The sequence below is a fragment of the Sorex fumeus genome, unplaced genomic scaffold (genome assembly GCF_029834395.1).
Source record: "Sorex fumeus unplaced genomic scaffold, SorFum_2.1 ptg000019l, whole genome shotgun sequence".
In the NCBI taxonomy this organism is placed as follows: Eukaryota; Metazoa; Chordata; class Mammalia; order Eulipotyphla; family Soricidae; genus Sorex; species Sorex fumeus.
In genome coordinates, this window is record NW_026606076.1 from 22752577 (window position 1) to 22896755 (window position 144179).

Consider the following 144179-nt stretch of genomic DNA (forward strand, 5'->3'; position numbering starts at 1 on the left):
GAAGGGGACACTCAATGTCCAATGAGCAACTCAAAGATGTTTTGGACTGGAGGACTCCTGGGTTGGCCACACGCAAGGCAAGCATCCTACTTGCCCGACTATTGCTCTGGCCATTTCTAAATAAATTGGAGAAAACGGAAAAAAATGGGAGAGCAATTACAAAGCTTTCAGATTTAAGTCTCGGTCATACAATGAAACACCCGTCCTTTCACCGTGTCCATTCCCACCACTAAAAACCCAAGTATACCGCCATTCCACAGCCTCCCATTATGGGGCAGATAATTTCCACATTCTTCTCTCTACTTTTATTACATTCAATATGTTGACTCGAGACCACCATTATTATTTGGGATTTTACCCCAGCACTCAGGTCTGGCTAAAACGCAACATTGACAATTCTTTTTCGATTGCTGGTTAAAAATAACTTATGATTCTGGAATTCTGAAATTTTAACAACTAAATCTGGCAGGATTGCTGTCAACACCTGCTGGGTTCCGATATTTGTTTCAGAGTCTCTGGGGTAATGGCCATTAAACAGCTTTACAACGAGCCACAGAGGCGGTTCATGGGAATGACATAGGCTCTTGTTGGGGAGGGGAGGAATTGGCCGGCTCCACCCCATCCTGAGAGGCCCCACGTATCTTCCTGAGTGAGGGCCCAAACCTGACTTTACAAAGGCCTTTGGAGGATGGAGGCCACCGAGCCGCCAAGTGGGAGCAGTTGGGGGGACAGCACCAATTTCCCCTGGGGTGGACAGGGAACAGTAACCTACTGCAGGGTCCAGATGCATTTCTGCTAAAAGGCACTGGGTTTCAAGATTTGTCTCTGAATCTCTGGGATCATGGCCATTACGCACCTTGATCACGAACCACAGAGGTCAATCATAGGTGCCAGACAACTCGGGGTTTTGTTGGGGTGGGGAGAAAAGGGCCGGCTCCACCACCATCCAGTTAGGCCCTGCACATCTCACAGCAGTCCCAAACTGAACCGTCCAGAAGCCATTAGAGATGGCGGCCACTGAGCCGCCAGGCATGAAACCTATTGCCACCTGAAATACCCAGCTTTGGTAACCTACTGTGGGGACCAGACATATTTCTGCTGAAAGCCGCTGGGTTCCGAAGATTTGTTACTGAGACTCTGGGATCATGGCCTAGTGATCAAGAGCCAGACAGTCTGTACATGGGTAGCAACTCGGGGTCTCATTGAGGTGGGGAGGAAAGGGCAGAGTCCGCCCCAATCTCATGAGGCCCCACATGTGTTGTCACTGCAGGCCCAAACCTGTCTGTCCAATGGCCTCTGGAAGATGGTGGCCACTGAGCCACCAAGTGGGATCAGGAGGAGATACACACCCTTTTCCCCTTGTGGTGGTCTGTCACTGGTAGCTCATTGCGGGAACCAGGCGCATCTCTGCAAAAAGCCGCTGGGTTCCGAGATTTGTCTCTGAGTCTCTGGGATCATAGCCTTTAAGCAGTTTGATCAGGAACCAGAGAGACCTTGCCTCCAATTATATAGCTGAGCCGGAAATGGTTTGTTGGTGTGTCTTGCACATACCTAACTTTTGGCCATTTACTTTCTTGGAAGACTTTGCCCAACGTTTTTGTTGTCTGGCCAATGGCACAGCATCTATTTCGGAGTATCTAGAAGTCTGATAGTGCCATCATTCTGCTGATGCACTCGCCTAACAGGCACAGATTGACCTGCTGGTGGTACCATACACCTGGGAAGTAGAAATTCTATATATACAAAAAACAACCAATATTGGGGTTGGACTCACTATGAAGCGAGTAGGATGCTTGCCTTGCTGATCCAGGTCAAACCTCCCCATCCCATAGGAACCCAGCAGCACTGCTGAATAATTTCTGAGCTGCAGAACCAGAAGTAAACCTTGAGCATCAAAGAATCCCTTCCAACTCCCATGATTAAAAAAAAGCTAGTAAAATTAATCCAAAGTGGGGCTGAAGTGATAGCAGAGCAGGTAGGATGTTTGACTTGCACATGACCAACCCGGTTTCGAATCCCAGCAACAATATGGTCCCCTGAGCTTTACCAAGAGTAATTCCTGAGTACATAAGCCAGGAGAAACCCATGTGAAAAGCTGGGTATGACACAAAAAGCAAAAAAAAAAAAAACAATAATAATAAATAATAATAATAATCCAAAGAGTAAATTTTCAGAGGCAAATATCTCTCACCTGTCCAAACACGCCCCAAAGTCCCAAACCCAGCACGGAAGCCAGTGAAAATGACCAATCACAAAAGTGTCCTTTTCCTCTGGGGGCTGGCCGTGAACATATCTGGAGGTTCGATAAGTGTTATGTACAGTCCAAAGGCTCCAAACATGGTCCTGTGCAGTCTCGAGTAGGGAGGAATGAGATGGCCAAGACCCCCACTCTCTGCAGGCTCCTCACACCAAGGCCTGAAGTCCATGTGCCCACCCTCCAGTGCCATCTTGGAAATGGCTGCGATCGTGGCTGCAGAGGCCCTCAGGATAACGCACCCTCACCCATGACACTTGAGCCACAGAACAGCCCCCAATGCACCCCTCAAAAGCTCCACATCCACTAAAGCCTGGATATCCAGAACAAGTAAATAAAATCATGAAAGTGCCCTACAAGCTGGCGTTACCTGCCGCTCAAGTTCCCAAACCGGGATTTTCAGGGTGCTGAAGCATTCCAAATTCTAACACAGGAAAGACTGAAGAATGAAGGTCTTTCAAAGAATTCAGTGCTGCATCTTGGTTTATTTCTGCCATAATTCCCACCAAACAGCCCCTCTGGGCCAAGCCAGAAGCATAGCAAACAATAAGAGAGTAGTGAGCTGTGACAGCTCTGAGCAGGGGGGTGTTTCTATACCTGTTCATTCAGTCACCTTCCTCCTTATTTTCATCACCAGGTCCCATTATTTACAAGATAACACATAAGCAATTCTAAGCACTAGAATACTGGCATAGGTGCAGCCCGTGTGAAAATCAGCAGGTAACTTTCAGTGACATGAGAAGCCTGTTCCGAGCAGGCAGGCTTACTTCCCTCTTAACTGCACTTTTTTAACACCCTCGACAATTGTGTCCAAAGGAAACTTGCTTGACTGACTTGTCCTGTTCTGTCCTTAGGAACTATTATTAAGGGATCAAATCATCCAGTATGAATTTTTATATGTTTATTATGGTGTGAGGGGTAAATGAAGCCCTTCCCACATTACTGACATATATGCAGTTTGTCTTCAGTATGAATTCTCACATACTGAGTAAGAGAATAGCACCAAATGAAGGCCTTCCCACAAGTCGGACACTAATAAGGTTTTCCTCCACTATGAATTTTCCCGTGCTTAGCAAGGATTTAGAATGGCAGAAGGCCTTGCCACATTTCTCGCATATATAAGGTTTTTCTCTGGTGTGAATGCTACTTTGTACACTAAATCTGAGACTTCTCAAAAGGCCTTTCCACATTTCTTACATGTATATGCTTTCTCTCCTGTGGTATTCTCCTATGTACATTAAGTATTGAGGACATACAGAGGCCTTCCCACATTCCTTACATATGAAGTTTCTCTCCAGTGTGAATTTTCCTATGTACACTAATATTTGAGGCTGTAGCAAATGCCTTCCCACATTCCTTACATATATACGGCTTCTCTCCAGTGTGAATTCTCCTATGTACAGTCAATTGTGAGGAAGAAGTAAAGGCCTTTTCACACTCCATACATATGTAAGACTTCTCTCCAGTATGAATTCTCATGTGCAGAGTAAGGGCAGAGAACAGTGTGAATGTCTTTCCACATTCCTCACACATATATGGTTTCTCTCCAGTGTGAATTTTCCTATGGTCACGAAGTGTTGAGGCTACAGCAAAGGCCTTCCCACATTCCTTACATATATGCGGTTTCTCTCCAGTGTGAATTCTCCTATGTTCTCTAAATGTTGAGGCCCAAACAAAGCCTTTCCACATTCCTTACATATATATGGTTTCTCCCCAGTGTGAATTTTCCTATGTTCACTAAGACTTGAGGCTACAGCAAAGGCCATCCCACATTCCTTACATATATACGGTTTCTCTCCAGTGTGAATTCTCCTATGTACACTAAGATTTGAGGCTACAGCAAAGGTCTTCCCACATTCCCTACATATATACGGTTTCTCTCCAGTGTGAATTCTCCTATGTAAACCAAGTCTTCCGGCCCAAACAAAGGCCTTTCCACATTCTTTACTTCTATACGGTTTCTCTCCAGTGTGAATAAATGCATGTCTACTGAGGCTTGACGACTGAGTAAAGGCCTTGCCACACTCCTGACATATATAAGGCTTCTCTCTACTATGAGTTTTCATGTGTCTATTAAGATGTGAGGTCCGAATAAAGGCCTTCCCACAAGTCTGACATTTATATGGTTTCTCTCCTGTATGAATTCTCCTATGCAAAATAAGATGTGCTGATCTATTGAAGATCTTTCCACATTCTTCACATGTATAAGGTTTCACTCTTGCATTTATATCCATATGGTCATGATGGGGTAACCCTTGACTCACACTTTGTTCTCGGGGCTGACTTTTCTGGGGATTCTGTCCACTGTGGTTTTCTAAGGGAACAACACAGTGCTGAGAACATGGGGAGGCTCCGCCACATTCCTTACACGTAGATGGGTTCTGCTCACGGTGATTGTGGTTGAGGGTGTGTTGCTGTGAGGGACTCACTATAAACAGTGCTCCTCTCCCTAGTAGGTGCCCCATTGGGGAATTTTTTGCCTGTGAACTGAGAATAACACACTCCAAGGAACTTTTTCCAGGAGAGGGCTTCTTCAGAGTGAGGTAGCTCTCACCATTCTGATCACCCTCAGAAGACATCCCGCCTGTCTCGGCGTCCTCATGGGGCTGAGGGTAGGATTTCTCACTAGAGACATTGTCACACAGTGTAGGATCAGAGCATTCCACTCGGGGTGGCAGCTTTCCTGTAGAACAACAGAGGATTCTAATTATTGACTTATTCACTGTGTCTTCCTGACAAAAAACTGAGCTCTTCAGCTGTGGTTTCACACATATGAACCACACAAATGCAATTTCCGACATATGAATTGTCTTACGATAGAATAATTTCATGTTACTGTAAGTTGGACACACGAAATTGATGGATGCAGAGTCAGTAAATTCTGTGGCTTTCTCCCCTTTAATTTAATGAAGGAATACAACTGAAAATAATTCCTTTTATAGAAAATGGAAGCATCTATTTCAAGAGAAAATGAAATAGATCCACATGCGGATTTGGTTAAAGTTCTGTGTGGAACCTGTGATGCAGGGGTGAAGACAACCATGCATCGACACGCAGCTGAGACAGACCACATGGTCATTGCAAAGCTGTCACCACAAGTGATGGCTTTCAGGATCAATGAAGATTTTTGTTCTTTCTGTTTCGTAGTTTCTATTTATTGGGGGTTAGGTGGGTGGAGGGGCACACCATGTAGTGTCTAGGATCATTTCTGTGGGTCTATGCTGTCTATAAGGTGTTCTGGGTAAGGACCATCCATCCTTGTGCAAAGAAAGTATATTTCTCACTGCACCCTCTCTAGGGCACACCAATTAGCTATCAAAACGACTTTCACTGTTAAGCAAATCAAAATTCACAGTATTTTTATATGTGGTTTATTTCAGGACGTAGTGAAGCTAAGGGTCCTATACTCCAAGCATCAGACTTTGGAATTCCTCCCTGCCATTCCCAGCCTTCCACCTTAACAATCACATACTTGGTCCACTCCTGCTGGCATAATAATATTTATTCTGAATTAGCGAATCTTACCAACTCACTCGTACTTGCTGATCCCATTCCCAAATCAAAGTGCTGCAATGCCAAATCCTGAAGTCGCGGTTTCAGTTCTGAAACTGAACAAAACATGCAATTCAACCACATGTCATAAAATGTAGCAAAATGATGCCATGTAGTTAAGAGTACATTTCTGTGGTTCTCTGAGTCCAAAGAGTCCAACACTAAAGAAAAGATTTGGATAGTGGAAAACTGTGAGGATCTTGGCAATTCTACACTAGGTTTTGTTTTTGTTTTTGAGTAGAGCTGGTAATGTTCGGGGAACCAGGTTACTGAACAAATTATTGAACAGGTCACCTTCAGGCACTGCAAGGAACTCCCTGCTGTACTATCGTTTAGATCCAAACTAGCTCTGTTATGGTCTTACTTATTCGAAAGCCATGGAAACAAGTTACAGGATCATTCTGTGACTGACATTCCAGGGAAATGAAGAGCAGCATGAGTGCAGCACAGACCCAAGGATCCAGGAGTCCAAGGCCCCGTGGCCCCGTTCTCAGCAGTGTGTTTCCTACATGCTCAGCGCACCCATTCACTGCACAGGGCCTGAGTCAGGAAGGGTCCTCAGACACTCACCCGCACACACGCCTCTCCTCCCTGACCTCAGGGCTCCTGCTTCCAGCCAGGAGATCACTGCAGACTTCATCCTGGAGTGCCCTGCCCCAACAGAGACAGAGGCATGGATAAGTGACAGGGAAAAGGTGACCGGTAAATGCCCATGTTTTCCTGATATAAGTGGGCATATATCTGAAAAGCATGAACAGAATGTCCATTTCCAAAATGCCACATATTACTAGTTATTCGAGAGGTAAGACCCAAGAAAATACGACAAATACTCTAGACCTGACCTTGTGTATGGCTGACAGGGGGTTGATCAGCACAGTATGTTGTTGGTTTTTGTGTTCTTTGGGGTCTCACCTGGCAATGCTCAGGGGTGACTCCTGACTCTGTATTCAGAAATCACTGCTGCTGGTGCTCAGGGATGACATGGGATACTGGGGATTTAACCCACGTTTGCCGCTTGCAAGAAAATCACTTTCCTCCATGTACTGTCTCTCTAGGCCCAGAACCACATGGAGATTCCTGAGCCCCTCATGAACTCATCACGGATTTCAGTAAAAATAAGTGCATAATAAATCTGGAAGTGGCCAAGGGTGGCAAGAGATCCTTATTTTTTAAGCTAAAAAATGTATCCAGAAAGATAGCAGCACAGGAGTTTCTCACGGACAATCCAGTTGCGAAACCTGGTATCACCGAGGGTTCCTCATGCCAGCCAGGAGAGATCCCTAAGTGCAGAGTCCAGGAGCAAACCCTAAGTCCTGCTGAAGTCTCACAAGAACCATTAGAAGTAAATCCAAGCACTGAAATAGGCAGCGTCTAATGAGTTGAGAGACGAGATATCAAATCCCCTGTGATGGGAGAGAGGTAGTACAGCACATAGGACAAAAGCACTGGACACACATGTGGGTTTGATCCCAGGCAGTCCATATGGTCTTGGAGCAAGGCCAGGTGTGGATCCTGAATACACAGGCAGGAATAATCCCTAATCCCTAAGGAAAAAAGAAAATGCAAAAACCGTCTGACTTGAGTGACTGGTGCAAAAGTACTGGGGGTGAGGCACCAACATTTTAAGTTGCCAAGAGGTTTCAGTCCACGGTACCCCATGGCCCCTTAGCACTCTTAGGAGTCATCCTTTAGCACAGAGCCAGGAGAACTGTGGACTGTGCCCCTCCAAACATAGGCAACAGAAAAACCAATTAAACACACAAAAGTTCGTGTAGTACACAAAGTAAATTGATGCCCCAATGGATAGAACTTTTTAAAGGGAACTGAGAGATAACTAGACAGATAGAGATCTTCCCATGGACACAGTCCAAACGGGTTGATATGAATCACACAATAGGATCCGGCTACCCCGAACGAGAAATTACAGAGGATAAAGCTGAGAGTAAGGGCTGAGTATCCACAGGTGAACACTAAAAAAAAAAACTACTGGCCACAGAGATCCTTGGCTTTCTCATTTGATTGGCGCATGCCCAGAAATCCACACACAAGATTATGTGAACGTAAGACTATATGACTGAGCAGGTAGTCTCTCCAACGCAGGAAGGACAAAACAGGAGAAAAGCAAGTCTCGGGCCCAAGTCACAGTAGTTGCCAGGGAGAAAACGGGGCCAACACACCCCAGGGTGCTCTGAAGCCAGTAAGTTTTCAATCTAGAGCCCAGAGTCAAGAGGACAGCTCATGACAAAAACAATGCAAAAGAAACCGAAGCTGCAGGTTGGCGTAACAGGACAGCTGTTCCCGGGACAGCATGTAGGACTGGCGATCCCCAACATCCCATATGGTCCCTCAAGCACTGCCAATGGCAATGCCAGAGTGCAGGCCAAGGAGTGATAGCGAGAATCCTTGCTCTGCCACCCCAAATAAAACAGAAAACCCAAGATGAAACCTTTGTACCTCCAGCATCCCATTGGTCACCTAGACCTGTCAGGAATCAGCATTGAGCACTGAGCTTTGAGTACTCCTCATGCACCACTGGGTCGGCCCCAAAGCCAAATAAAACAAAACAAACATACACAAAAGCAGCTTCAAACAGCAGAATGGGACAGTCCGATCGGAGTCTCATCTTGGAATCCGTCCAAAAGAAACTCAAAACAGGTGGACCAGGAAGCCTGGGCACTCCGGGTACTACCTCATGTCATACTATCCGTCTACTCCTACCTGGGGACATTTTATCGGAAGCCGCGTCACCATCTTCTCCTGTCACTGTTGTTCTGAGGATCAGCAGGAGGCTCCGTGCAAAGACCTGGAAAGTCAGAACAGGGAGCACCAGAGAGGAGCACCTCCTTCCAATCCTGAGCTCAGACCAGCCACACCCTCCTGCACAGCCTCACAATTCCACCTCTGGGAGACAATGGCAGAAGCTCCTGTCTCCACTGGGGATGCAAATTTTGTTGGCATCTGTGCTGCACTTCATGAGAGGAACCTGGGCCCAGGCTACAGGGAAGGAAAAAACAGCCTTCTCCGATCCCTGGATTTCTCTCTGGCTCCCACAGGAAAGTCCCTATAGGCCCTGCCAGGGGCCGACTCTCAGCCCAGGAGCTCCCAAATAGGCTGGCAGCAGTGCTGCCCCCTGGGAACCAGAGCCTGGAATGTGGCTCCACCACGTGCCTTAGAGTGAAAAAACCTTCGACACTCTCTTGCAGGGTGGACAAGGATATGCACCTGGGCACTATGTCCTGGGGAACTCAGTATTATCCACAAATGAAGGTGTCGTCTGCTCAGGGAGAGATGAAGAGTCAGGGGTGCTTTGCAGCTTGATGTGAGGGAGCTGAAATTCATGAATCAGAAAAAGATACACCAGTATTGTAGTTAGAAGGCAATAATGTGAGTTGAGTTCTTGACTAGATGAACCCATCAATCCTCTGCATCCCATATGGACCCCAGCAGAGCCAGGGATAATACCTGAGCTTAGAGACTCGAGTAAGTCATGAGCATCTCTGAGTATGTGCCCTCTCCCCACCCCAAATCTAAAGAACCAAAAATATCCCCCCAAATACATTTTCATTGTCAAATATCAGCCACCATGCAAGTCCCCTTCCCCCGCACCCGCCTGACCCGGGCTCTCACGGCAGACAATGAAAATGACCAGCAACAGGTCTCCTGCCATTAGGTGGAGGGGCTGAAGCTCTGCCCCTCAAATCTGGAGATTCTACAGAAGCGAGCTTAGGGTTGATGGTTCAAACATGGGACTGCTGGGAAGGTTGGGACGGCCAAGCCCCTGGCTGAGTCCCACTTTCACCCACTGCTGACCCATCCGGAGCTGGAGACGATCGTGGCCAAAGAGGCACGCCATAATCACGAACTCACAACTGTCACTCCTGAACCCTGAGACAGCCCCCACTGCACCCCCAAAGCTCTGCGTCCCCCTAAAACCTCCACCACACCTCACGATCCACCTGGATGTTGGCGAACAAGTGAAAAACCAGTGCAAAAGTATCCCCCAAGTTGTCTCGGTCCCTCGGCTCAGAGTGTGGAAACGGGAAGGCGCTGGGTGCTCACAGGAGGTTGCTTGAGTCCTGAAACTAAATACTTCTTCAGAGTCCCCCTTCCAGTATGGGGCGCAAATTTACTTGTCCCTTGCCAAGTGAGCGACAGGCCCAGTGTCTGATTCAGGGATGGAAAATGAACCATGACATTTATGACATCACTTATGACATCACTTCTGTTTCCATTAGGTACCTTAAAGAGCAAGAGTCTAGGCCCTGAGAACCTTTTTGCCACCCAGGTGAATCTGTGCTGCAAGGGGGATGGACTCAAATAAAGGAGTGGAGAGGCAAATGCTGGACTGGTCGGTCACAAAATGGGGGCCTGGGGGTAAGGAGAAGTCCCCTGATCCTGCAGTTGTCAACTAACATCGAATCAATGATATCTAAACACAGAATGTTACCCTGACTCTTGTGAAATGATCCCTGAGCTCAGAGACAAGAGTAAACACTGAGCACTGTAGACTGTGGTGAAAAATATAACAAGAAAAAAGGCAAATTCTACTGAAGGGGGGAAAATGATGTATAAAGACAAATTTGAGAGTGAAACATTAAAAGAGTCAAATTTCTGGTCCTTAAAAATCCCCTATTCTTGGGGCTGGAGAGATAGCACAGTGGGTAGGGTGTTTGCCTTGCACGCAGCCAAACCGGGTTCGATTCCCAGCATTCCATATGGTCCCCTGAGCATTTCCAGGAGTAACTCCTGAGTGCAAAGCCAGGAGGAATCCCTGTGCATCGCCAACTGTGACCCAAAAAAGAAAAAATAATCCCCTATTTTTGATCTATCCGTGCTACAGAAACTTACAGTTTCTCCTGAATCCCTGTTGTTCTTTCACCATTGTGCATATATATGTGTATATATAAGTGTGACTTTGTGTGATTTTTGTTTCGAGTCCACAACTGGCATATTCAGGGCTTACTCCTAGCTCTACACGCAGGAATCACTCTGGTACAGACCATATGGTATGCAGGGGATAGAACCTGGGTCGATTGCTTGTATGGTTAAGTCCTTACCCACTGTACTATGGCTCCGGGACTAAGTAAACGTGCTCCTAGCACACCCAGTGGGATTCCTGAGCAAATGTCCTTACTCCTGGAAAACCGTAACTTTCTTGCTTAAAAAAAACAAAATCCTTTACCCTGGTTGGACTCTAGTTCTAAACAATTTAGGTTTAACATTGGTTCATCATTTCTCCTCTGCTACAAGGAGCTGAGGCTTTCTGAGTAACACCCATCCCAATCATACCCATTTCCTTAGTATTCGTCTTTAATTCCCTGTGCTCTGCTTCCCCTATACATTATTCACCCATTTTCCCTAGATACAACCTGTGAATTGTAAAGTCAGATTCTCCAGAGATCTCTGGATTTTGTATTTGTAAATAAAATGTTGACTTTCTTTTTCCTTTATATCCTCTACAGTTTACTTTATAAAAATATCCTTTTTTCTCCTGAACAAGGGCCAGTGCAGTCCCAAGTTGGGAAGATTGTGCTGGGATGATTGGGATGGCCATGCCCCCAGCCCTCAGCTTTGTCTAGACAAAGGAAGTCAATATTATGCTTTTTTAACTTCAGAGTTAATTAACTGCAGATACTATATACTCCTGGGCATTGTCTTGTTTATGAGACTTAAGCATCATCTGCCCTTTGTTCTTAGCACCCCAAAAGCAAGAGACTGAATGGACCCAGGAGAGCTGTGAGCTACCCAGGCATCGAAAAGGGACAGGAAAGAGGGGTGACTGATCATTTACGCAGATAAACATTTGGCAGAGTAAATTCTCATGGGGAGATTTACCCAAGGAGACACTCTGTCTCCCAGGGATATCTTCGTTGCTTTTATCTTTTCCTCTAGTTGTATAAGTTATCAACACTTGTAGTTGTTTGGATAAACACAGTAAGAGACAAATATCCCAACACTTAGTTCTCTGGGCTTTGACAGCAAATAAGGCTTTTTTCCTTTTTGCTTTTTAGGGTCACACCCGGTGATACAAGGGAATACTCCTGGCTCTGAGCTCAGGAGTTACTCCTGGCATTGCAGAAGGGACCATATGGGATGCTGGGAATCGAACCCAGGTTGGCCATGTGCAAGCCAAACACCCTACCCGCTGTGCTATCTCTCCAGCCCCCAGAGCAAATAAGGCTTTTAACACTTACTTCTCTGGGCTCTGAGACCAAGCAAGGCTTTTACTGTAAATCCCAGACTAAGTCTTCAGGCCAGTTCACCTTCTCCTTCCCCATGGGGATCCTGTCTCTAATGCTGTAACTGTTTGCATCAAGACCATGCACACGTGCTTTCTAGAATGTTCCATTTCGAAGCTGGGGTAGTTTTCCCACTTGCCCCTGGTCCATACAAGTTCCACGGCAGAACCTCCCTTTTGGGGTGTTAGGAACTACTTTAACTGAAGCCCGAGTCAAGTAATTATGACCAAGCAATTATGCCCAGGAGTAGATATACTTGAGTCCATCTACTCCGAAATACCAGGAGTATAAGCATTGATGGTCTTTCTGTGTTTAACCAAAGAACAGTGCTGTAGAGTGAAAACATAAAAATGCTATAGGGGAAACAGGGAAGCAGGTACAAATACACAGCCACTTCAACTACAAAGCAGTACAAATACAAAGTTGAGAATAATCAGAAAGTTATGGTATATAAGTAATCAAGACTGGCCTGGGAAATTGAGACAACGCGAAGAAAAATACAAAGGAAATGTTAAAGATAAACTTTAACTAAATTAGGGATGTTAGCAAGGACATGATAAGCTTTTCTGGGAGAAGCAAAAGGGGCAATTCACAGATGAAGCCTAAGACACTTTGGGTTAATATCCAGCAGATCACCAAGAGCCTGGCCCCTGTTTCCTTCTTTGATCCTCTGTTACCCTTCACCGGCCAGGGTGGGGAGACCAATCACAGCCACCAAAGGCATGCAGCGCATGTCCGGACATTATTTGAACACAACTCTCAGTGTAATAGCCGGGTTTTGCCTAATCAGGGAGAGATGAAGAGTCGGGGTGCAATTTTCAAATTGATTTTAGGATACAGAAATTCTACGTTAGAAAAAACAACAATGTGGATTCAGAGATATTAAGCTGGGAGGGGCGCTTCCCATGCTGACCCTGATTGATATTCGGCATCTCACATGACACCTAAAGAACTTAAAAAAGGTAAAGGCCCTCCCGTTGATCGTCGATTTGCTCGAGCGGGCCCAGTAACGTCTCCATTGGAGACTTTGTTGTTACTGTGTCTGGCATATCGAATACTCTCGGTAGCTTGCCAGGCTCTCCAAGAGGGGCAGAGGAATCGAACTCGGGTCGGCCATGTTGGCCGCGTGTAAGGCGAACGCCCTACCCGCTGTGCTATCGCTCCAGCCCCTTAAAAAAAAAAAAAGAATTCCAGAGTGCTGCTCCTTAAAGAAGCCCCAAGATTACATATTTGTGCCCAAAATACAACCAAAAATAGCCCTAAAGTAAATTATCAGTTGCAAACCACAACCACCCCTAGAACCCCACCCATGGCTGGTCTGGAAATCAAGGCTACTAATGAGTAGTGACTAGGGCTACAGTGTCACTGAACAGTCCTTTTATAGTTTTGGATGCACCAACGGGGATATGGACGAGAAACGTCTAACTGCGCTCAGGCACCCGTCCTGGTCGAGCTTGGAGATCGACCTTGGGTGGGCCAGATGCAAAGCAAATGCGCTAACCACTGTGCAATCTCTCAGGTCCTCTAAGTGAACCTGCAGCTTCTACAGCAGTGAGGTTGGTGTCAAAGCGTCCAAGACAGGGCCCAGTGCAGTACCGAGCTGGGAGGGTAGGGACGGCCCAGCGCCCGCCCCACCAACTCGGCCCCGCGCCCACCTGCCGCTGTCCCACGGCGGAGCTGCAGGGGATCCCCAGAACCACGCACTCACACCCGCGACCCCTGAGCCCCAGCACAGCCCCAACTGCACTCACCAAAGGTCCGAGTCCCCACAAAACCCCGCCGGGCAGCAGGAACCGCGTGGATATCAGTTGAAAAAGCTTAAAAGTGTCCTTAGAGCTGGCTTGGCTCCGCCCCTCAGTGCAGAAACTGGGAGGCGCGGTGCGGGGTGCTCAAGGGAGGCCGCTAGTGTCCTGCCACAAAACCAGCCTTCACAGACCCCTACCACGACAGACAGACAGCCTCTTCTCCCTTCACCTGTTTAACAAATGGAGGCCTGATCCAGCATCTTGCACGCAAACATGGAAATGCCCTGCTGTGACGTCACTTCCGCTTCTGCAAGCAGCCTTAAAGGGCCAGACACCAGCTGCGCAGAGAACAACTAGGAAAATGCAGGTAAATGTGTAAGACTGGTTGGCTGGAGCGAAAGCACAGTGGATAGGGTGTTTGCCTTGTACGCAGCTGACTCAGGTTCAATCATCTGGATTCTATATGGTCCCATTTTGGTGTATAAGAGATTGTTAGGATTTTACTGCTTCCAAAGTGTAAGTCTCAAAACATTTACCCTCAATGTTTGTGTAAATCAAATGGAAAACTGAATACAATGAGTGCAGATATGCTACAGCGAATGAAGTGCTTCCTTGCATGTGGCTCTACCTGGACACAAATTATGGACAGCACTGCGGGATGTGACTCCCAGGACATAACACAGAAGGGCCTGAAGAATAGAGGTTTGCCCTCTATACAACGTCAAAAAAGGCTAACCACAGCATCCTGGTTGATCTATGCCATGATCTATGCAAAGCAGGGCCTCTGAGCCAAGTCAGAGTCACAGCAAAGAATGAAATCATGGTGAGTCGTGACAGTACCCAGCAAAATGCAATGTTTGTACCTATTTACTTCTTATTTAATTCCTTCCACCTTGCCTTATCACTAAGAACCATTATTTACCAGTTAAGATACTGGGAAGTCCACATGCCAGGACATTGTCATAACCATGGTGCAGGGGATAATCAGCAAGTACCTTTCACTTACGGTACTAGTATCACAGGAAGCTTTCACATATAACAGGATTATTTCCTTCTTTACTGTTCTTTTGTATCTATCCCCCACCTACTTGTTGAAACTAAAATTGTTTTACCTAAGGGCCCTGTTCTGATGCCGGCCATTGTTATCATGGAAGTGATTGATCCTACATAACTTTTATATTTACTAAAGCTTGAGGGAACATGAAAGCTTTCCTATATTCCTTACCTACAGGATTTCCTCCAGGATTGTCTTTAAAGTTGCAGGTGAGAATAATTCACTTTCCACGTTCTTACATAAATATATATATTCTTACATATATAAATATGTATATTTATATATAGCTTCTCTCCAGTGTGAATTCTCCTATGCATAAGGCACAAGGATCCAGGAAAATTCCTTCCCACACTCCTGACAGATGTAATTTTTCACTACAAAATGACTTTTCACATGCGCAGTAAGGACTGGAGACAAACTGAACACCTTTCCACATTCCTTACACTTATGAGATTTCTCTCCACTGTGAATTTTCCTGTTCAGAAAGCTATGCCAATTGCATCAAAATCTTCCTGCAGTCATTTCATATATAAGGCCTCAATCCATGATAAATTTTTCTCACACAGCAAAGCTTGAGGATTGAGTAAAAATCTTCCCACACCCCTACATATGTCTTCTTCGAGAATGAATTTTCCTATGTTTAATAAGGAGTTAGGGGAAAGTGAAGGCTTTGCAAAAGTCATAACAAACATAAGATTTGTCTCCTATATGAAAATTTCAGTGTCACAAAAGGATTGTGAAATAAGCAAAGGCCTTGCCACACTCCTTACATATATACATGGATTCTTTGCAATGTGCGTTTCCTTATAGACAAAAATTTTTGAAAAGTAAGTGAAGACCCTCCCACAGCAGTGACACGAATAAGGTTTCATTCACCTGTATGAACATTCCTATGCTCAGAAAGACCTGAGATGAAAGGCCTTTCCACCAACCTCACATATATAAGGGTTCTCTACAAAACAGAATTTATGAAAACTAAGACTTCAGGAAGAAGCAAAGGCCTTCCTACATTGCTTCTAAATATAAGTTATCTCTCCAGTGTTCCAGTGTGAGTTTTTCTGTGTACTAAGTCTTGTGGAATAAGCAAAGACTTTCACTCTGTATATGCATATGGTTTCTTTCCAGTGTGACTTTTTCTGTGCATACTAAGATGTATTAGTCAGAGAAAGGCCACAGCACATTCCTTACATGCATACGGACTCTCCAGTATGAAATCTCCTATGTATAAGGTATGAGGATCCATCAAAGGCCTTCCCACATTCCTTAAACAGTTTCTCTCCTGTGTGGATGTTCACATAGTCCCACCGGGGTCATGCTGAACTCAAAAGTTTGTCCTCAGTGCTTACATTTCTGGGAATTCTGTCCAATATGGGCTTCTATGGGAAAGTGATGGTGCTAAGGACATGGAAAGAGTGATCTTCTGATCACCCTCAGAACACATCCCACCTGTCTTGGCATCCCTGTGGGGATGAGGGCTAAATTGCTCACTTTATCACAGTGTGCAGGAAGAGACATTCCACCAGGGCTGGCTACTGCCATGTAGAAGAACAGAGGATTTCACTCATTAGTCTATGCCATGAGAGTTTTCATGTCAAATTAAATTAAGCTCTCTAGGTAGGTAGCTGGTAGGGTACGGGACAATGAGTTTCTTGGGGAAATAATAAATCCATCTGGGGATGAAAGCAGTGACTCCGAAGCCAACCCTGGGGATTCAGAGAGGAACTGGCTTAGTAGAAACTCAGAGAGCTGGAGACATGGAAGAGGAACAAAGGCTGGTAAGATCATCAGAGAGCAAGGTCTGGCCAACGCTCTACCACTTGACAACACGCGAGCAGTGAACTCTCAGCTTCAAAGAAAACCCCAGGAGGCAGTTTCAGAAACATGATTTCAAACTGAGAGTATCACACTAGTACAGTGTGCTGCATGTAGTCAATCTAGGTACAATGTCCAGAATTCCAAAGGGTCCCCTGAGCACCATCTGACTAATAGATGGAACGAATTTTCCTTTATCCAATCGTAAATGTTTCCTTTTTTTACCTCTATTATTAGTAAAGTAACATGGGTGGGATCCAGGAATGTGACCATCCTTGTGAGAAATCACAGGTAAACGGAGTGGTCTCATGGGATGTGGAGAGCTTGGGACCTGACCCATATTCCCACTTATAAAAGATTTCATCAAGGCGCCCCTTCTATCATTTCATATAACATTCTGTGCACAGTTACATGTATCTAAACTCTCCAACTGAGACCAGAGCAACTGTAGATCTGGGTAGGGTGTTGTTTGCACATGGCCAACCTAGGTTCAATCACCAGAATCCTGTAGTTTTCAGGAACACCATCAGAAATAATACCTGAGTGCAGAGCCAAGAGAAACCATTGAGGATCACCAGGTATTGTAGTATAATAGTGGTCTGCCCTTGCTCCCTGGCAGGTGAGATCTTATGTTTCTTGATTGCCCATAACCTTTCAATTACCTTTGTCAACTGATCAGACTTTGACTTGTAAATATTGTCTTTCTCTTCTCCTTAATGTCTTTTGCATGGTTAGCTATTTCAGAGCAATTGCTTTTTGTATGGATACAGGAAGACAGTTACAAAGAAAAGCCTGAGCTTGAGAGTTCATCTCCAGATAATATTACCTCCTGGACATCTGCTCTCTTGACTGAAGCCTCAGCTGCCCTTACTTCCTCAATCTCATAAAGAAGGGTCCGATGAGGGACTAGATGGACCCAGGGCAAGTGGTGAGCTAGCTTCGCTGGCATCGAAATGGGCCTGGCCAAAGTACCATAATGCTTATCTAGAAGAGCCTGGTCATGGACAAATTTTTTCACGAATCAAAAAGTAATAACTAGACTTGGACGCTGCTGGGATTGGGAGTGATTGAACCGGCCTGAGTCTGAATCTGTGGTGAGAAGTCCCCAGGAGAGTCACCAACAAGTCTAAAAGTGTCTATTACTATGTCCATACAGAATGGTAATCATTAGGAAGTAAAACTAAATATGTCAATTAAGTTGCTGGTCGAAGGAGAGGAGTAATACACCTTTAGAGCTGCTTTTTCTTCATGGGCTGCAGGTAACTGGGAAGTCTAGAAAATCATTTTTCATTGCGCTTCCCGTGGGGAGGCTGGATTGTGGTCGTGGCGAGAAAAGAAAAAGAGCAGATTCAGGGAGACAGGGGGAATGAAGGAGACTGAGAAAAGAGATGGTCCTCCTCCACCCAGATCCCCTATCTTCCAGTATATAGGCGTTACACCCACCAACTGCCCCCGGTGCTGTGTAATCCCATCAATGGCCAAGACCCAGAGACTATAAAACCCTGCTCCTGAAAGAAAACACGTAGTCTCCTGCCTCTGTGTCTGGCTTTCTCACTGGTGCCTTTTGGAGGAGGGTGTGTTGAGTTTCCCTCCCAACCCCGAGCAGAGCCCCGGCAGCTCAAGACCTCTGGTTCGAGCCACAGCCATGTTTAAGACCACTCTCCACAAGTTCGTATGAGCCTCACGCATGAAGGTACCGGCAGAGGAACCCAGGTGTGCAGGACCTGGGGCTGAGATCTCCAAGCTGCTCGTATTGGGACTGGGCCTCCTCCACCCAGATCTCCCATCTTCCAGTATGTAGGCGTGACACCCACCAACTGTTCCCGGTGCCGTGTAATCCCATCAATGGCCAAGACCCAAAGACTATAAAACCGTGCTCTGGGAAGTGCACGGCCACACAAAATTTTATTATCTAGTCTTAATCTGGAAAAACTGGCAGGCTACCAGAAGTATCCTGCCCACACCGCAGAGTCTGGCAAACTCCCCATGGTGTATTCAATATGCCAAAAACCAGTAACAATCATGGTTCTCTTTCTCCTGACCCTGAAAGAGCCTCAAATGTGGTACTTCTTAAAATCTCAGGGATAGGAAGAAGGAGACATTACTGGGGCCTGCTTGAGTCAATCTATGAACAACGGGATGACAACGAGACAGTGAGAGAAGAAGAGACACAGAGTTAGAGGACACGGCTGCGACTTAAAGAGAAGGCTGAGAGCTGAGAGTAAGAGTGGCTGGGGAGATTGGAGAGGAGTCACAGACAGCATTGGGGAGCGAGTTAGAGAGAGGGTTGGATAGAGCTGGGAGACAAGAGACTGAATAAACTGCAAGTAATCAGCAACCAGCCTGGTCCTCATTCTACTTTCATCGGTCCAAAGCAACAACTGTCCAGGGTGGAGAAGTGGCCCAAGAGCACCAAATGTGGACAGAGAGGGAGAGCTACCAGGGCAGACCGGGAACATCTGTTAACGGGTAAATCCTGTTCAAAATCCCACTTCTCATAAGTTCCCCCAGGCCCCCCTGGAGTGACTCCTGAGTGCAGAGTCAGGATTAGTCCAGAGCACTTCTGGCTGTGATCCGAAAACAAAAACACAAAAAAAGTGAACTGTGGGGGGCGGCTGGAGTGATAGCACAGCAGGTAGGGTGTTTACCTTGGACACAACCAACACAGGTTTTTTTCCCAGCATCCCCAATGGTCCCCCAAGAACCGCCAGGAGTAATTCCTGAATGCATGAGCCAAGAATGACCCTTGTGCATCACTGGGGGTGAGCCAAAAAGAAAAAAAAAATGAAAGTGAATTGTGTAGTTAATCAGAAAAAAGAACACAACTATCTCGACTTAGTAAAGAAGCATTTTTATGATGGCTACAGGGAAAGCACAGACCACGAGTTGCTTGTCTGGCACATAGCTGACCGAGGTTCAATATCTACCACCTCACAGGGTCCCCAAACCTAGCATTATCAATGAGAACAGAGCCGAGATAAACTCTAATCTCCATTGGGTGTAGTCAACCAAAAATAAATCAATAAATTTAGGTGCCACAGGGTACTGGCCTTGTACACGGCTGACCTGTATACCCCGGCACAACACTGAGTACCATTTGTTACTTTTGGCAGCAACCACAGGGTATGACCATATATATATGTGTATATATATACACATATATACATATACACATATATATACACATATATGTGTGTGTTTGTGTATGTGTGTATATCTATATCTATATCTACATATATATATATATATATATATATATATATATGTAATTTGTTCACTAGTCAACCTTCACCAACCAGTTTTGTAGAATGCAGGTTTGGATTTTGCTAAAGGTGGCAGAACTTTGAGCTTACCTGAGAGGTGCTTGGAGGAATCCTGCTTTGTACAGGAGAGTGTATCATGGTAGACTGCTTGCAAGGACAGGTCTTGCATTCCTGGCCTATCTCTGACTGCAGGAATTCAAATTCTATATAAATAATGTGAACCTTGTGAGAAAGTTACAGCAGGGGGCAGGGCTGAGGCCCAGTAGATAGAGGTCAGGACAGGGTTGCTGGCTCCTGGTGCAAACTTGAGCCAGAAGTACAGGCTGCAATTTCAAAGGCTATCAGCGGCACGAAAGAGCTGAGAGTGAATGGCAGGGCATTTGTCATGAACGCAAAAGACTTAGCTTCACAACCTGAATTGCCAAGGAGTGATCCCGGAGCTGCTGGGTTTGGCAAAATCCCGCAAAGTCAATCCTCCTGCCTAAATAAAGGCAATGAGGAGTTAACTGTCAACAGAAGAGGTGCAAAATCTAGTAATATGTTCTGAACGGTCAGTCCTCTGGGTTTGTTGTTTCAGTTTTGGGACCACATCCAGAAATGCTCAGAGCTTACAGGTCAGGTTTTCAGGCTATGGTTTACCTATGGGTACGTGAATTTATAAAAGAAAAAGAGGATGAAAAATTAGAGGATGAAAAATTGTACTTGGAGCCAGAGTGATAGTACAGTTGGCAGGGCATATGTTCGGTCCCCGGCATCACATACAGTCCCCCAAGCACTCCCAGGAGTGGCACTGATATTTGTGATTGAGGGGTGGTTTTTGTACCCTTTTACTTAGTTCCTATTTAATCAGATTTCCCCTGGATTCCATCATCCAGACCCATTATTTACAGGGACTAGAGCAACAGCACAGAGGGTAGTGCGCTTTCCTTGCATGTGGCTGACCCAGGTTCGATTCCCAGCATCCCATATGGTCCCCCAAGCACAGCCAGGAGTGATTCCTGAGTGCAAAGCCAGGAGTATCCCCTGAGCATCTCTGGGTGTGACCAAAAAAAAGGACCAATTTTTTACAGGTTAACATACAAATCAAGTCCAAATGCTGGGACACTGGCATAGGAAATAGTAATCATTACTATTATTATTATGGTTTGCTATATAAGGAAACTCAGGAGGTTAATTCAGGTTCACCAGGAGCCCAGACGTTAGTAGGCATATGAAAATATACAGTGGCAAGAAATCTTAAGAGTTTACAGAATGGGAAGATCTTTGTGTTTCCCTGAATTGCAATCATAAGCAATTCCCTTTCCCTCATAGTACTGAAGACACCAGTTTAATTTGAACTTGATAACTGTAACGTAAAGAATTAACTAGGAGTGTATATTTAAGACATCAAAAGGTTGAAACAGAGTGTTTGCCACAAGATCCCCCAAGCACCACACTTCAAGAGTAATTCCTGAGTGCATATTCAGGAGAAACCCCTGAGCATCACCCAGGTGGGACACAAAAATGGAAAAAAAATGGTCAAAGGGCAAGCCATGAGGAACCCAGAGATAATGGAGGCATTGTGTATCCCACCCAAGGGCTGGGGGAGATTGAATGATGCATTCAAGGTAAATTGAAATTCAGATTTTAGGGACTGCTGGGAGTTTGTCTTGCAGGGGATGACAGGATATAATCCCTTTCCCTCCCAGGCCCACCTGGAGTTATCCTGCCTGGGGAGCCAGACGTAACTCCATTTCTGGTTGTGCCTTATCCCCACCCCTACAAAAATGTACTTGTTTGTGTATTGAACAGAAAGCGCTATGTCAGGGGGATCAGGTTTATAAATTACAGATGTGAGCGATTTCAGTGATCCCTGCGATCAAGGCTTTCTCTGCCTGTAGATGGTTTTTCTGGGCTCACCTCCAGTATCACATGGTCCCCTGGTACCACAGGGAGTAATCAGCTACCTGGGAAGCACCGGGAAACTTAGGATTTGCATATTTGGGGAGGGAGACATAGTCAACAGTGCTCAGGGCTTATTTATTCCTGCCTTTGCACTCAGGAGTCACTCCTCTGGGGCCAAGGTTGAGGGCTCCTAACGTCCTAAGGTCCAGAAAATCCTAATGGTTTGGAGGGAATTGATGTAGGCATGCAGGAAGCCTCCCAAGGTAAAGGTAGTAAATTTCCCAGGAATAGCTCTGAAGTTGTGAAGGCCAACCTTGAAGAAAACAGAAACTAAGGCCTGATCACACCCTCACCTATGGCCAGTAACAGACCCAGAGAAGCTCCTGCAGAAACAAAAAGCCAGGAAAGGAATTTCAAAGAAGATCATCACCACTCTCAACCTGCCTAGGCAACCTCCTTAGCAACGGGACTTTGACCTAGGTAAAAGCCTAGATTGGATTCCCGTCTGTTCGAGGGAGACCGCTCATTGGCTTTCCCAGACATTTGCGGGAACAGGGCAATTGGAGGTTCCCCGAGTGTGGGAACCAAAGTCGAACTCCAGAAGGATGTGGGGTCCCCCAACACTGCTTCCGACCCCCTCACTCAAATAATATAGTCAGATCAGAAGGTGTGGACCAGGCAGGGTGGGGTGGGGGTTGGGGGATGACCCCAGATCTCAATGGTGCTGCTTCATTCTCGAGGGGTCCGTGTGCCAAGAGGAGTCACCTCTGATGGATTCAACTCTCTTACACCTGCAAAGTAAGACAGGGGATGAGAGAGTCCAGCATCTTCCGGCCCTGGCCGCGTCTGACTGGGCTTTGGTCAGGGAGTAAACTGGGGATCTGTGTCCGGGTGTCCTTGCTGCCTGGGGCTTGCCCCACTCACTCTATGTGTGGAAGGATACCCAGTTATCAGTGCTCCAGAGCCACCTACCCGAGAGCGAACAGGGTGACACAGGATAGGCTTGCCTTCCTGCAGTACGATGTGTCCAACCAACTCAGTTCTAAAGGTCTCCAGACCCCACTTCCACATATCACAGTGCCCCGCATTGCTGAGGGTGCCATCTTCCGTCCTGAGTTTTGAGGTCACAGGAGAAGTCCCATTTCTTCTGTTCTCCGTGGAGGAGGGTGGCAGAAGCCAGATTCAACTCCAGCAAATCCAGATGTCTGGGGTGAAGGTAACAGCAATCAGAGAATCTAGGGTGTGTTAAGGAGAATTTTAATTAACATATGTGGGGAGAGGATCACACCAGCATTGCTCAGGGATTCCTGCTGCTGGGACTCTCGGGGCCGAGAGAGATAACCATGAAAAAAACTGCCTTTCTTCGAACACTCTTGAACTTATTCGCCAATGTGGCTTGGCACATGCCTCAGGCAACTGCAAGCGAACGTCCAAGCTGGCAAAACAATGCAGAGAAGCATCAAGGATGACCTCAAAGACAGGAGAACAGCGATGCTGGTAGATGTGGCAGAAGCCGGGAAAAGGTTTCGTAATGCCCGCCTGTCCTTCACCAACTACAAGACCAAGATCACTCCCCTCCGACATTCTGATGGATCTATCACATCATCCAGAAGGGAAATGGAGAAGTTTATTCATGACTTCTACTCAGATCTCTTTAATAGCCATGTCCACCTGCCCGCATACCACATTCTGCACCATGGATATATCATTCCGAATGCTCTCCCTTCAAAATTCAACATGCAATCTTGTCGGTAAAGAAACAAAGAACACCTGGCCCAGACGAGATCAGACCTGAACACTTGAAGAACTTACCATCAGTACTCATCAATACACTGGCTCGGCTCTTCACACGCTGTCTGAATGCAAGGTTCCATCCCAATGGAAAACCAGCAAGACCGTACTACTATACAAGAAGGAAGGCATCCACGACATTGGCAACTATCGCCCAATTTGCCTATTGTCTCTCATCTACAATCTGTTCACTCGAGTCATCCTGAATAGGATTAGCAGAATACTAGATGAAGAACAACCATGTGAACAAGGTGGGTTCCGAAAAGGATTCAGTACCATCTACAATATCCACACAATTGCTAAGCTCATTGAGGTTTCTCAGGAGTTCAAGATGCCGCTCTGTCTAACGTTCATTGATTTAAAGAAGGCCTTTTTCTTCTGTTGAGATGGAAGCGGTCATAGAAGCCCTAACCAATCAGGGTGTACAAACTCAATACATCAGGATCCTCCGTGAGCTCTATTACGGATTCACTATGAGGATCTGACCACTCTACAAAGAAGTAATTATCCATGTCAAGAGAGGGGTTCGGCAGGGTGATACCATTTCACCAAAACTCTTCAGTGCCACCCTTGAGAACATCATGCGACGACTGGAATGGGAAGGAATGGGAGTGAAGATAGATGGTCGGCAACTATACCACCTCTGCTTTGCTGATGACATCATTCTAATAACACCCAACATCAGCCAAGGGGCAAAAATGATGACCTACTTCGACCGTGAGTGTGGAAAGGTCGGACTACAGCTGAATTACGAAGCATCACAATTATGAAGACAATGTTTATTACAAACAGCCTCGTTTCTGATCCTCCATTCACTTTCAATGGAACCACCATGTCCGAATGCAAGTTATATATACCTAGTTTGAGAAAGAAACATGATGAATGACCTGGCACCTGAGTTTCGCAGGAGGATGAGAGTGTCTTGGAATGCCTTCAAGAGCGTTTAAGAAATAACTAAGAGGACAAAGAACCTCCAGCTTCGAGCACATGTCTTCAATTCCACTGTTCTTCCTGCATTAACATATGCCTTAAAGACCTGGGCCCTATGAAAACAGGATGAGAACGCTACTTGGGTCTTTCAAAGAGGAATCGTAACAGCTATGCTTGGAATATCACGCATCACTCAAATGAGAGATAGAATCCGGAGTTCTGATCTCCATCGACGGTCAAGAATCAGGGATGCTGTCTGATCTTCTAAGGCATCAAAAATCAGAGGGGCTGGACACGAAATTAGGTTTAGAGACAACCACTGGCCTAGACCCATTACTGACTGAATTCCACGGCACGTCAAAAGACTGCGTGGACGCCCACCTACAAGATGTTCAGACTTCTTACTCAAGACCCTGAAAAATCAGTTTGAGGCTCTCCATGTTCCTAGAACAAACAGATGCCATTGGGCTACAATAGCATGCAACAGGCATGCATGGAGACGTTACTGACACCCACTCGAATAAATCGATGAATAAAGGGAGATCAATTGATCAATTGATATATATTTTAGGTTTTAGAATTACTGCTTTTATGCAGCAACATGGTTGGAACTGGAAGATACTGTCTTGAGTGAAGTTAGCCAGAAAAAGAAACAAAAACAGGATGTTGTTCACTCATCTGTGGAGTACCGAACACTGGATGTGGAAATGTAATGTAAAGGGGCTGCTTAAATCATCCCTGATTCCAGAGTTTAGAGAGAAGCCGGACAAAGAAGGAATGAAATTTAGGGCGGAAGACACCCAGAAGTTTACAGGGAGCAGGGATTCACTTATGCCAGTGACATGAGTGAGGGGTATAGCCATTTACCCAAAATACAGATGCAAGAGAACTGAAAACAAGAGATCTAAGCTGTAACCACTGAAACCTAGTCAAGTGCTTGTCCAGATGACAGGTGGGGGCAGAGTGGGCACCTGGGTGGGGAGGGAATACGGGAACACGGGTGGAGGGAAGCTGATGCAGGAATTGGTGTTCAATGATGGTACGCCTAAACACAACTATCAATAACATTGAAAATACTGGCATTTTAATGAAGACTTTAAAAAACAATACAATAAAATAAATTTCCAGATTTCAGCACCCACTGAGGTTAAAGACCCTCTAGTCCCAGCATTAGGCTCCGTTATTTTTCCTGTGATTCTGAGACCATAGATGCTGTTGTGGGGATGGAGCCGGACCCCACCTTTCAAGTTGCATGCTCGGTCCACTGAGCACTCCAATGGCATAATAGTTTCAATAAGAGACTCTTACAGCACACTTGTATGCAATAGCCCTGTTCCCTAAAGAAACTGCTGTAATGTCACATCCTAAACCTGTGATTTGAGTTCTGAAATCACACAAAATGCACAATGAGAATTAGTCCAATGTTGAATGGAATGCAGCTGAATGACCAAACAGGTGGAGGACATCTCCATAGTTCTCACAGTCCAAGGAAGCCTACAGAAGGGAAAATCTGCGGGAAGTGTTGCTGGGAGGAGCTCGGCAATCCCCCAAAAAATCCTTTTGGGTTTTGTTTTTAATCAGACCCAGTGATGCTTGGGATACCAAAGGGGATGCTGGACATCGAAGGTAGGCGGCATCTGTAAGGCAAGCACCCTCCGTGATGCACTGCTGTTCTGGTCCTAATTAACTTCACTATGGGCTCACAGTCACAATTTAACATACACACAATAAAACATTTTTTGGCGCGTACAAGCGTACAGTAGGTAGGCATTTGCCTAGCATGAGGCTGACAGGGTTTGATCCTTACACACTGCTAAAAGCAACTTATGAGAACAACCAGAAATAACTGTTGAGCATCCCCAGGCCCCATAACAAAAGAAAACTCAATTTCTTCCCATTTTCAAAAAACATGACAATGATCCAAAGGCAAACATATGCATGGTGTCAGATTGACTGAGCAGGGTCCAGAAAGGGCACCCGACCCATTAGTTGTACAGTCTGGCCAGTTATACAACTGGGAAAACAAGAGCCTTGAAACACATGGACTACTTGACATACCTGACAGATAGGGAAGAATCACAACAAAATCAAGAAAGCAAAGCACTGGATCTCTCCGTAATGAACAGCTCCGGGGAGAAGACACCCCTACCCCATGCCACACCCCCACATTACATGTTCTAGGAATGAGAAGGGGACGCTCAATGTCCAATGAGCAATGAAAAGACGTTGTGGACTGGAAGACTCCTGGGTTGGCCACATGCAAGGTAAGCATCCTACTTGCTCTACTATTACTCTGGCCATTTCTAAATAAATGAGAGAAAACGGGGGAAAATGGGAGAGCACTTAGAAAGCTTTCAGGTTTAAGTCTCAGTCATACAATGAAACACCCGTCCCTTCACCATGCCCATTTTCCATCACTAAAAACCCAAGTATAACGCCATTTCACAGCCTTCCTCTACCTGTGGGGCAGATAATTTCCAATTCTTCTCTCTACTTTGATTACATTCAATATTTTGACACAAGACCCACCATTATTATTTGGCATTTTACTCCGGCAGTTAGATCTGGTTAAAACGCAACAGTAGACAATTCTTTTTCATTTGCTGGTTATAAATAACATATGATTTTGGAATTCTGAAATTTTAACAACTAAATCTGGAGGAATTTCTGCTAAAACCTGCTGGGCTCCGAGATTTCTTCCTGAGTCTCTGGGATTATGGCCATTAAACAGCTTAATCACGAGCCAGAGAGGCGGTTCGTGGGAATGACTTAGGCTCTTGTTGGGGTGGGGAGGAATTGGCCAGCTCCACACCCATCCTGCGAGGCCCCACGTATCTTCCTGAGTGTGGGCATAAACCTGACTTTCCAAAGGCCTTTGGCGGATGGAGGCCACCGAGCCGCCAAGGAGGAGCCGTTGGCGGGACAGCACCAATTCCCCCTGGGGTGGACCTGGGACAGTAACCTACTGCAGGGTCCAGATGCATTTCTGCTAAAAGGCACTGGGTTTCGAGATTTGTCTCTGAATCTCTGGGATCATGGCCATTACTCACCTTGATCACGAGCCATATAGGTCAATCGTAGGCGCCAGACAACTCGGGGTCTCATTGGGGCAGGGGAAAAGGGCCAGCTCCACCACCATCCCATTAGGCCCTGCATGTCTCCTCACTGCAGTCCCAAACCTAACCGTCCAGAACCCTAAGATACGGCGGCCACTGAGCCGCCTGGCACAAAACCTACTCCCACCTGAAATACCCAGCTTAGGTAACCTACTGTGGGGACAGAACACATTTCTTCTGAAAGCCACTGGGTTCCGAAATTAGTTTCTGAGACTCTGGGATCAGCCAGAGAGTTCGTACATGGGCAGTGACTCGGGGTCTCATTGAGGTGGGGAGGAAAGTGCAGAGTCCAGCCCAATCCCATGAGGCCTTGCATGTCTTGTCACTGCAGGCACAAACCTGTCTGTCCAATGGCCTCTGGAAGATGGTGGCCACTGAGCCACCAAGTGGGATCAGGCAGAGACAAACCCCCTTTCCCCCTTGTGGTGGTCTGTCGCCGGTAGCTCATTGTGGGTATCGGGCACATCTCTGCAAAAAGCCGCTGGGTTACGAGATTTATCTCTGAGTCTCTGGAATCATAGCCTTTAAGAGGTTTGATCAGGAACCAGAGAGACCTTGCCTCCAATTATATAGCTGAGCAGGAAATGGTTTGTTGGTGTGTCTTGCACATACCTAACATTGGCTGTTTACTTTCTTGGAAGACTTTGCCCAAAGTTTTTGGAGTCTGGCCAAAGGCACAGCATCAATTTTGGAGTATCTGGAAGTCTGATGGTGCCATCAGGCTGCTGATGCAGTCGCCTTACAGGCACATATTGACCTGCTGGTGGTACCATAATCCCAGGTTGTAGAAATTCTATATATGGGAAAAACACCAATAGTGGGGTTGGAATCACTGTGAAGCTACTAGGATGCTAGCCTCCCCATCCGATAGGTACCCAGCAGCACCACAGAATAATTCCTGATATGCACAACCAGAAGTAAACCTTGTGCATCAAAGAATCCCTTCCAACTGCCTTGAATAAAAGCAGCTATTAAAATTAATCCAAAGAGGGGCTGAAGTGATAGCAGAGCGGGTAAGAGGTTTGACTAGCACGTGACCAACCCGGGTTCGAATCTCAGAAACAATATGGTCCCCTGAGCTTTACCAGGAGTAATTCCTGAGTGCATAAGTCAGAAGAAACCCATGTGAAACGCTGAGTGTGACACAAAAAGCAAAAAAAAAAAAATATAATCCAAAGAGTAAATTTTCAAGGCATATACGTCTCATTTGTCTAAACACACCCCAAAGTGCCAAACCCAGCACTGAAGCCAATGAAAATGACTGACGGCAAAAGTGTCCCTTTCCTTTGGGGGCTGCCTGTGAACATATCTGGAGTTTCGATAAGTGTTAGGTCCAGTCCAAAGGCTCAAAACAGGGTCCTTCACAGTCTCCAGTAGGGAGGAACGAGATGACCAAGACCTCCACTCTTTGCAGGCTCCTCACACCAAGGCCTGAAGTCCATGTGCCCAACCTCCAGTGCCGTCTTGGACCTGGATCGATGGTGGCTGCAGGGGCCCTCAGGATAACGCTCCCTCACCCATGATACCTGAGTGACAGAACAGCACCCAATGCACCCCTCAAAAGCTCCACATCCACTAAAGCCTGGATATCCAGAACAAGTAACAAACAAGCGTGAATGCACCATACAAGCTGGCTTGACCTGGCGCTCAAGTGGCCAAACCAGGGTGCTCAAGCATCCCAAATCCTAACACAGGAAACACTGAAGAATGAAGGATTACCTATTTTTCCATTTTCAAAGTATTCAATGCTGCATCTTGGTTGATTTCTGCCATAATTCCCGCTAACCAGCGCCACTGGGCCAAGCCAGAAGCATAGCAAACAATAACAGAGTAGTGAGCCATTACAGCTCTGAGCAGGAGGGTGTTTATTCAGTTTATTCAGTTACCTTCCTCCTTATTTTCATCACCATGACCCATTATTTACAAGTTAACACACAAGCAATTCCAAGCACAAGAATACTGGCATAGGTGCAGCCCGGGTGAAAATCAGCAAGCTTCAGCAAAGTACTTCCCACATTCCTTACATATATACGGTTTCTCTCCACTGTGAATTCTCCTATGTATAGTCAATTGCGAGGATGAAGTAAAGGCCTTTCCTCATTCCTTACATATATATGGTTTCTCTCCAGTGTGAATTCTCCTATGTATAGTAAGGTTTGAGGATTGAGCAAAGGCCTTCCCACATTCCTTACATATATACGGTTTCTCTCCAGTGTGAATTCTCCTATGTATAGTAAGGCTTGAGGATTGAGCAAAGGCCTTCCCACATTCCTTACATATATACGGTTTCTCTCCAGTGTGAATTCTCCTATGTACACTAAGTCTTGAGGCCAAAATAAAGGCCTTTCCACATTCCTTACAAACATAGGGTCTCTCTCCAGTGTGAATTTTCCAATGTTCACTAAGTCTTGAGGCCAAAACAAAGGCCTTTCCACATTCATTACATATATACGGTTTCTCTCCAGTGTGAATTCTCCTATGTACATTAAGGCTTGAGGCTGTAGCAAAGGCCTTTCCACATTCCTTACATATATATGGTTTCTCTCCAGTGTGAATTCTCCTATGTACAGTAAGTTTTGAGGCTCTAGCAAAGGCCTTCCCACATTCCTTACATATATACGGTTTCTCTCCAGTGTGAATTCTCCTATGTACACGAAGGCTTGAGGCTTCAGCAAAGGACTTCCCACATTCCTTACATATATACGGTTTCTCTCCAGTGTGAATTCTCCTATGTACACTAAGGTTTGAGGATACAGCAAAGGACTTCCCACATTCCTTACATATATACGGTTTCTCTCCAGTGTGAATTCTCCTATGTACACTAAGCTTTGAGGATTCAGCAAAGGACTTCCCACATTCCTTACATATATACGGTTTCTCTCCAGTGTGAATTCTCCTATGTACACTAAGCTTTGAGGATTTAGCAAAGGACTTCCCACATTCCTTACATATATACGGTTTCTCTCCAGTGTGAATTCTACTATGTACACTAAGTTTTGAGGATTCAGCAAAGGACTTCCCACATTCCTTACATATATACGGTTTCTCTCCAGTGTGAATTCTCCTATGTACACTAAGCTTTGAGGATTTAGCAAAGGACTTCCCACATTCCTTACATATATACGGTTTCTCTCCAGTGTGAATTCTCCTATGTACACTAAGTTTTGAGGCCAAAATAAAGGCCTTTCCACATTCCTTACAGTCATAGGGTCTCTCTCCAGTGTGAATTTTCCAATGTTCACTAAGTCTTGAGGCCAAAGCAAAGGCCTTTCCACATTCCTTACATATATACGGTTTCTCTCCAGTGTGAATACTTCTATGTACACTGAGGCCTGAGGATCGAGTAAAGGCATTAGCATACTCCTGACATATATAAGGCTTCTCTGCACTATGAGTTTTCATAGGTCCATTAGAACTAGAGGTCTGAATGAAGGCCTTCCCACATGTCTGACATTCATGAGGTTTCTCTCCTGTATGAATTCTCCTATGCATAAGATGTGATGATTGATCAAAGGCCTTCCCACATGTTTCACATGCAAAAGGTTTCGCTCCTGAATTTATATTCATATGTTCATGATGGAGTAACCCTTGACTCACACTTTGTTCTTGGGGCTGACATTTCTGGGGATTCTGTCCACTATGGTTTTCTAAGGGAACACCACAGTGCTGAGAACATGGGGAGGCTCCTCCACATTCCTTACACCTATATGGGTTCTGCTCACGGTGACTGTGGTTGAGGGTATGTTGCTGTGAGGGACTAACTATAAACAGTGCTTCTCTCCCTAGCAGGTACCCCATTGGGGAATTTTGTGTCTGTGAACTGAGAATAACACACTCCAAGGAACTTTTTCCAGGAGAGGGCTTCTTCAGAGTGAGGTAGCTCTCACCGTTCTGATCACCCTCAGAAGAAATCCCGCCTGTCTCGTCGTCCTCATGGGGCTGAGGGCAGGATTGATCAGTCGAGACATTATCATACAGTGCAGAATCAGAGACATTCCACTCGGGGTGGCAGCTTTCCTGCAGAACAACAGAGGATTCTAATTATTGACTTATTCACTGAGTCTTCCTGTCAAAAAACTGAGTCCTTCAGATGTAGTTCCACACATATGCACCACAAAAATGCAATTACTGACATATGAATTGTCTTACTATTGAAAAACTTCATGTTACCGTAAGTTGGACGCACAACATTGATGGATAGAGAGTAAATTCTGGGACTTCCCCCCCTTTTAATTTAATGAAGGAATACAACTAGAAATAATTCCTTCTATAGAAAACGGACACATCCATTTCAAGAGAAAATGAAATAGATCCACATGTGGATTTGGTTAAAGTTCTGTGTGGAACCTGTGATGCAGGGGTGAAGACTACGCTGCATCGTAACGCAGCTGAGACAGATCACGTGGCCATTGCAATGCTCTCACCACAAGTGATGCCTTTCAGGATCAATAAAGTTTTTTTTTCTTTCTGTTTTGTAGTTTCTATTCATTGGAGGTTGGGTGGGTGAAGGAGCACACCATGCAGTGTCTCGGATCAGTTCTGTGTGTCTATGCTGTCTATAAGGCGTGCTGGGTAAGGACCATCCATCCCTATGCAAAACAAGTATATTTCTCACTGCACCATCTCCAGGGTGCACAAATTAGCTTTCTAAACAACTACCACTGTCAAGCCAATCAAAAACTCACAGTATTTTTATACACGGTTGATGTCAGCACCTAGCAAAGCTATGAGTCCTCTACTCCAAGCATCAGGTGTTGGAATTTCTCCCTGACAATCCCAGCCCTCCACCTTTACAATCACATACTTGGTCCACTCCTGCTGGCATAATAATATTTCTTCTGTATTCGTGAATCTTACCAACTCACTCGTACTTGCTGACCCCATTCCCAAATCAAAGTGCTGTAATACCAAATTCTGAAGTCGCGGTTTCAGTTCTGAAACTGAAGAGAACATGCAATTCACACATGTCACACATGTCACAATATGTAGCAAAATGATGCCATGTAGTTAAGAGTACATCTCTGTGGTTCTCAAAGTCCAAAGAGTCCCACACTAAACAAAAGATTCGGATAGTGGAAAACTGTGAGGATCTTGGCAATTCTACACTAGGTTATGTTTTTGTTTTTGAGCAGACCTGGTGATGTTCGGGGAACCAGGTTATTGAACAGATTATTGTACAGGTCACATTCAGGCACTGCAAGGCGCTCCCTGCTGTACTATCGTTTAGATCCAAACTATCAATGTTATGGTCTTATTTATTCGAAAGCCATGGAAGCAAATTACAGGATTATTCTGTGATTGACAGTCCAAGGAAATGAAGAGCACCTTGAGTGCGGCTCAGACCCAAGGATACAGGACACCAAGGCCCCGGCCTCAGCAGCATGTTTCACACATGCTCAGGGCACCCATACACTGCACAGGGCCTGATCCAGGAAGGGTCCTCAGACACTCACCCGCACACACGCCTCTCCTACCCGACCTCAAAACTCCTCCTTCAAGCCAGGAGATCACTGCAGGCTTCATTCCAGTGTGCCCTGCCCCAACAGAGACAGAGGCATGGATAAGTCACAGGGAAAAGGTGACAGGTAAATGCCCATGTTTTCTTGATAAAAATCATGAACAGAATGTCCATTTCCAAAATTCCACATATTTCTAGTTATTCGAAGGTAAGACCCAAGAAAATATCACAGATACTCTAGACCTGGCCTTGTGTATGGCCGACAGGGGGTTGATTAGCACAGTATGTTTTTGTTTTTTGTCTTGTTTTGGGTCTCACCTGGCAATGATCAGGGGAGACTCCTGACTCTGTATTCAGAAATCACTGCTGCTGGTGCTCGGGTATGACATGGGTTGCCGGGAATTTAACCCACGTGCACCGCTTGCAAGAAAATCACTTTCATCCCTGTACTATCTCTCTAGGTTCAGCAGCACATGGAGTTTCCTGAGCCCCTCAAGAACTTTTCACGGATTTCAGTAAAACTAAGTGCATAATAAATCTGGAAATGGCCAAGGGTCACAAGATACCCTTATTTTTTAAGCTAAAAATGTATCCAGAAAGAGAGCACAGCAGGAGTTTCTCACGGACAATCCAGTCGTGATACCCGATATCTCCTAGGGTCCCTCATGCCAGCCAGGAGCGATCCCTGAGTGCAGAGTCCAGAAGCAAACCCTAAGTCCTGCTGAAGTCTCACAAGAACCATTAGAAGTAAATCAAAGCACTGAAATAGGGCAGCGTCCAATGAGTTGAGAGACGAAATACCAAATCCCCTGTGGTGGGAAAGAGATAGTACAGCAGATAAGACAGAAGTGCTGCACACACATGTGGGTTTGATCCCAGGCAGCCCATATGGTCTTGGAGCAAGGCCAGGTGTGGACCCTGAATACACAGGCAGAAATAATTCCTAATCCCTAAGGAAAAAAGAAAATGCAAAAACCGTCTGACTTGAGTGACTGATGCAAAAGTACTGGGGGTGAGGCAGCGACAGTTTAACTTGCCAAGAGGTTTAAATATACGGTTCCATATGTCCCCTGAACACTTGTAGGCGTCATCCTTTAGCAAAGAGCCAGGAGAACTGTGGACTGTGCCCCCCAAACAAAGGCAACAGCAAAACCAATTAAACACACAAAATTTCGTGTAGTACACAAAGTAAATTGTTGCACCAATGGATGGAACTATTTAAAGGGCCTGAGTGATAACTGGGCAGATAGGGATCTTCCCATGGACACAGTCGAAAACGGTTGATCTGAATCACCCCATAGGGTCCAGCTACCCCACAAGAGTAATTCCTGAAGACAAAGCTGAGAGTAAGCCCTGAGTATCCACAGGTGAACCCTAAAAAACATGAGGGAGGGAAGAGCTACTGCACGCCCGTCACAGAGCTACTGTTGGACACACAGCTTCCGCCCAACCCCAGGGAACCAACGCAGGTCTGTTCAGACATGGTTGGCTCCACACTGCTCTCACCGACAGCCTGCAGATTCTGGTAGGTCTCCAGCATCACGTCCCTGTAGAGCTTCCGCTGAGAGGCCTCCAGGCATAACCATTCCTCTGGGGTGAAGTTCACAGCCACGTCGTGGAAGGTCACTGTGTCCTGAGTCAGCACACGAAGAGGGTGGGAGTCAGAGTCTATCTTAGCCTCATTCACACTACTCTGAGGCCAGGTCCCAGGGTCCTATATTGTTGCGGGGCCCCTCCACTCCGAATAAACCAGCCTCCATGCTCACGCATGACTGATGGGCCACAAAAATCACATAAGGCAACTGGATCTGCTAAAGTGGGAGGACGTGATACAGAAGGTTCTTGGATATTTCTGCCTTTCCTGGTAACCCCCCCGGCCAATTCGAGCACCACTGTTCCAGTGAGCACTGTAGAGAGGATCACCTGAACACAGACTGTACGATCCAAAAGGCTATCCCTGGGTATAGCAAAAACTACTGCACGCTCACCGCTGCACCCCCACAGCACATGACCACTAGGATTGAGAACTCGGGAGTCCATATAGACAACTACTCAGAACAGTGCATGGCATGTCTGCCTGTAGGAACTCACTGCACTGGACCACCCCACATCCCGCTCAAAGAAGTTAGAAGTTTCTTGACCCCAACATCTCTACTGGCCGCAGAGATCCTTGGCTTTCTCCTTGGGATCAGCACATGCCCAGAAATCCACACACAAGATTATGTGAACGGAAGACTATATGGCCGAGCAGGTAGTCTCTCCAAAGTAGGAAGGACAAAACAGGAGAAAAGCAAATCTGGAGGCCCAAGTCATTGTAGTTGCCAGGGCGCAAACGGGGCCAACACACCCCAGGGTGCTCTGAGGCCAGTCAGTTGTGAATCCAGAGCACAGAGTCAAGAGGACAGCTGATGACAAAAACGATGCAAAAGAAGCCGAAGCAGCAGGTTGGCGTAACAGGACAGCTATTCCAGGGACAGCATGTAGGACTGGCGATCCCCAACATCCCATATGGTCCACAAGCACTGCCAGGGGCAATGCCAGAGTGCAGCACAAGAAATGATTGCAAGAATCCTTGCTCTGCCACCCCAAAGAAAACAGAAAACCCAAGATGAAACCTTTGGACCTCCAGCATCCCATTCGTCACCTAGACCTTTCAGGAATGAGCATTGAGCACTGAGCTTTGAGTACTCCTCATGCACCACTGGGTCGGCCCCAAGGCCAAATAAAACAAAACAAACATACACAAAAGCAGCTTCAAACAGCAGAATGGGACGGTCCGATCGGAAGTCTCATCTTGGAATCCGTCCAAAAGAAACTCAAACAGATGGTCCAGGAAGCCTGGGCACTCCTGGTACTACCTCATGTCATTCTATTCCTCTACTCCTACCTGGGGATGGTTTAGGAGAAGCCGCGTCACCATCTTCTCCTGTCACTGTTGTTCTGAGGATCAGCACGAGGCTCCCTGCAAAGACCTGGAGAAGTAGGAACATTCAGCACCAGACAGGAGCACCTCCTCCCACTCCTGAGCTCAGACCAGCCACACCCTCGGGCACAGCGTCACAATTCCAACTCTGGGAGACAATGGCAGAAGATTCCTGTCTCCGCTGGGGATGCAAATTTTGTTGGCATCTGTGCTGTACTTCAGGAGAGGAGCCTGGGCCCAGGCTAAAGGGGAAGAAAAGACAGCCTTCTCTGATCCCCAGATTCCTCTCTGGCTCCCACAGGAAAGTCCCTGTAGGCCCTTTCAGGGGCCGACTCTCAGCCCAGAAGCTCCTGAATACTAGCGCCCCCCTGCAGCTGGCAGCAGTGCTGTCCCTTGGGAACCGTAGCCTGGAATGTGTCTACACCATGTGACTTAGAGTGAACAAATCTTCGACGCTCTCTTGCAGGGTAGACAAGGACATGAACCTGGGCACTCTGTTCTGGGGACCTCAGTATTTACCACAATGGCAGGTGTCGTCTGCTCAGGGAGAGATGAAGAGTCAGGGCTTCTTTGCAGCTTGATGTGAGGGACCTGAAATTCATGAACCAGAAAAACATACACTGGTATTGTGGATAGAAGGCAATAATGTGAACTGGGTGCTTGACTAGATGAACCAACTAATCCTCTGTATCCGATATGGCCCCCAGCAGTGCCAGGGATAATACCTGAGCTTAGAGACTCGAGTAACTCATGAGCATCTCCGCGTATGTGCTCTCTCTCCCCCTAAAATATAAAGAACCAAAAATATCCCCCAAAATACATTTTCATTGGCAAACCTCTGCCACCTGCAGGCCCCCTTCCCCCCCACATACCCCGCATGATCGCGTCTATCACGGGAGAAAATGAAGATAACCAGCAACAGGTCTCCTGCCATTAGGTGGAGGGGCTGAAGCTCTGCCCCTCAAATCTCGGGATTCTACAGAAGTGAGCTTAGGGCCGATGGTTCTAACATGGCACTGCTGGGACGATTGGATTAGCCAAGCCCTCGGATGATTCCCGCATTCACCCACTGTTGCCCCATCCTGGAGCTGGAGACGATCATGGCAAAAGAGGCATGCCAGAATCACGAACTCACAACTGTCACACCTGAACCCTGAGACAGCCCCCACTGCACCCCCAAAGCTCTGTGTCGCCCTAAAGCCTCGATCACACCTCACGATCCACCTGTATGTTGGCGAACAAGTGAAAAACCAGCGCAAAAGTGCCCCCCAATTTGGCTCGGCCCCTCGGCTCAGAGTGTGGAAACGGGAAGGTGCAGGGTGCTCACAGGAGGTTGTTCGAATCCTGCAACTAAATCCTTCTTCAGAGTCCCCCTTCCAGGATGGGGAGCAAATTTACTTGTCCTTTGCCAAGTGAGCAACAGCCCCAGTGTCTGAGTGAGGGATGGAAAAAGAAACATGACATTTATGACATCACTTATGACATCACTTCCGCTTCCATTAGGTACTGTAAAGAGCCAGAGTCTAGGCACGGAGAACCTTTTTGCCACCCAGGTGAATCTGTGCTGCACGGGGGATGGACTCGAATAGAGGAGTGGAGAGGCAAATGCTGGACTGGTCGGTCACACACTGGGGGCCTGGGGGTAAGGAGAAGTCGCCTGATCCTGCATTTTCACCTAACATCGGACCAATGATATCTAAACACAGAAAGTTACCCTGACTCTTCTCAAATGATCTTTGCGCTCAGAGACAAGAGTAAACACTGAGCACTGTAGACTGTGGTGAAAAATATAACAAGAAAAAAGGCAAATTCTACTGAAGGGGGGAAAATGATGTACAAAGACAAATTTGAGAGTGAAACATTAAAAGAGTCAAATTTCTGGTCCTTAAAAATCCCCTATTCTTGGGGCTGGAGAGATAGCACAGTGGGTAGGGTGTTTGCCTTGCACGCAGCCAAACCGGGTTCGATTCCCAGCATTCCATATGGTCCCCTGAGCATTTCCAGGAGTAACTCCTGAGTGCAAAGCCAGGAGGAATCCCTGTGCATCGCCAAGTGTGACCCAAAAAAGAAAAAATAATCCCCTATTTTTGATCTATCCGTGCTACAGAAACTTACAGTTTCTCCTGAATCCCTGTTGTTCTTTCACCATTGTGCATATATATGTGTATATATAAGTGTGACTTTGTGTGATTTTTGTTTCGAGTCCACAACTGGCATATTCAGGGCTTACTCCTAGCTCTACACGCAGGAATCACTCTGGTACAGACCATATGGTATGCAGGGGATAGAACCTGGGTCGATTGCTTGTATGGTTAAGTCCTTACCCACTGTACTATGGCTCCGGGACTAAGTAAACGTGCTCCTAGCACACCCAGTGGGATTCCTGAGCAAATGTCCTTACTCCTGGAAAACCGAAACTTTCTTGCTTAAAAAAAACAAAATCCTTTACCCTGGTTGGACTCTAGTTCTAAACAATTTAGGTTTAACATTGGTTCATCATTTCTCCTGTGCTACAAGGAGCTGAGGCTTTCTGAGTAACACCCATCCCAATCACACCCATTTCCTTAGTATTCGTCTTTAATTCCCTGTGCTCTGCTTCCCCTATACATTATTCACCCATTTTCCCTAGATACAACCTGTGAATTGTAAAGTCAGATTCTCCAGAGATCTCTGGATTTTGTATTTGTAAATAAAATGTTGACTTTCTCTTTCCTTTATATCCTCTACAGTTTACTTTATAAAAATATCCTTTTTTTCTCCTGAACAAGGGCCAGTGCAGTCCCAAGTTGGGAAGATTGTGCTGGGATGATTGGGATGGCCATGCCCCCAGCCCTCAGCTTTGTCTAGACAAAGGAAGTCAATATTATGCTTTTTTAACTTCAGAGTTAATTAACTGCAGATACTATATACTCCTGGGCATTGTCTTGTTTATGAGACTTAAGCATCATCTGCCCTTTGTTCTTAGCACCCCAAAAGCAAGAGACTGAATGGACCCAGGAGAGCTGTGAGCTACCCAGGCATCGAAAAGGGACAGGAAAGAGGGGTGACTGATCATTTACGCAGATAAACATTTGGCAGAGTAAATTCTCATGGGGAGATTTACCCAAGGAGACACTCTGTCTCCCAGGGATATCTTCGTTGCTTTTATCTTTTCCTCTAGTTGTATAAGTTATCAACACTTGTAGTTGTTTGGATAAACACAGTAAGAGACAAATATCCCAACACTTAGTTCTCTGGGCTTTGACAGCAAATAAGGCTTTTTTCCTTTTTGCTTTTTAGGGTCACACCCGGTGATACAAGGGAATACTCCTGGCTCTGAGCTCAGGAGTTACTCCTGGCATTGCAGAAGGGACCATATGGGATGCTGGGAATCGAACCCAGGTTGGCCATGTGCAAGCCAAACACCCTACCCGCTGTGCTATCTCTCCAGCCCCCAGAGCAAATAAGGCTTTTAACACTTACTTCTCTGGGCTCTGAGACCAAGCAAGGCTTTTACTGTAAATCCCAGACTAAGTCTTCAGGCCAGTTCACCTTCTCCTTCCCCATGGGGATCCTGTCTCTAATGCTGTAACTGTTTGCATCAAGACCATGCACACGTGCTTTCTAGAATGTTCCATTTCGAAGCTGGGGTAGTTTTCCCACTTGCCCCTGGTCCATACAAGTTCCACGGCAGAACCTCCCTTTTGGGGTGTTAGGAACTACTTTAACTGAAGCCCGAGTCAAGTAATTATGACCAAGCAATTATGCCCAGGAGTAGATATACTTGAGTCCATCTACTCCGAAATACCAGGAGTATAAGCATTGATGGTCTTTCTGTGTTTAACCAAAGAACAGTGCTGTAGAGTGAAAACATAAAAATGCTATAGGGGAAACAGGGAAGCAGGTACAAATACACAGCCACTTCAACTACAAAGCAGTACAAATACAAAGTTGAGAATAATCAGAAAGTTATGGTATATAAGTAATCAAGACTGGCCTGGGAAATTGAGACAACGCGAAGAAAAATACAAAGGAAATGTTAAAGATAAACTTTAACTAAATTAGGGATGTTAGCAAGGACATGATAAGCTTTTCTGGGAGAAGCAAAAGGGGCAATTCACAGATGAAGCCTAAGACACTTTGGGTTAATATCCAGCAGATCACCAAGAGCCTGGCCCCTGTTTCCTTCTTTGATCCTCTGTTACCCTTCACCGGCCAGGGTGGGGAGACCAATCACAGCCACCAAAGGCATGCAGCGCATGTCCAGACATTATTTGAACACAACTCTCTGTGTAATAGCCGGGTTTTGCCTAATCAGGGAGAGATGAAGAGTCGGGGTGCAATTTTCAAATTGATTTTAGGATACAGAAATTCTACGTTAGAAAAAACAACAATGTGGATTCAGAGATATTAAGCTGGGAGGGGCATTCCCATGCTGACCCTGATTGATATTCGGCATCTCACATGACACCTAAAGAACTTAAAAAAAAAAAAAAAGAATTCCAGAGTGCTGCTCCTTAAAGAAGCCGGGAGATTACATATTTGTGCCCAAAATACAACCAAAAATAGCCCTAAAGTAAATTATCAGTTGCAAACCGCAACCACCCCTAGAACCCCACCCATGGCTGGTCTGGAAATCAAGGCTACTAATGAGTAGTGACTGAGGGCTACAGTGTCACTGAACAGTCCTTTTATAGTTTTGGAGGCACCACCGGCGATATGGACGAGAAATGTCTAACTGCGCTCAGGCACCCGTCCTGGTCGAGCTTGGAGATCGATCTTGGGTGGGCCAGATGCAAAGCAAACGCCCTAACCGCTGTGCTATCTCTCAGGTCCTCTAAGTGAACCTGCAGCTTCTACAGCAGTGAGGTTGGGGCCAAAGCTCCCAAAACAGGGCCCAGCGCAGTCCCGAGCTGGGAGGGTAGGAACGGCACAGTGCCCCCCCCACCCACTCGGCCCCGCGCCCACCTGCCGCCGTCCCACGGCGGAACTGCAGGGGATCCCCAGAACCACGCACTCACACCCGCAACCCCTGCGCCCCAGCAAAACTCCCACTGCACTCACCAAAGCTCCGAGTCCCCCACAAAACCCCGCCGGGCCGGGCCACAGGAACCGCCTGGATATCAGTTGAAAAAGCTTAAAAGTGTCCTTAGAGCTGGCTTGGCTCCGCCCCTCAGTGCAGAAACTGGGAGGCGCAGTGCGGGGTGCTCACCGGAGGCCGCTAGTGTCCTGCCACGAAAACGGCCTTCACAGACCCCTTCCACGACGGGACAGACAGCCTCTTCTCCCTTCACCTGCTTAACAAATGGAGGCCTGATCCAGCATCTTGCATGCAAACATGGAAATGCCCTGCTGTGACGTCACTTCCGCTTCTGCAAGCAGCCTTAAAGGGCCAGACACCAGCTGCGCAGAGAACAGCTAGGAAAATGCAGGTAAATGTGTAAGACTCGTTGGCTGGAGCGAAAGCACAGTGGATAGGGTGTTTGCCTTGTAAGCAGCTGACTCAGGTTCAATCATCTGGATTCTATATGGTCCCATTTTGGTGTATAAGAGATTGTTAGGATTTTACTGCTTCCAAAGTGTAAGTCTCAAAACGTTTACCCTCAATGTTTGTGTAAATCAAAGGGAAAACTGAATACAATGAGTGCAGATATGCTACAGCGAATGAAGTGCTTCCTTGCATGTGGCTCTACCTGGACACAAATTATGGACAGCACTGTGGGATGTGACTCCCAGAACATAACACAGAAGGGCCTGAAGAATAGAGGTTTGCCCTCTATACAACGTCAAAAAAGGCTAACCACAGAATCCTGGTTGGTCTATGCCATGATCTATGCAAAGCAGGGCCTCTGAGCCAAGTCAGAGTCACAGCAAAGAATGAAACCATGGTGAGTCGTGACAGTACCCAGCAAAATGCAATGTTTGTACCTATTTACTTCTTATTTAATTCCTTCCACCTTGCCTTATCACTAAGAACCATTATTTAACAGTTAAGATACTGGGAAGTCCACATGCCAGGACATTGTCATAACCATGGTGCAGGGGATAATCAGCAAGTACCTTTCACTTACGGTACTAGTATCACAGGAAGCTTTCACATATAACAGGATTATTTCCTTCCTTACTGTACTTTTGTATCTATCCCCCACCTACTTGTTGAAACTAAAATTGTTTTACCCAAGGACCCTGTTCTGACGCCGGCCATTGTTACCATGGAAGTGATTGATCCAACATAACTTTTATATTTACTAAAGCTTGAGGGAACATGAAAGCTTTCCTATATTCCTTACCTACAGGATTTCCTCCAGGATTGTCTTTAAAGTTGCAGGTGAGAATAATTCACTTTCCACGTTCTTACATAAATATATATATATATTCTTACATATATAAATATGTATATTTATATATAGCTTCTCTCCAGTGTGAATTCTCCTATGCATAAGGCCCAAGGATCCAGGAAAGTCCTTCCCACACTCCTGACAGATATAATTTTTCACTGCAAAATGACTTTTCACATGCGCAGTAAGGGCTGGAGACAAACTGAACACCTTTCCACATTCCTTACACTTATGAGATTTCTCTCCACTGTGAATTTTCCTGTTCAGAAAGCTATGCCAATTGCATCAAAATCTTCCTGCAGTAATTTCATATATAAGGCCTCAATCCAGGATAAATTTTTCTCACACAGAAAAGCTTGAGGATTGAGTAAAAATCTTCCCACACCCCTACATATGTCTTCTTCGAGAATGAATTTTCCTATGTTTAATAAGGAGTTAGGGGAAAGTGAAGGCTTTGCAAAAGTCATAACAAACATAAGGTTTGTCTCCTATATGAAAATTTCAGTGTCACAAAAGGATTGTGAAATAAGCAAAGGCCTTGCCACACTCCTTACATATATACATGGATTCACGGCAATGTGCGTTCTCTTATGGACAAAAACGTTTGAATAGTAAGTGAAGACCCTCCCACAGTAGTGACACGAACAGTGTTTCATTCACCTGTATGAACATTCCTATGCTCAGAAAGACATGAGATGAAAGGCCTTTCCACCAACCTCACATATATAAGGGTTTTCTACAAAACAGAATTTATGAAAACTAAGACTTCAGGAAGAAGCAAAGGCCTTCCTACATTGCTCCCAAATATAAGTTATCTCTCCAGTGTTCCAGTGTGAGTTTTTCTGTGTACTAAGGCTTGTGGAATAAGCAAAGACTTTCACTCTGTATATGCATATGGTTTCTTTCCAGTGTGACTTTTTCCGTGCATACTAAGATGTATGAGACAGAGAAAGGCCACAGCACATTCCTTACATGCATACGGACTCTCCAGTATGAAATCTCCTATGTATAAGGTATGAGGATCCATCAAAGGCCTTCCCACATTCCTTAAACAGTTTCTCTCCTGTGTGGATGTTCACATAGTCCCACCGGGGTCATGCTGGACTCAAAAGTTTGTCCTCAGTGCTTACATTTCTGGGAATTCTGTCCAATATGGGCTTCTATGGGAAAGTGATGGTGCTGAGGACATGGGAAGAGTGATCTTTTGATCACCCTAAGAACACCTCCCACCTGTCTCGGCATCCCTGTGGGGATGAGGGCCAAATTGCTCACTTGAGCCTTTATCACAGTGTGCAGGAAGAGACATTCCACCAGGGCTGGCTACTGCCATGTAGAAGAACAGAGGATTGCACTCATTAGTCTATGCCATGAGAGTTTTCATGTGAAAAGAAATTAAGCTCTGTAGGTAGGTAGCTGGTAGGGTACGGGACAATGAGTTTCTTGGGGAAATAATAAATCCAGATGGGGATGAAAGTAGTGACTCCGAAGCCAACCCTGGGTATTCAGAGAGGAACTGGCTTAGCAGAAACCCAGAGAGCTGGACACATGGAAGAGGAACAAAGGCTGTTAAGAACATCAGAGAGCAAGGTCTGGCCAATGCTCTACCCCTTGACAACACGCAAGCAGTGGACTCTCAGCTTCAAAAAAAACCCAGGAGGCAGTTTCAGAAACATGATTTCAAACTGAGAGTATCACGCTAGTACAGTGCGCTGCTTGCAGTCAATCTAGGTACAATGTCCAGAATTCCAAAGGGTCCCCTGAGCACGATCTGACTAATAGATGGATGGAATTTTCCTTTATCCAATCGTAAATGTTTCCTTTTTTACCTCTATTATTAGTAAAATAACATGGGTGGGATCCAGGAATGTGACCATCCTTGTGAGAAATCACAGGTAAACGGAATGGTCTCATGGGATGTGGAGAGCTTGGGACCTGACCCATATTCCCACTTATAAAAGATTTCATCAAGGCGCCCCTTCTATCCTTTCATATAACATTCTGTGCACAGTTACATGTATCTAAACTCTCCAACTGAGACCAGAGCAACTGTAGATCTGGGTAGGGTGTTGTTTGTACATGGCCAACCTAGGTTCAATCATCAGAATCCTGTAGTTTCCAGGAACACCATCAGAAATAATACCTGAGTGCAGAGCCAAGAGAAACCATTGAGGATCACCAGGTATTGTAGTATAATAGTGGTCTGCCCTTGCTCCCTGGCAGGTGAGATTTTATGTTTCTTGATTGCCCATAACCTTTCAATTACCTTTGTCACGTTCGCCTTACAAGCGGCCAACAAGGCCGACCTGAGTTCGATTCCTCCGCCCCTCTCGGAGAGCCTGGCAAGCTACCGAGAGTATTCGATATGCCAAACACAGTAACAACAAAATCTCCAATGGAGACGTTACTGGGCCCGCTCGAGCAAATCGATGATCAACGGGAGGGCCTTTACCTTTACCTTTACCTTGTCAACTGATCAGACTTTGACTTGTAAATATTGTCTTTCTCTTCTCCTTAATGTCTTTTGCATGGGTAGCTATTTCAGAGCAATTGCTTTTTGTATGGATACAGGAAGACAGTTACAAAGAAAAGCCTGAGCTTGAGAGTTGATGGTCTCCAGATAATATTACCTCCTGGACATCTGCTCTCTTGACTGAAGCCTCAGCTGCCCTTACTTCCTCAATCTCATAAAGAAGGGTCCGATGAGGGACTAGATGGACCCAGGGCAAGTGGTGAGCTAGCTTCGCTGGCATCGAAATGGGCCTGGTCAAAGTACCATAATGCTTATATATAAGAGCCTGATCATGGACAAATTTTGTCACGAATCAAAAAGTAATAACTAGACTTGGACGCTGCTGGGATTGGGAGTGATTGAACCGGCCTGAGTCTGAATCTGTGGTGAGAAGTCCCCAGGAGATTCACCAACAAGTTTAAAAGTGTCTATTACTATGTTCATACAGAATGGTAATCATTAGGACTAAATATGTCAATTAAGTTGCTGGTCGAAGGAGAGTAGTAACACACCGTTAGGGCTGCTTTTTCTTCATGGGCTGCAGGTGATGGGGAAGTCTAGAAAATCATTTTTCATTGCGCTTCCCTTGAGGAGGCGTGGATTGGAGTAGTGGTGAGAGAAGAAAAAGAGCAGCTTCAGGGAGACAGGGGGAATGAAGGAGACTGAGAAAAGAGATGGTCCTCCTCCACCCTGATCCCCTATCTTCCGGTATATAGGCGTTACACCCACCAACTGCCCCCGGTGCTGTGTAATCCCATCAATGGCCAAGACCCAGAGACTATAAAACCCTGCTCCTGAAAGAAAACACGCAGTCTCCTGCCTCCGTGTCTGGCTTTCTCACTGGTGCTTTTTGGAGGAGGGTGTGTTGAGTTTCCCTCCCAACCCCGAGCAGAGCCCTGGCAGCTCAAGACCTCTGGTTTGAGCCACAGCCATGTTTAAGACCACTCTCCAGAATTTCGGACGAGCCTCATGCATGAAGGAACCGGCAGAGGAACCCAGGTGTGCTGGACCTGGGGCTGAGATCTCCAAGCTGCTCCTATTGGGACTGGGCCTCCTCCACCCACATCTCCCATATTCCAGTATGTAGGCGTTACACCCACCAACTGTCCCCGGTGCCGTGTAATCCCATCAATGGTCAAGACCCAAAGACTATATATGCTTATCTATAAGAGCCTGGTTATCCCCCTTTTTGATTCATGACAGAATTTCATTTCATGTATGTGTGTGTGTTTGTGTGTATATATATATATATATATATATATATATATATATATATACACACACACATGTATATATATATATGTGTGTGTGTGTGTGTTTGTGTATGTGTGTATATCTAAACCTATATGCATACTTAATTTGTTCACAAGTCAACCTCCACCAACCAGTTTTGTAGAATGCAGGTTTGGATTTGGGCGCTACAGGTGGCAGAACTTTGACCTTACCTGAGTGGTGCTTGGGGAATCCTGCGTTTTACAGGAGACTACCATGGCAGACTGCTTGGAAGGACAGGTCCTGCATTCCTGGCCCATCTCTGACTGCAGGAATTCAAATTCTATATAAATAATGTGAACTTTGTGAGAAAGATATTGCAAGTGGCAGGGATGAGGCCCTGCTGGTAGATAGAGGGCAGGGCAGGGTTGCTGGTACCTGGGGCCTCCTGGTGCAAACCTGAGCCAGATGTACAGGGTACAATTTCAAAGGTTTGCAGCGGTCTGGAAGAGCTGAGAGTGAGTGGCAGGGCACTTGCATGAACGCAAAAGACTTAACTTCAGAACTTGAATTGCCAAGGAATGATCCCGGAGCACTGCTGGGTTTGGCAAAATCCCGCATAGCCAATCCTCCTCCTGCCCAAATAAAGGCAATGAGGAGTTAACGGCCAACAGAAGAGGTGTGAAATCTAGTAATATTTCTGAACGCGCAGTCCTCTGGGTTTTTTTTTGTTTTGGGACCACATCCAGAAATGCTCAGAGCTTACAGGCCAGGTTTTCAGACTATGATTTTACTCCTATGGGTACGTGATTTAATAAAAGAAAAAGAAGATGAAATATTATACTTGGATCCAGAGTGATAGTACAGTTGGCAGGGCATATGTTTGATCCCTGGCATCACATACAGTCCCCCAAAAACTGCTAGGAGTGATTCCTGAGTGCCAAGCTAGAAATAAAACCTGAGCATTACCGCTGTGTCCCAAAAAGAAAAAAGAAAAATTAAATTTAACGCAAATGAGATTTTAAAGTCCATAATTTCGCTAAGAGCCTCCAACTCCAACTCCTTCATTTTCACCTAACAGCCATCTGTTGAAAGGGCTCTAGAAATTTCACAGGTAAGAACTTTCCATGAAGGTATAAACAGGAGAGAGCACACCAGACTGAAGCAGATGCCAGCCACCTGGAAGCCCAGAGGGCCTTCCCTTGTATCCAGTGTCCACTAGTCCCCTGAGCACAGAGCAGGACACAGACCTCAAGTACTACCAGGTGTGGCCCCAAATCTCACCTCATCTTTTCCCCAAGTAGTGAGATACACCCAAGGAGAGGAGCTCAGAGGGCTGAGCACCTGATTTACCTTTGGGGGACAAGGCATGGCTCCCCCTGCAACTCAGACACACAGACACAAGAGGGGGAGAGTCTCTGACTATCTCCAAGTTTGTAGCAAATGGAGCGGGTGAGGGGGAGAGGGAAAGACAGGAAAAACACTCCAACTCCAAAAAGATGCATAAAAATTTCTCATGTGTCAAGACAAATTCTGAAGTGGGAGGGTTGGAGTCATACCTAGTGATGCTCAGGAGACAATATCACTTTGTGATGTTCTGGCAGGGATAACTCTGGTAACCACAAGAAAGACAAACGCCCTCCTGGCTGTACTACTGTCCCAGCCCCTAAGAGTGAGACATTTAGAACCTATTGCAGCTGGTCCCTGGAAAACCCCTTTCTGCAAGTACTCACTTCAACAGCAGGGCACACTCCTGGTCTTGGAGAGATGGACAGTGGAGGTGCTTGGAATCTGGACAGGTGAGGCAGAAATTCTTTTTTTCTGAGGAAATATAATCACACAGGGTTAGCAAAGCTAGTAAGTTGGTAGGGTGCTTTTCTTTCAAGCAGCTAAGCCGGGGTCAATATGCAACAGGACATAGGCTCACCCACTCCAGCACTGCTAAAAATGATGCATGAACTCAGAACCAAGAGTAACCCTTGAGCATTGAGTGTTGCTGTCGCCAAAAAAAGTACAATAAAATAAGTAATGAAGACATTTCTGGGGCCGGAACGATGGTACAGCAGGTAGGGAATTTGCCTTCCATGCGGCCAACCTGGGTTCAATTCCCAAAGTCCCATATGGTCTCCCAGTACTGCCAGGAGTGATTCTTTAATGTAAAGCCTGAGTAAACCCTGATCATCGCTGACTGTGACCCTAAAAATCTAAAAAATAGAAATTTCTGTGGAAAGAGTTTGGAGACACAGTATAGCAGGTGAGGTGCTTGTCTTGCACTCGGCCACATCAAGTTTGAATCCTGGCATCCCATAAGGTGCCTTGAACCCCGCTAGGAGTGATCCCTGAGTGCAAAGGTAGGAGAAGTAACTGAGTCTTGCAGTTGTATTTCCTACAGACTAAATAATTATTTAATTTAAACGAATAAAGGTGTGGTGGCCAATAGTGATCCTAAATTGCATTATTAGAGGGGTTAGGGCACACTCTGGAAGTGCCCAAGCTACTTCCTGCTAAGATTGCATATTTGGTTGCAAGACCCACTGTAGCACCACACTGATGCACCCCTCCAGACTGCAACCTGAGTTGGCTTAAAGCTCCACACCTTGGGGCCTGAGTGACAGCATAGACCAATCAGCATTTCTTTTGAAGGTGGCCAACGTGGGTTTAATTCTGGCCATCGCTTATGGTTCCTAGCACCACTAGGAGTGCTTGCTGAATTTAGAACCAGGAGTAACCATAATGCCTCGCTTTGTGTGACCCAAAATGCAAAATAAATAAAAAAAGGAAAGAGAAGCTCCCCACCTACCTGAACTCCCAGAACCCACTGAATGCACAAGGACCAGTGAAAATCAAAGACTCTGCCAAATGCTTTTAAGCCCCAAGCATATGAAGAATGTACCCAGCCCCACCCCCCATCCAGACACCCCCCAAGAACGACAGGACAGAGGGTAGGGTGTTTTTTCCTTCATGCTGCTGACCCAGATATGGGGTACTCTGAGCAACCCCAGGAGTGACCCCTGAGCACAGCCAGGTGGGTCTCAACACCCCCCCACGAGAAAAAAGAATGGCCCCCAGGTCCTTTTGATGAGGGAATCCCACGCTTTAGCACTACTCCACAATCAGCCTAAGGAATGAAAGGGGGCCAGTAATGGGATGTCCTGGGGACACTGCTGGGATGATACACCCACCCCTGTGACTGACCAGGTGCTGCTCGTCGCCCCGAAACTAAGAAAACGCTGAGGTGCCCTGACCCGCCCCATCATATCTGGGGGCGACTGAGGCTCCCTCTAGCTCTGACTCTTTCTCCTTTGTGAGGGGCCCGAGCAACGGGTCAGCAGGGAGGGTGCTGGCCCCGCATCTCGACACCCCAAACGGTCCTCGGATCCCCAGGGAGGGAGTCCTGAGCGCCACCGGGTAAGGGGCTAAAACACATAAAAAAAATTAAAACAACTTTTGTTTCCACTTTTCTTTGTTCGGTTATTTTCCTTGTTTCTGGAGCTTTCAGAACGGAACTTAGCGCTTCAGATTCATTTTTCTCCTCGAACACGTGCTTCCTCTACCCACCCACCTTTTTGGGGAGCTCTGGGGGGCTTTGGTCAGGGGTTACTCCCGGCTCTGGGCTCACTCCAGGCCGTGATCGGAGGCTGTGAGGTGCCAGGATCGAACCCGGCCGGCCGCGTTCCCCCCTTACGCATCTTTCTAAGTAACTTCTACTCAGTAAAAACGATTGTTTTTCCCCAAAAATCAATTTATAAATAAGAAAAACCTTTCGGCAGCAGCTCTTTGTGCGACCCAGGTGAGGGGCCGCCACCCCGGGCCAGCGCCACGGAGCGACCCCGCCGCCCACAAGGCGGAGAAAGTGGAAGTTCAGGCGCTCAGTGCGACCACTCGGGCGGCCAGCGGGAAACCGACCTTCCCGGACCCCCCTGCCCCCTGGGTACCCCCTCACCCGCTCCTCACCCTCCGCACCTAAGCCAGCCCGCCAGCACTTCCGCAGACTTCCAAGACGCTCAGGGAAAGATGGTCCCAACTCTGTGACGTCATAGGCAGAGCGCCCAGAGCCTTAAAGGGCCAGGCTTCAAATATTCCTGACCAGGTACTTGCCTGGTCAGAAAGGTTCATTTTTCCCCGTTTCTGGGATAGGATCAGGTGATCGGGACATCTGATATTTGCCAGGTCTGGGATAGATGGAGAGTGACGGACTGAACAGATAGCACGTCAATCAGAAGTCTTTGTTTTGACGAAGGAAATAAAATTCACATTCTTTGCAAACAGCCACCCAGACCTCTCTGAATCCCCACGTTTATTTATATCACACTGAAAGTATAGGTCTTGAGTAGCTTCAACTGTTTATTTTCACAATGATAGGAGAGATTCAGAAACTAAGTGAATCACGTGGCTTAGAAAGCGGTCAGGGGTAGCCCAGAAGGGGACTCAGGAATTGGTGATGACTGGGAAGACATTTGTGTATGCAAAAATTCCTGTGTCTGTATTTGTGTGTGTTCAGCGCAAACGGTGCTCTCCAGTTATTCCTTGAGAGCTATGCGCAGCAACTCTTCAAACAGTGCTCAAAGTCTACATAGCAGTGATTCTACATGGATCAGACAAATGAATAGAAAGTCCCTTAACTGCTGTGCAGCTAAATAATCTTTTAATATTTTAGTACTTGATGATTTATTAAGATATAATTCTTCAAAATTTGAACCAGTGGGAAAGAATAACTGTACAGTAGTAGTACAGGAGAAAGCCTCTTTTTCAGACATGTTGATCTATTGATCTGTTGTTTGGCTATGATGATTTGGTGCTTGTTACCGTAAGAATATGAAATTAATTTAGATTACAAGTTTACTTTTTAGCGGAGTTATTACAAAAACATACTCAATTTCTTGTAACCATTCCACTAGGGTGCCAGATCGTCACAGAGTGCAAATAGGAAAAATAGGTTAGGGTCCCCCCAAAGTGAGGTAGTAAACATCAATAGCTGATTTATTTCTGTATTCGCTTTTCTTTGCTTCGGTAAATATGCTTGCCTCACTATGCTTAGATAAATTTACAGGGTACCAGGATGTGGGTCTGGTGAATTTAATTTTGTGGGTGCTTATGAAATGGACAGGTGAGTCAGGATGTGCTTTTTTCTAACGAACAGACTGTGCTTCTCTTGGGAGGCTGCTGCTTTGCCTGGCGGAACAGCCTGTAACCTGGTGTGAACAAACACTCCAAATTTTGGAGTTCATTCGAGATTTGATGGGGTGGGGGCCCAAAATCCCAAATCCCTGGGATGTCCGCAGAAAGCCTTCAAAGGACTTGTTAGTACTGGCGATCTTCTCTCTGGTCCCGAGAGTCAGCTGTGGGGTGATGTAGAAGGCTGGGCGCAGCACAACCTCCCCTATCTTTAACTTCCCCTATCTTCCCACTACCACACTGTCCTCCCATTGTTCATCGATTTGCTCGAGCAGGCCCAATAGTGTTTCCATCGTGATACTTGTTGTTACTGTCTTTGGCATATGTAATATGCCACGGGGAGCTTGCCAGGCTTTTCCGTGTGAGTGAGATACTCTCGGTAGCTTGCCAGGCTCTCCGAGAGGGGTGGAGGAATCGAACTTGGAGCACCCTCAAGGGCCACGTGCAAGGCAAACGCCCTACCCACTGTGCTATCACTCCAGACCAACTACTACACTGTTCTGTTGAAAATATAGCTCTAAACATTTTAGGTTTAACACTGGTATGTCCATTCTCCCTTGTGACAGGGAGTTTAAGTTTTATTGGATTACACCCATACAATGCTCCTGAGGCACTCCCATTCCTCTATTTCTTGGAATATAGCTCTAAACACTTTAGGTTTAACATTGGTATGTCCTTACTCCCTTGCCAGAGAAAGCTTAGGCTTACCGCAGTGCACCTGAGGCACTCCCATTCTTTTATGTTTCTCTGTAACCTCACTCTCTGTGCTTTGCTTTCCCAACTGGTCTGTCACATATTTCTCCTAATCAGACTCTGTTAAATTGTAAGGTCTGAATCCTCAGAAATCTGAGTGAAAAACTGATTTTCTCTTCTCCTTATGTCCTTGGCATAATTATTTTAGAGCAACACCCTTGTTGTATAGACATAGGAAGATAGTAAATACTCTGACATTGTAACTTGGGAGTTAATTGACACCAAATAATACTTCACACCTGGGCATCTGCTTTCTCAATCTAAGCCTCAGTTGCCCTTAGTCTCTAGCACCCCAAAGGCAGTATCATGATGAGGGACTGGATGGACTCACGGCTAGCTGTGACGTACCCTGGCATCGAAATGGGCTAGACCAAAATGCCATATGAGTTAAGAGCATGGTCATGGACAAATTCTGTCATGATCCAAAGAGTAACAACTAGATTGGTACCATGCTAGGGTTAAGAAAGACTAATCTGGCCTGAGCACTGTAATCTGAGATCTATAGTAAGATGTCCCCAGCTTAATGTATCTATTACTGTGTCCATATTAAATGACTACTAATTTTATTAGGGAGTAGAATTAAGATGAATGTTTATATGGTTCCTGAACTAAGGGAAAGAAAAACGCACCCATAGATGGCATTTCACCTTTAGGTGGGTCTTCTTTTTTTTTAATTTTTTTTTATGTAGGAGTACTGCTATTTATTCAGCCACTGATTAGCTGACTGAATTGTGCATGAACTCCACCTTACTTTTTTCATATTTTATAATTTTATTTATTGAATCACCGTGAGAATAGTTACAAAGATTTCGGGTCTAAGTCTCGGTCATACAATGAAAATACCCGTACCTTCACCAGTGCCCATTCTCCACTACCAAAAACCCCAGTATCCCCCATCCCACACCCTCCCCCTTCCTGTGGGGCAGATGATTTCCACATTACTCACTCTCTACTTTGATCACACTTAATATTTTGACACCAGACCCACCATTATTATTTGAGATTTTACACCAACACTCAGATCTGCTGAAAAGGCAACAGTAGACAATTTGTGTTCTATTGCTGGTTATGAATAACATATGATGTCGTGTGGCTGCAGTAGGGCCATGTGATTTTGAAATTCTGCAATTTTAACACTTAAATCTGGAGGGATTTCTGCCAAAAGCCACTGGGTTTCGAGATTTGCTCCTGAGTCTCTGGGATCTTGGCTGTTGAGCAGCTTGATCAGGAGCCAGAGAGGCCGTTCGTGGGTGATGACTTGGGGTCTCATTGGGATGGGAAGGCCAGGACTGGCTCCACCTCCATCCTGTGAGGCCCAACAAGATTCCTCACTGCGTCTCAGACCTGACTGTCCAATGGCCTCTGGAGGATGACGGCCACGGAGCCACCAGGGGGAAGCAGGTGGAGGGAAAACACCCTTTCCCCCCTGGGGTGGCCCGGCGACAATAACCTACTGCCGGGTCTGGACGCTTTTCTGCCAAAAGCTGCTGGGTTTCAAGATTTGTTTCTGAGTCTCTGGGATTATGGCCATTAAGCAGTTGAATCAGGAACCGGAGAGGCCATGCCTCCAATTATATAGGTGAGCTGGAGGTGGTTTGTGGGTGTGTTTCCCACATACCTAACTTTTGGCCGTTTACTTTCTTGGTAAACTTTGCCCCATGTTTTTGGGGTCTGGCCAATGGGGTCTGGCCAAAGGCACAGCAGCAATTTGGGGGTATCTGGAAGTCTCAAGGTGCCATCAGGCTGCTGATGCACTCGCCTCACAGGTACAGATTGACCTGCTGGCGGCTCCATACCCCCAAGGTGGGTCTTCTTGCTGAAAGAGTTTGTCCTAGAAGAAGTTTCCTCTGAGAGAGGGACCATACATCCATTGATTGTATGACCTCGCCTATGTGTAATTGCTACCCCAACTCCCTCATGATTTGGGGGATAATTAATGCTATAAGAGTTGGCAAGGGAAAAAAATCAAGAAAGAATCTGAGAGGGAAAATCCAAGAGAAATGAAGGAGATTCATGGAAGGAGAATCAGAGGAGAACTGAGAGGAGATTGGAAGAAACTGCAATTGATACCAACCAGCCTGGCCCTCATTCCTTCCGTCATCCACCCATGGCCGTCAGCTGGCCAAGGGTGGGGAAAGCAGCCTAAGACCATCAAATTCAGGCGGCGTTGGGGGGGGAGGGGAGAAGAGAGAGAGAGGAGAGAGAGAGGGGGCTTCATATTCATTTTTGGTAAACACAGCATGAACTGACAAAAGAATTCTTTGAAACAATTACCATTTGTGTTTGCTTTCAGTAGAAGAAAAAATTAAAGTACTTTATTGATATGAAAAATATCAATGCTTGCTCCACTGATCTATCCCGCTGGGTATAATGATATTCATTTTTGAATGCGTGAATCTTACCAGCTCACGCATACTCAGTGACCCTATTCCCAAGTCAGATTGCAGCTATGCCAAATCCTGAGGCTGTGATTTGAGTTCTTAAATAAATCACAGCAAGTCAGGTAAGAATTAGTCGAATGACTCTTGGGTGAACAGGCCGAGCAGGTAGATGACATCCCTGTGGTTCTCACAGTCCAAACAGGCCCAGAGCAAAGGGACGATCCTTTGGGATTATTGCTGGGAGGAGCCTGGCAATCACACACTAGCCTTTTGGCTTTTCTATTTTACTAGAACCAGAGATATTTGAGGATCCTATGGGAACTGCAACTCAAACCCTGTGCAAGACAAGCACCCTCCCCACTATACTATGACTTCAGCACAAACTAGCTTTTTTATGGGCTCACTCAATGACTTTTTAACATAAAACCGAAAGAATATTTCATAGTGGGTCAGACAGAGAATAGCAGGTAGGGCACCTGCCTTGCATAAGGCTGACAGGGGCAGGATTCTAAGCACTGCCCAAAGGAACCCCTGAGCACCGCCAGGAATAAACCCCTTGGCAACATCAGACCCCAAACCGATACAAAACAAAATGTCTTCGTATAATCAAAAAACATGCAAATGACCTGATGGCAAAGACAAGCTTAGTGACAGAGAGGGCGGGGTGCAAGGTGGTTCTGCTGCTCCTGAAAAGGGCACCCCAACAATACAGGCTGTGCAGCCAGGCTGATAAGGGAAAGGGGTACAAAGGATCCTGAATCTCATGAACACATGACTAATGAATAAGACTGGAATGAGCCAAGAAAGCAAAGCACAGGATCACCCCAGGTGAGCGAAGGGTTGTGTGAGTAGAGCACAGATGCCTGCATCCAGGAGCCCGAGGCCCCCTGGGGTCAGCAGCATGTTTCACACACACTCAGGGCACACCCACGATGCCCGGAGCCGAGCCTGGGAGGGTCCTCAGACACTCAGCTGCATACACGCCTCTCCTACCCGGCCTCAGGGCTCCTCCTACCATCCAGGGGATTACAGCTGGCTTCACCCTAGAATACCCTGAAACCCAGAGAATCAATTTAGAGATTAGTGACAATGAAAAGGTGAGAGTCCTAGCCCATGTGTCCCTGATATAACCAGCCAAGTTACTGAAAGTACGCAAACAACACAATCTTCACTTTTGCTGCCTTGCACGCATCTGGTCCAATTCAATCCCCGGATCCCATATGATCCCCCAAGCAAACACCAAGACTGATAAGTGAGTGCAGAACCCAGAGTCACCCCGAAGTATCATGGCGTGGCTGAAGAATGAAACTAAAGAAAACAAAATTGGACGCATACAAAATATAATGTTAGGTCCTTGAGAAAATTTTATTTGGGAGAGTTTTGAATTATTGAGTAAATAATGTATTATAAAGGTAACTTTAAAAGTATTGTGTATTTGTTTTGTTTTGTTTTGCTTTTTGGGTCACAGCCGGCGATGCATAGGGGTTACCCCTGGTTCTGCACTCAGGAATTGCTCGTGGCAGTGCTCAGGGGACCACATGGGATGCTGGGAATCGAACCCGGGTCAGCCGCGTGCAAGGCAAACGCCCTACCCTTTGTGCTATTGCTCCAGTCCCCTGCCTTTTCTAAATAATTCAAGCACACCAGCAGTGATCCCTAGGCAAAGCTCCTATTCACCAAAAAGTCAAATATATTCCTTCCAGTATCTTACTTTACCAGTGTTACACAAAACAACAGCGAGGGAAGCCTGCTAAGGGAGAGATGAAATGAGAAAGGTGCTTTGCTCCTTAACATATTCCTACATACTCTTTTTTTTTTCTTTTTGGGTCACACCTGGCGATGCTCAGGGTCTCCTCCTGGTTCTGCACTCAGAAATTAATCTTGCAGTTGCCAGTTGCTCGGGGGACCATATGGGAAGCTGGGAATCAAACACGGGTAGGCCACATGCAAGGCAAATGCCTTACCTGCTGTGCCCAATCAAAATAATCAATCAAAATAATCAAAATAAATCGCTCCAGCCCAATCAAAATAAATCTTCTATTTTATTTTTTTTTGAGGCCACACAGCTGATGCTAAGTGGTAATTCCTGGCTCTCCACTCAAAAATCAATCCAGGTTGTTGCTAGCAGGATGGAACCTCGGTCTGCAATGTGGAAAACAAGGGCTTTCAGTGCTTTGATGTAGGTCCCTCACCCCAAGACCTGCAGTCCCCCTGCTCAACCCTGCTCCCACACGCCTCTGCCTATAGCTGACCTGGAGGCGATTGTGGCTGCAGGGCCCCCCCCCAGGTCATGCACTCACACCCATGCACCCTGAACCCTGGTACAGCCCCCATCATACCCCTCAAAGCTGTGCCCCCGAGAGCCCCCACCGCTCCCCAGGAACCACCTGGATATCAGGGAACAAGTGTAAAAATGTGTGAAAGCGCTCCCCAAGCTGGAGCAGGTAACCCTCTTATAGTACAGAGACTGGGAAGTTTGGGGTGCTCACAGGAGGCCTTGTCTCCTGCCACAAAATTGGCCTTCACAGTCAGCTTTCCAAGAAGATACTCTACTGTGTCCTTTATCCACAAGAACAATGACTGCTGGGCCCTGTGTCCAGGACACCAGCAACTGGAGGGTCCTGAGTTCACTCTCACTGAGCGCAGAGTCAGTAGTAAACCCAAACATCCAACAAGGACAATGATGGAAATCCCCCCAAATTTATATTAAGCTAAAAACAAAGGGAAAGACGGAGGGTAGCAGGTATTACAGCAGGTGGGGCAATGGTCTTGCCAATGGTCAGACCAGGTATGATCCCCGACAACCCCATACTGTCCACCACCAGCCAGGCATGATCCCTGAGTGCAGAGACCAGGAACAAACCCTGAGTCCTGCTGGTTTGGCCCCCCAAAAAATTTTAAAAAACCTAAAAGAGTCCAATGAAGGCAGGGCGACAATGCAAAGGATTCAGAAACATGTTTTGCATGCAGGAACCTCTGATTTGATGCTGGGCGACACCTGATCACCGAAGATCACTTCAAGTCACCCCAACCACTGAGAATAAGAGAAGATGAGGGGATGAGGCGCTAAGAAATAAATGATCTTAGGGGCTGTAATGACAGAATAGCGGGCACGGCTTGCATGCAAACCACCAGAGTTCGAATCTCAGCATCCCATATGGTCACTGAGCACTGCCACGAGTAAATACTGAGGGAAGAGCCAGGAGTAATCCCTGAACACCACTGAGTGTGGCCCAACAACCAAAAAATAAATGAATGGAATTTAAAAGTTACAAATGAAAGAAAATAAAAATTCCTAGTGTGTCCCCGAAACAATACCAAGAGCAAAAGCAAAACACCCAAGTTAAATGTGGAAAGAGAAGTAAATTTATTTCGTTTGTTTTGAGTCACATACACAGCAATGTATAGGGTATATTCATGGCTCTGGGCTGAGGAAATACTCCTGGCCATGCCTGGGCTCCATATTGGATGTCAAGTATCAAACTAGTAGTGATTCCTGAGTGCAGAACTTGAAGTCACCATGTGCATTTCCAGCTGGACCCCAAAATGAAACAAAGTAAAAAAAAATAAGTTGGACTCATAATAAATAAGGCCCACAACTGGGGAGATACTCCAGCAAATTGAGGCTCACCTGTTCCTTGCACATACTTAGCATTCTGGTCCCCGTCCATTCCTCTGGGGTGAAGCTCATGGCCACATAGGGAAGATCACCATGTCCTGACCGACATACACAGGGGACAGGAGTGAGTCCATCCCACCCCATTCTATGGTGTAGGGCCTGACCACAGCTCCCTCAGGCATAAGACAGCGAGGTGGGAAGAATGAAGAATTGCCTGATTTTTGATTCACAATAATTTTCGGCAACATTATGGTTGATCTCTGCCATAAACCCCTTCAAAACAGGGCCTCTGGGCCAAGCCAGAATCAGAGCAAAGACTGAGACAATGGTGAAACTTGGCAGTCCAAAGTGAGGGGTGGTGACATATGTATGTATTTAATTTACTAAAGAGAAAAATCCCCAACTACTAATAAAATTTTAGGATTAAAATTGATAAGAAAACAAACTTGCAATATCAATCGATGTAGTAATAAATTTATGTGAACATTGTTATATTTGATTGCAGGTTTTTAAGACTCGAAGAATCTTTGAAGCTTTTTGTTGCTTCAATAGGTTTTTACATATTGATTTTTAATTTTTCTTTAGTCAGCTTCCTATTGACTTTCATTACCAAAACCCATTATTTACAAGTTAACATACACGTGAAGTCCAAATGCTGGGACACTGCTAAAGCCGAAGCCCAGGTGATAATCAGCAAGAACCTTTCCCTTATTGTACTGATGTCACTGGAAGCTTGTAACCTGCTACCTGGATTACTTCCTTCTTGGCTGCACTCCTGCAGCCCCCTAACACTCCTGGTCCAAACAAAACTTGTCTTCTCTAGGGGCACTCCTCTGAATGTGGGAATAGTTATTAGGGATCACTCATCCAGTGTGCATTTTATGATGTCTACAAGGCTTGAGACGTATGCAAAGGCCTTCCCACATTAACAAACATAAGATTTCTCTCCAGTATATGTTTTGATATGGCAAGTAAGCGCCATGGGTTGAGTGAAGGTCTTGCATTTTTCTTACATATTTAAGACTTCTCTCTACTATGACTTTTATTATTTTTTTTACTTTTTCTTTCATAATTTTTCTTCTTATATTTATTTATTGAATCAATGTGGGAAAAGTTACTAAGCTTTCAGGTTTGTCTCGGTCATACAATGATCAAACACCTTTCCCTTCACCAGAACTCATTTTTCACCACTAAGAACCCCAATATACCCCCCTCCCAACCCTCCCAATGACTGTGAGGCAAGAATTTCTACCTACCTCTTCTCCACATTGATTACATTCATTATTTCGACAAAAGATGCACCATTATTGTTTAGAACCCCCCCCCCCCAACAATCAGAATTGTTGAAAAGGCACTGTGAAATACTTTGTTTTCTATAGCTGGTTATGAGAATCATATAATGCCATGGGGCCACGATTATGTATTTCTCCAAAGAGCCAGATGATTACGAGATTGGTTTCTGTGCATTCGATGTTATGGCTGTGCAGGAGAGCCACTCATTGGGGGCAACTAGTGACCTCGTTAGGGCGTGAAGGATGAGCCGGTACCAACCACCTTCCCATGAGACTACAGTTGCCCTTTCACCGCCAGCACATACTTGGCTTTCCAATAAGCTCTGAGACGGCGGCCACATTATATGGGATCCAGATGCATTTCTGCGAAAAGCCACTAGGTTTCGAGATTTGTTTCTGAGTCTCTGGGATCATGGCCGTTAATAAGCTTGATCAGGAGCAGGAGAGGCCATTTGTATGCAGCGACTCGGGGTCTCGCTTGGATGGGGAGGAAAGGGCCGGTTCCAATCCCATCTGGTGAAGCCCCGTGTGTCTCATCACTGCAGGCCCAAACCTGACTGTCCAGTGGCCTCTGGAGGATGGCGGTCACCAGGCTGCCAAGGGGAACAGACAAAGGCATGAATCCTATTCCCACCTGGAGTGGCCCAGCACCAGTAACCAATTGCAGGAACAGGATGCATTTCTGCCAAAAGTCTTTGGGTTCCGAGATTGGTTTCTGAGTCTCTGGGATCAGGGCCATTAAGTAGTTCAATTAGGAATCAGAGAGGCCATGTCTCCAATTATATAGCTGAGCTGGAGGTGGTTTGTGCATGTGTCTCCCACATACCAAACTTTTGGCCGTTTACTTTCTTGGTAAACTTTGCCCCAAGTTTTTGGGGTCTGGCCAAAGGCACTGCAGCAATTTTGGGGTATCTGAAAGTAAGACAGTGCCATCAGGCTGCTGATGCACTCACCTCACAGGTACAGATTGACCTGCTGGCGGCATGATAGCCCTCTACTATGACTTTTAAAATGCATAGTAAGGCTACAGGGTAGAGCGAAGACGTTCCCACATGTCAGACATTTATATGGTTTCTTTCCAGTGTGATTGTTTTCTGTGTTTAGTAAAACACCAAGCTTGAATGAAAGCCTTCCCACAGTTCTTATATATGTAGAGTCTGTCTCCACGACAAATTTTCCTATGATTATAAGGCTTGAGGGCATAATGTAGGACTTTCCGCATCATTTACACATGTAAGTTATATGTAATAAGGAGGAGTAACTGAATGGGTTCCCACAGTCCTAACAAATATAATGGATTCCCCGAATTCATCTCAAAGATGGTAAAAGTGATTCAATCCTAAGGTTCTCTGCCCCAAATCCCTGGGACAGGCACATGCCCAGAACTGCACACACAGCATCATCTGAACATGAGACTGTGTGACTGAGCAGGTGAGGCTCTCAGAGCAGGAAGGACAAAATAGGAGAAACACATGTCCTGGGGTCTGAGACATTTGTAACCATCAGGGTACATACATAAGTAGCACACCTGGATTCCCCTGATGCCTGTCAGAGGTGAATCTGGAGCACAGAGCCAAGAGGAAGCCCTGAGTATCTACAGTGAAGCACAAAAATAAACATGAAAGAAAACAAAGCAGCAGGATGGAGTAACAGAACAGTGGGTCTGGGACAGCATTAAGGGCTGGTAATAACGCCATCCCTTATAGTTCCTCAATAACTGGGAGATGGAAATCCTTCATACAGAATCAGAAATAACCCTAGAATCACTGGGTATGTCCCCTCCCCTTAAACATCTTCCAAAAACAAACAAACAAATAAGTCTAATCAGCGTTGGACCCCTGGCACCCTATACAGTTGGTACCCCAGTCTTGAAAGGAATGATCCTTGAGCACCACTAATAGCACAGCGGTAGGGTGTTTGCCTTGCACGCAGCCAACATGGCCGACTCGAGTTCGATTCCTCCGCCCCTCTCGGAGAGCCCGGCAAGCTACCGAGAGTATCTCGCCCGCACAGCAGAGCCTTGCAAGCCACCCGTTATGTATTCGATATGCCAAACACAGTAACAACAAAATCTCCAATGGAGACGTTACTGGGCCCACTCGAGCAAATCGGTGATCAACGTGAGGGCCTTTACTTTATTCAAATCAACAAAAAAATAAAACAGTGGCCTAAATCAGAGCTGATCAATCAGGTCAGGAGCCGGATCCCCAGGCTCCTTCCTAAAACAATCAGAGACGATCAGCCTGGGAAGCTTGTGCTACATGTCACTGCACTGCGTTGTCTTCTCACTCTCCTGCCTGAAGATGGTGAGGCAGAGGCCATCTCCCCATTTCCTGCCTGTTTTTCCTGTGGACCAACAGGAGGCTCCATGCAAGTACCTGAGCTGTGGGCACCAGAGAGGAGCACAACCAGCCCCGGCCCCCACCTGACCAGAAGTCCCTGCATTGGAGCCAGAAAGGTAGTGACCAGCTGGATGTTTGGACACTGGCTCACAGAAACATCCATGGCGAGACACTAACAGATGTTCCTGTCTCTCAGGGGAGAGAGAAATGGTTTGTGACCCAGCTGCTGTCAGGACAGGAGTGGTTGAGGCCTACAGGGGAGGAAAACCCGGTGCTGCCCAAGCCCGGGATTCTACCTAGGGAACCACACAGGAAGGTCCTAAAGGCCAGAGACTAACTCTGAGGCCAGGAGCTCTCACATAGCTGCAGCCCCTGCAGGCCCCAGTGACCACAGCGCCATTATTGGCTCTGCCGTGGGGCCAGTCACAGGGACTTGGGGTGGACAAAACTTCAGCTGCCCTCTTGCAGAGTGGATAGGACACGGGCCTGGGAGCTCTCTTTCAGGAACCAAGGTCACTTCTGGGCTTGAGTAGGCCCCAGGCAGTCCCAGCTCTGACTCTCTGGACCTGGACCCATCCTGGTCTTGATTTACTGTAATCCCCAATCAGCACATGAGCCTCATCCAGCACTTGCTCCTATTTTGCAGGAATAGCTCTGAAAACCATGAAAAAGTGTGTTGTACCACAAAACTATCCAAATAACTAGGGTGTTTACTATGACCCATGATGTTATGTGTGTCTAACAACAGGAATTTCTAGAGTGAATCTACTTTGAAATCTTGAATATTATATCTTGGGGCCTGGAGTGGTAATACAGTGGATAAGACATTCAGCTTGCACTTGGCTGACCCAGGTTCAATATACTAGAATATATATGGGCCCCTGATCCTTGTAGGAAATGATCCTTGACTTCAGAGGCAGGAATAAGCCACAGACAATGAATGGTGATTACCAAAAATACTGCAACTTCAAAAGGTAACTATAATGAAACAAGAGAATAACAACAAAAAATACCCAAGTGTCAATTCTGAGGCATACACACCAGGTCGCCAGATGTGAAGAATAGTGAGTTGGTAGGTCACATGGCAACACATTCAATGTTCTGTCTCTGCAAAGAAATACAGACACAGGGACCACAACAACTGATGGCCAATGGATAGTGCATAGTCAATCTTTAATTCAGAACCGAATAGCATACTTATAGAACATCCGAGGGGTTCTGAGGTACAGAACTTCACGTATTGTGATTTACCATTTACAGAGGTCAAGCGTTTCAACAGAGATAATTCTTTGCGGGGGAATTAACTCAAGGAGACGTTCTGCGGGAGACTTTGCTGAGAAATTCGCTCATGGGCTATATGCATCTGTGTTGCGTTTCTCCTTCCCTGCTCGTACATACTAAACAATTAAGTTTACTTCTTATTAATATTTGAAATTATCAATACACACAGTAGAGAAACATCCCAAAACTTACTTCTCTGGGGTCCAGGAGCTAAGGTTAAAAGCTGGCTGGGATCCAGCTTTCTGGGGTTAGCGACTACAGCAACTGAAGCCTGAGTAAAGTAATTATGATTGATGGCCAGCAGTATATATATTTTAGAGTCAATTAACTCATAAATATTAAGAGCTTATCATGAATGGTTTTTCTGTTTTGAAGCAAAGAACATTGCTCTATAGTGATAGATTATAGATTATACAGGTTACAGCGGAAAGGGAAATGCAAATAAATGACTGCAGATACAAAGTCTAGAGTCACCAGAAGGTTTGACTTTATGATTTAAGGATAGATTAGGAGTGCTCATAAGAGCACTATAACCATCTTTGGGGGGAGCAAAAGTGGAAATTTACTGATCAAACCTAATACACGTAGGGTAAAGACAAATTCTAGAGTGAAACATTTAAAGTGGATGCTTAAGCCACTTTTTCTGTATTTTTCTTTTCTGCAGAAATTCATGTTTTCTCATGAATACTACTCTTCTCTCTCAATGTTCTCATATTCTCTCTGTGTGTATGTGTGTGTGTGCATGCACATGTTTCAATTTGAGACCACAACTGGCAGTGCTCAGGGATTTGCAGCTCTGGGATCAGGGTTCAGTCCTAGTGGGGCTCAGGGACTATATGGATTACTAGACATAGAGAGACCTGGGTTGGCTGCTTGCAAGGAAAGTACCCTACTTGCTGTACTATTGCTCTGGCCCTTTCTAAGTGAATTATTTCCACCACATCAAGAGTGACCCTGAACAAAGATTCTCCAACAACACCCCCCGCCCCGAAAATCAACTATTTCTCTTAAAAAAGGAAAACAAAACTTTACCCCCAGTACTCACAATAGCTGGGGGTCATCTGGTCAGGGAGAAATTACATGTGTGGGGTGCTTTGCAACTGGACCTTAGGATGGAGAAATTCTTTACCTAGGGAAAAATACAAAAGCTGGGACCAGAGACAGTAAGTGGGTACGAACTTGCCTTGCATGAAGCCAACTGAAATCAATTCCCAGCATCCCTTATGGTACCCTTGTACCACGAGCAGGAATTCCCGACTGCAGAGCTGAAAGTAAACCCTGACCTCCACCAGATGTGGTACAAGAGCCAAACCAAAATGATAATAATGAAAAAGTTTCATTTGCAAACGCCACCCACCTGCAAGGACTGAGACACTGGGTGGCCCCACCGCATTAGGACAGTCAAACAAAGGACAGAGGACGACTGGGTCCCCTGCTGCAGTGGGGCGGGGGCCCCACCCTTCTAAGTGAACCTGAAGGTGCCACACTAAGGATGCCAGAGCCAAATGCTCCGGACAGGGCCAAGCAAAGTCCGGTGCTGGAGGTTCGGGAGGGCTAAGCCCCGCCCTCTGCAAATCCCGCAGCCACAGGCCCACTGGACTCTGACCCTTCCAGGAGCTGGAGGAGATCTTGGCCAAGGGGAACCCCAGGATCACTTGTTCACACCTGCGACCCCTGCGCCTATCACAGCCCCCACTGCACCGCCCAAAGCCTCTGAGTCCCCTGAAAGCTTTCACTTTACCTCATCTCAGGAACTGCCTGGACATCCTGAACAGAGGAAAACAAGCATGAAAGCACCCCCCAAGTTGGCGCAGCCCCACCACTCACAGTGCCAAGACGCGGGGTGCTCACCTGAGGCCACTTGCGTTCTACCACAAAATTGGTCTCACAGTTTCCCCATCATGCCAGGCGCCAGTTTCTCCTCTACCCAGGAGACCAATGGCGGCCAGAGCCAGGCAACCACAACAAGAACAGAAAGGATTTCTGAAGGGCCCGTCTATGACATCATTTCTGCTTCTGCCAGGAGCCTTAAAGGGCCATGGTCCAGATGCAGAGACCCTCTGTGCCCACCCAGGTGAATTCGTGCTGCAAGGGGGATGGACTGAATAAAGGAGTGGAGAGGTAGCTGCTAAAGTGTTTGCTCATACAGTGGGGGTCTGGGGATAAGGGGAAGACCCCTGATCCTGCACTGGTCAGTCTTAACATTGAAACAATGCTCTCACACACAATCCATCAGGAAAAACACATGTGGGTTGATTCAAGGACAAACAGGCAGGTTGGTACAAAGCACCTGACATTGAGTTGCGCGAGGAAGTCATCAAGAAGGGGTGAAAGCAGTGGAAATGGCAGCCTTCTATGATCCTCAGATTCCTCCTTGGAGCACAAAAAATTCCCTAGAGACCCAGCCAGGGGCCTCAAGAGTTCCTGAGTACCAGTACCTCCTGCAGGCAGGTAGCAGTGCTGCCCCTGGGAACTACAGCCTGGAATGTTGCTCTGCCATGGGGAAAGTCACTGGGGCGTTAGGTAGACAAACTTTCAGCCACTCTCTTGCAGGGTGGACAAGGATATGCGCCTGTGTACTCTGTCCAGGGGAACAAGGTCACTTCTGGGTCCAGATAAGCCTGAGGCACAGCCATGCTCTGTCCTGCTGGACCTGGGCTCATCTGAGTCCTGATTTACTCTAATCCTGCATCAGCACATCTGCATGAATCTCATCCTATGCTCGCTCCTGTTGTGCAGGAATATATTTGAAAACGATGCAATCACCCAGGTTTATAGAAAATAAATCCATATATCCAAGACATTTATTTACTAAGGACCATAATATGAACTGTGCCTGTCATTTGGAACTTCTCAAGACTACTTATACTGTAAATATTCTATTTTGGGGGCGGAGTGGTCTTAATCTCAGCTGACCCAAGTACGATACTTGGCCACGCTGGTCCCTGGCTACAGTGATCCCTGAGCTGAGTCAGAAGTAAGGGCAGAGCACTACAGGGAGTGGCCAAAACTACAGCAACAACAGGACAACTGTAAAGAAGCAAAACAAACAAACAAACAAAAATCATGTGCAAAGTTAAACTAGAGAGGAACATTTAAATAGTAAAAGAGTGGTTTTTTTAAAACTCTTTTTTCTGGCAGTTCCATAGTTTCCCAGAATCCTTATTATTCTCTTTTTATTGCAATCACGTTTTCCAGTGTGTGCAAGTGTGTATGTGTGTGTGTGTGTGTTTCTTTGATCCAGAACAAGCATTGCTCAGGGGGTATTCCTAAGTGCACTCAGGGTTTCACTCTTGGAAGCTTTGGGGATCACTAGGATGCAGGTGACCGAACCCAAATTGACTGTGTGCAAGGCAAGTATTTGCTGTACTTTCGCTCTGACCTTTCCTACATAAATTTCTTCCAAAAGTACCAGGAGTCCTGTACAAAGTCCCCCCTCCCCCCACACAAATAAACAAGTATCTTCCTTCAAAAAAAGGGGGGGATTTAAAAATGACAACAAAAATCTTTACTCTCAGTATTTATCCCAATAGCCACGGGTCACCCGCTCAGGAAGAGATGACGAGTGGAGGGTGCTTTGCAACTTGACATGAGGGAGATGACACTCGTGATCTGAAAAAAAAAAAAACACCAATATTGTGATTGGACAGACAATGAAGTCTGTAGGGCACTTGCCTTGAGTTCGTAAATTCTCCTCGTACCTATGTCTCGCAGCAACACCAGCAGGAATCATACCTGAGCCCAGAGCCAGAGGAAGCCCTGAGCATCTCTGGGGATGCCCCCTCCCCCCAACACCCCACAAAACAACCCCCAAACCAAAAAGAGCCCCAAGAGAACATGTTCACTGGCAAACCCAGCCACCTGCAGGTCCACTGCCCCCGAATGTCACAGACCAACACGGCGGCGATGAAAGTGATGTACAGCAAGGGGACCCTTGCCATCGGGGGGCAAAGGGGGCTTCGGCTCTGCCCTTCAAATCTGGAGGTTCTACAGCTACGAGATAAGGGCCAAAGGTTACAATATGGGACTGCCGGGAGGGTCGGGACAGCCAAGACCCCCGCCCTGTGCAGGTTCCGCACCCCTGTGCTCACCCTCAATCTCAGCCCCGTCCCCCACCCGCCGCTGCCCCATCATGGAGATGGAGGCCATTATGGCCTCATCGGCCTACAGGGACCACACACTCACACCCGCAACACTGCGCCCCAGTACAGCCCCCACCGCGCCCCCCAAAGCTCCGCATCCCCCCTAAAGCCTCCGCCACAACTCAGGAACACCTAGAAGTCGAGGAATATGTGAGAAACCAGTGCAGAAGCGTCCCCCACGCTAACGCATTGCTCACAGTGCAGAGATGGAGAGTTGCCCCTCTCCTGCCCCAAAATCCGCCTTTAAGAACCGCTTCCAGCCAGTTCCAGGCCATCCTTCACCCAGGTAACAATAGTGAGACTGACTGAACCATCTCTGTCAGCAAGAGCACAGGCACCTGGAAGGCCCTGTCTGTGATGTCACTTCCGTTTCCACCCGCATCCTTAAAGGGCCAGCTCCAGGTGCAGAGAGATCCTTTCGGGACACCCAGGGGATCCTGTGCGGCCTAAGAAGGTTCGAATCCCATCATCCCATATGGTCCCCCAAGAACCGCTAGGAATAATTCCTCAGTGCATAGCCAGAAGTACCCTCTGTGCATCGCCGGATGTGACCCAAAAGGCCAAAAAAAAAAAAAAGAATAGAATAAAATTTGAGATAACAAATTTGCAATATTAATATCAATAGGTGGAGAAAACAAATTCATGTGAACATTGTTATATCTGGTTTTAGGGATTGTCTCATTAATTTTTAAAAGCTTTTGTTGCTTCAAGAGCTTTTTCCTTTTATATTTGGTACTTATTTAGTCACATTCCTCCTGGATTCCATAACCAAGACTGTTATTTACAAGTTAACACACTGTGAAGTTTAAATGCCGGGACACTGGCATAACTATAGCCCTGGTGATATTCACCGGGTACCTTTCCCTTATAGGATAATGTCACGGGAAGCTTGTCATGCTGGATTCTTAGCTTCTGGGCTGCACTTTTGTAGCCCCCTCCTAACCCTCCTGGTCTAAATAAAACTCGCCTTCCCTAGGGGGATTTTCTAAACTTGGGGACAGTTCTTTGGGGTCAACTCATCCCATGTGCATTTTACAAAGACTACAAAGGCTAGAGAGGCACACAAAGGCCTTCCTACATTTACAAACATGATTTTTCCCTCCAGTTTGTTTTTTCCTATGGATCTTAAGAGTTGAGGGTTGAGTGAAGGCCTTCGCACATTCCTGACATATGTCAGACTTCTCTCCACTATGAATTTTCCTATGCATACTAAGGCTTGAATGTAGAGCAAAAGTCTTTTTAACATGTATGGGGTTTCTCTCTGGTATGAAATTTTCTGTTTAGTAAGACATCAATTTTGAATGAAGGCCTTCCCACAGACCTTCCATATGTAAGCTGTCTGCCATATGAATTTTTCTGTGATCAATAAGGCTTGAGGACATAATGTAGGCCTTCCTGCTTGCTTACATACATAATGTTTCTTTCCAGTATGAATGTTCTTATATGTAATAAGGAGTGAGAGGTAAGTGAATGCCTTCCAACAGTCTATATATATATATATATATATATATATATATATATATATATATAAAATGATTCTTTTCAGTGTGCATTTTCCTGTGCTTAGTAAGTTCTGAGTACAAAGTAAAGGTCTTCCCACAGTCCTTACATGAGTAAGGTTTCTCTTCTGCATGAATTTTCTATGCACAGAAACCCCTGAGAAGGAAATAAAGGTCTTCAAACATTCCTTATCCTTACATGAATAAGATTTCTCTAAATTAATTTTCCTATGGTTACTACGTCTTGAGGTCTTCTCATATTCCTTGGATGAATAGCGTTTCTCTTCTGTATGAATTCTCCTATGTATAATCAGGTATGAGGATCGATCTAAGCCTTCCCACATTTTTTACATGTTTACAATTTCTCTCCTGTGTGGATATTCAGGTGATGACACTTGTGTGGAGGCTGACTCAAATTGTGTCCATGCTGCTAACAGCCCTGGGATTTTTCCAATCTGAAGAATTCCTGCCTGTCTCAGAATCCCCACAGTGATGCATGCACTACTGCTCACTCAAGACTGTCACGGTGCACAGGATCAGAGACATTCCGCTGAGGCTGGTTGCTTCCCTAGAGAACAGCAGAGGAGGTTTACAATTATTTCTTGATTTCTTGAGGGTCTCCTTGTCAAAAAAAGTCAAACCCTGCAGGTTTAATGTCTAACATTTCCACCATGGAAATACAATTATTGACACATATATGGCTTTTCCTGGAATGACCAAATAGTTTTGCAAGAAGTTCATGCAAAATTGACAGAAGTGTTGTTATTAACATGTATCCATTTTTTTCTCAACTCAACGAAGAACACATTAAGTGGAAATTATTTCTATACAGAAAAAGGAAGCACCAGTTTCAAGCAAAAAAATACACCCAAGTCTGGGTTCGGTTGTAGCTCAGTACAGAGCTCGGGATGCAAGGCTGCGTCCCCACAAAGCTGAGAATGCAGGGGCCATTGAAATTATCTAACCTAATTGAATCAATGTCAGGATCAATGAGGAATTGGGTTTTTTTATGTTTATATGTTGGGACTCTGTCACATGAAACAGTGCTCATAGTGCATTGCAACTGGCACTTAGGAAGCAGAAATTCTTTTTTTTTAATTTTTTAAATTTTTAAATTTTTTTATAATTTATTTATTTATTGAATCACTGTGGGAAAAGTTACAGAGCTTTCAGGTTTAGGTTTCAGTCATGTAAATATCAAACATATTTCCCTTTACCAATACTTATTTTTACCCGCAAACCCAAATAGAACCCCACCTCCCAACCCTCCCAATTCCTGTGAGGCAGATGAGTTCTAGTTAACACTCTATCTACTATATTTATTGTTAAAATAAAAGATGCACCATTATTATTTAGAGTTTACAACCCCCCACAAATCAGACATGCTGAAAAAGCATTGTGAAATGATTTGCTTTCTACAGCTGGGTTTAAGAATTAAATGATGTCATGCGGCCACAATAGTGGCCGCGCGGTTTTGGATTTCTGCTATTTTACTTATTAACCTTGGAAGTATTTCTATTAAAAGTTAGATAGTTAAGAGATTGGTTTCTGTGCTCTGGATTCATGGCCGTGCCGGAGAGCCTCTCGTGGGGGGCAACTGGTGACCTCGGTTGGGCGTGAAGGACGGACCGGAACGCCCCCTTCCCATGAGGTCCCTGCCGCCCCCACCCCCGGCTCAAACCTGCTGTCCACAAGGCTCCCGTGCGGCCGCCATCTTTCTTTCCAGAGGTCAGGGCGAATGGGGCAACACCCTTTCCCTTCTGGGCAGGCATGCTGGCCCGGTTTAACACATAGTCCATTCGCTTTTCTGCTCCATGCATTTGGCTTTCTGCACTAAGTCCTTGTGCTTCTGGGGACGTGGCCATGCCGGAGAGCCGGGAAGCAGAAATTCTTGACCTAGAAAATAAGACAAAAAAGTTGGGACGGGAGACAGTAAAGCGGGTAAGGGAATTTGCCTTGCACGTTGCCAACCCAGATCAATCCCTGGCATCCTATATGATCCCCGAGTACCATCAACAGTAATTCCCAACTGCAGAGCCCAAAGTAAACCATGAGCATCTCCAGATATGGTACACAAGCCAAACCAAAAAAATAATGAAGGGGCTGGAGGAAAAGCAGAGACGGCACAGCATTTACTTTGCATGTGGCTGACCCAGATTTAATTCCCAGTATCCCATCTGCTCCCCTGAGCATCGCCAGGAGTAATTCCTGAGTGCAGAGACAGAAGTAACCCCTATACATCGCTGAGTGTGATCTAAAATGAAAAAAAATAAATAAAGTGGGCTGGAGCGATAGCACAGCGGTCGGGCATTTGCCTTGCATGCAGCCAACATGTTGAACCTGAGTTCTATTCCTCTGCCCCTCTCGGAGAGCCTGGCAAGCTACCAAGAGTATCTCGCCCGCACGGTAGAGCCTAGCAAGTTACATGTTATGTATTCGATATGCCAAACACAGTAACAACAAAGTCTCCAATGAAGTCATTACTGGTCCCGCTCGAGCAAATCAATGAACAACGGGAGAACAGCAAAGAAAGAAAGAAAGAAAGAAAGAAAGAAAGAAAGAGAGAGAGAAAAGAAAAGAAAAAGTTTCAACTTCCAAAACCTCACCCATTCACAGGGAATGAGCCACTAGGTGGCCGTTTCACACCACAACAGCCAATCAAAGCTCAGAGGAGAAATGGGTTTCCTGCTGCAAGGGGGGGGGGGGGATAGGGCTGCCCTTTGAAGTGAATCTGAAGTGAAGCCAGGGCAAAAGTCTCTGGAAAGAGGCAAGCTCATCCCAGTGCTGGCAGGTTTGAGAGGGCTAAGACCCGCCCTGTGCAGGTCCCTCAGCCCAGCACCCACCCACCTCTGAGCCCTTCCAGAGCGGGAGGTGATCTTGGCTAAGGGGACCCTCCAATGATCATTTGCTTACACGTGCGAACCCTGCACCACGGAACAGCCCCCGCTCCACTGCCCAAAGCCTCTGGTCCCCCTAAAGCCTTTGACATACCTCAGGAACTGCCTGGATGTCAGGAACGAGTGAAAAACAAGGGAGAAAGCGCCCCCAAGCTGGCCCAGCTCTGCCACTCACAGTGCAGGTGACTGGGAGGCCGCTAGTATCCTGCCACAAAATCGGCCTCCACAGTCCCCATCAAAGGAGCCGCCAATTCTTCCTCTAACCACGAGACCAATGGCAGCCTGAGCCAGGCAACCACAACTAGAAAAGAAAGGATGCTGAAACTACCAGTTCTGTGATGTCACTTCCGCACCTGCCAGGATCCTTAAAGGGCCATTGTCTAGATGCAGAGACCCTCTGTCCCCATCCAGGTAAATTAGTGCTTTAAGGGGGCTGGACTGGATATAGTAGTGGAGAGGCAGCTGCTGGAGTGGTGGGTCACACAGTGGGGAGCTGGGGTAAGGACAAGAGCCCTGATCCTGTACCAGTTAGTCAAACATTGAAACAATGCTCTCACAAATAGTCCATCAGGAAAAAAAATATGTGGGTTGATTCAAGGTCAAACAGGCAGGTTGGTACAAGGCACCTGACACTGAGTTTAGTGAGAAAGTAAACATGATGGGGTGAAAGCAGTGACTCTGAAGCCAACCCTGGAGATGCAGAGAAGAACTGGCCTAGCACAAGCCCAGAAAACTGGACAGACCCTGGAAAGGGGCTAAACCTATTAAGACCATAAGAGAGCACTGTCCAGCCAACATGCTAACTCTTGAAAACGCCTGACCAGTGGAATCTTGCCTACAAGAAAAAACACAGGAGGCAGTTTCAGAAACACACCTTCAAATCCAGAGTATGAAAAAGAGAGGTAGAACAGTGGGGTGGGTGCTTGCCTTGTATGTGGTCAATCTGGGTACAATTTCTCATAATTCCAAATGGTCCCCTGAGCACTGTCAAAGCGAAAATCAAGGACTAAGCTCTGCGCACTGCCAGGTGTGTACCACCAACAAACATAGTGATAGCACAGTGGGTAGAGCATTTCCCTTGCAAACGGCCAACATAGTGTACCCGAGTTCGATTTCTCCGCCCCTCTCGTAGAGCCAGGCAAGCTACTGAGAATATCTCGCCTGAACAGCAAAGCCTAACAAGCTACCTGTGGAGTATTCGATATGCCAAACACAGTAACAAGAAGTCTGAAAATGTGACTTTACTGGGCCTGCTAGAGCAAAATACATGAAAAACGGGAGGACAGTTTGGTTTTTGACATATATATATATATATATATATATATATATAATATGGAGTATTCATATAATACATAATGAATATCATAGAAATTACATATATATAAATTTATATCTATGTACATGTATGTACACATAAAAACCTAGAGTATATTCTGAACCTAAGAATGGAGGATAATAGGCAGCAAACCATTCCGGTCACTTTGGAGCCTTTTATGGCCTTTAAACAGATCTGAATCCTTTTTATCATTGGAGTGACTGTGAGACTGATGGAAGTTTCCTAATTCCAAATAGAATGCTTATTTTATTTCTCTGATATTATTGAACTGACGGGTGGGATCCAGGAACCTGACCAACCTTGTGAGTAATCACAGGAAAATGGAAGGGCCTGCTGGGATGTGGGAAGCCTGGGGAGTGTTGGGATGTGGGGAACTGACCCATATTCCCAACATTTGTCAGATATTTGAATCAGGGGGCCCCTTCCAACCTTTCAAACGTCTTTCTACACACAGTAAAGTTCATTTAAACTGTTTCGAGTAGGGGCCAAAGAGACAGGACAGCAGGGACGAAGTTTCTCTTGAATTACCTTTAAGAGGGTCTCAGAGCACCACCAGGAGTAATCCATGAGTATTTCTAGGTGTGACTCAAAAAGACGGTGCATGCCCAGAACTGCAAACAGAGAAGCGAGTGAATGCCGGACTGTGTGACCGAGCAGGCAAGGCTCTCCAGAGCAGAAAGGACAAAATAGGGGAAACACATGTCCTGGGATCTGAGCCACCATAGCTACTAGGGTGAAAACAGGGCCAGCATACCCTAGGGGACCCATGTTGTGCCTGAGGTGGGAATATAGAGCACAGAGCCAAGAAGGCCTGGGCACCTCCACTGTGCAACAAAAATAAACAGGAAAGAAAATAAAGCAGCAGGATGGAGTAACAGAACAGAGGGTCGGAAGATTGTGAACCCAATCTTCCCATATAGTCCCCCAAGCACTGCCAGGTGCAACGCCAGAGTGCAGGGCCAAGAATAATCCCCAGAATCATTGGGTGTACCACTCCAAACAAAACAAAATACCCAGAAGCAAGTGTTCGACCCCCAGCACCCCATATGGTTCCTGAGACATGTCAGGAGTCATCCTTGAGCACTAAGGTATGAGTACTCTTTACCTGGGTGTGGTTGAAAAGCCAAATACAACAGAACTGAAATAAACATAGCCTAATAAAGAAAGTATTGGGCCCTCCAAAAAGGAGGCACAATACAGGATCCTCCCTGAAACAACTCAGAGACATTTGGCCCAAGAAGACTGAGTGCTCCTGTCACTGCATCATCTTATCTTGTCACTCTCTTCCTACCTAAGGATGGGATGTCCGATGGCATATCACCATCTTCTCCTGCATCTTATTTTCCCAATGATCAGAGACCTGAAGGAGGAGTCACAGCAGTGAGCACTGGAGAGGAGCACAACCCCCAGCCCCGACCAGTCACACCCTCGGGCACTGGCTCACAGACTCTCCTGGGGGACACTGCCTATTGCTACTGTCACCCCAGGAGAATCAAAATCGGTTGGCAACTCTTTTGCCTTTCACGACACAAGCTCTGGGTTTGGTTACAAAGGAGAAAACTCAGCCCTGCCTTGGCCTGAGGACTCCTCCCTGGGTCCCACAGAAGGCTCTCACAGGCACAGCAGAGGCTGACTCAGAGGCCAGATCACATGCATCAGCGCACCTTGCAGGCTAGCAGCAGGGCTACCTCCCACAACCATAGCTCAGAATGTGGCTTGATCATGGGGACAGCCCTTCTCCTCTTAAAATAACTCAATTTCTACACACACACATACACACTCACACACACCCTTTACCCCCAGTACTCACCTAGATAAACAGGGGACTAGACAGGGCTTTGCAACTTGATGTGAAGAAGCAGAAATTCCTGTTCTGGTAGACAGTAAAACTAGCAAGATGCTTGCCTTGTTGACACCACTCAATCCTCTGCATCCCTAAGCATCCCTATGGCCCCCAGAGCACTCCAGAATGAATACTTCAGCCAGCAGCCAGAGGAAGCCCTCAGGGTATCGTCGGGCATGCAGAGCCCTCCATTCCCCACACCAAAAATAGACCCAAAAGGAAACTAAAACCCCTGTAACCTGCGGATACACTGCTCCGAATGGCCCCATCATACCAGGGAAGCCATTGAAAAAGTCAGACGGTAACAGGGTCTCTTGGCATTGCAGGAGCTGCCACTCTGCCAAAACTGAATCTGGAGATTTTACAGCAGCGAGTCTGGGGCCTAGGTCCCAACGTAGGCCAGCAGGAGGTCAGAACGGTCAAGCCCCTGCCCTCGGCAGGTCCTTCACCCCAAGGCCCACAGCCCCCTTGCTCAGCCCCTTAGCCAACCGCCGGTGCTCAATCGCATAGCTGGAGGCGATTGTGGCCGCAGCAGCCCCCCAGGATCACTCACTCACATCCTCCTCCCTTGACCCCGTCAAACATCCACCGCACCTCAGGAACCACCTGGTATCAGGGAACAAGTGAAAAACAAGTGCAAAAGTGTCCCCAAGTTGGCGAGGACCCGCAGCTCAGTGTGGACACGGGGAACTGTCAGGCACTCACAGGAAATTGTCCCCATTCTGCCACAAAGTTGGCCCTTCAGAGTCCCACTTTCTCCCAGGGGCCCTACTCTGTCCTGTACCCATGTTAATAATGACCCTGACCCAGTTTCCAGGAATAGAATCACCAGGAAGGGCCTCCTGTGCTGTCACTTCTGCTTCCACAATCAGTCTTAAAGAGCCAGACTCCAGATGTGGAGAGACCATTATGCCCACCTAGGTGGATCTGTGGCGCAAGGGGGATGGGCTCACATAAAGGGGTGGAGGCAGCTGCTCTACTGGACGGTCACACAGTGGAGGGCTAGTGACAGGTAAGAAGTCCCATTGGGCAAATATGAGCCAAGGCTCTCACACACAGTCCATAAGGAAAAAAGCAAAGAGGGTTCATTCAAAACAAAAGAGGCAGATAGGGGGCAGGTGGTCAAGGAACAATGAGCTTCTCCAGGAAATCAACCATCAAGGTAGGGTGAAAGCAGTCACTCGAAGCCAGCACAAGAGCAGAGAGAAACTGGCCTAGTAGCAGCCTAGAGAGCTGGAGAGACGCTGGAACAGGAGCAAAGGCTCGTAAGAACATCAGAGAACACTGTCCACTCAATGGTCTACGATTGCCAACACGCGAGCAGTGAACACTCATCTACAAAGAAAACCCAGGAGGCAGTTTCCGAACCCTGAGTGGGGCTGGAGAGATAACACAGCAGATAGGGCATTTGCCTTGCATGCGGCCTGCCTAGGTTTGATTCCCAGCAACCCATAGGGTCCTGTGAGCACTGCCAGGAGGAACTCCTGACTGCAGAGACAGAAGTAATCTCTTTTCATTTCCAGGTATGACCGAAAAAGCTAAAAAAAAAAAAGTAGACCCTGAACAACTGTGAATGTGGTACACAAGCCAAATCAAAACAATTATACTGAAAAAGTGTCGTTTGCAAAACCCAGCCTCTGGCAGGAATCAAGCCATCATGTGGTCTTGCCATTTCACAACAGTCAAAGGACAGACAACAACAGGGGGGCTGGAACCCTGCCCTTTGAAGTGAATCTGAAGGTTCTACACGAGTGAGTGATGCCAGGGACAAGTGCTCTGAAACAGTGCAGAGCAAAGTCCCATCCTGGGAGGGTCAGGACATCCAAGCCCTGCCCTCTGCAGGTCCCGCAGGCTCCGAGCTCAGCCCCTGCGCTTAGCCCCACGCCCACCTGCTGCTGACCATTCATGGAGCTGGAGGTGATGGTGGCCAAAAGGGACTCCCATGATCACCCACAGACACCACAACCCCTGAACCCCCTAAAACCTCTGGGTTCCCCTAAAGCATCACTCATGCCTCAGGAAATGGCTGATATCAAAAATGAGGGAAAAACAAGCACAAAAGGGCCCCACCAAGCTGGAGTGGTCCTGGCACTCACAGTGCGAAGAACAGGAGGCACCGGGCGCTCACGGACCGCCACACACGTCCTTACAAAAAATAGGTCTTCACAGTCCCCCTTCCACAAAGGACCACCATTTCCTCCTCTACCACCAGACCAATGGCTGCCTGATTAGGCAAACACAATGGGAAGAGAAAAAATATCTGAAGGTTCCTGACCTGGGACGCCACTTCCACTGCTGCCAGAATCTGAGCCTTAAAGGGTCCTGTTCCAGATGCACAGACCCTTTTGCCCACCCAGATGAATCTGTGATCTAGGGGGATGGACTGGATAAAGGTGTGCAGAGGTGGCTGTGGAGACTTGTGGGTCACACAGTGGGAGGGTGGGGATAAGAAGACCCCAGATTCTGTACTCCTCACTCAAACAATGACTCAATGCTCTCACACACAGTCCATCAGGAAAAAAGCAGCAGAGATGATTCAAGGTAAAACAGGAAGGTTGCTGAGTTTCTTGGGGAAGTAATTAAGATGGGGTGGAAGCAGTTACTGCAAAGCCAGCCCTGGAGATGCAGAGAGGAACTGGCCTAGAAACAGCCCAGAGAGCTGGACAGACACTGGAAAAGGAGGATAGGATGGTAAGAACATCAGAGTGCACTGTCTGGTCAACACACTACCCCTTGAAAACACCAAACCAGTGGACTCTTGCCTACAAGAAAAACCGTTTCAGAAGCACAATTTTAAATCTAGACTATGGGGCAAGAGGTTAGTACAGTGGCTTGGGCGCTTGCCTTGCATGTGGTCAATTTGGGTTCAACCCTCATAATTCCAAATGGTTCCCTGAGCACCATTGAATTGCAAAGCCAGGAGTAGGCCCTGAGCACTGCCAGGCTGCACCAACATCATCATATATTCCGACCCTAAAAATGGAAGGTAATGGGCAGCAAGCCATTTTGGGCACCTTAAAGCCTTTTTTGTCCTTTAAGCAGATCTGTATCCTTTTTATCATTCTTGTATCTACTACACTGAGGGGTCTTTGCTAATTTTAAATACGACACTTAATTTTTTTCTGTAATATTATTAAACTTGGTGGGGGGATCCAGGAATGTGACCAACCTTGTGAGTAATCATAGATAAATGGAATGGCCTGCTGGGATGTGGGGAGCTGACCCATATTCCCGGCATTTGTCAGACATTTGATGCAAGGGGCCTCTTTCATCCTTTCATATGTCTTTCTAAAAACAGTAATCTCTGAGTATTTCAAGATATGACCCAAAAAGACGGGAATAAAGTTCAACATTTAAAAACAAACTGTTTTTGTGGCACTTCATTAAAGAACCTTGCCAGGGCCATTTAACTAAGATAACACTTTCTGAAACATTTATTCTTTATACTTACACAATGCTAGCCAGTATCTGAACACATGGGAGACAGAGATGGCATGGGGGAAGGAGCTGGTCACACACAGCCCACCTGGATTCCAATCACAGTGACCCATAATGATCCTGAGTCCTCCAGGTAGGGATGACTGAGCTGAGAGCGAGGAGTAGGACTCAGCTGGGTGTGGCTCCAAAGAACATGAATCAGGAGGCCCTGAAGAACGAAGGTATGGCTGTTTTTCTGCTATAATCCCCAAAACCAAGGGCCTCAAAGCCAAGTCACAGGGGCTGGAGCGATTATCCAGGGGGAGGGCTGTTTCCTTGCGTGGGGCCAGCCCAGTTTCAATCCCTGCCATCCCATATGGTACCGAGAAACCACGAGGAGTAATTACCGATTGTAGAGGCAGGAGTGATCCCTGAGCATCGCTGGGTTTAAACCAAAAACCAAAATGAAAGTCAAGCCAGAGTCGCTATAAAGAATGAGATAGTGGTGAGTCTCGACAGCCCTGAGCACAGGGGATTTTTTGCCTTTTAATTCACATTCCTCCTGGTTTTCACCAGAAAATCCAAAAAGTACATGTTAACATACACATCAAGTTTAAATGCTGGAACCTTTGCATAGACTTTCCCTTATAAACTGACATCCCAAAATGTTTGTTAAACACTAAAGGATTATTTCTTTCCTAGCTGCACTTTTGTAGCACAGCATCCCACGGTACAAAGAAAACAGACTTTACCAAAAGGGGGCTGTTTTGACATTAAAAATTGTTATTAGGGCATTGACTTATGCAATATGAATTTTCTGATGTTTCCTAAGACCAGAAATAAACAGAAAGGCCTTCCCACATTCTTGATATATATAAGATTTCACACCAGTGTGAACTGCCCTATGTACATTTAGGCCAGAGGCCTGATGGAAGGCCTTTCCACATTCCTTACAAACAAAAGGGTTCTCTCCAGTGTGAATTCTCACATGACCAATAAGGGTTGAGGAACAAACAAAGGCCTTCCCACACTCCTTACAAACATAAGGTCTCTCTCCAGTGTGATTTTTCATATGCCGAGTAAGACTTGAGGATTCAACAAAGGCCTTCCCACATACCTTACATCCATAAGGCTTCTCTGCAGTGTGAATTTTCATATGATGAGTAAGGCTTGAGAAATAAAGAAAGGCCTTCCCACATTGCTTACAAACCTAAGGTCTCTTTCCATTGTGACTTCTTTTATGCCGAGTAAGGCTTGTGGATGCAACAAAGGCCTTTGAACATACCTTACAGCCATAAGGCTTCTCTCCAGTGTGTTTTCTCATATGACAAGTAAGTTGTGAGGGATACCAAAAGGCTTTCCCACATACCTGACATCCATAAGGCTTTTATCCTTTGTGAATTTTTCTATGGCGAGTAAGGTTTGAGGAATAAGTAAAGGCCTTCGCACATTCCTTACATATATAAGGCCTCTCTTCAGTATGAGTAAGCATTGAGGATTGAGTGAAGGCCTTCCCATGTGCCTTATATTTATGACATTTCTCTCCATTATGAATTTTCCTGTGTCTGGAAAGTGTGAAGAGTAAGAAAAGAGCTTCCCACATTGCTCACACAGATATGCTTTCTCTCCAGTATGAATTCCACAATGTTTTAAGAGGTATGAGGGTCTATTGGAGGCCTTCGCACAGTCCTTACATGTATGTGGTTTCCCTCCTGTGTGGATGTTCATGTCATCACAAAGGGGTGACGCTGGATTCAAACCATGCCCTTGCCGCCGACACTCCTGGGGATTCTGTCCACTGTGAGTTTCAAAGGGAACATCATGGTCCTGGGAACACGGGGAAGCTCCCCCACATTCCTTACTCTTGGACAGCATTAATCCATGGTGACTTTGCTTGTGGGCCTTTCGGTGTGAAGGACTCACTATAAACAGTGCTCCTCTCCCACATTCTAGGGACTGCCCCAATGTTGAGGTTTGTGTCTGTGGACCGAGAACAACAGACTGTGTGAACCTTTTCCCCGGGGAGGGATTCTTCAGAGTGAGGTTGCTCTCTCCATTCTCAACATCCTCAGAGGCTATCTTGCCTGCCTTAGCATTCCCATGTGGCTGAGGGCACAAATGCACACTCGAGACTTTTTCACAGTGTGAAGGGTCAGAGAAATTCCACTCGGGCTGGCTGCTTCACTATAGAACAGCAGAGGATTCCAATTATTGTTCTATGCCTTAAGAGTCTCCATGTTACATGAAATTGATACCTGCAGATTGGTTTCTAACATTTGCACCACACCAATGCAATTCCCGTCAGGTGGATGGCATTACCATGGACTAACCTAATGTTTTTGTAAGACAAACATAGAAAATTGATGAATGAGAGGCCATTAATTTGTTAAATATTTTTTTCAACTCAATGAACAGGCAGGAGTAACTCCCTCCACAGACAACTGATGCACCAGATTCAAAAGAAAAATAAAACACACTAAACTCTGGGTTCAGTTCTATCTCACTGTGGAGCAGAGCCCGGAAAGCATTTGTGAAGAAATGCTGCATCCCACACTGCTGAGACTGACCACAGGGGACATTGAAAACATCTCACCACAGGCAGATTCTTTTCAGGATCAATGACTTTTTCTGTTCTGTAGTTTGTTTTCATTTGGGTGAGGGGGTGCACCATGCAGTGTCAGGGATTATTCCTGGTAGGTCTCTGTAAAACACATGGAGAAATGTGGATGGACCAGTTTAAAAGACCAACTCCTTTCACGATTACCGTTTGTAGATACTTTCAATCAAATGAAAAAGCACGGCATTTACATGAAACATATTACAATTTTCCTTGGGTTTTGAGTAGAGATGTCATCACCCAGTGAAGATAAGGGTCCTCGAACTCAAGCATCATACCCTGAATTTCCTTCTGGCCATTCCCGAACTGCACTTTAAAAATAACATGCTGATCCACTGACATTTCCCATTAGTACTATAATATTGATTACAAACTTGCAAATCTTACCGGCTCACTCATACTCACTGACTGAGTTCCCAAATCCTGAAGCCATGCTTTGAGTTCTGAAACGAAATACAATATACAATGTAAGAATTATTGAATGAAACATGCTTAACCAGGCAGTACAGCTTGAGGACATCTCTATGGTCCTCACAGTCCAAAAGGTCCCACAGAATAGGGAAGGTCCCTGGGGAGGATTGCTGTGAAAAACTTGGCAATCCTACAAGACATTTTTTTCTTGTTTGTTGAACATACGCAGTGATGTTCAGGGAACTATTTGGGATGCTGGTTATTGAACCAGGTGGACAGTGTGCAGGACAAGCGCATTTCCTGCATTAGTATCACTCAGAGCTAAAATAGCTTTATTATGGCCTCACTTATTAACTAAACAAAAGAGGAAAATTTTTTGAAAGTATAGCAACATTATAGGCTCTATAAAAAGGCTGGTAAGGAAAAGACAGGGGGACCAAGAAGTGAGAATTTCATGGAAATTCTGGCAGAAGATGAAAAATAATGTCAAAGCCAACACATTAAAGCGCAAGATTATTCCATGACAGACAATCTGTGGGAGCGAAGAGCAGTGTGAATAGAACACAGATGCCAAGATCCAAGAACCCAAGGATATCAGGGTCAGCAGCTCGTTTCACATGTGCTCAGGGCACCCACACACTGCCGAGGGCCTGAGCCAGGGAGGGTTCTCAGACACTCACCTGCGCACATGACTCTCCTTCCCGGCCTCAGGGTTCCTCCTTCCAGCCAGGAGATCACCGCAGGCTTCACCCCAGAATGCCCTGAACCTCTCAGAGATGGAGCATGGATACGTGACAAGGAAAACATGACAAGTAAACCCCATGTCTCCCTATAAAAATGGAGTCAATTACGGGAATGGCATGAACAGAATCTGTACTTCTAAAATGCTCCAGATTTGGAGTTATCCAAGAGCTAAGATTCAGGTCTTAATTTAAGAGAATATGGGGCCCCAGAAAACATCACAAGTAGTATAGCCCTGGCATCGCAAAGGGCCAACAGGTTTCTCCCCCCAACGGGGGTTTGATCACAGCACAGCACCTAATATTTTTTTCTCTAGTTTGGGATCTTCACCTGGGGATGCTCAAGGCTTCTCCCTGACTGTGTACTCAGAAATCACCTTTCGTGGTGCTTGAGCATCTCATGGGATGGTAAGGCTATAACGCATGTCCAGATCTGGCAAGACAAGCACCGTGCCAACTGTACTGTCACTCAAGGCTCAGCATCACATTCAATGTACTGAGCCTGCGTGAACTGATGCCTGAGTGCAGTAAACCCCAAAGCTTAACAAATCCAAAGATGGCCAAATACGACCAAAGTCCCAAATTGGTTTTTAAAATAAATATAAAAGGATGCAGACAGACAGCACAGCAGGTCAGGCACTGGCCTTGCTCAAGGTCAAAAAAAGTTCGATCCTGACATTCAATAGGGTCTCTCAAGTCATCTGCTTGATCCCTGACTGTATAGTTCAGAGGCACACCCTGAGTCCTGATGAACAGAGAACCACTGGAAGTGACCACGAGCACTGAAATAGAGCAGCATCTTATGGGGTGAGGCCCTAAGAAATAAATGAACTGTGTTGGGTGCAATATTTCAGCAGGCAGCACACAGACACTGCACACACGTACAGGATTGGTCCCCAGCAGCACACAATGCCCCGAACCAAAACCAGGATGAATAACTGAATACTCAGCCAGAAATAATCCCTAAGTGTTTGTAAGTATAACCCCAAGCCAAAGCAAAACAAAATAAAAGGGAATGCCTTGCCATAGAGGCAGGGTGGACTGGGGGGATGGGCGTGGAAGGGATACTGGGATTAGTGATGTTTGGAGAATGGGCACTGGTGGAGGGATGTGTAATTGATCACTGTATTACTGAAACCCAAGCACAAAAATTTGTAAGTATACAAAAGTACCTCATGGTGTTTCACTAATAGAAATGAAAAAAAATAAAACTAAACTAAACTAAATAAAAATAAACTGAAGTTGTGGGCCAGGTGCAATAGTACCAGGATTAAGACAGCAACCTTTTTGGCTGCCAAGCATGTTCAATCCTCAGCACCCCATGGCCCCTGAGCACCCCCAGGAGTGATCCCTCAGCACAGAGACAAGAATATTCAAGTTCTGCCCCAAATAAAAGCAAAACCAAAATACATAGAAATTATGTGTAGTACAAGAAATAATCAGAGAACTCAGCATTGGCAGGAACCAGGAACATGTTAGAGAGACCTGAGCAATGGTACAACATGTGGGGAGCTTTCTATGCACGGGGCTAACCTGGGTTGATACCCAACACTCCCGATTCACTAAAACCCACAAAGAGTGATTGCTATGGACAGAGCTTAGAGTAAGCCCCGAGCATCGCCAGGTGAGCACCACCAACAACAACAACAACAAAAAAAAACAGGGAAGAAACAAGAGGAAGAGCTACTGCATGGCTGTCCTCAGCAGGACATTCACAGCTACTGTTGGACACACAGTCACGGCCCGGCACAGGGAGCCCACACCGGTCTGTTCAGACAAGGTCGGTCCGGCACTGCTCTCACCAATGGTCGACAGGTGCTCGTAGGTCTCCAGCATCACGTCCCTGTAGAGCTTTCTCTGAGAGGTATACAGGCATGTCCACTCCTCTGGGGTGAAGCTCACAGCCAAGTCGGAGAAGGTCACCGTGTCCTGAGCCGACATACAAAGAGGGGCAGGAGTCAGGGTCTGTTCCAACCATGTCCCCTGGGCTGTGAAGCCAGGACCCCCAGGCCCTAGAGGGGCTCAGGGTCTGTCCCCTCAGGAAAAACCAGTCTCCACCCGAACTCCTGGCAGATGGGTCCCAACTTCTAAGACAGCTGTGTCTATAAAAAGTGAGACTGCTCTACTAGAAGGTTCCTGAAGGTATTGGTCTAGCTTCTGACCCCAGGGAATTCCACCACTGCTACTATGAGCACTGCAGAGAGTGCAGTGCTGAGCACACAATCAGTGGGACCCAAATGAGTGACACTGCTTTCAGCTAAACATACACTCCCTGCATCCCACAGCCCATGTTCTAGGGAGAAGGGGACACTCAATGTCCAGTCATCGACTGAAAGCTGTGCATGTACATATGTGCCTGTTGAACTATGATCATGGTTCAGGGCCACTCCAAATGCCTCTCAAAGTGTCTTAAGCCCAACAGCTCTGATGGCCCCAGAGATCTTTTGCTTTCTCTTACTAGGATCAGCACATGCCCAGAACCACAAACCGAGGAGCCAATGAATGCTGGACTGTGTGATTGAGCAGGAGAAGCTCTCCAGAGCTAGAAGGACAAAATAGTGGAAACACATATCCCGGGACCTGAGTTACTGTAGCTGCCAGGGCACAAACAGGTCCAGCGCACCCGGGGACCCACGATGCACATCAGGCACAGAGCCAAGAGGAAGCCCTGAGCATCTCCCCTGTGGCACAAAAATAAATATGAAAAGAAACAAAGCAGCATGACTGTGTAACAGGACAGTGGGATGGGGATAGTGGGTAGTGCTGGTGATCCCCACCATTCCATAGGGTCCCCTAAGCAGTGCCAGGTACAATGCCAGAGTGCAGAGCCAAGAGTATAATCCCCAGAATAACTGCGTGTGGCTCTGAAAACAAAACAAAATACCCAGACACCAGCCTTTGATGCCCAGCACCCCATATGGTCCCTGAGACATGTCAGGAGTCATCCCTGACCACCAGTAATCTTTGAGCTGTTGTGATCCAAAAGGCAAATACAATGAAACTAACACACGTGGCCTCAGACAGTAGAGAGCCGGGCGCTCCAACAAGGCGGCAGGATCTTTCCTGAAGCAAGTTAGAGACAGACAGCCCTGGAAGCCTGGCCCTCCTGTCACAGCATCACCTCTTCTGTCACTCCTACGTGGCGTCGGTGTGTCCGATGGCACCTCACCATCTTCTCCTGCCTCTGTTTTTTCTGAGGATCAGAGACCTGTAGGAAAAGTCATAATTGTGACCACTGGACAGGAGCAAAATTACCAAGTTCTGACCAGCCACACCCTCAGGCACTGATTCACAGACCCGCTTGGGGAACACTGCCTAATGCTTCTGTCTCCCCAGGAGAAGCAAAATGGGTTGGCATCTGTGCTGCCTTTTGCGACACAAGTTCTGGGCTTGGCTACAAGTGAGAAAAGTCGGCCCTACCTTGGTCTGGTGACTCCTCCCGGATACCACAGAAGGTTCTCCCAGGCCCAGCCAGGAAGGACTCTGAGGCCAGGAAATCCCATGCATCAGCGCCCCCTTCTGGCCCCGTGAGAGAGCCACCATTTGGGCTATGATTGTATGGGGGAGCCCCTGTCTTCTTAAAAAAAAACGAAAAAACAGGAGCTGGAGTGGTCGAACAGTGGGTAGGGCAGTTTGCTTTGCAAAGTGGCCAACCTGGGTTCGATTCCCAGCATCCCATAGCTTCCCCTGAGCACCACAGGAGTAATTCTTGAGACAGAACCAGGAGTAACCCATTGCATCACCGGGTATGAACCAAAAAGCAAATAAATATAATTTTTTAAAAACTTTCTACAGGGGCTGTAGCAATAGCACAGTGGGTAGGGTGTTTGCCTAGCAAGCGGCCAACCCGGATTCAATTCCCAGCATCCCACACGGTCCCCCAAGCTCTGCCAGGAGTGATTCCTGAGTATAGAGCCAGTAGTAACCCCTGAGCATCGGCTGGGTGAGACCCAAAAAGCAAAATAAATAAATAAATAAACAAATTTTCTACAGACATACACTTTTACCAGTAGTACATGGACACACACAAGCGCATGCACACACACACCCTTTACTCCCTGTACTCACCTTGATAACCAGCGGTCTGGGTAGGACTTTGCAACATGATGTCAGGAGGCAGATATTCCTATTCCAACATAGAGTAAACCTGTTAGGATGCTTGTGTTGCTGACACTAATCAATCCTCTGCATCCCCAAGGCCCCCAGAGTACTGCCAGGAATAATATCTGAGGCCAGAGCCAGAGTAAGCCCTCAGGGTATCTCCGGGAATGCAGAGCCCCCCATTCCCCACACCAAAAATAGCCCCAAAAGGAAATTATCATTGGAAAACCCAGAAACCTGCAGATCCACCGTCCGGACCTGACCTACGAGGGCAGCCAATGAAAAAGCTGGATGGCAACAGGGTCTCTTGCCTTTAGGGGGGCTGCGGCTCAGCACCTCAAAGTGAATCTGGAGATTCTACAGCAGCGAAACTGGGGCAAGGACCCAACATGGGTCAGCTGGAAGGTTCGGGAAGGCTAAGGCCCCGCCCTCGGTAGCTCCTGCACACCAAGTCCCGCAGCCCCCGCGCTCAGCCCCGCGCCCACCCGCGGCTGCCCCAAAGCAGAGCTGAAGGCGACCGTGGCCACAGTAGCCCCCAGGATCACGCACTCACACCCGCGACCCCCAAATCTCACTACAACCCCCTATGAACCTCCCAAAGCTCCGTACCCCGCAGGACTCCATCATACCTCAGGAACCGCCTGGATATCGGGGAACACAAGAAAAACAAGCGCCAGAGGCCCCTTGAGCTGGCGTGGTCCCGCGGCTCACAGCGCGGAGACGAGGAGGCTTGGAGCGCTCGGAGCGCTCACAGGAGGCCACCCCCAACCTGCACCAAGACAGAATCGGCCTTCAGAGTTCCCTTTCTCACTGGGGCCCTATTTGGTCCTTCACCCACGTGAACAAGGACTCTCTGACCCGTTTCCAGGAAGAGAAGCACCTGGAAGGCCCCGCTATGATGTCACTTCCGGTGCTGCAAGCAGCCTTAAAGGGCCAGACACCAGATGTGTAGAGAAGTATTAACCCCACCCAGGTGAATCAGTGGCGGAAGGGGGATGGATTTGAATAAGGGAGTGGAGAGGCAGCTGCTAGAGTAGCTGGTCAGTGTGGGAGCTCGGATAAGAAGTCCCCTGATGCTTTACTGGCCAGTCAAATGTGGTCAATGCTCTCACACACAAGGCCATCAGGAAAACTGCAGCAGGGTTGATCCTGGTAAAACAAGCAGTTAGGGAGTGGGTGGGGCACAGGAAAGTGAGTTTCTTAGGATTGTTAATTTTTTATGGGGGTTTGATGTGGGCCCGCGAGATTCTGGGGAACATTAGAAATGCCTAGGATTGAAGCTCATTTGCCACAATGAAGGTAAGTTTCCATTGTTTAAAAAATTTAAATAAAGGGCTGGAGAGAGAGCACAGCAGTCAGGGCGTTTGCCTTGCACACGCCCGACCCGCATTCAATTCCCAGCATCCTATATGGTCCCCTGAGCACCATAAGGAGTACTCCTGAGTGCAGAGCCAGGAGTAACCCCTGTGCATCACCGTGTGTGACCCAAAAAGAAAAGAAAATTTTAAATAAAAATATTATGTTCTCTCTCTGAGCAAGTCAAGTTCTAACCCCCCTCTGTTTATTCTCTGGCTGAACTACTTCATAAAAGTTTCCTGTTATTGTGTACCCCACAACCTGACACCCTACATTTTTGACGGTGTTCTCCCATTCTGTGAGAATGAGGAATGTGGAAGCAAGATTCATCTCGGTACCCCACTAAGGTTCCATCTGAAGGAATCTGCCAACATCAGATTGAGGATGCTCTGATTTCTTTCCTTTTTAATGTTTTGGGAGTCACAGCTGATGTTGCTCAGGGGTGACAACTGGCTCTGTACTCAGGAATGACTCTTGGCATATGGGATACCGGAAAAAGTACCCAAGTCTGCAGAACACAAGACAAGTGCCCTAAGGGCTCTGCTACTGCTGCATGCCCCAGGCTGCATGCTTAATCCTTAATTACACCACACCTAACATGGAAGTTAACCCTAGGGTGAAAATTTTTACGCTGTGGAAGCGCCCCACAGCGGCATCTAGTGGCGGTTAAGCGGAACTCCCATTGCCCGAGTTCCCCACCCTTAAGATTTCCAGCCATCAGATTTGCTTCAATGCTGGGGCTCATTAAGAATCAAACACGCAGCCTGGGACCCTAGTGGGATAACAGTGGGTAAGGCCTTGCATCTGTTTGGATTTCTTGCACCCCATATAGACCCATGCACGCCAACAGAAATATCTAACAATTGGCGGGACCAACCCCTGAGCATTACTGTGTGCCCCTCCCCCCGAAACAGATGCTTTCCGCCCTCCAGAGACCCACCCACACACTCTCTGACCCCACAAGAGTCTCTGGTTTCTTAATTAGGTGTCCAGAATTTGCTATTCCTAGTGGGGTTTGAAGCCACATAAAAAAACATGATCTTCGTTCCCTCCCTACACACAATACTATCTGGGCAAGTGACACTGGGTTCTTTATTGGAGAGAGGGGTCGGTGGTCACAACAGACCTACTGCGGGCACTCGAGAACCCTACATAATGCTGGGAATTTACTTGTGTTGAGCACAAAGCATTTCCTCCCCCCCATCTTCTATCTCAAAATACCCCATATGAAAGGTTTCCTCTCTTGGTCACCCCCATACCTCATCACCCTACATTTCAATAAAAGTCATTTCTCTGTTCTGTGTGTAGCTGGTGAGGTCGAAGCAAGATTCAGCTCGTTGTAACTCCGGGTCTGAGGTGAAGGAATCCGCTGACAAAGAAACTGAGGTTATGGTTTTCGTTTGATAGATTATGGTTGGGGGCCACACCCGGCAATGTTCTGGGGTGACTCCTGGATATTTTTTCCTTAATTACCCCTGTAGGTGTTCACGGACCTATAATGGGGTGCCTGGATTTGGACCCAGTTTAACTGCTGCAAGGGGAGCGCTTTTCTACCCACTTTCCTCCTGCTCTATTGCATGAGGCTTGATCGTTAATCATTGAAGCAAAACCCAGCTCTGAACATCTTCCCTGTAAACCCGGGACACACCTCATCCCCTCTGTCACCACAAGACGGCGCTATGCAATATATTCGTCCCTGCCCAGGGTCCTTTCTCTCAGGAATGTCCACCCCTGGCCCTCTCCGCCTTCCAGAACCTACTGAAGCTCCCCAGGACTCTCCAAGCTCTCTGCAGAGAGACCCCTGATCCTTGCCCAACTCTGCAGCCCCCAACACTGCCACACCAGTGCCCTGGCTTTATTTGGGAGTGGCCAAAGCATAACTAAAGCTGTGGGGAGGGCAAAGCTTTCTATGGTGTGGGGGATGGAACCCAGGTTGGCCAGGGGAAGCCAAGAGATTTCTCAGAGTTCTATCTCCTTTATCTGACCCTTTTTCCCATCATGGTCATCCTCACACATCTGCCCCCTCTATACAGTTTTTTGCTTTTTGTCATCATACGGGATGTTGCACAGGTGTTTCCACTGGCTCGATACTCAGGGATTACTTGTGGCGGTGCTCAGGTGACCATAGGGGATGCTGGCTATCAAACCCGTGTCGACCACGTGCAAGGCAAACACCCGACCTGTTACACATTTGGAAGGACCCCAAACATTCTCTTACTCCTTGCCAGAGTTTTGGGTATTCCATAGATTTGAGATGTTCAAAACATTGTGCTTGTGGCACTTTTGTGGCAGCCACGAAGTACACTTTCTGCACTCCCCACTCCCTTGGCCACACAAAAGAGGTTCTTCTGAGTGGTCCTGTTCTGACACTGTAAATGTTTATTAGTCATTCAATATGAATTTGACCATGTTTCCAAAGATCAGAGGGAAACAAGAAGGTCTTCCCACATTCTTTACATACATAAAGTTTTGTTGTGTAAGCCTTTTGATATGAGCAGTATCTGAGGATGTAGTAAGTGGGTGGAGATGTAAAAAAAGTCTCCCCGCATTCTGCACATGTATATAGTTTCTCCCCAGTGTGAATTCTCCTATGTACTGTAAGCTTTGCGGATCAAGTAAAGGCCTTCACACACCCCCGACATATATAAGGCTTCTCTCCAGAATGATTTTTCACATGCAGAGTCAGGGCTGAGGATTGAGTGAAGGCGTTACCAAACACCAACATTTATGAGGTTTCTTTCACTCTTTAATTTTCCTATGTGTAATGAAGAGTGACGGGTACCAAAGAGGTTTCCCACAAACCTCACTTATAAAAAGCTTTTCTCCAATATGCATTTTCTTGTGCTTAAAAAAAGACTTGAGGGGCTGGAGAGACAGCACAGCAGGTAGGGCTTTTGCCTTGCTTGAGTCCTACCTTCCCATATGGTCCCATGAGTACCGCCAGGAGTAACTCCTGAGTGCAGAGTCAGGAGTAACCGCTGTGCATTGCCAGGTGTGACCCAGAAAGCAAAATAAAATAAAATAAAATAAATAAAAATAAAAAAATAAAAGGCTTGAGTAAGAAGCAAATGGCTTCCCACTGTCCTTCCATGCATATGGTTTCTCTCCAGTATTGTCTGCTATGTATAATAAGGTATCGAGATTGATGGAAGACCTTCCCACATTCTTGACACGTATATGGTTTCTGTCCTGTGTGGATGTTCACATGGTCACACCGGGGTAGTGCTGGACACAAAGTTTGTTCTTGCTGCTGACATTCCTGGGGATTCTGTCCACCTCTGTGGGTTTCGAAGGAGATGTCAAGGTGTCGAGGACCTGGGAAGGCTCCCCCACATTCCTTATATTTGGACGGGTTTGTACCCTGGTGACTTAGGAGACTGTTGAAGTGAAGGACTCTCTATAAACTGTGACATCTCCCACCGTCCAGGGGCTTCTACCCTGGGACGGTTTGTGTCCATGGACTGAGCACAACAGTCTCTGAGTAGCTTTTCCCAGGGGTAAGCTTCTTTGCAGCAAGGGCGCTCCCTTCCTTCTGGTCACCCAGAAAAGACATCCCACCTGTCTTGGCATCCACATGGGGCTGAGGATACAACTGGTTGCTCGAGATTCTGTCACAGTGTGCATGATCAGACAATGCACCCAGGCTGGTTGCTTCCCAGAGGAACAGCAGAGAAAGCTTCCAATTAGTTTACTATGCCTGAGAGTCTCCTCGTCCAGAAAATTCAAATCTGTGGGTTGGTTTCTAACATTTAACCCCCTTGATTGAAATTATGACATGAGACCGGATTTTCCAAGCAACGACTAATGTTTCAATAAGACGGACAAGCAAAAATTGACCGATGCGGGGTTACAGAGCTATATAAATTTTTTGAACTCAATGAACAGACACAGTAAGTGGAAATAACTCCCTCTGCAGAAAAATGAAGTACCAGTTTAGACTGAAAATAAAAGGGACCTGAGACTGGGTTTGGTTCCAGCTCAGTGTGGAGCCCAGGATACATGTGCGAAGGCAAAGATGCATCCCCACACACCCGAGAGGGACACTGTGAAAACATCTCACCTGAAGTAGATTCCTCTCCAGGATCAATGAGGTTTTCGTTTCTTGTTCTGTTTACTTAGGTGGGGAAAGGGTCACACCGAGCACTTCTCAGGGATTCCTGCTGCTGGGGCTCTGAGGGACATGTGGGGTGCTGGGAAGGAGTCCAGGTTTCCTTCCTGGTGCAAAGCAAGTACCCTTCCTAACGCAAAATCAATAGTGCTGCACCATCAGGTTCTTTTCAACAATCGCCACTTGTCTTTGTTGTATATCAGATCTAAAATCACAGTATTTCCCCTGCATTAAAAAGAGATTTCAGGGGGGAGGTGAGAGCCATGCTACAGGTGTAGGGTGTTTGTCTTGTACGCGGCCGACCTGGGTTCAATCTCGGATATCCCATATGGTCCCTTAAGCAACACTTGGAATAATTACTGAGTGGAGAGCCCAGAGTAACCACTGAACATTGCTGGGTGTGACCCAAAAAGCAACAAATAAATAAATAAATACAAATAAGTGTTTTTTTTTAGGTTTTAGAATTACTGATTTTATGCAGCAACAGGGTCAGAAAGAAAAAATATGTATTGCGTGAAGTTAGCCAGAAAAAGAAACACAAACAAAATGATGCGCCCATCTGTGGAATGCAGAACACTGGATGCAGAAATGTACTGTAAAAGGTGTGCTTAAATCATCCCTGATTCAGTGTTTAGAGACTGTTATAGTGCATAGGACCAGAGACATTCCATCGAGCCTGGCTGCTTCCGTGGAGAATAACAGAGGAGGATTCCAATTATTTCTTGATTTCGTGAGAGTCTCCATGTCAAAGAAATGTCGAGCCCTGCAGGTTTGGTGTCTAACATTTCCACCAGGCAAATATAATTATCGAAACCTGTATCGCTTTCTTGTAATGACAAAATGTTTTTGGAAGGACATGCAAAATTGACAGAAGTGTTGGTCATTAACTTGTGTCCATTTCTTTCTCAACTCAATGAAGAACACATTATGTGAAAATAATTCCTATACAGAAAATGGAAGCACCAGCTTCAAACAAATAAAAATAAATCAGAGTCTGGGTTCGGTTGTAACTCAGTATGGAGCTTGGGATGCATGTATGAAAGCAAGGCTGAATCCCCACAAAACTGAGAACACAGGGGCCATTGAAGACATCGAACCTAATTGAGTAATGTCAGTTAATGTTAATCAATGAGGTTTTGGGGAGTTTTTTGTATTTATTTGTTGGGGCAGTGTCACACAAAATAGTGCTTATAGATCACTCCTAGCGGGGCTGTGGGGACCATATTGGGTGCTGGGTATAGAACGTGGTTCCATCCCTGGACAAAGCAGTGCACTTCCCACTACACTACTACTAGGGCCAAAAAACCAAGTTCTTTTCAACAATGTTCACCTGTGCTTACATTCTACAAAAAAAAAAAAAACCCAGTATTATTTTGGTATTTAAAAAAAACAGAATGCCTTTAAATCTTAAAACTACTGAGTTTATCACCCACTGAGGCTAAGAGCCTATTACTCTTGGCATAAGGCTGTGGATTTCCTCCCTGCGGTGTCCGGAGTCTGGAGATCTGCTGACAGCAAAGGATGCCAGGTGCCCCCATTCAAGCCACATGCTTGGTCCACTGAAAATCCCACTGGCATAATCATTTATTCTGAACATGCAAACCTTTCCAGTTCACTTGTAATCGATGATCTTGTTGTACTGCATCAAAATGTGGTAATACTGAATCCCACATTTGGGGTTTGATTTCTGAAATCAAACAAAACAGAATGTAAGAGTTACTCACTGGATAGGAGAATGAGGTCCAGCAGATAGCGGACATCTTGATAGTTCTCACAGTCCAAACAGGCCCACAGAAAAGGGTAGATCTTTTGGGTGATCACTGTGATGACCTAGACATTATCCAAACTAGCTTTCGGGTGTTGTATTTTGACCAGACCAGATACAGGGACCACATGAAATGCAGGGGATCAAAAATCAGTCAGCTGCCCAAAATGCAAGTGCGCTCCCTGCTATCCATGTCCTGATCCAAACTAATTTTGATATGGACTTATTCATCACTATAAAACAAAGGCAAAAATATCACTAAAAGGAACATGAAAGAACAGGAGAGAGACCATGTGCTTAGCTTGAGGCAGACAGGCTCAGATCTCAGATCCCTGAACACCTGGGGTACAATTCCTGAGCGCACGGCCAGGAGTTACACCTGAGACCCACAAGGAGTCATGTATTACTATGGCTGGGCCCAAAACCTAAACGACGATAAACTTCTTAGTTACTCAAAAACATATAATGATCCGAGAGCAAAGATAAGCATGGTGTTAGAGGGCAGAGGGGTTCTGACTGCTCCAAAAAAGGGGACTCGGAGTTGCAGGCTCCACAGCCACCCTGCTGAGGCACATAAAGGAAGACCGAAGGCTGAGATTCCCATGGATTATTCTACACACCTGATAGATAAGGAAGATTAACGACAAAGCCAGGAAATTAAAGCACAGATCATTCCGTGATGGACAGTCCAGGGGGGGAGAAGGGGAGCATGAACTTGGCACAGATGCCTGGATCCAGGAGCTTGAAGCCCTACGGCCTCAAACAGCAGAGAGCCGGGCACTCAGGCTCGGAGCCACATCCCACGTCTCCTTCCTGAAACAACCCAAGACCCGAGAAGCCTGTGCGCTCCTGTCACTGCACTGGGTCATCTTGTCGCTCTCATGCCTGAGGATGGTGTGGCAGAGAGCACGTCACCACCTCCTGCCTTTGTTTTTCCTGTAGATCAGCAGGAGTCTCCATGGAAAGACCTGAGCCGTGAGCACCAGAGGAGCACAGCCAGCCCCGCCCCCCACCAGGAAGTCGCTGCATTGGAGCAAGAAATGTAATGACTTGCCAGATACTTGGTCACTGGCTCACAGACCCATCCACAGGGATACACTGCAAGATGCTCCTCCCTCTCCAGGGGTCAGAGAAATGGGTTGTGACCAGGCTGCCTGTTGGGACAGTAGGGATAGTCTCAGCCAACAGAGAAGTAAACTACAGCCCTGCCCGAGCCCCGGGAATCCACTCAGGGCCCTACAGGAACGTACTTAAGGCCATGGACTAACTCTTAGGCCAGGAGCTCCCATGCAGAGATGGCCCCTGCAAGTCACAGTGACAACAGGCCCATTAGTGGCTCTGCATGGGGGCAGTCACAGGGACTCAGGGTGGACAAACCTTCAGCTGTCCTCTTGTATAATGGGCAGGGTCATGGGCCTGGGAGTTTTCTTCCAGGGAACAAGGTCACTTCTGCACTCGGGTGAGTCCCAGGTGCCCCATGTCTGATCTGCTGGACCTAGGCCATCCTGGTCCAGATTTACTGTAATACCGAATCATCACATGAGCCTCCTCCAGCACTTGCTCCTGTTTTGCAGGAACAGCTCTGAAAATCATGTAAACAGTGTCTTGTATCACAAAATTATCCAAATATCCAGGGTGTTTACTATGAGCCATGATTTTACGTGTGTCTAACAACTGGAATTTCTGGAGTGGGTCTACTTTTTTTTAATGTAGGAGTACTGCTATTTATTCAGTCACTGATTAGCTGATTGAATTGTGCATGAACTCCACCTTACTTTCTTTCATTTTTTTTACAATTTTATTTATTGAATCACCATGAGAAGTTACAAAGCTTTCGGGTTTAAGTCTCGGTCATACAATGAAACACCCGTACCTTCACCACTGCCCATTCTCCACCACCAAAAACCCCAGTATACCCCCATCCCACACCCTCCCCCTACCTGTGGGGCAGATGATTTTCACATTACTCTACTTTGATCACATTCAATATTTCGACACCAGACCCACCATTATTATTTGAGATTTTACCCCAACACTCGCAATAGCACAGCAGTAGGGCATTTGTCTTGCACGCAGCCAACATGGCCGACCCGAGTTCGATTCCTCCACCCCTCTCAGAGAGCCCGGCAAGATACTGAGAGTATCTCGCCCGCACGGCAGAGCCTGGCAAGCTCCCCGTGACGTATTCAATATGCCAGACACAGTAACAACAAAGTCTCCAATGGAGACGTTACTGGGCCCGCTCGAGCAAATCGACGATCAACGGGAGGGCCTTTACTTTACTTTACTTACCCCAACACTCAGATCTGCTGAAAAGGCAACAGTAGACAATTTGTGTTCTATTGCTGGTTATGAAAAACATATGACGTCATGTGGCTGCAGTAAGGCCATGTGATTTTGAAATTCTAAAATTTTAACACTTAAATCTGGAGGGATTTCTGGCAAAAGCCACTGGGTTTCGAGATTTGCTCCTGAGTCTCTGGGATCATGGCCGTTGAGCAGCTTGATCAGGAGCCAGAAAGGCCATTTGTGGGTGATGACTTGGGGTCTTGTTGGGGTGGGGAGGACAAGCCCGGCTCCACCCCCATCCCCTGAGGCCCAACAAGTTTCCTCACTGGGGGCCCAAGCCTGACTGTCCAATGGCCGCTGGAGAATGACGGCTACCGAGCCGCCAGGAGGAAGCAGTTGGAAAGACAGCACCCTTTCCTCCCTGGGGTGGCCCAGCAACAGCAACCTACTGCGGGGTCTGGACACATTTCTGCAAAAAGCTGCTGGGTTTCAAGATTTGTTTCTGAGTATCTGGGATCATGGCCGTTAAGCAGCTTGATCAGGAGCCAGAAAGGCCGTTCGCGGACGATGACTTGGGGTCTCATTGGGGTGGGGAGGACAGGCCCGTCTCCACCCCTATTCTGTGAGCCCCCAAATGTCTCATCACTGCGGGCCTAGACCTGACTGTCCAATGGCCTCTGGAGAATGACGGCCACTGAGCCGCCAGGGGGGAACAGGCAGAGGGACAACACCCTTTCCCCACTGGGATGGCCCGGGAATAGTAACCTACTGCGGGGTACGAATGCAGTTCTGCCAAAAGCCACTGAGCTTCGAGATTTGTTTCGGAGTCTCTGGGGTCAAGGCCGTTAAGCAGCTTGATCTGGAGCCAGAGAGCCCGTTCGTGGGCGATGACTTGGGGTCTCATTGGGGTGGGGAGGACAGGCCCGGTTCCCCCCCCATCCTGTGAGGCCCAACAAGTTTGTCACTGCAGGCCTGAGCCTGACTGTCCAATGGCCTCTGGAGGATGACAGCCACTGATTCGCCAGGGGGGAGTAGGTGGAGTGACAACATCCTTTCCTCCCTGGGGTGGCCGGGTGACAGTAACGTACTGTGGGGTCCGGACACATTTCTGCCAAAAGCTACTGGGTTTTGAGATTTGTTTCTGAATCTCTGGGATCATGACCGTTAAGCATCTTGATCAGGAGTCAGAGAGGCCGTTCATGGGCGATGACTTGGGGTCTTGTTGTGGTGGGGAGGACAGGACCGGCTCCACCCCCATCCTGTGAGGTCCTGTGTGTCTCGTCACTGTGGGCCCAAACCTGACTGTCCAGTGGCCTCTGAAGGATGGTGGCCACTGGGCCACCAGGGGGAACAGGCCAAGGCATGAAACCTATTCCCACCTGGGTTGGCCCAGCACCGGTAACCTACTGCAGGTACCGGGCGCATTTCTGCCACAAGGCTCTGGGTTTCGAGATTTGTTTCTGAGTCTCTGGGATCATGGCCATTAAGCAGTTCAATCAGGAACCAGAGAGGTCATGCCTCCAATTCTATAGCTGAGCCGGAGGTGGTTTGGTGGTGTCTCCCACATACCTAACTTTTGGTCGTTTACATTCTTGGTTAAGCTTTTCCCCAAATTTTTGGGGGCTAGCCAAAGGCACAGCAGCAATTTTGGGGTATCTGGAAGTCTGAAGGCGCCATCAGGCTGCTGATGCGCTCGCCTCACAGGTACAGATTGACCTGCTGGCGGCAACCATACCCCTTTGGTCTACTTTTAAACCATGAATATAATATCTTGTGGATTGGTGTGGTAATACAGCTGATAAAACATTCACCTTGCACTTGACTGACCCAGGTTCAATACACTAGCACATATATGGGCTCCAGACCTCTGACAGAAGTGATCCTTTAGCTCAGAGGTAGGAATAAGCCACAGACAAAGAAGGGTGTTTACCAAAAATACTGCAACGTCAAAAGGTAACTCTAATGAAAGGAAACAAGAACAACAAATACTCAAGTGTGAATTCTGAGGCACCCCTCCCAGGTTGCCAGATGTGAAGAATAGTGAGTCGGTAGGTCCCATAGTATGAGGTGTTTGGTGTTCCGCTCTCCAGAGAAACAAAGACACGGGGACCATAACAACTGATGGCAGATGGACCAGAGCACAGTGAACCTTTAATTCAGAACCGAATAGCATACTTATAGAACATCTGAGGGAGATCGAGGTACAGGACTGCATGTATTGTGATTTACCATTTACAGAGGTCAAGTCACAGGCGCTGGAGCAGTAGTCCAGAGAGGAGGACATTTTCCTTGCACGGGGCAGTTCAGTTTCAATCCCTGCCATCCCATATGGTCATCAGGAACTGCCAGAAGTAACTACTGATTGTGGAGGCAGGAGTAACCACAGAACATCACTGCATGTTAACCAAAAAGCAAAATAAAATGTCACGCCAGAGTCACAACAAAGAATAAGACAGTGGTGAGACTTGACAGCCCTGAGCGAAGTGATTTTATTTTGCCTTTTTATTCAAATTCCTTTTTTTAACTTTTAATTAGTGAGACACCATGAGGCACAGTTGTAGACTTACAAAGTTCTGTGCTTGGGTTTCAAGTATACAATGACCAAATACCCATCCTTCAAACAGTGCACATTTCCCACCACCACGGATCCCTGTATCCCTCCCACCCCCCACGCCCTCATCCCACCCTGCCTCTGTGGCAGGGCATTCCCCTTTGTTCTCTCTCTTATTTTGGGTGTTGTGGTTTGCAAAAGAGGCATTGAGTGGCAATCATGTTTGGTCTATAGTCTACTTTCAGCATGCTTCTCCCATCCTGGGAGGATCCTTGCAACACTCTTTATTTGGTGCTCCATTCTCTATCTGGGCTGCCTTTTCCCCTAGCATGTGTGACTGGCCTCCAAGCCATGAAGCAAAATTCCTGGTACTAATCTTGGCAACTCTTGACCATGACAGCCCTGAGCAAAGGAGATTTTTTTTATTTTATTCATATTCCTCTTAGTTTTCACCAGAAATCTGAAAAGTACATGTTAACATACATATCAAGTTCAAATTCGGGGACCCTGGCATAGACTTTCCCTTATAGACTGACATCACAAAAAGTTTGTTACACATAGCTAGGATTATTACCTCCCTGGCTGCACTTTTGTAGCACAGCATCCCATGGTAGAAAGAAAAAAGACTTTCTGAAAAGGGCCTGTTTTGACATTAAAAATTGTTATTAGGTCATTGAGTTATCTACTATGAATTTTATGATGTTTCCTAAGACCAGAAGGAAACACAAAGACCTTCCCACATTCTTGACATATATAAGATTTCACCCCAGTGTGAACTGCCCGATGTACAATTAGGCCGGAGGCCTGATGAAAGGCCCTCCCACATTCCTTACAAACAAATGGTTTCTCTCCAGTGTGAATTCTCACATGACGAGTAAGGGTTGAGGAAGAAACAAAGGCCTTCCCACACTCCTTACAAATATAAGGTCTCTCCCCAGTGTGCTGTCGCATATGGCGAATGAGGGTTGAGGATTCCACAAAGGCCTTTCCACATACCTTACATCCATAAGGCTTTTCTCCATTGTGAATTCTCATATGCATATTGAGGCTTGAGGAAGAAACAAAGGCCTTTCCACATACCTTACATCCATAAGGCTTCTCTCCATTGTGAATTCTCATATGTCGAGTAAGACCTGAGGATACAACAAAGGCCTTTCCACATTCCTTACAAACATATGGTCTCTCTCCAGTGTGAATTCTCATATGGCAGAGAAGGCTTGAGGATACAACAAAGGCCTTTCCACATACCTTACATCCATAAGGCTTTTCTCCATTGTGAATTCTCATATGCATATTGAGGCTTGAGGAAGAAACAAAGGCCTTTCCACATACCTTACATCCATAAGGCTTCTCTCCATTGTGAATTCTCATATGTTGAGTAAGGCCTGAGGATTCAACAAAGGCCTTCCCACATTCCTTACAAACATATGGTCTCTCTCCAGTGTGAATTCTCATATGGCAGGTAAGTCTTGAGGAATTAACAAAGGCCTTTCCACAAACCTTACATCCATAAGGCTTCTCTCCATTGTGAATTCTCATATGCCGAGTAAGACCTGAGGATTCAACAAAGGCCTTCCCACATTCCTTACAAACATATGGTCTCTCTCCAGTGTGAATTCTCATATGGCAGGTAAGTCTTGAGGAATTAACAAAGGCCTTTCCACAAACCTTACATCCATAAGGCTTCTCTCCATTGTGAATCCTCATATGCACATCAAGGCTTGAGGACACAGAGAAGGCCTTTCCACATAGCTTACATCCATAAGGCTTCTCTCCTTTGTGAATTCTTATATGCCGACTAAGGTTTGAGGAATAAGTAAAGGCCTTCCCACACTCCTTACATATATAAGGCCTCTCTTCAGTATGAGTTTTCATATGCCCGGTGAGGGTTGAGGATCGAGTGAAGGCTTTTCCACGTGCCTTATATTTATGAGGTTTCTCTCCAGTATGAATTTTCCTGTGTCTAGAAAGGTATGAGGAGTAACCAAAGACCTTCCCACATTGCTCACACACATATACTTTCTTTCCAGTATGGATTCTACAATGTTGTAAGAGGTCTGAGGGTTGAGTGAAGGCCTTCGCACAGTCCTTACATGCATGTGGTTTCCCTCCTGTGTGGATGTTCATGTCATCACATTGGGGTGATGCCGGATTCAAACCACGCCCTTGCTGCTGATACTCTTGGGGATTCTGTCCACTGTGGGTTTCTAAGGGAAAATCACAGTCCTGGGAACATGGGAAAGCTCCCCCACATTCCTTACACTGAGACAGGGTCAATCCATGGTGACTTTGCTTGTGGGGCTTTCGGTGTGAAGGACTCGCTGTAAACAGTGCTCCTCTCCCACATTCAAGGGTCTGCTCCAATGTTGGGGTATGTGTCTGTAGACTGAGAATAACAGATTGCGTGAAACTTTTCCCCGGGGAGGGATTCTTCAGAATGAGGTAGCTCTCTCCATTCTGATCACCCTTGGAGGCAATCCTGCTTGCCTTGGCATCCCCATGTGGCTGAGGGCACAAATGCACACTCGAAACTTTTTCACAGTGTGAAGGGTCAGAGACATTCCACTCGGGCTGGCTGCTTCCCTGTAGAACAGCAGAGGATTCCAATTATCGTTCTCTGCCTTAAGTGTCTCCATGTCAAAAGAAATTGATACCTGCAGGTTGATTTCTAACATTTGCAACATACCAATGCAATTCCCGACAAGTGGATGGCAATACCATGGACTAACCTAATGCTTCTGTAAGACACACATGGAAAATTGATGAATGAGGGGCCATTAATTTGTTAAATATTTTTTAACTCGATTAACAGGCAGAAATAACTCCCTCCACAGAACACTGATGCACCAGATTCAAGATAAAACACACTAAATTCTGTGTTCAGTTCTATCTCAATGTGGAGTAAATCCGGGGATGCATTTATTAAGAAAAACTGCATCCAACACTGCTGACACTGACCACAAGGGCCATTGAAAACATCTCACCATAGGCAGGTTCTTTTCAGGGTCAATGCCTTTTTCTGTTCTGTATTTTGTTTTCATTTAGGGTTGGGGTACACCATTCAGTGCTCAGCATTACCAGTAGGTCTCTGTGAAACACATGGCAATGTGGATGGACCAGTTTAAAAGACAAGGTATTTTCACGAATATCATTTGTAGATACTTTCAATCAAATGAAAAAGCAAGGCATATACATGAAACATATTACAATTTTCTTTAGGTTTTGAGCAGAGATGTCAGCACCCAGTTAAGATAAGGGTCCTCAAATTCAAGCATCATACTCCAAATTTTTTTCCAGCCATTCCCGGCCCTGCACTTTAAAAATAACATGCTGGTCCACTGATATTTTCTGTTAGTATTATAAAATTGATTCCAAACTTGCAAATCTTACCGGCTCACTCATACTCGCTGATTGAGTTCCTAAATCCCGAAGCCATGCATTGAGTTCTGAAACGAAACACAATATACAATGTAAGTATTCTTCGAATGGAGGGGCTGGAGCAATAGCACAGTGGGTAAGGCATTTGCCTTGCACACAGTTTACCCGGGTTCGATTCCCAGCATCCCATATGGCCCCTTGAGCACTGCTAGGAGTAATTCCTGAGTGCATGATCCAGGAGTATCCCCTGTGCATTTCTGGGTGTATCACCCCCCGAAAAAAAAAAAGAAAATGAATTCTTCGAATGGGATGGGACATCCTTAAACAGGCAGTACAGCTTGAGGACATCTATTTGGTTCTCACAGTCCAAAGTATCCCACAGAAAAGGGAAGGTCCCTGGAAAGGATTGCTGTGAAAAGCTTAGCAATCCTACAAGACATGCATGCATGCCTCTCTTCGCCGGCCTCAGGGTTCCTCCTTTCAGCCAGGAGATCACCGCAGGCTTCAACCCAGAATGCCCTGAACCTCACAGTTATGGAGCATGGATTAGTGACAAGGAAAATGTGACAAGTAAACCGCATGTATCCATATAAAAATGGAGTAAATTACTGAAAAGGCATGAACAGAATCTTCACATCTGAAATGTTCTAGATTGTGGTTATCCAAGAGCTAAGATCCAGGTCCTAATTTAAGAATAAAATACGGGGCCCATAAAACACCACAAATAGTATAACTGGGGTCTTAAATGTCCAACAGGGGTTTGATCACAGCACAGTACGTAGTATTTTTTTTCTCTAGTTTGAGATCCTCACCTGGGGATACTCAAGGCTTCTCCCTGACTGTGTACTCAAAAATCACCTTTGGTTTTGCTTGAGGATCATTATGGGTTGGTGAGAATAGAATGTATGTCCAGAACTTGCAAGACAAACACCGTGTTCACTGCACTGTCACTATAGGTTCGGCATCACATGCAATGTACTAAGCCTGTGCGAACTGATGCCTGAGTGCAGTAAACCCCAAAGCTTAACAAATCCAAAGATGAACAAAGATGACCAAAGCTCCCAGATGGTTTTTAAAATAAACATAAAAGGATGCAGACAGACAGCACAGCAGGTCAGGCACTGGCCTTCCTCAAAGTCAATTAAAGTTCGATCCTGACATTCAGTAGGGTCTCTCAAGCCATCAGCTGTGATCCCTGACTGCATAATCCAGAGGCAAATCCTGACTCCGGATGAACCAAGAACCACTGAAAGTGCCCACGAGCACTGAAATAGACCAACCTCTGATGGGGTGAGGCCCTAAGAAATACATAAACTGGGTTGGGAGCGATATTACAGCAGGCAGGACACAGACACTGCACACACGTACAGGATTGATCCCCAGCAGCACAGAATGCCCCGGACCACAACCAGGATGAATAACTGAATACACAGCCAGAAATAATCCCTACGTATTTTTAAGTATAACCCCAAACCAAATCAAAACAAAATAAGAGAATGCCCCGCCACAGAGGCAGGGTGGGCAGTGGGCTGGGGGTGGGAGGGATACTGGGATTAGTGGTGGTGGAGAATGGGCACTGGTGGAGGGATGGGTACTCGATCACTGTATAACTGAAACCTAAGCATGAAAATTTGTAAGTCTACAACTGTACCTCGTGGTGTTTCATTAATAAAAATTTTAAAAAATAAAAAAATAAAAATAAAATAATAAAAATAAAAATAAATTAACAGAAATTGTGGGCCTGGTGCAATTGTTCCAGGATTAAGACAGCAACGTTTTACGCTGCCAAGCGTGTTCAAACCTCAGAATCCCATGGCTCCTGAGCACCCCTGGGAGTGTTCCCTTAGCACAGAGACAAGAGGATTCAGGTTGTGCCCCAAATAAAAGCAAAACTCCCAAAAATACTAGATATTATGTGTAGTACAAGAACTGATCAGAGAACTCAGCATTGGCAGGAACCAGAAACTTTTTTGAGGGACCTAAGTGATGGCTTAGCGCATGGGGAGCTTGCCATGCACGGGGCTAACCTGGGTTGATCCCGAACACTCAAGATTCATGCAAACCCACAGAGACTGATTCCTAAGGACAGAGCTTAGAGTAAGCCCTGGGCATCGCCAGGTGAGCACCAACTAGAAAACCAGGGACAGAGCTAGAGAAAGAGCTACTGCATGGCTGTCCTCGCCAGTACAGTCACAACTACTGTTGGAAACACAGTCACGGCCCAGCACAGGGAGCCGACATGGGACTGTCCAGACAAGGTCAGCCCCGCACTGCTCTCACCAATGGCCCACAGGTTCTGGTAGGTCTCCAGCATCACGTCCTTGTAGAGCTTTCTTTGAGAGGCATCCAAGCACATCCACTCTTCTGGGGTGAAGCTCACGGCCACATCAGGGAAGGTCACCGTGCCCTGAACCAGCATACAAAGGGGGCAGGAGTCAGGGTCTGTCCCCACCCTGTACCCTGGGCTGTGAGGCCAGGAACCCAGGGCCCTAGAGGGTCTCAGGGTCTGTCCCATCGGGAGGAACCAGCCTCCACCTGAACTTCTGGCCAACGGGTCCCAACTTCTCTAAGACAGCTGCATCTATGAAAATGTGAGCATCCTCTTCTAGAAGGTTCCTGAAGGTGGCAGACTTGCTTCTGACCCCAGGGAATTCAACCACTGCTCCTATGAGCACTGCAGAGAGTAAAAACTGAGCACACAATCAGTGGGATCCAAATGAGTGACCCTGCTTTCAGCTCAAAACACTAAACATACACCCCTTGTATCCCACAGTCACTTGAGCTGCAAGAGCAAACAGGTCCAGCACACCCGGGGACCCATGATGCACATCAGGCACAGATTCAGGAGGAAGCCCTGAGCATCTCCACTGTGGCACAAAAATAAATACGAAAAGAAACAAAACAGCATGACTGTGTAACAGGACAGTGAGTAGGGCTGGTGATCCCCACCATTCCATAGGGTGCCCTAAGCAGTGCCAGGTACAATGCCAGAGTGCAGAGCCAAGAGTATAATCCCCAGAATCACTGCGTGTGGCTCCGAAAACAAAACAAAATACCCAGACACCAGCCTTTGATGCCCAGCACCCCATTTGGTCCCTGAGATATGTCAGGAGTCATCCTTGTGCACCAGTAATCTTTGAGCTACTGTGGTCCTAAAGACAAATACAACAAAACTGACACACGTGGCCTCAGACAGTAGAGAGCCGGGCACTCCGACAAGGTGGCAGGATCCTTCCTGAAGCAAGTCAGAGACAAGACAGTCCGGGAAGCCTGACGATCCTGTCACTGCATCACCTCATTTTGTCACTCCTACCTGGTGTCGGTGTGTCCGATGGCACCTCACCATCTTCTCCTGGCTGTTTTTCCAGAGGATCAGAGACCTGGAGGAGAAGCCAAAATTGGGAGCACTGGACAGGAGCAAAATTACCAAGTTCTGACCAGCCACACCCTCGGGCATTGGCTCACAGACCCATCTGGGGGACACTGCCAGATGTTTCTTTCTCCCCAGGAGAAGCAAAATGGGTTGGCATCTGTGCTGCCTTTCGTGACACAAGTTCTGGCTTGGCTACAGGAGACAAAACTCGGCCCTGCCTTGGTCTGGGGACTCCTCCCACATCCCACAGAAGGTTCTCAGAGGCCCAGCCAGGAAGGACTCTGAAGCCAGGAAATCCCGTGCTTCAGCGCCTCCTTCTGTCCCCGTGAGAGAGCTACACTCTGGGCTATGATTGCCTGGGGAAGCCCTTCTCTTCTTAGAAAAAAAAAAAAACAGGGGCTGGAGTGGTGGAACAGTGGGAAGGGCGGTTTGCTTTGCAAGTGGACGACTTGGGTTCTATTCCCAAGATGCCATATGGTACCCTTAGCACCTCAGGTACAATTATTGAGAGCACAACCAGGAGTAACCCCTTGCATCTCCGGGTGTGAACCAAAAAGCAAATAAAATTTTTTTAAAACTTTCTACAGGGGCTGGAGCAATAGCACAGCCGGTAGGGTGTTTGCCTGGCCAACCGGGTTTAATTCCCAGCATCCCATATGGTCCCCCAAGCACCGCCAGGAGTGATTCCTGAGTGCAGAGCCAGGAGTAACCCCTGAGCATAGGCTGGGTAAGACCCAAAAAGCAAAAAAAGTAAAGGCCCTCCCGTTGATCGTCGATTTGCTCGAGCGGGCCCAGTAACGTCTCCATTGGAGACTTTGTTGTTACTGTGTCTGGCACATCGAATACTCTCGGTAGCTTGCCGGGCTCTCCGAGAGGGGCGGAGGAATCGAGCTCGGGTCAGCCATGTTGGCCGCTTGCAAGGCAAACGCCCTACCCGCTGTGCTATATATAAATAAAAACTTTCTACAGACATACACTTTTACCAGCAGTACACAAACACACAAACACACAAGTGCTCGCACACACACCCCCACCCCAGTACTCACCTGGATAGCGAGCGGTCTGGGCTGGACTTTGCAACTTGATGTGAGGAAGCAGATATTCCTATTCGAACATACAGTAAACCTGTTAGGATGCTTGCTTTGCTGACACTAATCAATCCTCTGCATCCCCACAGCCCCCAGAGCACTGCCAGGAATAACATCTGAGGCCAGAGCCAGAGTAAGCCCTCAGGGTATCCCCGGGAATGCAAAACCCCACATTCCCTGCGCCAAAAGCAGCCCCAAAAGGAAATTACCATTGGCAAACTCCGGCCACCTACAGATCCACTGGCCCGGTCTGACCCACGACAGCAGCGAATGAAAGAGCTGGAGGGCAGCAGGGTCTCAAGATTTGGGGGAGGGTCTTTGGCACTGCATCTCAAAGTGAATCTGGAGATTCTACAGCAGCAAAATTGGTGCAAGATCCCGACATGGGTCAGCCGGGAGGGTCAAGAAGGCTAAGGCCCCGCCCTCGAGAGCTTCTGCACCCCAAGGCTCGCAGCTCCCCTGCTCAGTCCCACACCCACCCGCGGCTGTCACAACGTGGAGCCAAAGTCGACCATGGCCGCAGCAGCCCCCAGGACCACACACTCACATTCACGACCCCCACATCCCACTACAAGTCCCAACGAACCTCCCAAAACTCCGCGCCCCCAAAAGACCCCATCATACTTCAGGAACCGCCTGGATATCGGGGAACACACAAAAAATAAGCGCGAGAGACCCCTTGAGTTGGCGCCGTCCTGCAGCTCACAGCGTGGAGAAGGGGAGGTGCAGGGCACTCAGGGAGTCCACCCCTGTCCTGCAGCAGGACAAAACCGGGATCCAGAGTCCCGCTTCCTCGCTGGGGTCCCAGTTTGTCCTTCACCCACGTGACCAAGGACTCTCTGACCCCGTTTCCAGGAAGAGAAGCACCAGGAAGGCCCCGCTATGATGTCACTTCCGGTCCTGCAAGCAGCCTTAAAGGACCAGACTCCAGATGTGCAGAGAACCATTGTCCCCACCCAGGTGAATGGGGGCAGGAGGGGGATGGATTTGAATAAGTGAGTGGAGAGTCAGCTGCTAGATTGGGATCTTGGGTAAGACAAAGCCCCCTGATGCTTTACTGGTCAGTCAAATGTTGGACCAATGATCTCATACACAAGGCCATCAGGAAAACTGCAGGATGGTTGATCTGGGTAAAACAGGCAGGTAGGGAGTAGGTGGGACACAGGACAATCGGTTTCTCTGGGAAGTAACAAATCAATATGGGGTGAAAGCAGTGACTGGGAAGCCAGCTCTGGAGAAGAACTGGAACAACCGAGACAGAGAGCAGCCACCTGCGAGCTGGACAGAAACTGGAAAGGGAACAAAGGCTGATAAGGACACCTGAGAGCACTTTACGCGTTAATGCTCTACCCCTGACAACACACAAGCAATGGAAAGTCACCAGCAATGAAAGTTCGATGGGGAGGCTTCAGAAATACATTTCAAACCATGAGTTTGGACCAGGAGTGACAAGAGTACAGTGGGTTAGCACTTGCACTGAACTCGGACAACTAGAGTTCCATCCCTGGCATCCCAAATGGTTGCCTGAGCACCACCAGACACTAGGAAGTGTCAGGTGTGGTTCCAAAATCAAAAATATTATTGCAAGAAAACTACCCAGCATAAGGACCCCTCCTAGAATGGAGGTGTACACTGAGCTCACAGTTAGCATACTTTCCTGGTCAAAAGGCCTTACTTAGTCTTTTCAAAAAACTAAATGATTTATAGCATCCTAGTGACCACTAGCTTATTGAGATTTTTACTGCTTCCAAAAGCAAAGAGTTTCAAGGCTTTTTTCCCCTCTAATATTAGTGAAGAAAGAAGTGCTCTTCTTCTTCTTTTTCGCTTTTTGGGTCACACATGGCAATGCACAGGTGTTACTCCTGGCTCTGCACTCAGGAATTACCACTGGTGGTGCTCAGGGGACCATATAGCATGCTGGGAATCGAACCTGCGCCGGCCACGTGTAAAGCAAGAGCCCTTCCATCTGTGCTATTGCTCCAGCCCATCATCTTTTCCTTTTTTTAAAAAAAATGTTAATGACTAATTCCTGGCTTTGCATTCAGGGGATCCTATAGGATGCTGGCTTCAATCCTGGTCAGCAGCATACAAGGCAAACGTCCTCATGGTGTACTAGCCTCCTGCCCAGTGGGGGCTTCAGGGAATGATTCTTTACTTGTTTGGGGCTCAATAGTATGCAATCTTAGCAGAATGTAACCTACGCACTTCAGTGCATGCCCTGAACCATCCCATAGCGCAATATTTGGTCACTTTTGGCTCTCTCGCCTTTATCAATTAATTCATTTGTTATTTCATTTTTATTTTTTGTTTGCTTTTTGGATCACACCGGGCAATGCACAGGGGTTACTCCTGGCTCTGAATGCAGGAATTACTCCTGGCGGTGCTCAGGAGACCATATGGGATGCTGGGAATTGAATCCAGGTCGGCCGCGAGCAAGGCAAACGCCCTACTCACTGTGCTATCTCTCTAGCCCCTATTTCATTTTTAGTTGTCTTTTTTTTTTTAAGGAAGAATAACGACAGAGTCAAGAAGCAAATCACAGGGTCATTCCATGACAGACTCCCCAGAGGCCAGGGAGGAGAGCCGTGTGTGCAGGTGGGTGTCAGGGACCCTCACTGGCTCGTACCCGGGGCAGTGTGTGCGTGCCCTGAGGTCATGTGAAATTTGTTGCTGACCCCTGGGGCCTCAGGCACCTGGATCCATTTGTCTGTGCCACATTCTCTCTGGCTTTCACTACCTTGGACAGTCCATCATGGAATTACCCTGTGATTTGCTTTCTTGACTCCATCTTTATTCTTACTCCTCTGTCAGGCCTCAGGGATCCTCCTTCCAGCAAGGAGATGAACCGGGAGGGCACTTGCCTTGTATATGTGATCCGGGTTCTATCCCTAAACACAATATGTTACCCCTGAGCACCTCAGGAGTGATTCATCAATGCAGGGGCAGGGATGAACCCCGAATATCACAGAGTGTGGTTCCCGAAACACAAACAAAAGCCTTTCACGGAGGATTCCTTCACGCCAAACTTGAGGATGTTTAGCTGAGTCTTGCTTCCACCACCTTCCTCCGTGGAAAGCTGTGAAGGTGTGGGGATGACCAGGACAGGAACCGTTTGTCAAAGGGGGCATAAAGGGAGAAACTCTACTGCGGGCAAAGCATTTGCCATGCTGCTGGGTTCAATCCCGACACACAGATCGCCCCATGTGAGGCAAGCGCCCTGGATGCTCGGCTACCACTGCACATCCTGAGGCGGCCTGCTGGATCCGAGTGACCAGCAGGTTAACACAGAAGTAAACCGAAGGGCTGGAAATCTTTAGGTAGGAAAGTCGGGCCACGGCTCTTCCACCAATGCACCGCGAGAGGATGCTGTGGGGCGTCTCCATCCTTACTCTGGGACTTTTCTCTAAGAAATTTTCATCCCTGGTCCTGACCTGCCTTGAGAACCCGCTATAGCTCCCCAGGATCCTCAAAATTTCTGCAGGAAAAAATTATTTCTGTATGGAGGAGCCATATCCATAGCCCCTAGAGCTGACTGGCCAATCTACTGACTCTATCTTAATTATTTTAGGGTGTGGGCTGTGGATGGCCGCAACATTTTTCAGGGCAGCTCAGGTGACCCTATACAGTGCCTGAGACGGAACCCAGAGTGAGCACAGAAGACAACTGTGCCTTCCCACAGCACGATCTCTTCAAACAAACCAGTTCTTACAGGTTTCCAGCCCCATCACCCCATCCCTCAGCACCCAACAATTCAGACAGTGTATCTTCCTCCTTCCCTAAGAGATCTTTGTGGTTCATATACAAATGGAAAGTCCCAAATCCTCTGTTTTCCATAAGGAGGGTGGCAGAGGCCAGATCCAACTCCAACATCTCCAGAAGTTTGGGGTGAAGGTACCTGCCGTCAGAGGAACTTGGGGTGGGTTGGGAAGAACTTTATTTAAAATGAGCCTCAGCAGCCAATCTCCTTCCCTGGAAATTCTAAACACACCAAATCTGCTGAGAATTTTTTTTTTTGCTTTTTGTGTCACACACAGCGATGTACAGGGGTTACTCCTCGCTCTGCACTCAGGAATTACTTCTGGCGGTGCTCAGGGAACCATATGGGATGCTGAAAATTGAACCCATGTCGGCCAGGTGAAAGGCAAATGCCCTAACCGCTGTGCTATCGCTCCAGCCCCATTGCTGAGGATTTTTCATTTTTAAGGGGGTTTGGTGTGGGCCTGCAAGGTTCTGGGAACCATCAGAAATGCCTAGGATTGAACCTCATCTGCCACAAGGAAGGCAAGTTCTCATTTTTAAAATATTTAAATAAGTCTCTTCCTTTTCGTCCCCAACACTGTGGCGGTCTTCTTCCCCACCGAGGTCAGTTTTTGCGCCAGTACTCGAACCTGGGATTTGGCTTTCTCTCTGCAAGCACCCCAGGCGTCCTCTAGGACCCTAGAACAAAGCAGCTCTGAGCCTCTGCCTCTTCCTCTTCATCGCCAATGCTGTGCCCGTCTTCTTCTCCACCCAGCCTTTACCCCCCCCACACACACACCACATTCCCGTGGGGGCGTGGCCTCTTCAGAAGTGGCCGTGGCTTTGGTAGGAGTGGACCTGGCCTAATTGTAGGCTGGCCAGCGCTAACGCGGTCGCGGGTAGTTTACTCATACCAAGAAATCTAGTGTAACATCACAGTTCCCATACCCACACACCAACATTAAGAAACAATGCAAATCCTCACCACGTGGGGAGGACGATGAAAAGAGTCCAGAAGACTCACTAGGTGCTACTTACCTAAAGGAACTCTCTGACAAAGCATTCAAATATGAAGTCATGAAGATGTTCAATGGACTCAATGAAACAGTCAGACAGATATCCAGTAAACTGAAGGAGGACATGAAAGATACAATGGATCGGACAATCGAGAAAATCCAGGAAAAAATGAGAGAAGAAATTGGAAAGCTACACACAGAAATGTCATGAATGAAAGATTAAATAGATGAAATAAAAAAACTCAGTCTGTGCCCTCAACAGCAGAATCACCACAGCTGAAGACAGAATCAGTGAGCTGGAAGATCAGCTGCACCAAGCTAACTGTCAAAAACAATGGCAAGAGACCTGAAAATAGCTCTAGAGCATATCAGAGTCTTAGGAGATGATTCCAAGAGGAACAACATTAGAATCGTTGGAGTACCAGAAGTTCAGGGAAACAATCCCCGTGAAAAAAAGTCATGGTTAAACAAATCATTGCTGAAAAATTCCCAGAGCTCGACAATGCAGCCATTCAGATTCAAGGAGCCTGAAGGGTTCCAGCTAAAAGAGACCCTAACAAAAACACTCCAAGACATATCGTAGTTAGAATGATCGATGCTGCCAATAGAGACACAATCCCGCAAGCAGCATGGTCAAAGAAGGAAATCACACACAAAGGAGCACCCCTGAACTTCACAGCAGAACTATCAGGGGAAACCCTCCAAGCCCGAAGGCAAATGTGGGATATAGTTAAAAAACTCACTGAAATGAATGCTTCACCAAAAATACTCTATCCGACTAAACTGTCACTCAAACCCAAAGGAACAGTGCACTACTTTCTAGATAAACAGTAGCTCAGGAACTTCATAGACTCAAAACCAGACCTAAAAGAAGGGCTAAAAGTGCTACCATAAGACAAGACAAACCCTACAGGCACTACAGATCCCTACAAAAAGATGACACAAAACCCCATAACAATAATCTCTCTCAACGCCAACCTTCTAAATTCACCAACTAAGATACAAAGAGTGGCAAAATGGATTCGTAGACAGAACCCAACATTCTGCTGCCTACAAGAAACTCAAATCAAGAAAAAGATTAGAAGGGACAGCGAAGGTTATTTTCTCTTCATCAATGGATACATACAACAGAAAGAAATCACACTCTTAAATGTATACATACGTAATGAGGGAGCAACTAAATATTTAAAACAACTGCTCACAGATTTTAAGGAGGGCATTGCTAGCAACACAATATTAGCTAGAGTCTTCAACATCGCCTTATCACCTCTGGTTAGATCAACAAAAAACAAAACTCAGCAAGGAAACATTGGCTCTGAATGAATAAATAGAAGAAAAAAGGTTTATAGACCTACACAGGGCTATACAACCCAAAAAGAAAGAATACACATTCTTCCCCAGTGCGCACGGAACATTTTCCAAAATAGACCATGTGCTAGGACACAAAAAATACCTCAATAGAATCAGGAAGATAGAAATAGTATCAACAATCTTTTCAGACCAGAATCCAGCAATACCACTCCTGGGAATATCCCAGAGAGGCAAAAAAGTATAGTCGAAGTGACATCTGCACTTGTTTGTTCATTGAAGCACTGATTACAATAGCTAGAATCTGGAAAAAACCTGAGTGCCCGAGAACAGATGACTAGTTAAAGAAACTTTGGTACATCTACACAATGGAGTACTATGTAGCTGTTAGAAAGGATAAAGGTAAAGGCCCTCCTGTTGATCGTCGATTTGCTCGAGCGGGCCCAGTAACGTCTCCATTGGAGACTTTGTTGTTACTGTGTTTGGCATATTGAATACGTCATGGGGAGCTTGCCAGGCTCTGCCGTGCGGGCGAGATACTCTCAGTATCTTGCCGGGCTCTCCGAGAGGGGCGGAGGAATCGAACTCAGGTTGGCCATGTTGGCCGCTTGTAGGCAAACGCCCTACCGCTGTGCTATGAAATTTAAATACACATGGTACTACATGGAAAGTATCATGCTAAGCAAAATGAGTCAGAAAGAGAGGGACAGACACAGAAGATTGCATTCATCTGGGAAACAGAAAGTAACAAAATAGGAGACTAATACCCATGAACAACCGAGATAAGGACAGGAGGTTTACTCCATGGCTTGGAGGCCAGCCACACATGCTAGGGGTAAAGATAGCTCAGATAGAGAAGGGAGTACCAAATAAAGCCCATTTCAACATTCTCCAATTCTCCCTATAAAGAGCCTGGCCAGGGCCACTCACTTTTTGTGAATATTAATGTTTAGTGCATATATGGATACAAGGTATGTAGAAATGATAAACTGCTTGCTTGCACATGACTGACCAGGATTCCGAACCCCCGTAAGGATACCTGTGCCTGCCCAGGTATGGATCCCTGAGCTCACAGCTAGCAGTAACGCCTAAGCCCGGTGGGGCACAGCTCCCCCAAACCTAACAGGAAGTTCTGAAGAATGAACGTATCCACTTTCATAAGGATTCAATGCAGCACTGTGGTTGATTTCTGCCATAATTCCCGCAAACCAGGGCCTCTGGGCCAAGCCAGAATAAGAGCAAATAATGACAGTGGTGAGCCGTGACAGTCGTGCCCTCCTTAAAATGCTCTCCTTAAAATCTGTGAGCTGTGGACATGGGCAGGCTGCTCGTGTCCTAGTACAAAATCCGCCTTCAGGGTCCCCCTTCCATGACGCGGCGCAAATTTACTTGTCCTTTGTCAAGTGAGGAACAGCGCCCTGATCCCACCCAGGGTTTGTGTCAGGGATGGAAAATGAATCAGGAATACCAGTATTATGACATCACTTGTTTCCATAAAGTAAGGTAATGGTAAAGGCCCTCCCGTTGTTCATCGATTTGCTCGAGCGGGCACAGTAACATCTCCATTGGAGATTGTTGTTGTTACTGTGTTTGGCATATCGAATACATCACGGGTGGCTTGCCAGGCTCTGCCGTGCGGGCAAGATACTCTCGGTAGATTGCTGGGCTCTCCGAGAGGGGCGGAGGAATCGAACTCGGGTTGGCCATGTTGGCTGGGTGCAAGGCAAATGCCCTACCGCTGTGCTATCGCTCCAGCCCTGCTATCGCTCCCCAAAAAGGCCATGAGAACCATTTTGCCACCCAGCTGAATCTGTGCTACGAGGAGGATGGATTCGGATAAAGGAGTGGAGAGGGAGCTGCTCAAGTGGGCGATCACACAATGGGGGTCTGGGGGTAAGGAGAAGCCCCCTGTTCCTGTAGTCATCACTAAACATTGAACCAGCGATATCTAGACACCCAATGTTACCCTGACTCTTGCCAAGTGATCCCTAAACTCAGGGCCAAGAGTAAACCCTGAGTACTCTCAGGTGTGGTGAAAAATATAACAAAAAAGGCAAATTCTACCAAAGGGGGAAAAATTACATGCAAAGACAAATTCTAGAGTGCAACATTCAAAGTGTCAAGTAGCTGGTCCTTAAAATCCCCCATTCTTGATCTTTCCCTGCTACAGAAACTCAGTTTCTCCTGAATTCCTATTGTTCTTTCCTGCTTTTGCATCTTTCTTGTGTGCGCATATGTGTGTGTGTGTGTGTGTGTGTGTGTGTGTGTATATACATGTGTCTTTCTGTGATTTTTATTTTGGGGTAACAAACGGCAGATTCAGGGCTTACTCCTAGCTTGGCACTCAGGGATAACTCTGGTAGGGACCATATGGGATGCAGGGATGGAACTTGGGTTGATCGCATGAATGCTTAAGTGCTTACTCGCTGTACTATGGCTCTGACCCTAAGAAAATGTGCTCCTAGCACATCCAGGATGATCCCTGAGCAAATGTCCTTACCCCTGAAAAACCAAAACTATCTGGCTTAAAACAAACAAACACCACAGCCCTTACCCTTGTTGGACTATAGTTCTGAACAATTTAGGATTAACACTGCTTCATCATTTCTCCTCTGCTGCAAGTTAGGCTTGCTGAGTAACACCCTTCCCAATATTCCTGAATCACTCCCATTTCCTTAGTATTCATCTTTAACTTCCAGGTGCTCTGCTTCCCCTATGCACTAATCACCCATTTCCCCTCACCAGAACCTGTGAATTGTAAAGTCAGATTCTTCAGAGATCTCTGGATTTTGTAAGTGAAATTTTGACTTTCTTTTTCCTTCATGTCCTCTGCAGTTTACTTTAGACAAGTAACCACTTTGCTCCTGGACAAGGACCAGTGAAGTCCTATGTTGGGAAGATTGTGCTCGGAGGATTGGGAGGGCCATGCCCCCAGCCCTTAGCTTTGTATAGCAAAGGAAGACAATGTTATGCTTTTGTAACTTTAGAGTTACTATACACTCCTGGGCATTTTCATATTTATGAGATTTAAGCCTCAGCTGCCCATTGTTCTGAGCACCCCAAAAGCAAGAGACTGGAAGGACCCAGGAGAGCTGTGAGCTACCTGGCATTGAAAAGGGACAGGTAAGCACCATAACAATTATGGAATGACCCAAATATAAGCAAATAGATAAGGATCCTGCTGGGATTAGGAAGGACTAACCTGTCCTGACGAGTGTAGTCTGGGATCTATAGGAAATATCCCCAATAGAGCCACCCTATAAGCTTAATAGATCTCTTACTGTGTCCATTCAAAATGAACAGAAAGATTAAGTCCTCAAGATTGTTTAGATGAATATGAACTAAGCAAAAGAAAATACATCCTTAGATGCAATTCCACCCTTAAGCTGATCTCCTTGCAGGGTGAGATTTTTGTCTAAAAAGAAGTTTCCCCTGAGGGAAGGGTTTACATCCATTGATTGTACAACTACACCTCTGTGTATTTGCTACCCCCACTCCTGGGGAATGGGCTGGAGAAATAAAGGCTGTGGGAGAAGGGCAAAGAGAGGAAATGAGGGGCAGTGGGAGACTGGTACAGATAGGCAGGAGAACGGAAAAAGAGCAACTGATCACTGTGAGTTCACGAAGTAAAATGCGGGGGTGCTGTGAAGCATTGATGGTCCAGAGCCGCCTCCTCACTTCCGCAGGTTTTCCCACCAGAGAGAAAGACAGAGAGATGGGGAACCACAGACTGATGGTGAAAACAGCCCATTTAATGCAGAGCAGCTACCATACTTATAGAACATCTGAAGAGGGGGGTTGAGATAAGGACAAAGGTGTGATTGATCATTTACACAGATAAACATTTGGCAGAGGAAATTCTCTTGGGGAGATTCACCCAAGGAGACACTCTGTCTCCCAGGGACATCTACATTGCTTTTACCTTTCCCTCTAGTTGTATACATTATCAACACTTGCAGTTGTTTGGATAAACACAGTAAGAGACAAAGATCCCAACACTTAATTCTCTGGGCTCTGAGAGCAAGTAAGGCTTTTACCATAAATCCCAGACTAAATCCTCAGGCCAGTTAAGCTTGTCCTTCCCCATGGTGGTCCTGTCTCTTAAGCTGTAACAGTTTGCATCAAGACCATGCATTTCTGCTTTGTAGAACATCCCATTTGGATGCCAGGGTAGTTTTGCCACTTGCTCCGGGTCCATCCCAGTCCCAGGACAGGACCCCCCTCTTGGGACGTTAGGAACTACAGCAACTGAAGTCAAGTAATTATGACCAAGCTATTATGACCTTCCAACAGTCGTGAAATGAATTTCATTTCTGTATAAATTTTTCTATGCTCAGAAAGAACCTGAGAAGAAATGAAAGGTCTTCCCACCTACCTCACATATATAAGGGTTTTCTACGATACAGATTTTGTGAAAATTAAGACTTAATGGATAAGCAAAGGCCTTCCCACATTGCCCACACATATAAGTTATCTCTCCAGTGTGAGTTTTCATGTGCACTCAGGCTTGTGGAACAAGCAAAGACTTCCCACTCCATACAAGCATATGGTTTCTCTCCAGTGTGACTTTTCCTGTGCATACTAAGGTGTATGATTCAGATAAAGGCCTCAACACATTCCTTACATGCATACGGACTCCGCAGTATGAAATCTCCTGTGAATAAGGTCTGAAGATCCATCAAAGGCCTTCCCACAATCCTTACACTTAAGTGGTTTCTCTCCTGTGTGAATATTGACAGTCCCGCCAGGGTGATGCTGGACTCAAGAGTTTGTCCTCGATGCTGACATTCCTGGGAATTCTGAGCACTGTGGGTTTCTAAGGGAATGTGATGGTGCTGAGAACATGTGAAGGCTCCCCGACATTCCTTACACATGGACAGGTTCAGTTCACAATGACTGCCTGTGGGCCTGTCAGTGTGAGACACACACTATAAACAGTGTTCCTCTCCCACAGAGCAGGGGCTGCCCCACTATGAAGGGGTTGTGTCCATTAACTGAGCTGAACATCCAAGGATCTTTTCCCAGGGTGAAGTTTTGTCGGAGTGAGCATACTCTCGCCATTTTCATCACCCTCAGAAGACAATGTCTGAGCATCCCCATGGGGATGAAGGCAAAACTGCTCAATTAAGCCTTATCACAGTGTGCAGAAAGACATTCCACCAGGGCTGGCTGCTTCCACGTAGAACACCAGAGAAGGATTCCAATTATTGCTCTATGCCATGAGAAAAGAAATGTCAAGAAATGTCATGTCAAAAGAAATCAAACTCTGCAGGTAGGTAGCTGGTGGGGTATGAGACAATGAGTATCTTGGGGAAGTAATTAATCAAGATGGGGCTGAAAGCAATAACTCTGAAGCCAGCCTTGGGGATTCAGACACGAACTGACCTAGTAGAAACCCAGAGAGCTGGAGACACTGGAACAGGAGCAAAGGCTGGTAAGAATATCAGAGGGCACAGTCAGGCCAACGCTCTACCCCTTGACAACACACAAACCGTGGACTCTCACCTACAAGGAAAACCCCAGGAGACACTTTCAGAAACACAATTTAAAACTGAGAGTGGGCTAGTGGGTTGGGTGCTTCCTTTGCACGTAGTCAATCTGGTTTCAATGTCCAGAATCCCAAATAGTCCACTGAGCACCATCTAATAGATGGATGAAATTTTGCTCCATCCAAACATAAATATTTCCTTTTTTTCTTCTAAGATTAGTGAAGTGACATGGGTGGGATCCAGGGATGTGACCAATCTTTTGAGTAATCACAGGTAAATGGAATGGCCTTGCTAGTATGTGGGGAGCTTGAGAGCTGACCCATATTCCCACTTGTAAAAGATTTCAACATAGATCCCCTTCCATCCTTTCAAATGGTATTCTATGCACAGTAAAGTTCATAAAAAATGTCTCCAAATGACACCAGAGCAATTGTACATCGGGGAAGGGTGTTGCTTGCACACAACCGACCTGGGTTCAATCCCCAGGATCCTACAGGGTCTGTTGGAGCATCAACAGAAATAGTACCTGGGTGCAGAGCCAGGAGCAACCCCTGAGCATTATTAGATAGGCTCCAAATAGAAAAAAAAATTAAATAAAAAATAAATTATCCCCATTCCACCCCATTAAGAAACCTTGCCAGGGCCATTTTCCTAAGATGACACTTTGGAATATATTTATCCTTTATGCATACACAAGTATAACAATAACAGAGATGATACAGGGGATAAGGAACTAGTCACACACGGCCAACCTGGATACTAAATACAGTACCCCATAATGATCCAGAGTCCCCCAGATATGGATGCCTGAACTCAGAGCCAGTAGTACCGCCAGAGAACACCAGTTTCTCTCCAATATTCTTTCTCTTATGCCTAGTAAGGTCTGAGAAATGAAGACCTCCCAAGAGTAAACCTATCCCTGGATCATGCAGCATCGAACACAACACCTCATAGCTCACACCACTCATACTCCAAGAGTAGTATATCACATTTGAAGTGGTTTTAAAGTAGAAAGCAACCAATCTTAGAGGGAAATATATTTTTACAGATATGGCCGACCCGAGTTTGATTCCTCCGCCCCTCTCGGAGAGCCCGGCAAGCTACCGAGAGTATTTGATATGCCAGACACAGTAACAACAAAGTCTCCAATAGAGACGTTACAGGGCCCGCTCAAGCAAATCGACGATCAACGGGAGGGCCTTTACCTTTACCTTTATTTATATATATATATATATATATATAACTATAAAGAGAGAGAGATAAGCAAACAAGACTCAAGCATTACAGTAATCACTTATAAAAAGGCTTAATGGCCTCTGGGTGAAGTACAACGATCTTTACACACTCCTCTAACCAAAGTTTTTTCGTGCATTTTCAGTGGTTTATTCAAAAGAAAAATACAAAATAAATTATTTCGGTTCTGCTTTGGAGCAGGCGTTGGGGTACAGGATGGAAACATCCAAAATATCGTGGTGGGAAGGTGTAATGGTGGTGGGATTGGGGATCGAATATTAAATGAAATCAAATATTGTGAACTACTTTATAAAAATACTGTAAAACTTAATTTTTTTTAAAAAAAACGCAATGATGTGCTTGGACCAAAACACTGAACACAAAAAACCCGACCCCTAGGGCCCATAATCACTAGGGATAAGAAGGGGACACTCAATGCCCAGCAAGCAACTCAAAGTTGTGTGTGGACATTTCTGCCTAGAAGACTCTGAACTCAAGTTCAGGGCTGCCCCAAATTCCTCTCAAAGCAGGCAAAAGTGACCTGACTCCCAACACTTCTGCCAGACCAAAGATCCTCTGCTCCATCTCCCTAGTACTGGCGCATACCCAGACTGCACACAAAGCAGTGAGTGAACGTGAGAATGTGTGACTGAGCAGGTGAGGCTCTCCAGAGCAGGAAGCACAAAACAGAGGAAACGCAGGTCCTGGGTCCCGAGTCACTGTAGCTGACAGGGCACATATGGGGCCATGTAGCCCGAGGGCTCCGATGCCCGTTAGGGATGAATCCAGAGCAGAGAGCAAGAAGAAGCCCTGAGCACCTCCAATATGGCACAAAAATAAATCTGAAAGAAGAGCAGATAGGGCTGGTGACCCTGGCATCCCATATGGTCCCCCAAGCACTTCCACGGGCAATGCTGGAGCGCAGAGCAAAGAGAAACCCAAAGAATCTCTAGGTGTGTTCTCCAACCTTCCCAAGAAGAACAAAGCCAAATAATTCAGACTTGGATCTGCGGCACCACACAGAGTACGAGACCTGGCAGGGGTGAATTTTGAGCAGAGATGGGAGTACTCCTCAGTGGAGTATGATCCAAACCCAAATACAGCAAAACAAATAAACAAGGACAAAAGCAGCCTCAAAAACAGTAGAGCCAGTGCTCCCTCCTGAAACAACTCCTGACAGTCAGCCCTGAAGGCCTAGGCACTCCTGTAACTGCCTCATATCATTTGTCACTTTCTTCCTCCATGTGGACGGTGTCTCAGACAGTGCAACGTCATCTTTTCCTACCTATAATTCCCGAGAATCAGCAGGAAGCTCCATGCAAAGATCTGTGAGCATGAGAGAGGTGCACAAACCCCAGAGTCCAGACCAGAAGTTTCTGCTTTGGAGTCTGAAACTGCTATCAGGGAGGGCAGGGCAAGCAGCTGACCTGCTCTCCTATCTCATGGGTCGTAGATCTACTTGAACTGAAAATGTTATGATATCTAAACATATAGTGCAACACAGAAGAACTAGGCCCCAGGCCAGAGTAACAGCATATTGGGGAGGGCACTTGCCTGGAACGCACCTGACTCTGGTTTAATCCCCCACATCCCATAGGATCTCCGAAGCCCAACAGGAGGGACTCCTGAGTGCAGAGTCAGGTTATTCAGTAGCCAGAGTACTCCTGGCTGTGGCCCCAAAACAAAAACACACAAGTAAAAAGTGTATTATGTAATTAATTGGAATAAAGAACACAATTTTCTGGACTTTACCCAGCATAAAAGCATTTTTATGATGACTACAGAGATAGCACAGATCACAAGGCGCTTGTCTGGTGTGGGGAGCTGGCCCTTTAACTGACCAAGGGCCTACGTGCTTGTGCTAGGTATGGCTATCTTGACCTACATGACCTTCAGCAGGTAAAGCCTGTGCTAGGTAGGGCTATCCTGACCTACGTGACCCTCGGCAGGTAAAGCCTGTGCTTTGTATGGTTATCCTGAGGAAACAATTGCCATGGCTGTAACTGACAATGATTAACTTGGTATAAGCTTTGTAATGTATGGTAGGTCAAACTTATAGACTCTTTAACTTTCCTAACCACATTTGGGCACGACCCTTTGTGTAGCTGCCTCACTAATATATACCCCCATTGCCCTCAATAAAGTCTGTCCCTTTTTCTCTCTGTTTCTGAGCTGCATTCTGTCTCTTGTGTCTTGTGATCATTCGGTCAGTCCTTCCCTGCACCTACGGATCCTAGGGCCACCTCTGCAGGCCGGAGAGTGGTCTGGCGGGGCCCCCCGCAGTGTGGCATACAGCTGACGAGGGTTCAATACCCATCACCCGACAGGATCCCCAAACCTAGAGCGATCAATGACAACGGAGCCAGGGGTAAACTCTGCCGGGTGTGGCCAACCAAAAATAAATTTAGGTGCCAGAACTATAGTCTGGTAGGGTATGGGCCTTGTACACAGCTGACCTGGGTTTAGTCCCTGGCACCACACTCGGTACCAAAAGCAGCAACCACAGTGTATGACCAGAAAAAAAAAAAAGTTTTTGTTCATGAGTCAACATCCACCAGCCAGTTTTGGAGAATGCAGGTCAGACTTGGGTTTTGGAGCCACAGGTGGCAGATCTTTGGGCTCACACAGGTGGTGCTTGAGGAATCCTGCATTGTGCAGGAGATTGTACCGTGTGACAGGCTGCTTGCAAGGCCAGGGCCTGCACTCCTGGCCTATCACTGACCCCAGGAATTAAAAATCTCTATAAGTACTGTGAACCTTATGAGAAGGATACAGACAGGAAACAAGGGATGAGGCCCAGCTGGTAGAGGTCCAGGCAGGGCTGCTGGCACCTGGGGCCTCCCGGTGCAAACCTGAGCCAGAAGTACAAACTGCAATTTCAAAGGTTTGCATGGGCCAGAAAGAGCACACAGTGAATGGCACGGCAATTGTCATGCATGCGGCAGACTCATCTTCACATCCTGAATCACAAAGGAGTGATACCAGAGAACTGCTGGGTTTGGCAAAAGCCCGCACAGCCAATCCCCCTCCTGCCCAATTAAAGTCAATGAGGAATTTATCTGCCAACAGCAGAGGTGTGAAATCTAGTAATATATTTGCAAGGGTTAGTCCTTTGGGTTTTTTGTTTTGTTTTGTGACCACACCCAGAAGTGCTCAGAGCTTAGAGGCCAGGTTTTCAGACTACATTTTTTGTTTGTTTTTTTTTTCAATTTTGTTTTTTGCTTTTTGGGTCACTCCTGGCTATGCGCACAAATTACAACTGGCTCTGCACGCAGGAATTACCCCTGGTGGTGCTTAGGGGACCATATAGGATGCTGGAAATTGAACCCAGTTTGGCTGCGTGGAATGCAAACACCCTATACACTATGCTATTGCTCCAGCCCCAGGGTTTTCAGACTGTATAATTTTACTCCTATGGGTACATGATTTTATAAAAGAAAAAGGGGATGAAAAATTACATGTGGGGCTGGAGTGACAGTACAGCGGGCAGGGCATTTGATTTGCACATGGCTGACCTGGGTTTGGTCCCTGGCATCCCATTTGGTTCCCCGAGCACCGCTAGGAGTGATTCCTGACTGCAGAGGCTGAGAGCAGAGCCAGGAATAACAACCCGAGTATCACCAGTGTGACCGAAAAACCAGGGAAAAAAAAAAAGAAAAATTGCATTTATCCCAAATGAAATTTTAAAGTCTATAATTTCACTCAGAGCCTCCAACTCCTTCCTTTCTTCCTAACAGCCTCTTGTTCAAAGGACTCAAGAATGTTCATATCTAAGAACTTCCAATTAAGGTATGAACAGAGGGGCAGGAGGAAACACACCAGACTGAAGCAGATGCTGGCCAACTGAAAGCCCAGAGGGCCTTCCCTGGTACCCCTTATCCACTAGTCCCCTGGTAGGGAACAGACCTCAAGCACTGCCAGGTATGGTCCCAAATCTCACCTCAACTGCTCCCCAACTAGTGAGAGAGACCCAGGGAGAGGAGCTCAGCGGGCAAAGCACCTGCTTTACCTTTGGGGGACATGGCATGGCTCCCCCTGAATCCCAGACACACAGACATCAAGGGGGTGAGTCTCTGACTGTCTCCAAGTTTGTAGCAAACAGGGAGGGGGAAGACAGGTGAAATACTCCAACACCCAAAAAGAAGTTCAAAGAATGCTCATGTGTAAAGTCAAATTCTGGAGTGGGAGGGTTGCGGCCATACATAATGATGCTCAGGGGACCCTCTGGCGAGTCGGGAATAACCTTGGTCACTACAGGAAAGACAAACACCCTCCTGACTATACTACTGACCAGCCCCTAAGAGTGAGACATTTAAAACCTATTGCAGCTGGTCCCCGGAAAACCCCTTTCTGCAAGTATTCACTTCAACAGTAGGGTACACCCCTGGTCTGGGAGAGACGGACAGTGAGGGATGCCTGGAATCTTGACAGGTAAGGAAGAAATTCTTTTTTCTGAGGAAATATAATCATACAGGGTAGGCAAAGATAGTAAGTTGATAGGGTGCTTTTCTTTCAAGTAGCTAAACCGGAGTCAATATGCAACAGTGCATACGCTCACCCACCCCAGCACTGTTAAAAATGATGCTGAGCTCAGAACCAAGAGTACGCCCTGAGCACTGAGTGATGCTGTGGCCCAAAAAACTACAATAAAAAAGATTATAAAGGAAATGGAGAGATCGTATAGCAGATGAGGTGCCTGTCTTCCACTCGGCCAAACCAAGTTTGAATCCTGGGATCGCAATATGGTTCCCTGAACCCAGCCAGGAGTGATCCCTGAAAGCAGAGGCAAGAGAAGTAACTGACTCTTGCAGTTGTACTCCTCCAGACTAAATACTTAATTCATTTAAATAAATAAAGGGGTGTGGCCAATACTGATCCTAAATTACATTACTAGAGGGTTTAGGGCACACTCTAGAAGTCTCCCTGCTACTTCCTGCTAAGATTGCACACTTGCTTGCAAGACCCGCTGTGGCACAGCACAGCCCTGATGCACCCCCCTGCCGATCCCCCTCCTCCCAGCCCTGAGTTGTCTTAAAGCTCTGCACCTTGGGGCCTGAATGGTAACAAAGACAAATGAGCATTTGTTTTGAAGGCAGCCAACCTGGGTTTAATTCTGGGCATCCCTCATGGTTCCTGGCACCACTAGGAGCGCTTGCTGAACGAAGATCCAGGTGGAAACCACGCTGGGTGTGACCCAAAAAGCAAAAGAAAAAAAAAAAAGAAAAAGTAAAGAGAAGGTCCCTACCTCCCTGTACTCCCAGAACCAACTGAATGCACAAGGAACAAGAGAAAAGCAAAGGCTCTGCCAAATGCCTCTGAGCCCCAAGCACAGAAATGTGTCCTGCCCCTCCCCCCACCCCCCATCACTGGCCCCAGGCCCTGGTCTCACTCCAGGCTGGTCCCGGGACTCTGTGGGGTGCAGGGATCTAACCGGGCCGGCCGCCTTCCCCCCATATGCATCTTTCTCCTCAGTAAAAACGACCGTTTTTCCCTGAAAAATCAATTTATAAACAAGATTTAAAAGCTGCTGCTTTAGGCAGGAGCGCTCGGTGCGTCCCGGGTGAGGGGCCGCCACCCAGGGCCACCGCCAGGGAGCGACCCCGCCGCCCACAAGGCGGAGAACGCGGAAGTTCAGGCGCTCAGAGCGACCACTCCGACGGCCGGCGGGAAACCGACCTTCCCGGACCCCCCCCTCCCCGCCCCCCTGGGTGCCCCCTCACTCATCCTCACCTTCCGCACCGAAGCCAGCCGCCAGGACTCCCGCCCCGACTTCCAAGACACGCAGGGAAAGAGGATCCCGGTTCTGTGACGTCATCGGCAGTGCGCCCAGAGCCTTAAAGGGCCAGGCTTCAAATATTCCTGACCAGGTACTTGCCTGGTCAGAAAGGTTCATTTTCCCCCGTTTCTGGGTTAGGATCAAGTGATCGGGACATCTGATGTTTGCCAGGTCTGGGATAGATGCAGAGTGACGCACTGGACAGTTAGCATGTCGTTCAGAAGTCTTTGTTTTGATGAAGGAACTAAAATTCACATACTTTGCAAACAGCTACCCAGACCTCTGAGTCCCCACGTTCATTTATATCGCACTGAAAGTCCAGGTCTTGAGTAGCTTCAACTGTTTATTTTCACAAAGATAGGAGAAAGCTAGAAACTAAGTGAATCACGTGGCTCAGAAAAGGGTCAGGTGTAGCCCAGAAGAGGACTCAGGGACTGGTGATGACTGGGAAGACATTTGTGTACACAAAAATTCCTGTGTCTGTATTTGTGTGTGTTCAGAGCAAAGGGTGCTCTCCAGTTATTCCTTGAGAGCTATACGCAGCAACTCTTCAAACACTGCTCAAAGTCTACATAGCAGTGATTCTAAATGGATCAGGCAAATGAACAGAAAGTCCCTTAACTGCTGTGCAGCTAAATAGTCTTTTAATATTTTAGTACTTGTTGATTTATTAAGCTATAATTCTTCAAAATTTGAACCAGTGAGCAAGAATAACTGTATAGTAGTTGTGCAGGAGAAAGCCTCTTTTTCAGACATGTTGATCTATTGATCTATTGTTTGGCTATGATGATTTGGTGCTTGTTACAGTAAGAATATGAAATTAATTTAGTTTATAAGTTTAATTTTCAGCGGAGTTATTCCATAAACATACTCATTTTCTTGTAACCATTCCACTAGAGTGCCAGATAGTCACAGAGTGCAAATAGGCACAATAGGTTAGGGTCCCCCCAAAGTGAGATGGTAAACATCAATAGCTGATTTATTTGTGTATTCGCTTTACTTTGTTTCGGAAACTACGCTTGCCTCACTATGCTTATATAAATTTATGGGGTACCAGGATGTGGGTCTGGTGAATTTAATTTTGTGTGTGCTTATGAAAAGGACAGTGGCATCAAGATGTGCTTTTTTCTAACCAAGAGACTGTGCTTCTCTTGGGAGGCTGCTACTTTGCCTAGCAGAACAGCCTGCAAGCTGGTGTGAACAAACACTCCAAATTTTGGAGTTCATTCGAGATTTGATGGTGTGGGGACCCAACATTCCAAATTCCTGGGATGTCTGTAAAGGGCCTTCAAAGGACCTGATAGTGCTGGCGATCTTCTCTCTGGTTCCGAGAGTCAGCTCTGGGATGGTGTAGAAGGCTGGACGCAGCAAAACCTCCCCTATCTTCAACTTCCCCTATCTCCCCACTACCACACTGTCCTCCCATTGTTCATCGATTTGCTCAAGCAGATCTCCATCGTGTGACTTGCTGTTTCTGTGTTTGGCATATCTAATACGCCACGGGGAGCTTGCCAGGCTTTGCCATGTGGGCAAGATACTCTTGCCAGGCTCTCCGAGAGGGGTGGAGGAATCGAACTCGGAGCAGCCTCAAGGGCCACGTACAAGGCAAACGCCCTACCCACTGTGCTATCGCTCCAACCCAACCACTACACTATTCTGTTGGAAATATAGTTCTAAACATTTTAGGTTTAACACTGGTATGTCCATTCTCCCTTGTCACAGGGAGTTTAAAGTTTATTGGATTACACCCATCACAATGCTCCTGAGGCACTCTCATTCCTCTGTTTCTTCGATTATAGCTCTAAACACTTTAGGTTTAACATTGGTATGTCCTTCCTCCCTTGCCACAGGGAGCTTAGGTTTACCACAGTGCTTCTGAGGCACTCCCATTCTTCTGTGTTTCTCTGTACCTTGTTCTCTGTGATTTGCTTTCCCAAATGGCCTGTCACCTTTTTCTCCTAATCAGACTCTGTTAATTTGTAAGGTCTGAATCCTCAGAAATCTGAGTGAAAAACTGCTTTTCTCTTCACCTTATGTCCTTGGCATAGTTACTTTAGAGCAATGTCCTTTCCGTATACACATAGGAAGATAGTTAATACTCTGTAACTTGGGAGTTAATTGACTCCAAATAATGCTTCATACCGGGGCATCTGCTTTCTTAATCTAAGCTTCCTAGCACCCCAAAGGCAGTGTCACAATGAGGGACTGTATGGACCCAGGGCTAGCTGTGAGGTACCCTGGCATCGAAATGGGCTAGACCAAAGAGCCATATAAGTTAAGAGCATGGTCATGGACAAATTCTGTCATGATCCAAAAGTAACAACTAGATTGGTACCATGCTAGGGTTAAGAAAGACTAATCTGGCCTGAACACTGTAGTCTGAGATCTATAGTAAGATGTCGCCAGCTTAATGTATCTATTACTGTGTCCATACAAAATGACTAATTTTATTAAGGAGTATAATTAAGATGAATGTTTATATGGTTCCTGGAATAAGGGAAGGAAAAACGCACCCATAGATGGCATTTCACCTTTAGGTGGATCTTCTTGCTGAAAGAGTTTGTCCTAGAAGAAGCTTCCTCTGAGAGAGGGACCATACATCCATTGATTGTATGACCTCGCCTATGTGTAATTGCTACCCCAACTCTCTCATGATTTGGGAGATAACTAAGGCTGTAAGAGTCGGCAAGGGAAAAAATCAAGAGAGAATCCGAGAGGGAAAATCCAAGAGGAATGAAGGAGATTCATGCAAGGAGAATCAGAGGAGAACTGAAATGAGATTGGAAGAAACTGCAATTGATACCAACCATCCTGGCCCTCATCGCCTCCGTCATCCACCCATGGCCGCCAGCTGTCCAAGCGTGGGGGAAGCAGCCCAAGACCATCAAATTCAGGTGGCGACGGGGGGTGGGGGGGGATATAGAAGAGAGAGAGAGGAGAGCGGGGGCTTCATATTCATTCATTTTTGAATACACAACATGAACTGACAAACCAGTTCTTTGAAACAATTACCACTTGTGTTTGCTTTCAATATAAGAAAAATTAAAGTACTTTATTGATATGAAAAATAATGCAATTTTTTCAGTTTCAGTACCCTGTAAGGATAAGTGTCTTTTACTCCCAGGGTAAGACTCTGGATTTCCTTCTTGCGATATGTATGTATGTATATATTTAATTAATAAAGAGAAAAATCTCCAACTGCTAATAAAATTTTAGGATTAAAATTGATGAGCAAACAAACTTGCAATATCAATAAATGTAGAAAACGCTGTCATTCCTTATGGTTCCTTGAGCACTGGCAGATGGAAATCCTTCGTACAGAACCAGAAATAACCTGAGAATCACTGGGTATGGCCCCTCCCCTTCAACATCTTTCAAAAAAAACAAACAAACAAATAAGTCTAATGGCGTTGGACCCCTGATACTCCATATGGTCAGTCCCCCAGTCCTGTCAGGAGTGATCCTTGAACACCATTAATGTGGCCCATTCAAATCAACAACAACAACAAAAGAAAAAACAGAACAGTGGCTTCAAACAGAGAGCTGATCAATCAGGCCAGGAGCCGGATCCCCCGTCTCCTTCCTGAAACAATCAGAGTCTATCGGCCTGGGAAGCTTGTGCTACATGTCACTGCACTGCGTCATCTTCTCACTCTCCTGCCTGAAGATGGTGTGGCAGAGGCCATCTCTCCATCTCCTGCCTGTTTTTCCTGTGGACCAACAGGAGGCTCCGTGCAAGGACCTGAGTCGTGGGCACCAGAGAGGAGCACAACCAGCCCTGGCCCCCTCCTGACCAGAAGTCTCTGCATTGGAGCCAGAAAGGTAGTGAACAGCCGGATGTTTGGACACTGGCTCACAGAACCATCCATGGGGAGACACTGCCATATGTTCCTGTCTCTCAGGGAACAGAGAAGTAGGTTGTGACCCGGCTGCCTGTCTGGACAACAGCAGTTGAGGTCTACAGGGGAGGAAACCGCAGCGCTGCCTGAGCCCCGGGACTCTACCCTGGGAACCACACAGGAAGGTCCCTAATGCCAGAGACTAACTCTGAGGCCAGGAGCTCCCACACAGAAGCAGCCCCTGCATGCCCCAGTGACCACGGCACCATTATTGACCCTTCTGTGGGAGCAGCCACAGGGACTCAGGGTGGACAAAACTTCAGCTGCCCACTTGCAGAGTGGATGGGACATGGGCCTAGGCACTGGCTTCCAGGGACCAAGGTCACTACTGGGCACCTGTAGGCCCCAGAATGTCCCAGCTCTGACCCTCTGGACCTGGACCCATCCTGGTTGTGATTTACTCTAATCCCCCAATCAGCACATGAGCCTCTTCCAGCACTTGCTCCTATTTTGCAAGAATCACTCTGAAAACCATGTAAACAGTGTGTTGTATCACAAACCTATCCGAATAACCAGGGTTTTTATTATGAACCATGATGTTGTGTGTGTCTAACAAATGGAATTTCTAGGGTGAGTCTACTTTTAAACCATGAATATTATATCTTGGGGCCTGGAGTGGTAATAGGGCGGGTAAGATATTCACCTTTCACTTGGCTGACCCAGGTTCAATATAGTAGAACATATATGGGCCCCTGACCCTTATAGGAAATGATCCCTGAGTTCAGAGGCAGGAATAAGCCAAGGACAGTGAAGGGTGTTTACCAAAAATACTTCAACTTCAAGAGGTAACTCTAATGAAACAAAACAACAATGAAAATTACTCAAGTGTGAATTCTGCGGCGCCCACACCAGGTCACCAGATGTAAAAAATAGTGAGTTGGTAGGTCACATGGAAAAACGTTGGGTGTTCTTCTCTCCAAAGAAACAAAGACACGGGGAACAAAATAACTGATGGCCAATGGATAGTGCATATTCACCCTTTAATTCAGAACCGGATAGCATACTTATAGAACATCTAAGGGTGTCTGAGGTACAGAACTGCACGTGTTGTGATTTAACATTCACAGAGGTCAAGTGTTTCAACAGAGACAATTCTTTGGAGGAATTAACTCAAGGACACATTCTGTCTGAGACTATACTGAGAAATTCGCTCAGGGGCTATATGCATCTGGGTTGCTTTTCTCTTTCCCTGCCTGTACATATTAAACAATTAAGTTTACTTCTTATTAATATTTGAAATTATCGATACACACAATAGAGTAACATTCCAAAACTTAATTCTCTGGGGTCCAGGAGCTAAGGTTAAAAGCTGGCTAGGATCCAGCTTTCTGGGGTTAGAGACTACAGCAACTGAAGCCTGAGTCAAGTAATTATGATGGATGCCCAGGAGTTAATATATTTTAGAGTCAATTAATTCATAAATATTAAGAGCTTAGCATGAACTGTTTTTCTGTTTTGAAGCAAAGAACATTGCTCTATAGTGATAGATTATAGATTATATAGGTTACAGCGGAAAGAGAAATGCAAATAAATGACTACAGATACAAAGTCCAGAGTCACCAGAAGGTTTGACTTTATGATTTAAGGATAGACTAGGAGTGCTCATGAGAGCACTATAACCTTCTCTGGGGGGAGCAAAAGTGGAAATTTACTGATCAAACCTAAAACACTTAGGGTACAGACAAATTCTAGAGTGAAACATTTAAAGTAGATCATTAAGCCACCTTTTCTGTATTTTTCTATTCTGCAGAAATTCATGTTTTCTCATGAATACTACTCCTCTCTGTCATTGTTCTCACATCCTCTTTGTGTGTATATGTGTGTGTGCATACACATGTTTCAATTTTAGATCACCACTGGCAGTCCTCAGGGATTATTGCAGCTCTGGGATCAGGGTTCAGTCCTAGTGGGTCTCAGGGACTATATGGCTTACTGGACATAGAAAGACCTGGGTTGGCTACTTACAAGAAAAGTACCCTACTTGCTGTATGTACTATTGCTCTGGCCCTTTCTAAGTGAATTATACACATCAGGAGTCACCCTGAACAAAGCTTCCCCAACAACAACCCCTCCCTGGAAATCAACTATTTTTCTTAAAAAAGGAAAACATAACTTTACCCCAGTACTCACAACAGCTGGGGGGTCGTCTGGTCAGGGAAAAATTACATGTGTGGGGTGCTTTGCAAGTGGACCTTAAGATGGAGAAATTCTTGACCTAGGGAAAAAAAAACACAAAAGCTGGGACCAGAGACAGTAATTGAGTAGGGAACTTGCCTTGCATGCAGCCAACCGAGATCAATTCCCGCCATCCCTTATGGTCCCTGAGTACCAGGAGCAGGAATTCCCGACGACAGAGTCAAAAGTAAACCCTGACCACCTCCAGATGTGGTACATGAGCTGAACAGAAATAATAATAATGAAGAAGTTTCATTTGCAAACCCCACCCACCTGCAAGAATAGAGACACTGGGTGGCCTCACCCCATCAGGGCAGTCAAACAAAGCACAGAGGACAACTGGGTCTCCTGCTGCAGTGGGGCTGGGGCCCTGCCCTTCTAAGTGAATCTGAAGGTGCCACACTAAGGATGCGAGGGCCAAAGGCTCCGGACAGGGCCAAGCACAGTCTGGTGCTGGCAGGTTCACAAGGGCTAAGCCCCGCCCTCAGCAGGTCCCGCAGCCCCGGGCCTACGGGCCTATGACCCTTCCAGGAGCTGGAGGAGATCCTGGCCAAGGGGACCCCCCAGGATCACTTGTTCTCACCTGCGACCCCTGCGCCTGGCACAGCCCCCACTGCACCATCCAAAGCCCCTGGATCCCTTGAAAGCTTTTGCTTTACGTCACCTCAGGAACCGCCTGAACATCGTGAACAGTGGAAAACAAGCACAAAAGCACTCCCCCCCCCTCAAGCTGGCACAGTCCCACAACTCACAGTGCCAAGACGCGGGGCGCTCACCTGAGGTCACTTGCATTCTGCCAGAAAATCGGCCTCACCGTTTCCCTGTCATGCCAGGCACCAGTTCCTCCTCTACCCAGGAGACCAATGGTGGCCAGAGCCAGGCAACCACAACTAGCACAGAAAGGATTTCTTAAGGGCCTGTCTATGACATCATTTTTGCTTCTGCCAGGAGCCTTAAAGGGCCATGGTCCAGATGCAGAGACCCTCTGTGCCCACCCAGGTGAATCCGTGCTGCAAGGGGGATGGACTGAATAAAGGAGTGCAGATGTAGCTGCTAGACTATTTGATCACACAGTGGGGGCCTGGGGATAAGGGGAGGACTCCTGATACTGCACTGGTCAGTCAAACATTGAAACAATGCTCTTACACACAGTACATCAGGAAAAACACATGTGGGTTGAATCAAGGTCAAACAGGCAGGTTGGTACAAGGCACCTGACATTGAGTTGTGTGAGGAAATCATCAAGATGGGGTGAAAGCAGTGGAAATGGCAGCCTTCTATGATCATCAGATTCCTCCATGGAGCACAAAAAATTCCCTAGAGGCCCAACCAGGGGCCCCAGGAGTTCCTGAGTACCAGCACCCCTGCAGGCAGGCAGCAGTGCTGCCCCTGGGAACTACAGCCTGGAATGTAGTTCTGCCTTGGGAAAAGCCACTGGGACATAGGGTAGACAAACCTTCAGCCACTATCTTGCAGGGTGGACAAGGACATGAGCCTTTGCACTCTGTCCATGGGAACAAGGTCACTTCCGGGTTCAGGTGAGCCTGAGGCACAGACGTGATCTGTCTCACTGGACCTGGGCCCATCTGAGTCCTGATTTACTCTAATCCTGCATCAGCACATCTGTGTGAGTCTCACTCATCCTATGCTCACTCCTGTTGTGCAGGAATATATTTGAAAATGGTGCAATCACCAGGTTTATAGAAAATAAATCCAAATAACCAAGGCATTTATTAACTAAGAACCATAATATCAACTGTGCCTTACATTTGGAAGTTCTCAAGACTACTTATACTGTAAATATTCTATTTTGGGGGTAGAGTGGTCTTACACCCAGCTGATGCATGTATGATACTTGGCCACCCTGGGCCCTGGCTGCAGTGATCCCTGAGCTGAGTCAGAAGTAAGAGCAAAGCACTACAGGGAGTGGCCAAAACTACAGCAACCAAAGGACAACTCTAAGGAAGCAAAGCAAACAAACAAACAAAAAATCATGTGCAACGACAAACTAGCGAGGAACATTTAAATAGTAAAAGAGTGGGTTCTGAAATCTCTGTTTTCTGGCACTTCCATAGTTTCCCAGAATCCTTATTATTCTCTTTTCTTACAATCACACGTTTCTTGTGTGTACATGTGTGTATGTGTGTGTGTGTTTTTTCTTTGAGCCAGAACAAGCATTGCTCAGGGGGTATTCCTAACTCTGCACTCAGGGTTTCACACCTGTAAGCTATGGGGATCACTAGGAAGCAGGGGACTGAACCCAAGTTGACTGTGTGCAAGGCAAGTATTTGCTTTACTTTTGCTCCGCCCATTTCTACATAAATTTCTTCCAAAAATACCAGGAGTCCTGTACAAAGTGCCCCCCCACAAGTAAACACGTATCTTCCTTCAAAAAAAGGGGAAAAAATTCAAAAAACAACAACAAAAATCTTTACCCTCAGTATTTATCCCAATAGCCACGGGTCACCCGCTCAGGAAGAGATGAAGAGTGGAGGGTGCTTTGCAACTTGACATGAGGGAGATGAAACTCTTGATCTGAAAAAAAAAAAAAAACAACCAATACTGTGGTTGGACAGACAATGAAGTCTGTAGGGCACTTGCCTTGACCTGGTAAATTCTCTGTGTACCTATGTCCTGCAGCAACACCAGCAGGAATCATACCTGAGCCCAGAGCCAGAGGAAGCCCTGAGCATCTCCGGGGATGCCCCCTCCCCTACTCACCCCAAAGAAGTCCCAAACCAAAAATAGCCCCAAGAGAACATGTTCACTGGCAAACCCCAGCCACCTGCAGGTCCACTGCCCCCGAATGTCACGGAACAATATGGCGGCAATGAAAATGATGAACAGCAAGGGGACCCTTGCCATCGGGGGGACGAGGGGAGGCTGTGGCTCTGCCCTTCAAATCTGGAGGTTCTAAAGATATTAGATTAGGGCCAAAACTTCAACATGGGACTGCCAGGAGGGTCAGGACAGCAAAGCCCCTCGGCCTGTGCAGTTCCCGCACCCCCGTGCTCAACCTCAAGCTCAGCCCCTCCCCCCACCCGCCCGCCCACCCACCGCTGCCCCATCACCGAGCTAGTGGCCATCGTGGCCTCAGCAGCCCCCCGGGACCACGTACTCACACCCGCAACATTGCACCCCAGTACAGCCCCCACCAAGCCCCCCAAACCGCCGCGCCCCCCCCAAAAGCCTCCGCCATGTCTCAGGAACACCTGGATGTTGGGGAACAAGTGAGAAACCAGCGTGAAACCATCCCCCATGCTAGTGCGTCACTCACAGTGCAGAGACAAAGAGTCGCCCCCATCCTGCTTCAAACTCGGCCTTTGAGACCCGCTTCCAGGCAGTTCCAGGCCATCCTACACCCACGTAACAATAGTGGGACTGACTAAACCATCTCTGTCAGCAAGAACACAGGTACCCGGAAGGCCCTGTCTGTGACGTCACTTGTTTCCACCCGAACCCTTAAAGGGCCAGGCTCCAGGTGCGGAGAGATCCTTGTGGGACACCCAGGGGATCCTGTGCTGCACGAGGCAGGGCTCATATAAAGGAGGGGGAGGCAACTGCTGGGGAGGCGAGAATGGTGTCTCATTAATTTTTAAAAGCTTTCGTTGCTTCAAGAGGTCTTTCCTTTTATATTTGGTACTTATTTAGTCATTTTCTTCCTGGCTTCCATCACCAAGACTGTTATTTACAAGTTAACATACATGTGAAGTTCAAATGCCAGGACATTGGCATAACTATAGCCCTGGTGATAATCACCGAGTACCTTTCCCTTATAGGATGATGTCACGGGAAGCTTATCATGCTGAATTCTTAGCTTCTTGGCTGCACTTTTGTAGCCCCCCTAACCTTCCTGGTCTAAATAAAACATGTCTTCCCTAGGGGGATTGTTTTGAACTTGGAGAAAGTTCTTCAGGGTCAACTCATCCCATGTGCATTTTACAATGACTACCAAGGCTAGAGAGGCACACAAAGGCCTTCCTACGTTTACAAACATGAGTTTTCCCTCCAGTTTGTATTTTCCTATGGAGCATAAGAGTTGAGGGTTTAGTGAAGGCCTTCGCACATTCATGACATAAGAAAGACTTCTCTCCACTATGAATTTTCCTATGCATAATAAGGCTTGAATGTAGAGCAAAAGCCTTTTTAACATGCATGGGGTTTCTCTCTGGTATTAAATTTTCTGTTCAGTAAGACATCAACTTTGAATGAATGCATACCCACAGTCCTTCCATATATAAGCTGTCTGCCATATGAATTTTTTCTGTGATCACTAAGGCTTGAGGACATAATGTAGGCCTTCCTGCTTGCCTTACATACATAAGGTTTCTTTCCAGTATGAGTATTCTTATATGTAATAAGGAGTGAGAGGTAAGCGAATGCCTTCCAACAGTCCTTACATATATAAGGATTCTCTTCAGTGTGTGTTTTCCTGTGCTTAGTAAGTTCTGAGTACAAAGTAAAGATCTTCCCACAGTCCTTACATGAGTAAGGTTTCTCTCCTGCATAAATTTTCTATGCACAAAAACCCCTGAGAAGGAAATAAAGGTCTTCAAACATTCCTTATCCTTACATGAATAAGGTTTCTCTAAATGAATTTTCCTATGCATAGTAAGTCTTGAGGTCTTCCCATATTCCTTGGATGAATAGCGTTTCTCTCTTGTATGAATCCTCCTATGTATAATCAGGCATGAGGATCGATCTAAGTCTTCCCACATTCTTTTCATGTCTACAGTTTCTCTCCTGTGTGGATATTCAGATGATCACTCTTGTGTGGCGGCTCACTCAAATTGTGTCCGTGCTGCTAACAACCCTGGGACTTTTCCCATCTGAAGACTTCCTGCCTGTCTCAGAATCCCCATGGTGATGCGGGCACCATGGCTCACTCGAAACTGTCACAGTGCACAGGATCAAAGACATCCCACTGAGGCTGGTTGCTTCCCTGGAGAACAGCAGTGAAGGATTCCAATTATTTCTTGATTTCTTGAGTCTCCATGTCAAAAAAAAAAGTCGAACCCTGCAGGTGTGAGGTCTAACATTTCCACAATGCAAATACAGTTATCAACACATATATGGCTTTTTCTGGAAGGACGAAATGTTTTTGCAAGAAGTTCATGCAAAATTGACAGAAGTGATGTCATTAACTTGTGTCCATTTTTTCTCAACTCAATGAAGAACAATTAAGTGGAAATAATTTCTATACAGATAAAGGAAGCACCAGTTTCAAGCAAATAAAAATACACCCAAGTCTGGGTTTGGTTGTAGTTCAGTATGGAGCTCGGGATGCATGTAGGAAGGCGGGGCTGAGTCCCAACAAAACTGAGAATGCAGGGGCCATTGAAATCAGCTAACCTAGTTGAATCAATGTCAGGATCAATGAGGATTCTTTTTTGTTTATGCTTATATGTTGGGGCAGTGGTGTCACACGAAAGTGTGCTCATAGGACTTTGCAACTGGCCCTTAGGAAGCAGAAATTCTTGACCTAGAAAAAAAGACATAAAAGTTGGGACGAGAGACAGCAAAGCGGGTAAGGAAATTTGACTTGCACATTGCAAACCCAGATCAATCCCTAGCATCCCATATGATCCCCAAGTACTATCAACAGGAATTCCAAACTGCAGAGCCAAAAGTAAACCCTGAGCATCTCCAGATATGGTATACACACTAAACCAAAAAATAATGAAGGGGCTAGAGCAACAGCATAGCCAGCACAGCATTTGCCTTGCTTGCGGCCGACCCAGATTTAATTTCCAGCATCCCATCTGGTCCCCTGCCCCGGGCAGCCCGCTGGCCCCCGACTCCTGCCCAGGCATCCACCATTCTCCTATGTGGATGTAGACGGCGCCAGGTGAGCAGTGTGCAGCTGACCTTACTGCCCCTCTGAGCCCAGTGTCCCGCTGACCTTCCCCTGCCTATGCCAGAACTTGGCTGCCTGGCTGGATGCGGCTGCGGGGGGTCAGGACCGCGTGCTGTGCTTAGGGGGCTGTGGGCCAGGAGCTGGGCCCCAATCAGATGGCTGTGGCCGCACTCCAGGCCCCCAGGACGGCTGCTGGGTCACCGGAACCGGCTGTGGAAGCGCACAGGGGGGCATCAGCGCCCAGGCGCCTTGCCCCTGGCCTGCCCTGTCCGCAACCCTGCAGTTCTGGAAGGGCCAGGCTTAGACCCTGCTGGAATTCAGCGTCCCCAGGGACGGGTCCTGCCGCTTCTGGATGTGGCGGCCTCTGGCTCTGGACAGCCGGACCAGAAGTTCTGCTTCCACCTGGGGTCCGTCTGCTTCAGTAGATGACAGTCCCCGGGGTCGCAGGAGGAGGGCACAGACGGGATGCCCCCCCCCACCCCCCGGGGGTGCTAATGGTGCTGAGGCCTCGAACTGCCCTATTTATCTTCTCCTGCAACTGCCTCACAGTCAGACAAGAGGAATCTCCTTCCTTCTTCAGCCCCCGGGGAGACCCCAAACCTCTACCCTTCTCACTTGGGGGCTCAGCAGAAGTTTAGCTGGAAGTTTAGCACCCCTGCACCCCATACAAAGGACTTCCAGCTCGGAGCTGATACAGACACCCCAAATCTGCCTCCCATCCTTTCCCCCCCAAAATCTTGTGCTTCCGGACATACTTGTTGACCACTGGATTCCCTCCTGTTCAAGGTAGACTGCTTGTTGGCTTCCCGAGACATTTGCAGGAGCCGGGCAGATGGGGGGGGTCCCCGATTGTGGGAACCAAAATTGGACTCCAGAAGGAAGTGCAGACCCCTGGAGGAGCTGTGTGCCCCCCACCTCTGCCCAACTCCAGACGCTGCCCCGCCCCTGCCTCCAACCCCCTCCCCTGAATCATGTAGCAAGATCAGGAGGTGGAGTGGAGTGGGGTGGAGTGGGGGAGGGGGATGACCCGGGACACCAGTGGTGCTGCCTTCATTCTCGGGGATCCGTGTGTCAAGAGGAGGCCACCTCTGGTGAATTCAATTCGCTTACACCCGCCAAGTTCTGGAGGGGATGAGAGAATCCAGGATCTTCCAGCCCTGCCCACGCCCTACTGGGCCTTGGGTCAGAGAATAAACTGGTGAACTGTGTTCGGATGTCCATGCTGCCTGGGGCCTGCCCCACTCACTCTCTGTGTGGAGGCACACCCAGACACTGCTCCAGAGCCAGCTGCCCGAGAGGAAACAGGATGACAGAGGAAAGGCTGTTCCTTCCCGCAGTACGATGTCTCCAAGCAACTCGGTTCTAAAGATCTCCAGACCCCAGTTCCCCACATCACAGCACCCCACATTGCTGAGGGTGCCATCTTCCGTCCTGAGTTTTGGGGTTCCTATACAAATGAGAAGTCACATGTCTTCTGTTCTCCATGGAGGAGGGTGGCAGGGGCCAGATTAAACTCCAGCATCTCCGGATGTCTGGGGTGAAGGAAACAGTCATCAGACAGACTGGGTTTAGGTTAAGGAGAATTTTAATTAACAGAGGAATAATGAGCCTAAGACCAGGCAATCTCCTTCCCTGGAAATTCTAAATGAATCACTTCTTCCAAACATTTTTTTCTTTGCTTTTTGGGTCACACCCAGCAATGCTCAGGGGTTTACTCCAGGCTCTGCACTCAGAAATTACTCCTGGCGGTACTCGGGGGGCCATATGGGATGTTGGGGATTGGACCCAGGTCGGCTCCATGCAAGGCAAACACCCCACCCACTGTACTATAACTCTGGCTCCAAGGATTCTTTTTGAGGGCCTACTTTGGTGTGGGCGCACCAAGTTCTGGGGACCATTAAGTACCTGGTCGGCTACAGACAGGGTGAGATTATTTTGTTGTTGTTCTCTTCACTTTGACAAGAAAAGTTCTGAGCCCACTTTGCTCTGTCTGTGGCCCAGCTCTTCGGAAAGGTTTCCAGTTATACTCAATCCCACGTGCCAAAACCCCACATTCTGAGGGTGGTCCAACCCTCTTCTAAAAAGAAGAGGGGTCAGGGATACAGCAAGATACAGCTCAGAACCCACCAAGATGGGGTGGGGGAATCTGCCATCAAAACACTGAGGCTGTTTTGGTTTTATTTGGTTTGTTCATGGTTTGGGGGCCACAAACCCAGCAATGTTCAGGGGTCCTCCTGGCTCTTTACTCAGGACCCACTCCTGCATGATGGTGGGACTGTATGGAGAGCAAAGAAAGAACCAGGGGCCTGTGACTGCAAGCCAAGAGCTTGTGTCAGTGCTTAGGAACATCCTGGTTTTTAGGGCAGTCCTGGGTCTTGCAACATGGGTCTTGTGAGAGACATCCGGTTATCTGGTCTGACCCCCACCCTTCGAGTACCTGTATCTGAATTCCTTGCTTAGGGGCAGAAAAACCAGTTATTCTGCAATGCTGGTTCCTGTAAAGCAAAGCTAAATTAGTTGTGGTGGTGGTCCATTTTGGGCCTTTCCCTTACAATACTCAGGCCACGTGATGTTACAGAGGTCAACAAGACACTCCTTATTTAAACTAAGCTGGAGGTTCTTCCTATGTTTCAATAAGCAACCCAAAGTAGAATATTTGGGAATTGATGTAGAATTTCCCGTGTCTCCGAAGTGCCAGCAATTACCTATGAGAAGGAAGGAAAAATCCTAAAATAGGATGATTCCTTGGCAAACTTTTCTTCTGGTAATTTCTCCCAAGGGGCTTTGTCCCCTTCTGCCTGAATTGCTGTGGTTCTAATGAGTTCCAGTGTGGACATGACCACAACTGCACGCTGGCCTATCCTGGATCAGAAAATCACAAGTAAGGACATCTCCATCAGTGATCTGCCCAACAGTCCACATGACCACAGCTGGCATGTGGAGCTGTATTTAGAATGTCGTGGGCTTTTGAGAAACCTTGCTATTTTGCAGAGAGAAGAGAAAAAGCTCTGTTTGTTCTTAGCTTGCTACAGGTTCCATTGCTTCCAGGTTGCTGGCTTTCTTCCTCAAACGTCTTACCTGCCTTTTACAGTTTTTTTTTTTTGCCTTGAATTGCCTTGAGCTAAGCCTGCTGCCTGTCTCCATTAGCATTTGAATTGATCTCTAGTTGATCTTCAGCTTAGACTAAACTGGGTGGGGAAAGGATTTTCTGCCTAGGATTTGGTCTCTTGCCCTCAATTTTCCAGAACTTTCTGACTAGTGTGTTTTCCTCCCGTCCCTCCCATAGTGAAGGGTGCCTATGTGAAGTGTTTAGTATGGGGCAATTAAGAATCAAGCAAGCCGCTTCCACAGCTGCAGCGGTAGGAGAGCCTGTGGGTGCTTGTCTTTCACTTCAGTAAGCTGGGTTCGATTCCAGCCTTCAGATCTTTGTGGGATACACTGCTAAATCTCCTCGGGGGTCAGTGGGTTGACCTAGCTTTGTTTATGAACATCAAGGGGAGCAGACAATTAAACCTGGCCTGGAACGAGCAAGGAAACATTATTTTCTTACATTTGTTTTTCTCTTAGCTCTGAGCAAGAAAAGTTTTGAACCCCCATTGCAATGTCTGTGATGATCGAGCCCTTTGAATGTTTCCTGTTATAGGCTACCCAAACAACCCAACCCCCAATTTGGGTTGTTATGGGCAACCCAAATTTTCTAAGAGTAAAAAATGCTTAGAGATACGGGCCTGGAAGGGCCGGAAACTCCCCACAGCGCCATCTCGTGGCGTTTTGGCAGAAATGCCATAGCCCGACTTTTCCACGCTTAAGAATTCCAGGCCTTTTCTTTGTGTGAATGTTAAGTAAGGGGTCATTAAGGATCAAGCACACAACCTCGGGCCATGGATCGAAAACTGAACACTGAACCAGGAGGGCAATTGCCTTGTATTTGCGATCCGGGCTCTATCCCTGCACCCCAAACCTTCCCCTGAGCACCATCAGGAGTGATTCCTGAATGCAGGGTTAGGGATGATCCCGAATATCGCCGGTGCGGTCCCAAAACACAAACAAAAGCCTTTCACAGAGGATTCCTTCACGCCAAAGTTTGGGTTGCTGAGCTGAGTCTTGCTTCCACCACTTTCCTCCGTGGAAAGCCGTGAAGTTGTGTGGATGACCGGGACAGGAACCCTTAGCAAAAGGGGGCTTAGAGGGAGAGATTCTACTGCAGGGAAAGCACTTGCCATGCTGCTGGCTTCAGTCCTGACACCCGGGTCGCCCCATGCGAAGCAAGCACCCTGGATACTCGGCTACCGCTGCACGGCCTGAGGCGGCCTGCTGGATCCTAGTGACCCGCAGGGTAACATGAAAGCGAACCCAAGGGCTGGAAATCTTTTGGCAGCAAAAGGTGCACAGCTCTTCCGCCAATGCACCGCTAGAGGGCGCTGTGGGGCATCTCCGTTCCTCCCCTGGGACGGTTCTCTAAGAAATGTCATCGCTGGTCCTGATCTGCCTCTAGAACCCGCTATAGCTCCCCAGGACCCTCAGAATTTTTGCAGGAAAAAAACTATTTCTGTACAGAGGAGCTGTATCCATAGCCTCCAGAGCTGACTGGCCAAGTTAGTGGCTCTGGCTTACTTTAGGGTGTGGGCTGTACATGGCTGCAAACTTTTTCTGGGCAGCTCAGGTGACCCTATATGGTGCCTGAGATGGAACCCAGGGTGAACACAGAAGACGACTGTGCTTTCCCGCAGTACCATCTCTTCAAACCGACCTGTTCTTACAGGTCTCCAGCCGCATCATGCCACACGTCAGCACCCCACATGTCCGAGAGCGTATCTTCCTCCCTCCTAGGAGAACTTTGGGATTCATATACAAATGGAAAATCCCAAGTCCTCTGTTTTCCATAACGAGAATGGCAGAAGCCAGATTCAACTCCAACATCTCCAGACATTTGGGGTGAAGGTACCTGCCATCAGAGGAACTTGGGGTGGGTTAGGAAAACCTTTTATTTAAAATGGCAATAATGAGCTTCGGCAGCCAATCTCCTTCCCTGGAAATTCTAAATATGCCAAATCTGCTGAAGATTTTTTTTCTTTTTGGATCATATGCAGCGATGCACAGGGGTTACTCCTGGCTCTGCACTCAGGAATTACTTCTGGCGGTGCTCAGTGGACCGTATGTGCTGCTGGGAATTGAACCTGGGTCAGCCAGGTGCAAGGCAAACGTCCTAACCGCTATGCCATCGCTCCAGCCCCACTGCTGAGGATTTTTAATTTTTTATGGGGGTTTGGTGTGGGCCCGAGAGGTTCTGGGGACCATTAGAAATGCCTAGGGTTGGACCTCATCTGCCACAAGTAAGGCAAGTTTTCATTTTTTTAAATTTAAATAAAGGGCTAGAGAGATAGCAAAGCAGGTAGGGTGTTTGCCTTGCACGCGGCCGACCCAGGTTCAATGCCCAGCATCCCATATGGTCCCCTGAGCACCGTCAGAAGTACTCCTGAGTGCAGAGCCAGGACTAAGCCCTGTGCATTGCCGGGTGTGACCAAAAGCAAAAAAACAAAAAATAAATAAATAAAAATGTTACGTTCTCTCTCTGAGTAAGACAAGTTCTAACCCCCCCCCCCCATTTATTCTCTGGCTGAACTACTTCATAAAAGTTTCCTGTAAATGTACACCCCGCTACCTGACACCCCAAATTTCTGGCGGTGTTCTCCTCCCATTCTGTGATAATGAGGGATGTGGAAGCAAGATTCATCTTGGTACTCCACTAAGGTTGCCTCTGAAGGAATCTGCCGAATCATCAAATTGAGGCTGTTCTGATTTCTTTCCTTTTTTATGTTTTGGGGGTCACAGTTGACAATGCTCAGGGGTGACTACTGGCTCTGTACTCAGAAATGACTCTTGGCATAATTGGGGGATCTTATAGGATACCAGCGAAGGTACTCAAGTCTGAAGAATGCAAGGCAAGTGCCCTAAGGACTCTGCAACTGCTCCACCATCCAGGCTGCATGCTTAATTCTTAATTACCCCACACCTAACGTTGAAGCAAACCCAGAGTGGAAATTTCTTATAGAAACGGGCCTAGGGAGGGACGGATAAGCCCCCACAGCGCCATTTCGTGGCGGTTAGGCGGAACTGCCGTTGCCCGACTTCCCCACCCTTAAGATTTCCAGCCCTCAGGTTAGCTTCAATGCTGGGAGTCATTAAGAATCAAGCATCCAGGCTGGGACCATAGTGGGATAACAGTGGGTAAGGCCTTGCATCGGTTTGGAGTTCTTGCAACCCATATAGACCCCTGTACACTGATGGGAATATTTATCAATTTGTGGGACCAACCCTTGAGCATTTCTCGTGTGCCCCCCACAACCAGATGTTTGCCGCCGTCCAAAGACCCCCCCACACACACACTGACTGATCCCACAGAGTCTCTGGCTTCTTAAATGAGTGTTCAGAATTTGCTATTCCTAGTGGGGTATGAAGGAACATAAGGAAACATGATTTTCGTCCCATCACCACCCACCATACCGACTCTGGGCAAGTGACACTGTTTTTTTTTTTTTTTTGGAGAGAGGGGTTGGTGGCCACAGAACTGAAATAAACATAGCCTCATAAGGAAAGTATCGGGCCCTCCGACAAGGAGGCACAATACAGGATCCTTCCTGAAACAACTCAGAGACATTTGGCCCAAGAAGACTGAGAGCTCCTGTCACTGCATCACCTTCTCTTGTCATTCTCCTCCTACCCAGGGATGGGGTGTCCGATGGCATGTCACCATCTTCTCCTGATTCTGATTTTCCTGAGGATCAGAGACCTGGAGGAGGAGTCAGAGCAGTGAGCACTGGAGAGGATCACAACACCAGCCCTGACCAGTCACACCGTCAGGCACTGGCTCTCAGATCCGCCAGGGAAACAATGCCTAATGCTTCTGTCTCCCCAGGATAAGCAAAATGGGTTGGCATCTGTGTTGCCTTTCACAACACAAGCTCTGGGCTTGGTTACAAAGGAGAAGACTCATTCCTGCCTTGGCCTGAGGACTCCTCCCTGGGTCCCACAGAAGGCTCTCACAGGCACAGCCAGGCACTGATTCAGAGGAGAGATCACATGTATCAGCTCACCCTGCAGGCTGCAGCAGGGCTGCCCCCGACAACCACACCCCAGAATGTGGCTCTATCATGGGGACAGCCCCTCTCTTAAAATAACTCAATTTCTACACACACACATACACACTCACACATACCCTTTACCCCCAGTACTAACCTCGAAAAACAGAGGTCTAGACAGGGCTTTGCAACTTAATGTGAAGCAGAACTTCCTGTTTTGACATAAATTCCTCTAAAACTAATAAGATGCTTGGCCTGTTGACACCAGTCAATCCCCTGCATCCCTATGGCCCACAGAGCACTCTAGGTAAAACACTTGATCCAGGAGCCAGAGTAAGCCCTCAGGGTATCTTTGGGCATACAGAGCCCCCCATTCCCCACATCAAAAATAGCACCAAAAGTAAACTAAAACCCCAGTCACCTACGGATCCACTGCTCCGGATGGCCCTGTCATACCAGAGAAGGCATTGAAAAAGCCCGATGGTAACAGGGTCTCTTGGCATTGCGGGAGCTGCGACTCTGCCCAAAGGGAATCTGGAGATTTTACAGCAAGGAGACTGGGGCCAAGGTCCCATTGTAGGTCAGCTGGAGGTCAGGATGGCCAAGTCCCTGCCCTTGGCAGGTCCCTCTACCCCAAGGCCCACAGCCCCCTTGCTCAGCCCCGTACACACCTGCCACTCCTCCATGACAGAGCTGGAGGCAATTGTGACTGCAGGAGGCCTCCTGGATCACTCACTCACATCCTCCTCCCTTGACCCCGTCAAAGATCCACTGCACCTCAGGAACCACCTGATAT

At 46.8% G+C, this 144179-nt stretch overlaps 2 protein-coding genes across 2 annotated transcripts; both read right to left on the minus strand.

Annotated features, from left to right (window-relative positions):
* Positions 1-30039: 30039 nt before the first annotated feature.
* Positions 30040-30856, minus strand: LOC130022337 (zinc finger protein 239-like; the record flags this gene model as incomplete). Its single annotated transcript, XM_056113086.1, is given in 2 exon segments — positions 30040-30084; positions 30086-30856. Coding segments are annotated over 2 exon segments (816 nt in total), but the record flags the coding sequence as incomplete, so codon positions are not given.
* A 6371-nt stretch (positions 30857-37227) lies between these two features.
* On the minus strand, positions 37228-99882 carry LOC130022015 (zinc finger protein 571-like; the record flags this gene model as incomplete). Its single annotated transcript, XM_056112740.1, has 2 exons — positions 37228-37245; positions 98764-99882. Coding segments are annotated over 2 exons (1137 nt in total), but the record flags the coding sequence as incomplete, so codon positions are not given.
* Positions 99883-144179: the final 44297 nt, after the last annotated feature.